The 144,179-nt window shown below is 38.6% G+C and overlaps 4 protein-coding genes across 8 annotated transcripts; 2 read left to right on the top strand and 2 right to left on the bottom strand.

The window, feature by feature from the left end:
• Positions 1-83,833: 83,833 nt before the first annotated feature.
• Positions 83,834-89,608, bottom strand: LOC134540642 (protein lifeguard 1-like). Of its 3 annotated transcripts, none has more exons than XM_063383505.1 (4): positions 89,481-89,608; positions 89,055-89,190; positions 88,162-88,432; positions 83,834-84,961 (listed from the first exon to the last, which is right to left on the bottom strand). In XM_063383505.1, the coding sequence occupies exons 2-4, from the start codon at positions 89,147-89,149 to the stop codon at positions 84,602-84,604; spliced, it is 726 nt and encodes a 241-aa protein (XP_063239575.1). In that variant the 5' UTR covers positions 89,150-89,190; positions 89,481-89,608; the 3' UTR covers positions 83,834-84,601. The 3 variants fall into 3 exon arrangements, with proteins under 3 accessions (XP_063239575.1, XP_063239574.1, XP_063239573.1); XM_063383504.1 differs by lacking the exon at positions 89,481-89,608 and adding an exon at positions 89,387-89,464; XM_063383503.1 differs by lacking the exon at positions 89,481-89,608 and adding an exon at positions 89,277-89,342.
• Positions 89,609-89,799: 191 nt separating this feature from the next.
• On the top strand, positions 89,800-112,466 carry LOC134540625 (nucleolar protein 14 homolog). 2 transcript variants are annotated; one of them, XM_063383473.1, is made up of 15 exons: positions 89,800-90,097; positions 90,707-90,856; positions 91,293-91,419; positions 93,469-93,779; positions 96,361-96,527; positions 98,420-98,547; positions 100,824-100,997; positions 101,365-101,583; positions 102,021-102,202; positions 104,632-104,796; positions 106,392-106,556; positions 108,040-108,197; positions 109,436-109,780; positions 109,969-110,124; positions 112,299-112,466. In XM_063383473.1, the coding sequence occupies exons 1-15, from the start codon at positions 89,927-89,929 to the stop codon at positions 112,387-112,389; spliced, it is 2,709 nt and encodes a 902-aa protein (XP_063239543.1). In that variant the 5' UTR covers positions 89,800-89,926; the 3' UTR covers positions 112,390-112,466. The 2 variants fall into 2 exon arrangements, with proteins under 2 accessions (XP_063239543.1, XP_063239542.1); XM_063383472.1 differs by having other exon boundaries at positions 100,818-100,997.
• Positions 112,467-115,830: 3,364 nt separating this feature from the next.
• LOC134540842 (small ribosomal subunit protein uS3A) lies at positions 115,831-128,698 on the bottom strand. The gene is made up of 4 exons (XM_063383829.1): positions 128,607-128,698; positions 126,768-127,087; positions 123,614-123,801; positions 115,831-116,070 (listed from the first exon to the last, which is right to left on the bottom strand). The coding sequence occupies exons 1-4, from the start codon at positions 128,634-128,636 to the stop codon at positions 115,880-115,882; spliced, it is 729 nt and encodes a 242-aa protein (XP_063239899.1). The 5' UTR covers positions 128,637-128,698; the 3' UTR covers positions 115,831-115,879.
• A 426-nt stretch (positions 128,699-129,124) lies between these two features.
• LOC134540841 (dehydrogenase/reductase SDR family member on chromosome X) lies at positions 129,125-143,927 on the top strand. Of its 2 annotated transcripts, none has more exons than XM_063383827.1 (6): positions 129,125-129,457; positions 132,107-132,214; positions 135,776-135,949; positions 137,303-137,510; positions 140,300-140,501; positions 142,366-143,926. In XM_063383827.1, the coding sequence occupies exons 1-6, from the start codon at positions 129,283-129,285 to the stop codon at positions 142,555-142,557; spliced, it is 1,059 nt and encodes a 352-aa protein (XP_063239897.1). In that variant the 5' UTR covers positions 129,125-129,282; the 3' UTR covers positions 142,558-143,926. The 2 variants fall into 2 exon arrangements, with proteins under 2 accessions (XP_063239897.1, XP_063239898.1); XM_063383828.1 differs by having other exon boundaries at positions 129,140-129,256; positions 142,366-143,927.
• Positions 143,928-144,179: the final 252 nt, after the last annotated feature.

The following is a 144,179-nucleotide window of genomic DNA, read 5'->3' as shown; positions in this document are numbered from 1 at the left end:
TTAATTGTTTACCGTACGTTTGCGTACAAGAACAAAGGAGTACATTTAAATACAGCAACACTGAAATAATAAAACATTTAAACTAACTGTGAAAGGGTAACATATCCCGTTCAGTTAATGTGCATTGAAGTACAGGCAGTACGACAGGAAATCAAGCTCTATCACGCTCAATTTAACGGGACTAGGCCCATAATTATGCTGACAAATAAACGGTAAAGTTGAATATTGATACCATACTTAATAGATAACGAAGAAACGGTTACAAATAAATAATAAGCGTGCAACGGCTTATTAATTCCAAAAGAGAATAATACTAAGACTAGAACAATTGCAAACTAGTCGAACTCGCGGGGCAGAACAGCCAAAATAATGAATTTCCAAAAGGAAACGTTTACACCCCACGCACCAAACATTACATCCAGACGTAATTTTTGAGGTGGCGGCCGAAAGAGAATTTAGAAAAGACAAAATTAAATTTAAGGTTCGCAAACCTTCATTATGAGCAGGGCCACCGCCTAACTCCCAGAAATAACTTGAACTTACATTATTTTTTTTCCCCGGAGATCGCTCCCTCGGCCTATCAACGAAGAGCCCTAAATGAAAAACTAAAATTTAATAAGCCCTTCAAAGAGCTGAGCAACCTCTTATGAAGGCTCTGCGCGGACAAGCGCACATGCGCCAACACCGGGAGGGGAGGCTAGAAGCAAAGCACGTCACAACAGCGGGGAAGGGGAAAGGAGGAAGGGAGAGGCGGTAACGCGCCGGCGCGCTGTTTGAAAGTGGCGGGACCTGACCGCTGCAACTTCAAAATTTAAAAAGAGTTGCATGAGAACTACTTGACCCATATTCCGATCCATGTTTCAATCCATCTCCGATTCCTGAACGGAGATGGACAGAGAGAAAACCCTCTTGTAACATATTTACAAAGCAACTTCGAACAAAAGAGGATTATAACCAAAATATCTTAAATTTTTCTAAATCATGGGCAAAAAAAAACACTTACTCCTCTGAAAAAACCTTAATTCCTGAATTTGATGAGAACGTTTTCCAAGTTTAAAATTTAGACTCCAGAAAATTCTCAAAATTAAATTTAAAAATTTAAGTTTTTCACTTTATTCTCATTATGTAGTAAATCCATTGATGGTTAAGTATTAAAAAAATCAACATTTAACCACCGAGCTACTGAATAGAGTTTACTTTTCTTCAAAATAGTTTCCGCGGAAATTAATGTTAATTAAGTTAAAATAGTCTTCATATATAATATAAACAAAGCCGTAGAAAAATATTAAGCAATGAAAAAAGTATATATTGACTCCCAATGTGCAACTACAATTGTACTTCGGTAAAAAAAATTCTGGCAGTAATTACAAAAACATTTTGTTAAGTTTTTCTCTTTGTTACTTTCCAATCGCAGACCTTGGTATATGCGGTAACATCCACATTACGATATTCCTTGAACATTAAGGAACTACGCTGAAAAAACTTATTTCTTTATCGCAAAGAAAATAATATCCATGCTAGTATGTTGTTCAACTTAAATAAATCTGAATTCCAACCTATGATATATTTATTATCTATACCTATAAAACTTTACCGTGACTGACTGACAAAGCACAGCCTAAATCGGTGTACCTAGATATTTGATATTGGAAGGAAATATTCCTTGTGCACTAAGAAAGGATTTTACGAAAATCAGCTCCTATGGGAGGGGCGTTAAAATTCCAAATTTCCCTTTTTTCAGTGATATATCCAATTGTTGATGCTTTATTCGTCTCCATGCCAACGGCTATTACATTGTTGATGAGTTTTACATCTCCTGGCGACGGTTATTAAATTTTAATACTTTTTTTACTTTCACATATCAATCAGTCACGAAGAAGGGTTGCCGGTGGCGTTAAATATCTAAATATTCCTTTTTTTTCAAGTATATTCCTACAGACATTAACTCGGCAGGGATGTTATTTACATTACAAAATCATCCACTTAGATCGTGATTTTTCTAAAATTGAAAAAAAAAAATTAAAAATCAACTGCCAAGGCGGGGACGTTAAAAATCAAAATTTCTCGATTTTCAACAAGTACTACAAAATTTTACGGGGGCTTTAAAGATAAAAATTTTGCGTTTTTCAAGTATATATACTACAGACTTGAAACTCAGCAGTGATGTTAGCCTGGAAAACGCTAAGTACTTCAGCTAGGTATTTATAAAATATTTCTTGATACATTTGGATCATTTTAACCATAACCCTTTCAATAATGAACTGTATCATCAAAAATTGTTTCAGACAAAATGTTTTTGACAATATTTGTAGGGTTTACTAACAATTGTAACTGATTTGATAGTGTGTATACTTAGGTTTTTTTTTTTTTTTTTTTTTTTTTTTTTGCTTTTCAACCCCTTTTTATTTTACTCCTTGCAGTAATGGAAGTTGTATAAAAAATTATTTCAGACGAAAGTTGTAGATAATATTTTATGGTTTTACAATAAACTTTAACGGGTTTAATATTGTCCATAGCACGGAAATTAGAATTTTTTTTACACTCCGGTTTTTTTGAACCCCTTGCACCAATGGCTCTTCATGTATAAAATTGTTTCAGACAAAAAAATTTGATAAAAATTTTAAAAAACAAACCATTCGAACGGATTCGATGGTGTGCCTACGAAGGGATATGTGAATTGTTTTGTCCTCCAGCCTATGTTTTTTTTTCCCCTCCCCTTACTGTATAGTTGGTCGTATTTAAATTTTATCTAGACAAAAATGTTTGGTATTACTAGTACGAGGCATAAAAGGTTTAAACGGATGTGATATTCATCGTTTTATTAGAATTATATCAATTTTTCGGTTTTTCAAAAAACCTACCCTATTCCTACCCCTTTAGTCGGATATTGGCCAATAATGAATTAGACCGAAATTTTCCATCACCTCATTTGAATTATCAGTTCGGAAGTTATTTGTAAAAAAAATCCTGCATATATCGTGTGTCCATAAAAATGTATTAAGTATATGTAATAATTGCATTCCACCCTGGCTTCCCAGGGATGCAGTCTATTGATGTGGTGTTAATTATATTTAATAATTATGTACTTATTAGCATCAAGTCTATATGTCCAGGCCTAAAACCAAATTAAAACCAATATTCTTCACAGTCCCTACATCTTGCCTTTAGTTTACAACAGCCTTAACCAGGATGCTCTTCACAAACTGTCTGTCAACATATTAAAAAGCACTTATTAAAAACTGTTGGCTACCTAAATTTACAGTCACGTGTGTGAGAGAGATTGGATGACAGACCGTATTATCAATAAGAACTCTCTTGTTAGCTTGATTTTTTTTTTCTACCTAAAGACATATTTTATATGGTTTATTCTCGTATTAAAGTTGGGTTTAATTTTGGTAGATGATTCAGCAGTAGTTGACGCAATTGGTCATTTGTTAGTAGGTTTGTAAGTTTCATGCTTTATTGCTAGATGTAAATTATTGTACGTTGTTTATGTCATATGGTTGAGTGTAAGAGAAGGGTGCGTGGCTTAAATGCGCGAAACATAGAAAATAAATCCTTACTTATCAATACTAATATTATAAATGCGAAAGTAACTCTGTCTGTCTGTCTGTCTGTCTGTCTGTCTGTTTGTTACCTTTTCCCGGCTGAACGGCTGAACGGATCGTAATGAAATTTAGCAAGGAGATAGATTATATTGCCTGGGGATGGACATAGGCTATCTTTTGTCTAAAAAAATAATCTTTAAACGGATTTAAAAAAAAATATATCTTAATTTTATGTAATGTGTGTCATAGATATACAAACTATTAGGGTCATTCCTCTATGTCTGCCGAGCAATAGCTTTCAAGCCATTACGTTACGTTTTGCTATTGTAAGAAACTAAGTAGAGAGTAAGAAAAAAATAAAGATCTTGACAGTTTGTAGTGTCGCCATATTTGTTTCAATTTTCAATACCGTTTTTGTATATTACAATTTAAATTGCAGAAAAAAATCATGTTTCATAGACACATAAATAGTAGTGTGTGTCATTTCTCTATGTCCACGAGGTCTCGCCGCGTCAATTTTCTCCTTGGGGCGAACCCGTCAGCTTACTTAAATGAACAGCTTTTATCGTTGAATGATTTCATGATTTATTTCATGAAAATCTGCTCTCATAAGAAAGTTAGTTTTATAGACATTCAATAGGTGTCTCGCTCTCTCTGAAGATCAATCTATGAATCGTTACAAATTTATTTCATTAATTTTTTTAGTTTGATTTGATAAAATATGATTTCACTAAAATTCAATTTCTACCCATTCCTATTTTCATTTCCACATTACGAAGTTTCACTTCTTCCACGCGGAGGGACTCCACGCAATATTTTTGCATGCAATTAAAAACTATTTTTTAATGATGCCAAAAAAGTATAACTTCTCATGCGCGTACCTAAGTACACGCACCCATTTGTTTAATTTAATTTCTTCTATATATATTTTTTCTCCCTACCTAGGAAACTCATAATTCTTTTAAATTTCACGTGTATGTTTATTCATTCTATTTGTCAATATTGTTATTTTTTTACAGTACCTACTTATTTGCAAGGAGTTTGGTTTAATGTTTATAGTTAATTTATCTGCTGAGCGTCAAGAGTCTTAGGGCTGCTGAGACCGAAGACCAGAAATATTTATGAATAATGTAATAAATTGTTGAAAAATTTGAATTTTACTATTTCAGGAAAGTTGATTTTTTTATTAATTAGAATAGTTACGTGTAATTGTCATCTTCCTTTATTTCATATTAAACATTATGTTTGGTTGAGTGTGAGATAATTTTATTTATGTATGTTTTAATTTCATTTGATTTCTTATATATATATTCTTACCTACCTACTTCTATTAAATTTCAGGCGGATGTTAACATTGTCATTCCAGTTGTATAATTATTTTTGTCAAATTAGTTATTATTTATACTTTTTGTTTCATTTTGGAGTATGTTTTTTTTTACTTAATTCAAAGATTTGTGGTGTGTACAGGGAGTGATATCTCTATTAATTTCTATGCTCCTTTGGATAAGCGGAATATTGCCACCACAGTTTTACATATAAACAAATCCTACAAATGTTTTAAACATTATGACTAATAAATAATAGTTTCACAAACATCCTTAGTTTTTTTTTGGTGTGTATAGTTTGAAGTGTAATATTATGTATGTACGTAAATTCTTAAACATACAGTTATTTATTAATTTATTTAGATAATTATTCATAGGTAGATAATAAGCTTTCCATTTGTCAATATTGTTATTATGGTAGATAGGAGTACAGTAAATGCCTACATTCTGAAATTCCTTTATATCTCTTTCGATTTGGAGTGTTTCCGAGCCATTCGGGGTCCTCAACATCACCCCCCCCCCCCCCCAGGTGGTTAAAGACCCCAAATTTCGAAAGTTTAAAAAATTTTAAAAATCTATCTATTTCGATTTTAAGTGTTTTCGAGCCATTCAGGGTCCTCGAACCCCCCGCCCACCTCTGGAAACAAAGCCCCAAAATTTCGACAATTTCAGGAATTTCAAAATTCTATTCTTTCGAGATGGAGTGTTCCAAACCATTCGAGGTCCTGAACATCCACTTTCCGCAAAAGTGAAAGCCCCAAAATTTCGAAATATAATAATATATATAATTGGATGTTGGCATGTATGACGTCGATAAACTCTTACACCGTTTGACCGATCGCCATGAAAGTTGGCACATCGAAGTGTTTTTATCATGGCGAATGTTTTTATGCTAACCATTTTTTTGTATCTCGCCGCTAGATGGCGCTGTAGCGCATCAACTTCTAAACCTTTCAACCGATCGCCATGGGTAAACAGATAACCATAGACCACAGATACACAAACAGTAATTATGTGTCATTTCTTAATGTCCACCACACTGGACATATCGCTATCCATTTTGCTGTAACTCGCGGACAATATATCACCCGGTGTTCAGCCCGGGCAATGCCGGGTACTGCAGCTAGTAAATTTTATAAAATATAAATTGTACACAGCATTATTATGTTTATATTTAACAGAGGGTTTATCAGATCCTTGTTAATGAAAAACCACATTTTGTCTATTTCAATACTATTTTAATTTGTATAATATTCAGTAATTAGCATACGTCATGTATAATCTATATAGCATACCTGTATTACTGTTTTACATTTATCTTTGTATTTTTGTGCTAGTTCTTTGTCTGTTAAGGCTATGCTTGTATCTGTTTTATTTTTACCTGTGTATATTTTTATCATTTTTTGTATGTATCTGTATTACTGTTTTACCGTTATGTCTATATTTTTGCATTCGTTACAAATTACCTTATATTTTGATGTGGCCGATACCATTGTGGCATAAAATTTTATAAGATCAAAATGAGAAATAATTTTTTTAATGGGCTATGTTGAACACATTGATATAATTCCCATTATTAATATTGCTAAGCGCCCGTACATTAATGTTTTCCTGGTCCCACGATCACATCTGGGTCTCGACTAAAATGGCAAAATTCATTAGTTAACAGCTTATTTTGGCCGAGTAAAATATTTCACCGCTTGATTTGCATGCATTCTTTTTTCACAAAATGAAACTTGTGAAATAAAAAATAAAAAAAATATAGAATAATTGCGAGCGTGTGTGCTTTACATCACCAGCTTCCATTGGAAATCCATAGAATTTTTTTTTTTTTTTTTTTTTTTGTGAACGAACCCTCGTTTTCATTTACGGTTGGTTCCACTCTGCAATCGGTCCGAAGTGCGGTTCAGACGAGTCACTAACTCGTTCCCTGGCAGAGTCCGCCGCGCGAACTGCACGCGGGGTTTTTTAAAACACGCGCCGGATTCAAAATGAATTGCAGTTCAGCGGCCGAACGGCAAAACAAAGGTCCGTCTCTGTTGACTCTGTAATTAAAGCGCGCTGCGGCCGGGGGAGTATTTACTTGCGTTACGGTCGAGCAAAATTTATTCCCCCCCCCCCACCCCCCCAAATGAAGTAACATCACGTATTTGTGTGCTGTAAACAACCAGCTTGGCTCGTCCGAAACAAGCTGCATTATTAGCAGTGGAATTAATTTCCGGTAATTAGCATTATGAACAGAAACCTTTTACCCAGAATTATTGTGCGGATTGGTATTGTTACGGGCCCTGTGTGTGGTAGAACTGGGTTCGTATGGGATAGCCCAATTAATTTTAATTGCGGTTTTATTGTTTACTAACATATACATAGGGATAGGAAAAATTCGCGGGTTCAATGACCTGCAGGATGAACTCCATAGTTCTACGTACACTCCGTCTAATGCCACCCATCCATTGGCTGCCGTCTTGTGAGACGTCCCAACGTAGCAGCCTGTGATTCGATAAAGCTTTGGTCGGGGCGTTTCTAATTTGCCCAGAGTCATCCAGGTGAGTTGTGAGCCAATAGCAGAGGCAGCACTGAGGTGAAACTATTTGTATTTTAGCTTGTCGCGAAATGAACCCGCGAATTTTTCCTATCCCTACATATACATTAATAAAGGATTACACTTCAAAAAATGTTTTTTTTTTTCCTCCAGTCACTCAATGTCTGTCAAGTTCCGCAGTTCGCACTCCTCGCTGGAGATAGGCTCGACGGTGGTTCGCCCCTCATCTCGTGCCTGTCCACACACACAGTCTGGTGCCACTCTCGAGGGGTGTCTCTCACACTCTCTTCGCCGACGTCGCACCTTCCACTTCACTCGCGGAACTCTCACGCCACTCCTCCTCACGGAGGCCAGGCGTCGCTGCTCAAGTAGTCCGTGGCGCCCTTCTCGAACCGTCGAGAGCGGCCGTCATGGGGTCGCGTATGTCCCCGGGCCGAACACCCCCGACGCCCGAAACATCAAGAAAGGCGTTGTTGATTCTCGTCACTCCGCGCGGCGGCCAGCAGAATTTCCAAGGCCGCTCAGAGATAGATAACAGCGCCGTGGGATGACGATGCGCCGGGGAGCGGCGGGGGGGGGAGGAGGTTAGTGAGGACCCTTGTAATCCGGCCAAGCGCGCGTGGCATGTCTTACGTCAGTGGAGGCCACGTGACGTCAGTGGCCGTGCAGGGCCGCCAGCCAGCGCAAGTCGCGGTCCTGTCTGCGTTCGTAACGGTATCTTTGAGCGGCTTCGAGAATCACTTATCGTCCAACACAACATTGCCAGCAGTTATTCAGTTTTATTTCGATTAGTTTAGTCAATGAAAAAAAAAATTTAATGGAACGAATAAAAAATTTACGGATAAGTAGAGACCTGAAAAATTCGCGGATTCATTTCGTGATAGGCCAGAATCCAAAAAACCTTTGCCTTTTTACTGCATCAGTGATCGGGCCACAGTTTAGCTGAATGATACTCGGCCAATGAGAAAACCTTTAACAAAAGAAGTATCGAATCAATAGCGTCCCAGTTAACAGGTGTTACGAGTCAGTAGCCAATGAGCAAATGTAATTTTCCCGCGTGCATAGAGGATCATGGAATATATCCTACAAGTCATTGAAATAGCGAATTTTTCCGGTCTCTACGGATAGGACATTTACGAGGTGATTAATTTGTTTTGGATTCCACAAAGAATCACTTTTTAATGCTACAAGAAAGAAATTTTAAATGTTTGTGTTCTAAATGGCTATGTGCTTATTTTTGAATGTACGAAATTCGTTTTTTCGAGATAATACTGATGTATTTCGTTAGAAAATTGGCCCACAAGTGGTTTTTTTTATTGATGATTCAGTCAACCATAATTTTTTTTAAACCTTATAAAAAGATAATCGAATATTCGATAATGGAACTTTATTTAGTTTCATTATGCTAACTTACTATGTACGCAGTTAACATTGAAAAGCTATTCAGGGAACTGTTTACAAATAAATTTAACTTAATTGTAAGTACTATGACAATACAAATGATAAATTTCCGGGTAAGAATTCATTTTGTAGTGATACAGTTTTTTTTTCATGTTTATGTAACAATTTACAAATGTCTGGAATTATGAGGCCAAATCCAGAAGCCAAGCTACTTCAGACAATGGCCCGCGAAAGCCTGCGAACATTATTGTCTGTGTGATTTTGCACGAATATTTCTGTTCCATTTTCCAAAAAAAAAAAAAAAAAATTGTTGTCTGTCTGTAAAGTCGGTTTACGGACGATAGTTTAACGTGACAACGTCATAACAAAACATTGATGAAATGATTGCATACTTTTATGAATAAAATTGTATAATTTTTATTGAATTATCACTATTTTGTAGGGATACAAATAAGGAGTGAAATTAAATCTACAATTTAATTGATAAATTTACTTTTATTTGCACTCATTCATTCAAATATGTTTATTAATTTAACGAAGAGATTATTTCAACCATAACTTTTAGACACGTTTGCTATTTAACTTCTTCCAATCTGTGTTATTCTGTTAAGGATAGGAAGATGATAGGAAAAGTAGGAAACGAATATGGGAGTGTTTCAAAATTAATGTGCCTCGAAAAAAAGTCAAATCGATGGTTGTTCCAATCGAGTGGAAGAGAGATAGATGCGGCGCAAGCATACAATGAGCGTAAAGGGACACAGCGTAACGGGACAATGTGCGTAACGGGACACTTTCTCGTGCGTGCAGCCGGCGTTCGTCGATTTATTAGACATTGTTACGTCAAAAAAAAATTTTTTTAATAGTTGACGGTGTGGGCGAAACCCGGTGGACCTTCAAAACGAATCCAATCCGAACGACGTTACAGATGAACCGCTCCGGGTTTTGTAGCGCCCGTGTGTGCAGTGTGTCGTTCCGGCGTTCCATTACGTGATTGCCGGAGAAACGAAGATCGATAGTGGAGGGGGGGAGGGGACCAGGGAAGAGGGGAGGGGGGGAGATACCTGGACCAGATTGCGGAGAGCAAGGGTTTCCCGCGAAACTGATCCTGCACTATCACGGGCAAACACCTTAGCTCACGCGAATAAACTAGATTTCACAACACCGTCATTTAATTTTTTTTCGATGCATCGCTAACGACTTGATTAAAAAAAAATTTCAATCATATAAAATGTGATTCATCGCAAAAAATGTATATATAAAAAAAATTTTTTCACTAACTAAAATGTATTACGTTAGTATAACATTTATGTGCACAAATAAAAATATTTTGGATGCATGTTTGTATCATGCTCTAAATTTGCACTAAATTTGTTTTTTTTTTTTTTTAAGTAACTGTGAATCGTTAATTTTATCCATTTTACATTATTGGGTTATATTTCGACTGTATTATTCAATTACTACTGGTTTTGCACCCCATTGTTATAGTTATGAAATGGTTTAATAAGAAAAGTATTGTTTAGGTGTATTAAGAATAATTTTACAATTTTAAAGCTGATGTGGATATGATTTTGTTTTCATAATTTTGCAAGAACTTAGAGATTCTTATTAGATTTTCGAGAATAAGTATTATACCGAATGCACAGAAATTAGTTCATGTCATTCAAACCGAAACATTTATTAAATAGAGCGCAGGTCCCAAGTTTTCAAGAACGAGACAATGGCCGTGAAAGACAGTTATCCTTTTTATATGTTAGTTTATTTTAATATATGTCTATCTGAATTTTACTTTAGTGTCTTTATTTGGAATTACATGGTACGTGATGTGCTGATTAAACGGTAATATTTGTGTAGTTAAATAAAAAATAATATTTTTTTTTCTTTATAATTCATAAAATTGTTTGTTTACAGTTGCTTCCTTCGGTCAGGCATCCCACGTGACACTAAAGTTTCATTTGTCAAAAAAAATAATAATAACTAAACACACTCGAACACAGAACAAAATCAAACTTTAATAAATAATTATGTCAATACATGTTAAAGGCTGGATTTCATTCGCCACGGTGATTATATCTTCTTTTTTTTTTTGTTTCATTACCTTTTTAAAGTCTATTTGTTGCTCTGCAAAAAAATATTTTTTCAATAGATTTTGAGTAAGTGTAGCATGGGTATAAAAATGTCGCGTAAGTGAATGCAAGTCTGAAGACTTGCTAGCCTTTTTAACACCCGCGATATTATACTAAGTAAAAATTTCTCTTGAAAACAAATGCCAGGGGAAAATCTATAAAAAAATCCTTTAAATAAAATTAATTACAAAACAAAATGTGACCGAGTCCAGTTTTCGCCAGTGATGTGCAAACATCTAACCTCGAATAACGAGCAAATTCGTGTGTCGTCATGTTGTTCACGTTGAAAATAAACTTATAACACGAAACTAGGACACGAAATTTAATGTAGAATTCGTTAAAAATAATGCAGAGCATCATAAATATGCTGTTAAAAAAAAGTATTCGATTTTCAAATAACGAAATTTCTGGACGCGAAACTTAAACGTGATTTCTGCGCCAACTACCAGAGTTCGTTCCCTGGCATTTAAATTTGCGTGCCGCCATTACGCGCAGATGGCAGCACGAAACAACAAGAAATTTTAAAATATTAGAAACGGAACAGATGAAAGCGAAAAGGACTTGAAAAAAAATCCAAAATCCAGGCTCCGGGCCTGATTTTCTAAACATATTTTTATTACAGTACTGACCATCTTGTAAAATTTATCAAACGGTTGATTATACAAAGTTTCCGCACACATAAGAAGTTATACTTATATGACATTACTAAAATATTTACCTGAAGCATTTTAAAACATATATTTTATAACTAGGCCTATAGGTTTGTAATTTTTTTGTTTTAACGATTGAATTCAGTCTATAAATACATCCTACAAACTTTAACATTTTGGTGCTGATTCAACGTAATTATTTCGTAATTTTATTATATAATTTAAAAAGTTTTTAAAAAAAAATCGATTGGCGAGATTGAAACCACGTCCTTTGATGTCATTAGGTTCGCGCATTACAGCTGTTCTACTAAGCCTGTTGGCAATTATGAATGAGAATATTATTACAAAATTAATGTAAAGCCTGTTTTCTTACGTATTTTATAAAACGTTAAATTAATTTTTACAGTTTGACTTTTTTAGTTTACCAAATATATTTCAGGGTAGTTTCGCTATCATAAAGTTGAATTTGGCACGCCAATGCGTTTGGTATGTCCTCTAATATTCATGAAAGTCACTTTACATGGGTTTATGTTGCTACGCGTTAATCCGCCGTCTAGTTTACACATTTCCGCTTTAAATAGTAAGATCTTTACAGCCAGTTACAAATAGCAGCAGTAAACGTTTAAATCGATTCGCAATTTGTAATTCGCAACTCTGAACTCTCAACTCTGAGATTGGACACTAGGATTGTGACAATTTGTATAAACATTTTTAATTGGGTTGTGCATTAAAAATTTTTTTTGCTGCCATAAACCCCATCAATTCAACATTGGATGCCATTGAAGACATGGACATATACTATTATTAAATAAAGAGTCTATTTTCAAAGCATGATTGCACGTGTTTCAAATATCAAGAGTGCCTTTTTAATAATTTTCCCTTTCCCTCTCAACTGTGAAATTTCACTTCGGATGCGCATGGTGGCCACGCAACCTTTTTTTTTTTACTTTTCTTTTTTTTAAAAGTCGCGAGACAAACGTATGATAAAGGAAATGGAGTCATATTTGTTTCCCCCCCCCCCTTTTTTTTTGACGTGACAACGTCTGATAAATCGATGAACGCCGGCTGCACGCACGAAAAAGTGTCCCGTTACGCACATTGTCCCGTTACGCACATTGTCCCGTTACGTTGAGTACCGTTACGCTCATTGTACGCTTGCGCCGCATCTATCTCTCTTCCACTCGATTGGAACAACCATCGATTTGACTTTTTCGAGGCACATTAAACTTGAAACACTCCCATTCGTTTCCTACTTTTCCTATCATCGTCCTATCCTTAAACAGAATAACACAGATCGGAAGAAGATAAATAGCAAACGTGTAAAAAAGTTATAGTTCAAATAATCTCTTCGTTAAAGTAATAAACATATTTGAATTGATGAGTGCAAATAAAAGTAAATTTATCAATTAAATTGTAGATTTCATTTCACTCATTCTTTTTATCCATACAAATATAGTGATAATTCAATAAAAATGATTCAATTTTATTCATAAAAGCATGCAATAATTGTATCAATGTTTTGTTATGACGTTGTCACGTTAAACTATCGTCCGTAAACCGACTTTACAGACAGACATTTTTTCTTTCTTTTCGTTTTTCTGCTCCCGCGTCGCCGTTCGAAACTTCCCGCGCTTCGAACACAGTAATAGCGTCGGTCAGGCGTCGCGAACTTGGCGCGCGGAGGGTGAAGATGAATATTCAAAGGACTCCGCCCCGCGAACAAGAGACGGATATACAATGACTCCGACGACGGTGAGGCGAGGGGTTCTGCGAAGCGGTGTGACGGAGTGAGGGGTGTGTGTGGGGGGGGGGGAGAACGCCCAAGCTACGCTCGTGATATGAATGGGGACGCTACTGCTTTCACCCCCCATCCCCCCCCCCCTCCGCCCCTTCACCCTCTACAACCTTACGGGGGCTTTACCCTTTATCGATCCTCTTTTCCTCATTCCCTTTCGGATAACAAAAACACTGTCTCTCTCTCGCCGCGTCACCCCACGCGATATCAAGACGTCACCCGAATCGTAGCCCCCGACTCGGAGCAGATAAGCGCGCGTTCGAAAAGAAAAATTGGGTTGTCTGTAAAGTCGGTTTACGGACGATAGTTTAACGTGACAACGTCATAACAAAACATTGATCAAATGATCGCATCTTTTCATGAATAAAATTGAATCATTTTTTATTGAATTATCACTATTTTTTTATGGATACAAAGAAGGAGTGAAATTAAATCTAGAACTTAATTGATAAATTTACTTCTATTTGCACCCATTAATTCAAATATGTTTATTACTTTAGCGAAGAGATTATTTTAACTATAACTTTTATACATGTTTGCTATTTAACTTCTTCCAATCTGTGTTATTCTGTTAAGGATAGGACAGTGATAGGAAAAGTAGGAAACGAATGGCAGTGTTTCAAGTTTAATGTGCCTCGAAAAAGTGAAATCAATTGTTGTTCCAATCGAGTGGAAGAGAGATAGATGCGGCGCAAGCGTACAATGAACGTAACGGGACAAATCGTAACGGGACAATGTGTGTAACGGGACAATGAGTCATCCTTTTTCGTGCGTGCAGTCGGCGTCCATCGTTTTAATAGACATTGTCACGTCAAAAAAAAATATATATATATATACACACACCCCGTTGCTTCAACAACCAACCAAGGGTGCCAACAGAGTTTTGTCCCAAACTTTGCGGGGCCCTGGGTCATTCACCTCTGCGTGGTCCTTACATTTGGGAGAGTTACTTCACCATAGGCTTCCTTTCTTTTTTTTCTTTTTTTTTTTGTTACGAAAGCTGACAGGAAAAATAAAATAGGGGGGGGGGGGGGGGGATCCCCAGAAATATTTGAAAAATGAACTACTAAAATCAGAATTTTTTTCAGTCTAACCGTGAACTTAATTTTCAAACGATTCGGCAACCACGAACTTAAATTTTTAACACTGTTTTTTTTTTTTTTTTACTAGTTTAGTTACATGTCGAAAGTACCAAATGAAATAACACTATAATAAAGAACTTAGCATTGTTAAAATCAGAATAATTGGAGAACCCACCTCGGTGTCAACACACGGAAGGTTTGCTCATTTATCTTCACGACGCAAAATTCATCGTGGTTTGGAGCATTTAATGGGCATTTACTCATTCTCTCTCTATCTCTCTCTATATATATATCTCTCTCTCACACACCAATGTACGTCTTCTGAAACTAGCGCTGTCCTTATCGCTAGACATACACCGCAGAGCACAAATTTTTAAGGCCTAACTTTATAATATAACTAGCTGAAATACCCGGCGTTGCCATGGCTAAACCACCCTTGGGAGCTGATTTTCGGGAAGAAAAAAAAAACCTCGTCCTCACTTGAGGTCTATCTGATGTAAGGAACATCACTGCCGAGTTTCAGGACTGTAGGGCATTTATTTGAAGGGGGGAAGAAAGAAATTTCTCATCTTTAACGTCTCTGCAAAGTTTTATCGAAGACGAATAATGCATCAAAAATGCAACATTTGTGCCATGGGGATTTTCGACCAAAAACGGGAATTTTGATAATTAACGCCCCCAACAGAAGATGAATTTTCAATACACACATATATGTGTGTGTTATTTGATTTCTTTTTAAGAGTTTATTTACAAAAATTTCGTTATTGTGATGTATTTAAGCTAATGTAGTGAAAATTAATTTTAAAAATACCTATCTGACCAATTTTTTTTCTATTTTCTAAATAAATTTGTTGATTAGGTATTTGTGATTTCATCCCCTTTTTGTATTGGATTAAGGTGCTCTTTCGGTAGTATATTATTTCTAATTCTAAAAAGGCGCAAATATAAAGACACCGTCCATCTAAGTTTCAGATTTTTTTTTAATTTTATATCAATAATCCTAGATCTGTTTGAGTATAGCACATTATTTAATGGAATGCCTTTTTTATTATCGGTGACCGATTGCTACAGATATTTTCCACTTTGAAATAATAATTGGAGTTTTCATTTAATTCTTTTCTTTTTTCTTTCAGAATGACTTCAAATATAATAATAGTGTCAATAGACACTATTTTATGATCTTATGAAAATCAACAAATAATTACTAGTCAGAAAAGTATTATCGTACATATAATAACAGTAGACTTCCTAAGGAAAAAAAATTCTCTGTGCCGTATATGCATTTCAATTCGATAGTGGGATATTCTGTTATTTGGTCTGTTTTCCGTGCATAAATATATTCATCTTTTTTTTTTTTTTGCAAATTATTGAAAGATACTCTGTAACATACGGAGTAACCAGTAATGGTGCCCATGCAAAAAAAAATGTGTGCGTCGATTCCACGCACAACAGAAGTGAAACTTTTTGCTTATTGTATTATTAGGTATAGGAAACATAAATATCTTTAGTTGAGGACACAGATCAAAAAAAAATATATGTGCGAGTATGAGAGTGCTATAATTAAGCTATTGCGTTAGTATGCAAGTGTAAAAGTATCCAAATACTCAAATGTGAAAATATGCAAGTATGCAAGTGTGAAAGTATACAATTATGCAAGTGTGAAAGTATACAAGTATGCAAGTGTGAAAGTATACAAGTATGAATGTATGCGAGTATGCAAATATGCACGTATACAAGTATGCATTTATGTAAGTGTGCATGTAAGCTAGTATGCAAGTATGCTAGTATGCAAGTGTGCACGTATGCTAGTATGCAAGTGTGCATGTATGCAAGTGTGCAAGTATGCAAGTGTGCAAATATGCAAGTGTGCAAGTATGCAAGTGTGCAAGTGTGCAAGTGTGCAAGTATGCAAGTGCGCAAGTATGCAAGTGCGCAAGTATGCAAGTATGCAAGTGTGCAAGTATGCAAGTGTGCAAGTATGCAAGTGTGCAAGTATGCAAGTGTGCAAGTATGCAAGTGTGCAAGTGTGCAAGTGTGCAAGTATGCAAGTGTGCAAGTATGCAAGTGTGCAAGTATGCAAGTGTGCAAGTATGCAAGTGTGCAAGTATGCAAGTGTGCAAGTGTGCAGGTATACATGCAAGTATGCAAGTATTCAAGTGTTCAAGTATGCAAGTGTGCAAGTATGCTATCACGACACTCATAAATGGGTAGCACGACTCATCATCATAACATATTACCTGTCCCTCTATCTGTGAAGTTTCGCTGCTAACGCACGTGGTCCTCATAATCAATTTGTTATTATTATTATTATTATTATTATAAGTAATTCTAATCACGAGCGAGCGGCTAGTTTAGGATAAGTTCGGAGACAGTTCAGGGGTTGGTGAATTTTTGGCTTGTTCCCTTGTGAATGAATGTTTCAGTACTTGCCAGTGATGTGTAAACATTTAACCTCGGTAACAAGCAAAATCACGTGGTCTCATGTTGCAAACTTCTAATACGAAACTAGGACTCAAAATATAACGCCAAGCGTGATGAATATATACGCAAATTGTGTTTCCAACTAAATTGCTTTACGCGAATCACACGTAGTTTCCGCCCCCGCCGCTAGAATTCGCTGCCAGTGCAGCCAGTTGACCATTTAATCATTTGATTAGCAGACCGAAATTTCAAACCATACAATGAAACGGCTCCTATAAAAGCAACCACAAAAAAACTTGAAAAAATACCAATCCCGTCTTTGGACTTGATTTTCGAGAACAAATTTTATTACAATAATCCGTATCTTGTGAAAATTCATTAAACAACTAATACAATAATGTTTCCCTTTGGCTTCGTGGACTTTGGTTCGCGCTATTCGCCACAGATAGCAGCACCGTGGTTTACACGTTTCCGTTCCATTTGACTTCCGTTCCGTTCAAGAAATCACTCCCCACCAAAATGCCCTTTACCGAGATCCAAGATGTATAGAGACCGGAAAAATTCGCGGATTCATTTCGTGATAGGCTAGAATCCAAAACCGTTTGCCTTTTTTACTGCATCAGTGATTGGGCCACAGTTTAGCTGAATGATACTCGGCCAATGAGAAAACCTTTAACAAAAGAAGTATCGAATCACTAGCGTCCCAGTTAACAGGTGTTACGAGTCTGTAGCCAATGAGCAAATGTAATTTTCCCGCGTGCTTAGGGGATCATGGAATATATCCTACAGGTCATTGAAATCGCGAATTTTTCCGGTCTCTAAAGATGTATGCACATCAAAAAAGGTTTTTGGTGATGGTCGAAAGATACCGTGCGATTTGCGGCAATTAGTCCCCGCGAAATCGTGTGTCGGGTAGTTTTCCAATCGGGTGGCTCCCGAGGGTCCAGAATCGGCCAATCAGAGCGAAGATATTTTGGACGCGAGCCAGATGGAATCGAATCTCCAGTCGAGCGAAAACAAACCCCCCCTAAAAACATTCACTGAGCTCCAGTTCACTCCCCGATCTTATCCCAAGTTTGCCGTTCGCTCGTCAAAGACTTCATTTTTTGTTTGTTTTTTTTTTTGTTTTATGATTTCAAAGTAATTTAAATGTCGCTGACGCAACCAAAAACCACTTTTAATTTTAGTTACAGTTCCTTAGACGTGCAACAAACATTTAAGGATAGAATTTTTGCGAGTATTTTATTATTGGTGCGTTCTTAAAGATATTCTGAAATTTTACAATTTTTGTTCTTTCTGCATTTGTCTCGTCTTCAGCGGACTTAATCTGAATAAATACCTTCCACGAAATTCACCTGTTATGTCTAGGATCTTAACGTTTTATACCAGCTGTGTGTTTATGCATTCATCCATCTTTTTTGTCCATTTTGCCTTCAACACGGCTGCAACCCTGAAACCATAAACAACACCGAGATATAATCATTTTGATTTCATGTTCAAAGAAAATTACCTTAGTGACCGCATGTTTACGAACAAATTCACGAAGTGCCCTGGGTAGTTTGTAAGCTGTGATCTTCGCAGATTTAATCCTTTCAGTTACATCCGTCCACTGAAGTGGCCAGTTTATATCTCAATTATACCTGCAGTTTATCAAACCTTAGGATGTGTGGATTAAGATTGCACCTACATTCTAGCGGACATAATACCTTATGGCCCTGAAATAATTAAATTTAACTTTGCTTTTTAAAAATTATCATAAAATAATTATATATTAATATTATTATCACAGCGTAAGATTATTACCAGAAAAAAATAGCTTAATTGCAATAAAAAAATTCAAAATTTATATAAACACGTGTATAATATTATTTTTTGAAAATAATAGAGATAAATTTTAAATAATAATAAAATCAATAAGTATTATATTTTATATATTTTATTAAATTTAATTATTTTATAGATAATAATATAATTTACAACGCAAATAACTTATACATATGGGAACGTAAACTCACTTACATAAATACACTTGAAAATACAGTTGAAAAATTATACAAACGCAATTTATATTACTGATATTGACTGATATTTTTTAAATTATATAGACCCAGTATTAAATTGCAATCACTAAGTAAATGATTTAAAAATCACGCATGTAAATTTTTATATGTTTACAGAATTGTTTTTTTTTTTTTTTTTTCATCCTTTTAAATTATTTCGTTGCATGTTGGGCGCGCATCGTAAAAATTCACTCGAAAATTTTATTTTTCATAACGCGCCTAAAGAAGTTTAACTTCAAAAAAAAAGGTTAAACAGGCGTATCTTGGAAATTAATACAAAGTGTGACTGGCAGTGTTGGCGATGTGTGTGGTGTAAAATCGGGGGCCGAAAACTCGCTCCGCCTCTTGTTTTCGTCCAAATGCGCCATCATCACGTGCTGTTGGAATGACTTTCTCTTGTTCCCGGTTCCTGCCCCATTCGACCCTACCGTTAATCCCCCCCCCCCTTTTCCAAGTTCTTTCAGGGGCACCGGCATTGCGCTGCCGAATTGTCGGCCGGGTTGTTTCACCGACTCGTGAGTCTCATTACTAACGTGTGTGTGTGTGTTTGTGTGTGTTGGTGAAAGAGGGGTGGGGGGGTTTTGTGGGAGGGTCACTCGTAATTAACCGTTTCCAATTACCTGGTGTCGGACCCAGCTGCTTGGCGGGACGTTCAACGGCTTTCAACCCTTCTACATTCCCCCCCCCCTCCCAACCACTACTCCCACTTCAACCCCCTTTTCATTCCTGCAGGGCAAAACCAATCCCTTTTCCGTCTGCATTCCAACCGCTTCAACGCAGCCCACCCTCCGAAACACTTACCTCTGGCGCCACTGCGCCGCCGATATACTAGCCACGCCCGCCTGCCACCGTCGGTTGCTTGAGTTAGGGTCGGTAAGGCAAGCGAATGAGCTCTGCCTTTGCTTCGTCGGGACACGACGGAAACAGAACGGCAAACCTTTTTTGACGTGACAACGTCTAATAAATCGATGAACGCCGGCTGCACGCACGAAAAAGGATCACTCATTGTCCCGTTACGCTCATTGTACGCTTGCGCCGCATCCATCTCTCTTCCACTCGATTGGAAACAACCATCGATTTGACTTTTTTCCGAGGCACGTTAAAACTTGAAACACTCCCGTTCGTTTTCCTACTTTTCCTATCATCGTCCTATCCTTGAAAGAATAACACTGATTGGAAGAAGTTAAATAGCAAACATGTATAAAAGTTGTATTTAAAATAATTTCTTCGTCAAAGTAATAAATATATTTGAATTAATGAGTGCAAATAAAAGTAAAATTTATCAATTAAATTATAGATTTCATTTCACTCCTTCTTTGTATCCATACGAAATAGTTATAATTCAATAAAAATGATTCAATTTTAATCATAAAAGTATGCAATAATTTCATCAATGTTTTGTTATGACGACGTCACGTTAAACTATCGTCCGTAAACCGACTTTACAGACAACCACTTTTTTTTTTTTTTTTAATAATAAGGGGGTTGTCTGTAAAGTCGGTTTACAGACGATAATTCTACGTGATAACGTCATAAGAAAACATTGATGAAAAATTGCATATTTTTAATTTTCAAATATTATTTACAGTTTTTTGCAAATTTAATTTAAATAAATTTGTTTAAATATAATCACGAACAATTAGTTACAAAGCCCCGCCTTGACCTGTTTGATATTATAGAAGATTTTCTCACACGGTGGTTGGCCGGTTCTTGCACGCTGGGCTCAGGCGGAACGTAACAATTTTTTCGTGCGTGCAGCCGGCGTTCGTCTATTTATAAGACGTTATCACGTCAAAAACTGTGCCCTGCTCGAGGCTTGAAACTGGTCTTCTTTCATTTTAATAGTGACTCTATCCTAACAAATAGTCATCAGTGATAGACAATTTAAAAAAACTGGTATCAAGAACCCCATGCCTTTTATTCGTTTTTTTAATTTAATTCTTTGAATGCACAACTTAATCAATTTTCAGTCACGAAAATTTCGGGTGCAAATCCTCACTCTCCCCCCCCCCCCCCTCCGCCGAAGGGAGTCCGATGGTATCCGAAAACATCGGTAGGACGTCAAAGTCAACTTACTTCAATTTTCCTGACTCAAAAAAATCTGGCGCATATGACCTCCTCTTGACACCGGGGTGGGAAGGGGGGTTTAGAGGAGTCAAACCCCGGCACATCTTACACCCGGCCTCTTTGATCGGAAACACTCAAAATCGAACCAGAATATATTTTAAGAAATTTCCTTAATTTTGGGGGTTGATCTGTAGAAGGGAGGGGTGGGGGCAAGACGCCCCACGGACAAATTTCCCACCATGCCTTGTGGCCTCATGGCTAGACAAAAAGCATGGTTGGTTATTGCCTATAGTTTGAAAGTTGGGTATTTTTGCCCCTATGACGATTTTCCCCTCTTTCTTCAGGTCAAAGTCATGAAATTATTGAATCTTCATCCGGATTACATATACTTGCAAAATTTCAAATCGATACAATTAGAAATAGGTTGAAATCTATGTCCAAGGTTTGTTTACGTAGTTAGTTACACGTGAATCTAATAAGAGCCCATGGCGATCGGTTAATTGGTACAGAAGTTGATACGCTGCAGCGCCTTCTAGCGTAGAGTTACAAAATAATAATAAAAAAATCCCTAGGCACAGCTTACAGGCGTAGATATATTTCAAAGTATCTATTTCTTATGGAAATGTTTTGGAAACTTCTGGAACATTTCCAGAAATTAAAAAACATATTATTCTCTATGGTCTCTCATATTCTAAAACTATCGATTAAAACATGTTCTCATATTCGAAGCGGCGAAAATGTTTCGAATGTTTTAAACTCAATGCACACAGCATTGGATAGCTTAGAACGAATGTCGTGTTATGCCTTCTAAGGTAGTTATGCATGTTTGACCTTCAAACGCTATCTTGCATTCCTTGCACTTTTTTTGGAAAAAGGTTTAATATAATATTAAGATGGTTTAGAATCAATTTTAATACTTAGGAAGTTTTAGATTTTTTTGTAATTTCAACCCCTGGTTTACGGTAATAGTTCGTTTCATCAAGAATTGTTTCAGCCAAAGGTTTTAGACTAAGTTAAGAATTTGACGATAAATTATAACGAATTTCAAGTATATCTATATACAAAAGTAATTTTATTTTTGTCTTTTAACTCTTGTTATTTCTATCCCTTGCAGTAATGGTTGGTTACATTAAAATTTACTTCAGACAAAAGTTTTAGACAATATTTATAAAGTTTGAAAAAATAGCTTCAACAGTATACATTGTAGAGAAGTTATATTTTCTTATTCCGACCCGAGAATTTTTCACTCCTTGAAGTAATGGTTTGAATTATCATAAATTGTTTCAGACAAAGTTTTAGACAAACATATTGAAACAACTTGAAAGGATTTGATGGTGTGCCTACGAAGGGTGTTATGAATTTTTTGTCCTCCAACTCTTGTGTTTTTTTTTTGTTTTTTTTTTTTTTTTCACTTCTTGCAGTTTAGTCGGTCGTATAAAAAATGTTTTCGAACAAAAGGTTTTTGTTATTACTTCTACGAGTTGTAATACGATCAAACTGATGTGTGACGTTTCTTGTTATAGGAGTTACAGCGATTTTTCTGTTTTTTTTTTTCTTTCAAAAAACCTACCTCCATTTCTACCCCTTTGATCGAATATTGCCCATTAACGAACTTGACAGAGATCTATAAGTTTGGAAGTGATTTGTGAAATATTAAGGCAGTTATAGTGTCCATTAAATGTATATATATATATATATATATATATATATATATATATATATTTAAACTTTTAAGTAGACGATGGTTTTGGGGTCTATGGACCATGAAACGAAGAACCATATTAAAATTTTATGGAAGTCGCACCATGGCAACGGCTAGAAGAGAGAGTGTGTTTTTTTTTTTTAATCTACATAAAACATTTCGATGTGCCAACTTTCATGATGATCGTTCAAACGGTGTCGGAGTTTATCAGTCTCAGATATATATACATACATCCATTTTTAATATATTTATAAAATTTATACATCGTGACCTTCTATGAACATAACGGCCGCGTCTTTAAATATGGAAGTCGGGAAAGCAAGAACGGAAGACGTTGAAGGTTGGCCGATAATTGTGTTACCTTTTTCCGCATTTTGCGATTTATAAACCAGGCATAGCTGCACCCCTGTATGGGCGCCTGTCTCAAACACAGGCTACCAAAGAAGTAGACGCACTTTTTGATGTGTAACATATTAACTAGAGACCGGAAAAATTCGCGGATTCCTTTCGAGACAGGCTGGAATCCAAACTCGTTTAGCTTAATGCTGCGTCGGTGATTGGACCGCAATTTACCTGAAGGACTCTGAGCCAAAGGCAAACACTCAACAAAATAAGTATCGAATCATAAGAATCGCGGTAAACAGGTGTCCCGAGTCGGTAGCCAATGACCAGGTGATAGTTGCCCGAGTACATAGAGAATCGTGGTGTCTATCCTAGTGGTCATTGAAACCGCGAATTTTTCAAGTCCCTAATATTAAATCTCGGTACAAGGCATTTGGTACGTGTAGTTCCGTGAATACGAGACGGATGTCAAGGAACGGAAAAGTGTAACAACCACGGTGCTGCCATCTTTAACCGATAACGCGAACTATAGTTTACAAAGCCAAAGGGATACTTTTAAATATCACCTGTTTAATGAATTTCAACAATATGGGCTGTATTTTAATAAAATCATTTTAACCCAGGCAAACGGTGTCAAAAAAACACGTTCTCAAGTTGCAAAAAAATCCAGTAGTCTGTTTTATTATTGTTCCCTATGTGTTTTTGGGGGGTTAAATCCGAATTTGGAGCTATCCAAAAAATATTTCTGGTGCGTCTTGTGATATAAGAAAAATTTTCGAACTGTTTTGGGTTTTTCACTTATAATTTCTACAGTGTATGAGATAGCGAAAAAAATTATCCGTACCATTTTTTAAGTGGACTACATTTTCCAAAAATTTGAGCTAAATTGAGTCTCTGTGCGCTCTGTAGGTCTCAAGTTACAGTACTTCAAGAAATTGTCTTTTTTTTCTTTCGAAAATTAAAATTTCAAGTTTTGTGTCTAGGTTTGGGCTAAATTTGAAAATCTTACTGATCCTAAGAGGAAAATCGTCAGGAAAGAAGTTGTACCAAATCTGTTTAACTTTAATTTAAGCGTATAACGACACAGTTATACCCAATGGTTGGCTCTTAGTTTACAAGAAACCATTAAAAAGAAGAGAAAATTGGAATTTTGATGATTTGATCTAAACCATCTCCATGGCTTGAAAATTTCTCTAAAAATGTAGACTTTGATTTGCATAGTTTTCTAGGCATATTATGGTAAATTATAGTACTTAAAGATTCCATAATTGTGCTAAAATATATTAAGTTTTGTTACGGTATTATGCTCTTAAGTAATTTATGGTTTATTATAGGCCTACAGGGAGTAGTCCAAGCTAAGGGAAAATGTGAGGGTTGAAACCCCTGAAGGGTCCTTCAACATTCGTTTGTTCAATAGCCAGGAGGTCGTGCTTGTGAAGGGGGGAGGGAGGAGAGGACAGTTGACTGTTGACGGGAGGGGGAGTTAGGCCCCAGTGTAGCCACCAGATGGGCATAAGGGCTAACATCCATGTTACAAAATACTAAACATTTGAAAAGTGATAAAATTTCGCTGTTATTTTTTGTGAATATCTCAAAAACGCACCAGTAAATTTTATTGGAATACTTCCATGTTTCAAATTCAGCATCCCAAATAACCATAGGTAATAAACCAACTGTTGGAATTTTTTTTTGTAAAGTTTGCCTATATTATTGTAGAAAATCAAGCCCGAAGCCAAGGTTTAATTATTTTTTAAGTTTTTTTTTTTTGCTTTTATCGGAGCAGTTTCATTATATATTTTAAAATAACGGTCTGTTAATTGAATGATTCGATAGTCGACGTGAAGCAGCGAATTCTAGCGGCGGGTGCGGAAACTACGTTTGATTCGCGACCAGAAATTTTGTTTAAAACACAATTTGCGTGTCTGCATAGGATATGAATCACGCTCGGTATTATTTTAAAGAATTCTACGTTACATTTCGCGTTCAAAGTTTCGTATTTTAAGTGTATTTGCAACACAAAAATACGTGAATTTGCTCGTTACCAAAGTTAGATGTTACAATTCTGGCGAGAACTTTTATTTCTGCGCACGTGCCCTTCGTTAGCTTACAATTTAACTTGCGATAAATCGTGAAACTGTTTGGTAAAAATTTAAATTTTCTCCCGAGAGTTTCCTATCTGTTTTATTATTCCTCGTGCCAGAAGTCCATTTTTTTTATACTTTTATTCCTTTCCCTGTCAAAGAAGAGGTGGAGTTCAGGCGCATGGAACAAATGATAAATCTTGCACGATTCCCATCTTTCTTCGTTCTGTTTGCATAAAGAACCTCATTATCCGGTTCCGTATAAGCACCTGAATAAATGATTTGCCAGCGTTCATTTTCGCAACCCGACCAGGATATTCAGCTCTGGATATCGTTTACATTGATCCATTGAGAGGATTTTACTTATTGCTGAATTCGCTACCCATACTTCATATTCAATTTCTCAAAACGATTTATTTTTTTCCCCCAGTTTTAGAATATTATTTTCATAAACACATTACAGTTCTATGAAAGTTGAGTCTTTTCCTCCTCCGTGTTTTTTGTCCTTGCAACCGATACAGAATACACCAAAAATTTGAGACCATTAAAAAATCTAATATTATAATGTTTGGTGTTGTTGTTCTGGTATTAATTAATTGTTAACTGAAAATTATATTTAAAATATTTTATGTTTTCGTTTTTAACGCCTCTATACCAAGTTGTATAAAAAGAAAGCAGAATAAAGGCAAAATAGAATATTTTCTATAAGCTTTTTTTTGTAATTAAAATTTTAAACAAATTACGGTATTCTTAGACCATGAATATTTATAATGTATATAGATAAAAGTGAAGAATTTCTAGAATTATAATCATTTTTTTGTAGAAATCGCAAACTTGTTAAAAATTATCATTGAATTTATAAATAAGGACTTTAATTTTTTTTAGTTTTTTTAATAATATTATAACTGAGAATTGTTTAATATTATTGAATTTCGTAAGCAATACACGCCAAAAGTTTTTAACCAAAATATCTTAAATCTCCTAAGCTTTTGGTATAATCTTTAAATCGGAAGGGGATTTATTAATTTAATTAAGTTTGTTATTTTGTATTTTTCATAGAAATTCCTTTTTTATAATCATCATATTAATATATTATCTGTTGTTTCACTTAACTTCACACGTAATTTGTCAGATTAGACAAACGAGACCACGACAGTTTTGTATAGTTGCCATAATCTCGTACTTTTCGGGTATGTGCTTTCCAGATTTATGAATTTCGTTTCAATCATATAGCATTTTGTGAAAGTTAAACTTGTGGATTCAGCGGTGTTCGAACTTATCGTTGGAACTAAAGTTACGGTTAAACGTTTCGCTTCTAACATTTTTTTATGTGTAAACAACTTAGCTCTCGGTATACGGCATTTGGTAGGAGTAACTTCGTGAATGGACCGGAAGTTGCATGGAACGGAAATATGTAACCACGGTGCTGCCATCTGTGGCGGATGGTGCGAACCAGATTTCACAAACGCAAGGGGAAAATTTTTAAGCATTAACGGTTTCATGAATTTTAACACGATGGGGAGTATTTTAAAAAAATTCCTCGTCGAAAAACAGATCCAAAGCATGTGTTAAGTATATTTTTAAGTCTTTTTCGCTTTTTTTCGGAGCGATTCATTATAAAGTTACACCTGACGCTCTGCAAATCGAATGATTCGATATTCGACTTAGCTGCTCCGGCAACGAATACTACGTGTGATTGTCTAGAAATTTAGTTGAACACAAATATCATAAATATATCGCGCTCGGAATTGTTTATGTTTTTTTAAGATTCTTACGATAAATGTTGTGTCCGAGTTTCGTATTATAAGTGTATTTGCTACATGAGAACACACGAGTTTGCTCGTTTAACCAACGTTCGATGTTTACACATCATCGGCGAATACTGAAATACTCGCTCACAATTATTTTTTTGACGTGACAACGTCTAATAAATCGATGAACACAGGCTGCACGCACGAAAAAGTGTCCCGTTACGCACATTGTTCCGTTACGCTCATTGTGCGCTTGCGCCGCATCTATCTCTCTTCCGCTCGATTGGAACAACCATCGATTTGACTTTTTCGAGGCACATTCAACTTGAAACCCTCCCCATTCGTTTCCTACTTTTCCTATCATCGTCCTATCCTTAACAGAATAACACAGATTGGAAGAAGTTAAATAGCAAACACGTATAAAAGTTATAGTTAAAATAATCTCTTCGTTAAAGTAATAAACGTATTTGAATTAATGAGTCAAAATAAAAGTAAATTTATCAATTAAATTGTAGATTTCATTTCACTCCTTCTTTGTATCCATACAAAATAGTGATAATTCAATTAAAATGATTCAATTTTATTCATAAAAGTATGCAATCATTTCATCAATGTTTTGTTATGACGTTGTCACGTTAAATTATCGTCCGTAAACCGACTTTACAGACAACCAATTTTTTTTATTCGAGAAATACTGGATCGTGTTTACACAAGCGTTTTTAAGGGGTGTGCAAATTTTGTTTCACATATTGTAAGAAATATAATATGTTGGCTACGAGGTTGCAACGTTCCACCATAAAATAATACACGATTACCGCTTAAAGGACCACAGAGGTGCATTACCAGCAAGAACACTGTGTTACTGTTCTGTGCCTGGCACTTAGAGGCCAAGAGGCTGGTAATGAGCCAGCCAGTGTCGCCCTTAGCGACCCCTACGCATTTTATCTATCTATTTTTTAACATTATTTACACAATAACACTATTTTTTTCAGGAAATATAACACTCACAATACCATGGTGTTTGTAGGTGTAACTAATATATTTATGCTACCGCATGGAATGTAAAATTCACAAACTCTATTATGATAAAGAACATTTTCCAGAAAAAAATTTTTTAAAAAAATTAACAGTAACTATTTAATGGTTATGTTTAAAAAAGAGCATATATTTACATATATTTTTAAGTTAAATTACTATGCTGATTCAAAAAAATATTTATATCAAACTTTAACATAAGATTAAAATTAAAAATACAGCCCTTTGCGCTGTTGTGCCTCCAGCATTCAAGTGAAAAATCGACCGCCCTGAACATAAAACCAGAACGCAATGAATGCACGGCGAACATAAATTTTATCGCTACGTTTAATTCCTCCCAAAAACCTTAAAACTAAATAACCGTTTTTATCGGCGCTGCGAGAAATCAACCTATGCCTCTTCATTAGCTAAAGGATTGTACAAACTTTATATGTAGGCCCTATATCACACACACAACCCCACCCGCAATATTTCACCCGCTTGTCAGAAGTTTTATACCCCCATACCCTTTTATTCCGACAAATCCATATGAAAACGTTTAACTTTTATAAGTAACTTAATCAGTTGGGCCTCTTATCGGCGCAGCGTGGACAGTTCAAGGCAACTTAATTACAGCGGCTTAAGGGCACTGCTTTAAAAGAGGCCTATAGTTCGGGCCTAACTTCTTGCTGGATTCTGTCTCACACTTGAAGAAAAGCGTCTTTCTGTAATCTGTCTAACGCAAGGGGTAAGAAGAACCTTGGGTTGGAAGAAGAAAATAAATGAAACTTCACAACCTTATATGCTATCGAATCCATTCTTATTTCTGTTTAACTTCTCAAATATTGTTTAAAACTTTCGTTGCAATAATTTTTATCTAACAAAATCATTACTGCAAGGGGTGGGAAAAACAAGTTGTGAAAGTACACTATCAAATTCGTTATAATTTATTGTATAAATCCTAAACTTTATCTAAAACTTTGTCTGAAACCATTTTCGATTAAACTAATTATTTCCGTAAAAACAGCGGTTGAAATATAAAAAAAACTTTCTCAGTATCAAATATGTTAGAAATTACTTTTAACCATCCAACCACGACCAAGTTATTAGTGCAAGAGATAACAAAATAGTGTTTGAAGGTCAAAAAAATTGAATAAATACCTTAGTTGGCATAATATATAATTCGTTCTAAGCTATTAAATGCTGGTTGCATTGAGTTAAAAATAATCAATATTTTCGCTACATGGAAAATGATAAAAAATTTAATCGATCATTTTATAATATTTGAGAAATTTTATATGTTATTCAGGCTACATTAAATTCATAAATGTTCCAGAATTTTGTAGAAGTTTCCAAAATATTTCCAGAAAAAAATATATTTAGTTGTAAATTTATCTACACATGTAGTCTGTGTCGAAAGGGATTTTTTTCTCACATAAAACTAGACTGGAGGCGCCTATGGAACCGAATAGTGTTTGATATTAAACTTTTCTAATAATCATCCATCATCGTTATGATTCCCGGTATCTGCGTATCAGATAAAATGATCATTGGTGCACGTGTCTGCGCATAACTCCGCTAAAGCAAGTTCTACAAAGGCACGGAAACACAGACGGATCTATCTACTGGAACGGCTACTGCTTCCACAAAGCACGGAATAATAAAATAAAATAATAAAAAATTGGTTGTCTGTAAATTCGGTTTACGGACGATAGTTTAACGTGACAACGTCATAACAAAACATTGATGAAATGATTGCATACTTTTATGAATAAAATTGAATCATTTTTATAGAATTATCACCATTTTGTATGGATACGAAGAAGGAGTGAAATGAAATATACAATTTAATTAATAAATTTACTTTTATTTGCACTCATTAATTCAAGTATGTTTATTACTTTAACGAAGAGATTATTTTAACTATAACTTTTATACATGTTTGCTATTTAACTTCTTCCAATCTGTGTTATTCTGTTAAGGATAGGACGATGATAGGAAAAGTAGGAAACGAATGGGAGAGTTTCAAGTTTAATGTGCCTCGAAAAAGTCAATTCGATGGTTGTTCCAATCGAGTGGAAGAGAGATAGATGCGGCGCAAGAGTACAATGAGCGTAACGGGACACAGAGTAACGGGACAATGTGCGGGGAGACTTTTTCGTGCATGCAGCCGGCGTTCATCGATTTATTAGACGTTGTCACGTCAATAATTGTAATAAAGCTGTGGTCTTGATAGTTGGTGAAACAGGAATAAACTGTTTAGGATGGGGATAACAGGACAAATTTAGGGGAAGTGTCTGAAGTAAGAGAATGGAAGTCCTGGTTATTTGAAACTCAATCCGCCTCCTCCAGGTTCTCAATTAGCCACTGTATTTAACAATGTTTGTTATCATTTGTCAGCACACTGGTTTTATCGTTGGTTCGCGGCTCTGAAGAGACTAAGCCCCTACAGTGCGATGTCTGCTTCAAGCGTTTCTTGAAAAATATTGCGCCGGCTGGCCACACCAAGATACACACAGGTTCGTAAGCTGCTTCTGTTCAACTTTATTTCACTTTCACAAATAGCAACCAATGAAATTTCAAGGTTACGAAACATTAATTTAATCTATATATATATATATATATATATATATATATATATATATATATATACTTCGAGATCATATCATGCCACCCAGAGAAAGGTTTGTTTGCCTCAACAAAATATTTGTTTGTACATGGCGAAATAAATATATTTTGTTAATTCTAACAAATATTTTGTAGAAAGAAAGATTCTGTTGACCCAAAAAAAAATGATTTTGTCAACTCAAATGTATATTTGGTTAGGTGTAACAAATTATTTTTGTTATTTGCCGAGTTTGGTTAAACTAAAATAAAATAGTTTCTTCCACTATGTAAATATTTGTTTCGCCATATATAAAGAAAACTTTTTTTGATTCAAACATACTTTTTTTCTCTGTGTGGGCATAATTTACATATGTAATAAAAATAAACGACCGAGTAATAACGGAACACCGGATGTTCTATTAGTAGAGACCGGAAAAATTCGCTGGTTCAATGACCTCCAGGATAGACTCCAATATCCTCTACACACTCGGGCGAATGCCAACTGTTCATTGGCTGCTGACTTGTGAGTCGTCTCGACCGATTGTCTGTGATTCGACACTTCTATGAGCGAGTGTCTCTAATTGGCCCTCATTACTCCAGATTAACAGTGAACCAATTGCAGAAGCAGCGCTAAGGTATAATTAATTGAATTGTAGCATATCACGAAATGAATCCGCGAATTTTGCAGGTCTCTATCTATTAGACATGGCCAGCACCGCAGCCGAGCCGCTAGGCTTCTGTTGGTCTCACGGGGCAGCGTAGACGGAAGCTAATCCGAGCTGATCCGTACGATACGGATCCGTCTCCGTCTGAGAGCTGTCGGAGTATCTCTGTTCCGTGAGTTCCGTGTCTCCTCTTTCTTGATCCGTTTCCGTGTCCGTGTCATCGTAGGAAAAGGGCGTAAGGTTTATTGTGCAACGTCACGGGAGCGGAGACGGATCTCACGGGGCGAAGAATCCACGACAGCTCGTAGCACCTTACGGACTGGCTCGTGAATGCTCGGCGCTTCCGTTTCCGTTTCTCCGCGCCACCAATAGGAGCAGGGTATTTTTGCCGCCGGTGGTAGCCATGTTTTCTTGCGGGAGACCTAATATATGCACATAAAGTTCTGCCATTCCCGGTTACACCCGAACATTTCACCTTCTGGCCAACTTCGGGATTTGTTTTATTTATTGCGCAGGAAAAATTAATTCAAATATTAAAAGTGGTCGGTTAGGTTAGCTACATTAAAACACTTTAAAACACTATGGACGGTTAGTTAGGTTAGTAAAGCTACATTAAAATAAACAGAGAAATATAAATATATATATATATATAAGTAAATCCGAAGTAAGCCGAAGGTGAATATTCGGGCGTGTTCGGGCAGGGACAGTTCTTGATGGACATCTTAGGCTTCCCTTTTCTTACGCTTTTAATACACAGAAAATCACTAGTGTTCTATTATTGTTTAATTAATTAGTTCACTGGTTTATCTATACATCTCCACCGTTTTGTAGAGTATTTTACTTATAGCTTACCTAAAACAGCCCAACTTTCAATTTTAATTCATTCTTCCAGACGTTAGCAACCCAACCGTCCTGGGGAGAGGGGGGGTGGAATTTAAAAACATAAATATTTTCGAGAATCTTTTTAAGTTTAAAAGGCCCGCCTAGCAAGGCGAGCGCTTTTGGGTTAGCGAGGCGGGATGATAAGTGCGACGCTCGCTGGTGCTTATAGCGTGGCATCGCCTCTAAGCGCAAGGGCTTTTTGGACTGGCGCGCAGTCTTATCGTCGTGCGCAGGGCAACCGTGAGATTCGAAAGGTGACCGTAACATTTAAAAGTGTAATAAACGAAGATAGAGACGTAGTGCACGTCCTTTTGAGTGCTTTAAAAAATCTCTACCGGGAATCTTATTCGTAAACATTACTCGAAAAACGAATACAGTTTAAAAACAAACAAAAAAAACATGAGAACAGAATTACTCACCCGTCCAAAGTGAACTCTTAAATGTTTTTTTCGTGAAGCTGACAGCACTCTCATATCTTGAGCAGTTCTTGAAACACATTGTTTTTTTTTTTTTTTTCTGAAGCTCTGTGAACCTTTTATCACCTGAGTAAACTAGGTCCTTGACAACGTGTTTACGTATGTATTTATTTCGTGTTTGATCTTAAATTTCGTTATTATCACCTAGACGTGCTATAACCTTACCTCGCGGGAATAAATGTGTATGAATAATGAAATTTAAAAAAAAAATATATTACTCTAACACACTCTCGACCTAACCTACTATTTATAATTTTTTTAAAAAAAATTTGAGCGAGTCGTTCAGTAATCGCCAGGGATGTGTAATATCGAATCTCGGCAACGAGACCTCAGCGAGACGGCAGTGAGACGGCAGTGAGACTTATAGTAAGAACCCCGGACACTAAATTAACGTAGAATTCTTTCAAATAATGCTGAGCGTGATAAGTATACGCAAAATTGTGTTTTCAACTAAATTTCTGGAGCGAATCACACGTAGTTTTCGCACCCGCCGCTAGATTTCATTTTCGGAGCAGCTAGGTTGAATATCGAATCATTTAATTACGGCTCCAATGAAAGTGGAAATAAAGATACCAAACCCCGAATTTGGACCTGATTTTTTTACTATGAATTTTATAAAAAAAAATATATAAGCCATTTTTTTTTTAATTCACTAAACACTTAAAGTTTCCCTTTGTCTTTGTGAACTTTGGTTTGCGTCATCCACCACTGATGGCAGCACCGTGGTTACACATTTTCTTTCCTTGTGACTTCCGTTAAATTCGTGGAGTTATCCCTGCCGAATATCGTAATACCGAGAGCTAGTGAAATTTTGTACATTGAAAAATAAGGGTTTGCTACACTGTTAAAATATTTTCACCTTAATTTTACCAATAACGCTGGTTACAAAATATCGAGGGATCTTCATTAATTTACAGTTATCTCCATGAACTAACGGGTAATGATTTCACACTTTCATTGAGCACGAATCCACAAGAATAATCTCGGTGTACCACAAAATCGTTCCAAAAAAAACCTTATCTAAGTCGACAGCAAGAGCACCTTCTTTACTTCCTTCTTACACTCGCCTCTTCAGTCGTGTGAAATTACTAAAAGATCTTCGGGTTAATTTCTTCGTGTGAAAGGCCCGCGTTCTTGCTGTGTTTACAGTGTGGGTGATTGAGGGGTCCCAGTGTGCTTTTCCCCCATGTAATTTATGTCTGGCTGTAGTGTGGTTTATAATGTATCATTTTGTCCTTTTATACTTATCGAATTTCACCTCTGCAAGAAGAGAAAATTTCGTCTGGAATTGCTGTTTGTTTGCATCGTAAGGTTTGTGTGTCATTTTTTATATTGTATATATATATATATATATATATATATATATATATATATATATATATATATACTCGTTGAATAAAAAGCATTTACGAAAACCAAAACCCAGTTTGATAAGTGGTAGAACGGGGTAGGCGCCAGCAGTGCTGATAACGTCCAAGAGCTCAGGACGCAACCAAATGTCTGGTTAGCTGAGTGAAGGTGGTGTCTAAGCTGGAATGGTTAGCCCCAGCCTCTGGTCATAGCTGGATCTCTAACACATCTCCTGTTTCGCGTATACTGACTCATTTCGTATCCACGCCCGTGGGCGCTCCAGGCCGGTAAGGACTAACGGCTAAGAGAGCTGGGTCAACAAAAAAAAGGGGAGCAATCCCTCAGAGAGTCATGTGTTTACAGTAGAGGTGGGTTGTTACAGCAATTTTCGGTATCTGTTCCAACCTGTTACTGATACAGTAATGTACTGGTTACAAGTAGCTGGTACTTCTATATCAGCTACAGCAGTAGCGGTCCCACGGTCCCAGGAAGCAACAAGATATCAGCATTATCGTTAAAGGTTACACATCCTCCGTGCCGTCATCACCAGCGTAAAAAGTTATCAGTTTTCTCTTTCCACTTTCTTCGTAAATATGTATCAGTTTTCTCATTCTACATTTTTCGTAGTCGTAAAAAGGTATCAGTTTTCTCATTCTGCATTCTTCGTAATCGAAAAAAGGTATAGGTGTTCTCTTTCCACGCCTTTCGTAATCGGAGTCTTCAATCTTTATAAGGAGCACGCACTGCGCACTAAGCGTACTTTGATGAGCAGCCTAAGATGTACATTAAGCTCTGTCCCTACCCGAACACGCCCGAATATTCACCTTCGGCCAACCTCGGGATTTGTTTTATTTTTGCGCAGGAAAAATGAATTCAAATATTAAAAGTGGTTGGTTATGTTAGCTACATTAAAACACTTTAGAACACTATGGACGGTTAGTTAGGTTAGTATAGCTACATTTAAATAAACCGAGAAATATAAATATATATATAAATAAACCCGAGGTTGGCCGAAGGTGAATGTTCGGGCGTGTTCGGGCAGGGACAAAACTTAATGTTCATCTTAGGCTTCCCCCTCCCCTACATTCTTTCCCTTCTTATCCCTTATTCGTCGTGCCGCTCCCTCCCCTTTCACAAGCTCCGCCCAAGTGACCGTCATCTGCGATCGGGTTCTGCGCACATTGGCCGTGGTGTTGTTCCAGGTGAATTCTGAACTGATACTAAAGTACTTGATACTTGAATAGTGTACTCGTTTGCAGTACTTGATACAGGCGTGTATCAGTTACAAAGTAGCAGATAGATACTCTGCAAACCACCTCTAGTTTACAGTGTGGAATCATTGGGTTGGCTGCGAGAACAAGACGCGGGCCTCGAGGGCGGTCGCTTATCGGCATGTCGCTTGTGGAACCGTCTCTCCCGGGGAGGGTTGGATGTTCTAAAGGAACGTAAACCTCCCCCCCCCCCCCCAAATCCAACTATACAGCCCACAAATCCAAGGGTCTCGACGCGCCGATAGACTCCTGGAGCGGGCAGTCGTCGAAATCCCCTCCCCCCTGCGCGTGGCGAAGCGCGATAAGTTAGCCGTCGATGGTTGCGCTGGTTCGTCGCTTTCCCCACCCTCTCCCATTGGCCACCCAAGCTCGACTCCCTCGCGCTAACACGTGCATTTTCTGCACAGCGACTCGGCCATGCCCGAAGTTGATCTTTCTTTTTTTCCGACACGCTCGTAATATCTTCACTTGTGACCGACTAAATAAATACGCAGACAAATCAATTTTAACCTACTTCTAATCGTATCGATTACAAACTTTGCTAGTATATGCAATCCCAATGACAAAACAATAATTTGGTACCATCGAACTGGTTTGATGTTGGAGCCAGGAGGTGGTTATTGGAACTCTTCGACCCATTTTTTTAGTTTTTTTTAAACTACAATATTTTTTTTTTTTAGACCAGGTAACATTTTTGTAACACTCTTTTATTAGCTTCACTTGTAACTAACTAAGCAACGATACTTGTAAGCAAATCTTGGAAGTAGATTTAAACCTACTTCTTATTGCCGTATCGATTTGAAACTTTGCAATTATATGTAATCCGGACGACAATACAATAATTTGGTACCTACCATCGAACTGTTCTGATGATGTGAGCCAGGAGTTGGATAGTGAAACTCTTCAACTTTTTAGTGAGTAACTGATAAAAGCGGGCTTGGGGGGGGGGGGGGTCCAAATACAATATTTTTAAGACTAGGTACCATTTTTAACACGCTTTTATTACCTTCACTTGTAACTAACAAACGAACTATGTAAACAAATCTGGTAAGTCGATTTTAACCTACTTCAAAATTGTCATATTGATCTGGAACTTCGCAAGTACGAGGGATATTAAAAAAAAAAAAGATTCGTTTGGCTATTAAAAAAAATGAACTCGCAAGAAATTTTTTTATTGAAAGTTTTAGTTTACTACATAGCTACTTCACTTTCCCACTTAATCGTCATTCAGTTCCTAGAACTTTCCGTAACGCTGTACGAGTTTCCTTAACCCCTCAGCTTCGATGTTCGCCCGCTGGGAACGCAGGCGAGTCACACGCCTTGAGGTGCGGCAACCCGCAGCGCGGACGAGTAAAGCGGGAAGCCCGCACACAGGGGCATTGTATCGCAGCATCTCAGGACCAGTGACGATGAAGCCGATGGTCTTCTTAGCGAGTCACGAGCCTGGCAGGCGTGGTCTTCGTCACATTGTGGCTGCCAGCGAGTAGCGCCTGTGACCGGATAGTGCCGACGAACTATCAAGGAAGCTACAGCTGATGCGAAACGGGGGGGGGGGGGGGGATTTCTTCAAGGGAAGTGAAGGTGGAAGGCGCTGAAAACGGCCACCCACAATTCAAGTCACCCACATTCGATGGCCAGTCTTCGTGGACAGTGTACAGAAGACAGTTCGAGGCAGCTGCTGAAGTAAATTGGTGGGATGATGAAGAAAAGGCTACGGCACTTGTCTTGGCACTGCGAGGATCTTCACTAGAGCTGCTACAGTCCATACCAGTTACAGACCAGAAAAAATATGGGGTATTAGTAGAGGCCCATGAGCTGAGGTATGGCGACCGACACATGGGCGAGGTGTACAGAACAGCTCTGAAGACACGTCAACAGAGATCTTCAGAAACCCTCCAAGAGTTCAAAGCCGACATCGAACGACTCGTGCACCAACAGAGTTCCGCCAGCATCTAGCCACTAGTGCTTTCATAGACGGGCTCAGAGATGTGGAGGTTCAGCAAACTCTTCGTTTGGCCCGACACAAGAATACACGCGATGCACCAGGGTGAGTCAGGCTGTGGCAGAACCTTGCCTCCAAGTGAATGGCAGTTTTCTCCCAATCCAAAGGCCAGATTATCCTCTACCTCCCCTCCCAAGTCAGCGCCCTAACAGGATAGTTTGGGAGTCAACTTACAGAACCGAATTTCAACCCTCCAGAGCCGTTTATAAAACCATAACTGTATGGGTGTTGCTCCCGCTTTTTTGATCGGGAAATGTGTTGGAGCTTCAGCTATGACCAGAGGCCAGGAATACCCATCCCAGCATAGACACCACCTCGGCACTCTGCCTCACTCGGCTATCCGGACAGTATGGCAGCTCGAGTACTAATGAAGATATTATGCCCGGGTCGTTAAGGAATCTGCCGAATGGTTCACAGTTTCGAAGAACAGATGTCACCCGTGTCAAGAACGGTACGTGTCCGGCGCGACTGCCCGAATCTGGGAGGTAACCATAGGAAGAAGGACAGCGATGAGACAGTGGAATTGAGGAGGGAGACAATTCGTGGGTTCAAGGAACAGGCAGGCTGTTCTGCGTGCCGCGTACAATGGCATGTTTAACTTACACAAAGTGAAAGAAAATAACACTTTTAATTCAAATTATTGACGTCATCTTTTGTTTTCACTATTAAAATTGAATCATCAAAAGATTTCCACGGTGGAAATTTGTTTTCTACCGTTTTACAACTTTTAAGTTAAGGGTTGGTACGTTTTGCGACTAGCGTGCTCTATAAACGATTGAGATTATCTTGCAATGGTTTGCGTGTTACGTTTTTGCGACTTTTGCAATCGTTGCGTAGTTTATAAACCTGGCCTAAAGGCTCGCATTCTACGATACGTAAAAGGAAACGGATCACGTAAACGGAGACGGATCTCTCGAAACATTTCACTATCGCGTCTGCTACTTCCCACAATGCACGGAAACGTAAAAAAAAATTACAACCTATAATTTACAAAATATTAATTTAATTTTTAATAATATTTTGCAAGAAATCATAGCAAGAGCATACTTTACCTACGAAATAAAAATAAACGACTTAGTAATTATAGAATACTAGAAATTTCTGTACTTTATTAAACAATTTTTTTAACGTATTTAGAACATAAACAAACATGGCTACCACCACAGCCAAGTACTCGGATTCTATTGGTCGCACGCGGGGCAACGTAAACAGAAGAGCTCAGCATCACCCGGGCTGATACGTTGGTTCCGTGTCTGCGTGCGATTGTTGAATCCTTGTTCCGTTTTCCTTGTTCTCTCAGTTTCCGTGTGATTGTAGAGAGGGCCTAAAAGTGCTCTGGTTGGCTGCGCCGCACTATGGCTCCTTTGGAGTACCTACCCCCCTCCCCCTCCACCACCACCCCCTTCCTGCTGTAGGGAAGTTAATGTTTGCGCCGTGCGTTTATTAACCAAGTTCCAGACACAGAGGGATAGCGTGGATGCTAGCAGCTCAAGACGACATCAAAACTCTTCAACAAGAGGGGGGGGGGGGGGTGTGCCCAAACTTCCCTGCTCAGGAAGGCAGGAGACCGAATGATTAAGAGGGGAAAACCGGGTCGTGGCGTGCTACCAACTTGCCGGCATGAAAAGACCGCGCTTCCATTTTCGCACCGCTTAATATTAGACGTGCAACCGCTTGGCTCTTGGTACTCAGCAAATGGCGGGGAGTAATTTCTAGAACTTGACCGAAAGTCGCATGGAACGGAAATTAGTAATCACAGTGCTGCCACCTGTGGTGGATGTCACGAACCAAAGTTCAAAAATCCAAAATGAAACTTTTAGTATTAATGTTTTAATGAATTTTAACAGGATGGCCAGTTCTTTTAATAGAATTCCTTGTCAAAAATCAGGCTCAAAGCCGGGGTATTTCTTTTCAAGTCTTTCTCGCTTTCATCAGAGCAGTGTCATTATATACTAGTTTAATCTTTTGCTTTGCAAATAGAATGATCGGATAGTCAACGTAGCTGCTCTCCCAACGAATTCTTGCGGTATGTGTGGAAACTACGTGTGAAACTACGTCTATAAATTTTTTGAAAACACAATCTGCTGTATTTATCACGCTCGGCATTATTTCAAATAATTTTATGTTACATTTCGTGTCCGAGTTTCGTATTATAAGTATTTGAAACATGAGAACATATGAATTTGCTCGTGTTTTTTTTTTAGGTTAGATGCTGCACATTTCTGGTGAGTACAGATAGACCCGGTAACTTTTTATATATATTGACCTCAATGCCTTCCCACAGCATAGCTGAAATTCGGGGAAGGATGCACACTTGTTTCGGTATGATTTCGTGATTTCTTTTTTTAAATTTGAAACAAAAAGTGTTGGTTAAAAGCGCGACATAAAGCTATCAAGTTACAATAGCGACGTAACAAGGGTACTTTAAGCCATTAAAAATAAGAAAAGATGTTGATTTAAGATTTGCAGCAAGTATATTTTGTAATGTCACGTGATTCTTGTCGCGTACGTGACACTTTCTCATTTTTAGGTCCTTGTGATCATAGAGGCAAGCTGTTTGCAAACATAATAGGAACTCGCGCATGGCAACACAATCATTACTTCATAGCCAAATTTAAAACGGCTAATTAATTGTGAAATTCAAATAATCCTGACGTTACACGAAGGCAAATATTCGGGAGGTAAAAAAGGCTTTGTGACTCGTACGTTTCACTGAAACGTGGCTAACCATACACAATATAATAAATAGTGTTCACAGTTTACAATTGCGACTGCGTTTAGCGCTCCAGGTGGGAGCGATTGCAATTAACGCGTCAGTAAAAAGGAGAAAAATTTTGAAACATAACCTTAAATAAACACACTAAGCAAGGATTGGCCACGTGTGTGATTGTGTGTAGCCTTTTTTTTTTCAGCTAATTGTTGCATCCTTACGGTTAGATGGTCAAAACTTTGGCTGAAGTGTAGTTTTTTTTTTTTTTTTTCATTCTGGAAACATTTTTGACGTGACAACGTCTAATAAATCGATGAACGCCGGCTGCACGTACGAAAAAGTGTCCCGTAACGCACATTGTCCCACTACGATGTGTCCCGTAACGCACATTGTCCCACTACGATGTGTCCCGTTACGCTCATTGTACGCTTGCGCTGCATCTCTCTTCCACTCGATTGGAACAACAATCGATTTGACTTTTCAGTCGTGTTTCCGTCGTTTGAATTATTAATATTATGTAATTTAACGATCGTCCACCGATTTTCAGCACAATCGGTACGGTTATTTAAAAGTAATGTTGAATTTATTTTCAAATACGTTTTTGTACAATGGTGTTTTACAGTTACACATAATAATTCAAATTACACCCGGGATCTTTTGCACAATGTTTTAAAAAATATTGTAACACATTATAAATAAGTTTGGTGTATTTGGGATGCGTATTTGTTATAAAATCGTATTATAAAAACGAAATAATATCATTTCCCTACCGTGCTGTCATCTACGGTGACGGGCGCGAACCGAACGAATCGCGCTATTTATCCGCTGTTTATAAAGTGAAGTGAAAAGTTAATGTGGTTTTCATTGCTTATTACAACAACAATTTCGGCAATAAAGGTTAATTATTATTGCATTTTAAAAATCTGATTACTAGTATAAATTTAAGTATTTATTCTTTTATTATTAAAATAAAATGATTCAATTTTATTCATAAAAGTATGCAATCATTTTATCAATGTTTTGTTATGACGTTGTCACGTTAAATTATCGTCCGTAAACCGACTTTACATACAACCAATTTTAAAACACTTTTTTTTCTTTGTTGAAGTAACTGTTTTTAACGACTGAGCTTCTAATTTATACCGGATAACAATCATCAGACGTGGTCAAGCACCATTTCAGCAATGTTTATGGTGGATAAAAATGGAGATGGCGTGGTTGGAAAAAAAAATATACTTCAACTAAATCACAGCATGACGTGTCTCCTCACAATTCCTAACTCCATGACACTCAGAATACAAACCAACTTCACATTTCACATAAACGAATCAACTCATCAAAAAAAAATAGTTTTTGTTGGTCCATTGTAAGGAACCATCCCCAAAAATTTTGAATTTGTGTAGAGAGAGATGTTTCGGGAAACAACAAAGTAAAATAGGATGGACAATAATGAACTTTATCGCGATATTCCGGGATGCAGGGTCGGTGACCGACAGCTACCTGTACCTTCTCGATGTCCCACAAACACTTCAGTCATACAAGCAAGGACGTAGAGTCCAGGCTCAATCGACACTGAAACAGAGAGAATGAAGGAATTGGGGCCTCCAAGTATCCTCAACATAGTTGTCGTTAGAGATGAAAGAGCGCACAAGTGTGGCTCCAGGGCGGTGCTAGCCGTAGCCCAAAGACTATGCCTTTCCATTGCCGATGAACCGATAACATCAAAATTTCTTAAAATAATTAAAAATTTAAGTTACAGGTTTGCATGAAAACATTGATTAAAAGAGTTTTTTTTTTTTTTTAATTTTCATATTCTCCTTGGAGGGGGGTAATCCACCGCCAACCCCCACCCCCTTTTTTTTTTTTTTTTGGCAAACAACATCTCCAAAATACTGGATCCCGCAAGCTGCAAATATGAATTACCCATGGCCGCCACTTTGATGGGTGAGAAAATGCGAATATCGTAGGTGTGCTGCCGAAAGTGACCATGTCAAATGTGGCAAAACTGAGAAAATCAACTCGGTCAATATTTTTTTTTATCACAAACAATATTTCAGCTATCGGAAGTTTGTCAGAATTGTGACACGTTAGTTCCTTGTCTGCTTATTGTGATATTTGAGATACTCACTTGGGCAATTTATTTTTTTTTTTCGAGCTATACTTCTGCCTTTTATTAGGCAGATAATTACTTAATTTCATTTTTGGCATTTTTTTTTTACTCAGTCACTTTTGGCAGTATGCCAAAGATACTACTTTGACGTACTGATTGCGTGTGGGAAGCCGGAATACTCTGAGAAAACCCGCCACCCCGAGTCAACACCCGCCAATTTTCCCACTTGCGAATAAAGAATTAGGATAAGACCCCGCCGATGATTGAAGCCATATAACATTTGTACTTGATCACCGTGGTGGCTTCACTGGGAGAGATCAAGATATCCTGGTACCAGCTTTATAATTTACCCTCGGGCTGATAACTTAGCAGGTGAACTCACAGTCTGTAGTCAAGACAGTAGCCGACACAGCCATGAATATTGGGAGGCACGAATGCCATTATTATTTTTTTTTTTTGTGGTTGTAATACCTCCCAGTTAAATGAGGCGATCAAAGTTTTGAAGAAACAAAAGGGGGCGTTGTCTGTAAAGTCGGTTTACGGACGATAACTTTACGTGATAACGTCATAAGAAAAACATTGATGAAAAATTGCATACTTTTTTAATTTTGAAATATTATTTAAAGTTTTCGCAAATTTAAATTAAATAATTTTTTTTAATATAATCACGAACAATTAGTTGTAGAAATAAACTGAAATCAAATCAATGTCAATAAAAAATTCATTTTAAATGAAGAAAATGGACAAATAAATCCAATTTTTTTTTAATTGCTGATTTTTAAAAAGCCCGCCTTAACCTGTTTGATATTATAGAAGATTTTCTCGCACGGTGGTCGGCCGGTTCCTTGCACGCTCAGCTCAAGCGGAACGTGACAATGATTCGTGCTTTTTTCGTGCGTGCGGCCGGCGTACATCGATTTATAAGACGTTATCACGTCAAAAATATATATATATATTGTTGAAAGGCAGAGGGTCACGTTTCGGAGTGTTACGGAAAGATAGTTTTTTTAAAAATGGGTGTCGCCGTGTGGTAAGAACACTGGGACCCTGTGGATACTCGTCTCAGGGCGTGGTGTGACACGTGAGTGCATTCACCAGCTTAAGGCCGTTGACTGGTTGCCAAGAACTCCAGTAAAATATGAAAAATTGCCTATCTAAATGCACGGATGTATGACAAGTAGCATCTTCTGAATTTTCAGGCGAATTTGGCCGTACAATCCACCTTTGTACCTCCAGGGTAATGACACGCCTTGTCGACCCTCGTCAACACAGCTGGGTGCTTCACTAATGGGGATTATCGTAATCCCTTGTTTGAAAAGAGGAAAGGAAGCATCTCATGCTGCTTGTCCTGGGGCGAGTCGAGGTGTTATGGGAAGCTCAGGAAAAACAAACGGTGGAATTTCTGAATTCAATAAGTTATAGATATCAAAATGCTACACAGAATTTAAAAATAAATACTTTGATATTGCGAACTCTGCAAAGTGGTACATATAATTAAGTTTTCACAGTGCCATATGTGTTTATTTTCTCTTGCTTGTTTGATATACATCTCCGTTGAACATGCCTGTAAAAGGCGTCGTACACATTCTATGTGCGACATCGTTTGAAACTAGAAGGTCTTTTCAAAATAACACTGAAAGTTCGCGCAGCGACATTTAGGCCCTACATAGTCTGCCTGCCGATGTTGCAGTAAAAGAAATCATAAATAGTAATGGAAGGCAACGCATACGTGTATTAATTTATGTAGGGCCTATATCTACGCGTATCTACAATTCACCTTCGATATTTCTAGAATTACTGAGTATGTCTCCGTGTATATCTCTGACAAAAACAAGTTATTGTTTGAACGCAGAATCAAGGCTTGATCCCTGTGCGTAGTCGAGAAGCTTTCAGTCACGTGGGGTACACATTTGTATTCTAATTTATAAATGCATCACAGTTGCTTATAATAAAAGCGTCGTTTTTAAGGCACGCTAATTGAACTTTTTAATTAGCAGTTTTTTCGTTTATGCCAAACCTAAATAAAATTGCCTACATGAAAAGTTTATTAAATTAGTGGTGTTTTTCTTTCGGTAGCCATTCGATTTATATGCATAATGTAGTTGCCTCGAGTAAGATATACCTACGTTTTTTTGCTTTGTGGCATAATTAATTCCATATGTCTTACTAAGTTGTGTGATATCCACTTTATCAGTTTTTATGCCACGCAGGTGGTATGGATTTATCACCTAATTTCCTGTCTGATTTTTTAGCATCGTTCGCATTTGACCAATCATACTGCAGTTCTCTATCTAAGGCGCTTCCGTGATCACTATAATACTGTACTTGTACTTTTAAAAAAATGCAATACATGTCAAATTTCCAGCGTCTGTGAGATTAAAAGTAATTAATGTGGCATTAAAGTATGTCAATACTAAATTATCACATATAATTATGTAATATTTGGTGTAATACACAACAAGAAATTATTGAAAAAAATTTTGAATTTTATTTGACTTTAATTGTAAATATGTCGCACGACTGTGGTATTACAGTTGTTTATAGGTGCCGCAATGTAACTTCAACGTTTTTGTTAGATCTACTTCTGGCTTAGATCTACTTTGATGCGTATTTTGCATCTTCCGATTGAAAGCATTTTCTTGTGGTAGTCACATGGCATTTCCTGCATGGCAATACTATTGTTAACGTTTGGCGGAATTATACATCATTAACCTGAAAAAATATCTAAACCAGAAGCAGATATACCACAAAGGCTGAAATTGCCACCTGGTATGTAAAGCGTGAGTGAATATTCCACCACTGGATTTTTATAAGTTATTACTGGTGAAATAATCGTGTGTGTAAATAAATATTCAAACACTTCCCCTATTTGTTTAGTCCGTAGGCTGACTTTGTAGAGGGAATGAGGATGGCTTAGTAATCAAACAACATCAACCTGACATTAAACACTCCCACCACGCTCGTGCATGTCGCACGAGAAACTCGAACCCATGACCCCACCCTCCGCAAGCTGGCGAGTCTTCTACAGCGAAACGTATTTCAGCACTGTAATGATCCTTCTGACACTAGCAGAGATGACTAAAAGATCCTTAATTTTCTGTACCTGAACCAAACTCTACTTCATACAAACTCCCACCAAACGTCAATTTAGATGAGCACGTACGTACTGTGCTGTAAATGTTATATTACTATATTTTTTCATAACTGGTCATCCAGATATTTTTCGTAAGCCTAACTGTAAATAATAAGCGTGTGTAAGTGTCGTTTAAGAATAAAAGTAAAGATCAGTACTTAACTAGTCCCCAAATATATATACTTGAATAGTTGATGTCGTTTACGTTTTATTGCACATTATAGGCAATTAACTTCCGAAATTTCGATTTGAATTTGAAGTGAAGACATTGAACAATGAAGCCTTCCTTTAATCAACAGTCAAGTTAATGACAACGTAGTTGGTTTGGTTACATCTTGTTGTATATGTGTACTTGAACGTGGGGAAGGATACAAATGGGCAGAGACGCACTAACTTTCTTGAAGACTTACGACGAGCGAGCTACATATCAATATCCTACTATTAAAACGGCATTGTTCATGTTATAATTTGCTATTTGAATTTGGAAAAACATTTTTTTCTAACTTTACGTGACAAATGAGACTTCTGTTAATCCAATAATGAGTGTATTAAATTAGTGAAAATACACTAATTAAGTGAGGATTTTTTTTGTCTCGTGAAAAACAGTTTTAAATATTTAATACAATAATTTATTCAGATATGAGCTGACCTAACATTTTATACGGACGGAATTGCGATTATGCAATAGCACGGTGCATTTAAAAAAAAATTAATAAATATGGGCAACTGTGTTATCATTGTATGGTTCAGGAGAGTAAAAAAAATATAATTTGAAAGCTGAATAAAGTGTACAGTATGCAGCATACATATAATCTTTGCAATATTATTTTAACCTTTTATCATTATTATAATTACACAAATATATAAATAAATATAATTATGTAATTCTATTAAATTTTCATTTATACTGATATTGTAGATACACACATTTATTATACGAGCATACTTCAAAACTGTTTCGAAGGTCACCATAATGAGCAAGAAACTTCTTCGCTAGTAAATTTCCCTTTCGGTGAAATTCTTATGCCTTCGAAACAAAATTAAATATGCCAACGAATTACAGAGTGTACTAAAGTAATTTTTAATAATTTTTTTCATTAATTTTTCTGTTAAAAAAAATTACTGTTCATTCCTGCAAGAAACATAAATCCTTTCTCTTACCACAGGCATAATCTGAAACACTTGCACGACCTAAGACAAATCTTTGTACTTAGTAATCGTTATTCCGAAGTCGGCAAAGCCTGGAGAAATCTACTTATAATTTATATAAGCAAATAAATTATTTTTTTATATGTGATTTAGAAGTCATTACGTTATTGTGTAGTTATTATTAATTCAGCAACAAGCCACAAAAACATGTTGAAAATTGATTTTCACAAATTTTTTTTTTTACAGAAGCTGATCAGAGAATGTGCGATGTAAAAAGGAGTGAGAGAGAGAAACACGCAGGCTTTTAAATTGCGTTATTAGTTACTTTATCGGTTGATAACCTTTTTTAGGCATTCAAAAACAAACATACCTACAATATCTACAATAGGCCTACATATCTGTACATAAAGTACACGCATATAAGCTACACATTACCTCCCAAATCACATCAAATACTTTTTGTTCTTGTTTTATGTTTGTCAAGCTGCAGTTTCTTCTTTGCATCTTGAATGTATGGCTGATCTTTGATGCTCAGCCCTCGAGCTCTCCGCGAATCTATTATTTCAGGCAGAAGACACTCCTTGTAAAATGTCTGAAGTTTTGGAAGCATTTTACTGAACCAAAATTCTCTACTTATTCTGACTTCGTCGATCAGTAAACCTGTAAAATAATCCATATTTTTAATATGAAGATGAATTGTGTTATGAGTGCAACTGAAACATACACGGGACTTGCAATTTATCAGAATAATGGCTGTTAATTGTGATTAACCAAAAGAATTCAAATATAATAATTTCATCTATATATTGGCCTACCATAAATTGGGTAAGCACTATTATTTTTAGATTAAGAAATATAAATTAAAGTTTAAGTGAGTTGTTTTATTATTTGTATGGCGTATGTCCAAAAGACTTCACTGAATCAAGATTTACCATTGCATCAAAGATTCAAAGAACGTATTATTTGTATAGTTTAATAACTTTTGTCTGATTAGGTATTCACTTATTTTAATAATAATAATGTTTGTGATTAGTTTCGTGAAGTAAATGCAACATTAATTCAAATATAACTCGCATATAAATTATATAACTATAACTTGTTCTATGTCCTCAGATATATTATGCTAATGTATGTATATAATGTAGGCATGTGTGTATTCAGTAGCGTAAACTTATATTGCCGAAATAAAGAACGATGCGACGCACATATGGTCCCGGTCCTACATTTTACTGTACACTATAATTCTACACTCTTCGCAATGCTGCAAAATATTTACAGCAATGTAAGTTATCGTATATTAATATATATATTTATAATATACAGACAACTGGAGCAATGAAACATATACGTTTAATGTTTAATTCCGTATTGGTATACTTTTTTCCTCCTTTTTTTAAATATGAACGCAACTGAGCGTAATAAATAATTACGTAGTTTTCTGGCTGATTTACCAACAATACTTGCTTTGCGCAATTAAGGTGAAATCATTCAAACATTGCAAAATAGTTTTCTCACTGACCCTACAATAACAGTTATGTATATGTTGTCAGATAACACGCAGGCCCAATGTACTAACGGTTTGTAAGCAATTTTTTTATTTGTATGTATGCTCACTCGCCGAGATTGCACGCGTAATCACACTTAATCTGCTAAATATAATAAATATTTCATTTCTAAATAAGTATACGAATTCGATAGAGGTATTTTAATGAATACTACTTACTATGGTTAAGTTTGGAAAAAATATCCTACTTTATCGGTCCCTAGTTAAAAGATATGACTATATAATTTGTTTTCAGATATTTAACATTTTGTTTACCATATATATTATTAATGATACATGTTTTCAATCCATTTTAAGTCCGCGATGTGTAAATAAAGCAGTTAACAAATGTTATGCTGAAGTTGTAATACCTTTGGCTATTCATTATAACTGGTTTATAATCAGTGTCACACAAATTGCACACATAGTAAATTACATAAATTTATTTGCATCGTCAGTAACATGGTAATATACACTTATAATTTGGTGGCCCACACTGAGGTGATATGGTATACCAGTTCGCGAAATCTGTTTTAGGGTCTAGGATTCAAACTGAGTCAAGTCAACTTGTCAAGAACGAAGGGGGGGAAAATATACCAGAGTTTCGATGCCGTGGTGTCACGACCTACAAACTGTAAACAGCTCCAGGAAGGGATTAGTACCACCCCCCCCCTCCAGTCACCAAGGCAGCTACCTGACAGCTTGCCTCCCTTCCTGCCCCCCTCATCCAGCTAGCCATTGCTCATCTGAGATATTTGCCCCTGCCAAATTATTTCAATACAACAAATATAATATTATAGCTTTCCTATTACAGATAGAGACATGCGGTCTGAAACTTTTTTGATTTAAATCATTTGCAAAATATGCCTTAATATTCATTTTATATATAAAACGGGCAGCCTGTTTACAATAGAGTATTGAAAAATGAACAAGTCATTTAAAAACTATGTGAAAATGTTATTAAAAAATTGGGTATTAACGCAAGTGTATATCTGCATTATCTGCGTTTTGGTTTTTATTTCACCTTTTTATCTTATTTAGTGCCTACATAAAATGTAATTTAGTTAACATTGATTTTCCTATACTGGCAAGATGCCAGCGCCCGACCATCCAACAGCCTTAAGGGGCCCGCCTCATCAGGGGTGTATGTGTGTTAGTGAGGTGAGTAGTATATAATAGGGGCTACTGGATCAGGATGCAGGATGTGGAGCCGGAGCCGGTGTCCGCCATCTTGGATTTGTGACGTCACGGATGCAAAAATTCCTCAAAAATGACTCAAAATGACTCAAAATTTCCCGTTTTAAGAAAAATATTTCCCTTTTCGAGGGAAAAATTCCCGTTTCGAGGGAAAATTTCCCGTTTTATTCCTTAAAAATCCCAGCGGCTGAAAATTCCTAAAACTGGCTTAAGCATCCTTAACTCAAGCCAACGTTAAGCCATTTATAGGATTATGAAGTCACCGTTGCAATTTCCGTTACGCCCGCCATCTTTAACTTTTTTATTATCCGATTTTAATGAAAAAAATTTAAAATTTATAAAAAAATTAAATTAATAAAATTTTAATATATTTTTTATAAAAAAAATATACTTTTTAGACATGAAGTTCAGAGTCCTCGGTTCGAACCCGACGAGGTCAAAAAAAACTAAAAATGGCGACAGGCTCCTTCCACCACGGAAGTCACCTACAGACTAACCTACCACCACCAATAACAAGGTCAACTAGTATGATGTCATGTCCGCCATCTTGTCTTCGTCTGCTGGTAGCCATCATCATCTTGTTATCGTCGGCGAGAGTGCGCTGACACCATGTTAGTTTAATTCTTATCCGCTAGAGTGCAGTAATCATTTATTATTGCTGTGTCACCCGCCATCTTGTCATTTGACCGCCATCTTGGAATCGTGTAATTATTTAGCTAGAAATTCGGGAAAAATTCCAAAATTCATTAAATAAATCACTCATTAATTTACAGATTGGTTCGATCAGTTTCAGTCCTTGGTTCGATACCCGATCGATGCAATAATGTTTAATTTGATGTAAAAAAATAATAATTTCATTATTCCATGTTCAACATTCTTAAAGAGACATTAAAACCTCTACTGTCATCATCATCCTATAAGCCATCAACACCAACATATTGGTAATTCATAATTTTAATGCTAGAGATTCGGGAAAAAGTTCAGAAATCATTAAATAAATTTCCAATCAATGTACTGATTAATTAGATCGACTTAGGTCCTTGGTACGATTCTGGACGATGAAAAAAAAATAACAATTTAACCTAATAGTTACAGGTTCGAGGAATTAAACACCACAAGTTCTTTCACAAACATAATATTTATTACATAATTTCTATTCTACTACAGGATCACTTACGAAAGCCAGCAAATTTACAATCATTTAGTTCCGCAGCGGTGTGAAATGACTAATTCTTAGCTCCAATCGGTTTATACTAGACAGAGTCCAGCCAGAACCTTTACAGACATAGTTCTCCTCTTCTTGACAGAGTTTCTGGATTCCGTTTTTAACAGTTTGCTTCACATCGTCAGAACTGTAAATTACTGCAGCCGATGTCTTGAATGCACACTTCTTCACTTTGTCATCTAACGGATACGGCTTTCCATATAGACAGTCCAACCACAAGTTATATTTCAAAGGTCCGTTTGTCGCTACGTCATCAGTAAGCTGATTGATTATGTTCTGTCTAATATCATCAAGAAAAGTACAAATGTCCTTCGACTCACCGAACGTATTTAGATAAAAATAGTCTTTCAACGTTCCACGAAATGCAGACTGCGCCAAGTAGAATCCATTATCGTTTACTTGTAATGCACCGAACACAGTCTTAGGTTTAGTTCCATGTCCAGACGTCATAGCAATCGGTTTCTGCACATCTGTTTTTTTGCTTGTACGCTCACGAGTCTCCAATCTAAAGCGAGGAGTCGAAATGTTGACAGGTAGTTCAGCAGGAGCACAGACTCCACCTTTACATTTTTTCGCATGATGTCGCAAACTGTCAATTCGAGTAACCATTTAAGGCACTCATCACAGCGAAACTTCATTCGAGAAGGATTCTTCGTGCATTTGCTCCGCTCATGTCTTCGTGCATCATGGGAAAATGCGAACGACGTATCACAGTAGCTGCAAGGATACCGTGGTGATGAAGACGAGCCTTTCAGACCTGATCCAGATACAGGCGTTGCAACAGTAGTACCATTTCCAGGCATACTCTTATGCACATCGATGCATCGTTGTTGCGCCGAAACCTTTACTTTCTGCCGCACAGCAGGACCTTTGCATGCCTTCATGTGCGTTTTCATATTATCTTTTCTGGCAAACTGCTTATGACATTTCTCACAAACAAACATTTTACGATATAGGTTCTTGGCACATTCGCTCCTCTCGTGTCGTCGAGCATTGCTGCTGTTTGAGAAAATCTTGTCACAGTAACAGCACCGATGTTCGTTAGTTGTTGTCGATTCGGCATCCATTGAAGCCTCCATCGAGGGCGAAACGAAGTTTGTCGAGTTTTCCTGCACAGCCAGCACTACCGGCATTAAAGTCTCTTCTGCTGGTGGTATCGCGTCTGATGAAGTCTCCTCCAGTGTTGTCAGAGGCGTTGTCAACGGAATCTGCTCCTTCTCCGTCGTAGCTGTCGTCAAGGTTCCCGTAGTCGATGGTACAACCTCCATCGAGTTCGACGTTAAAGACGGTAAAGATGCCATCGAGGTCTCAAGAACAGCTAATTGACACGACTTATGCACCAGAAGAAACAAACTAGACGATCCTTACACCGCCGACGTCAGTAACAAACTGAGCGACCTACTGTCTAGGACTCGCTTATATACATGCACCGTACGGAATAATACGCTAGTCAAATCAAGAACCATTTACAATAATACTAGAGTCAAATCTACAAGTTAAAAAAGAGGATCATTTGATCGAAAAAAAAAATTCGATCTCTCCAATATACGCCAGGCTCCAAGAGCTACAATTCACTTCATCAGATCCATCTACATTTTGCTCCTATGCTTCAATTGACCATTAGCTGCAAGCGCTCCAAAAGCTCCATCAGCTCCAACACGTAATTTACGCAATGTACGCACAATACATGCAATTTACATGCAATAAATGTAATGATCACACAATACACACAGGAAACTGAACGTACACACAGTACACACAGGAAACGGAACGTACACATAGTACACACAGGAAACTGAACGTACACACAGTACACACAGGAAACGGAACGTACACACAGGAAACGAAACGTGTACACACAGTACACACAGAAAATGGAACGTACACACAGTACACACAGAAAACGGAACGTACACAAAAATTCCACAATCCAAAAATTAGGATTTCGAAAATCCTCAAAAGTCGTTTTGCCCTAGAAAGAACCCAAACTCCTAAAAGCGGCTTAAAACTCCTAAGAGCTAGCCGCTTTAAGCCGCCGAGGTAATGACCTTGAAAATAAGGATGCCATGGCAGCCATTTTTAAATATGACGTCACCGTTGCAATTGTTGTTACAGTCGCCATCTTTAAAATCTTTATTTATTATCCGATTTTAAAGAGAAAAAAAATTAAAATTTATAAAAATATTCACTTAATACATTTTAATAAAAAATATTTAAAAAACAAACATTTACAACACGGAACTCGGAGTCCTCGGTTCGAACCTGGTGAGGGCAAAAAAATAAAAATGACAACAGATCCTTCCTCCACGGTATCCATCGACAGACTGACCCCCACCACTTATGTCAAAGTATATATATCATCACCTAGTATGACGTCATGTCTGCCATCTTGTCTTCATATGCTGGAAGCCACAATCTTGTTATCGACTACTAGAGTGCGCTGACACCATGTTAGTTTAATTCTTACCCGCTAGAGTGCAGTAATAATTTATTATTACTGTGACACCCGCCATCTTGTCATATGGACGCCATCTTGGAATTGTGTAATTATTTAGCTAGAAATTCGGGAAAAATTCCAAAATTCATTAAATAAATTGAGAATAAATATACTGGTTGATTCGATCGATTCATGTCCTTGGTTTGATCCCTGGATGATGCAAAACATTTAATTTTATATAAAAAATAATAATGTCAATAAACCATGTTCACAACTCTTATAGAGACTCTAAATCCTCTACTACCATCATTCTATAATCCTTTACGACCGTCATCTTGGAAATTCGTAATAATTACCTAGAAATTCAGCAAAAAGTTCAAAATTCATTAAATAAATTTGCAAACAATATACCGATTAATTAATTAGATCGACTAAGGTTCTTGGTACGAACCTGGAAGAAGCTAAAAATAATCTTAATTTTTAGGTTAAAATGCCTCACAAAATGACAGGTTCGAAAATAAAACACAAGTTCTTTTACAAACATAATATTTATTACATTATTTCTATTCTACTACAGGATCACTTGCGAAAGCCAGCAATCTTATAATCATTTAGCCCTGCATAGAAGCGAAATGACTAATTCTTAGCTCCAATCGGTTTATACTAGACAGAGACCAACCAGAACCGTTACTAACATAGTCCTCCTCTTCTTGACAGAGTATCTGGATACCGTGTTTAACAGTTTGCTTCACACCGTCAGAACTGTAAATTGTAACAGTCGATGTCTTGAATGCACACTTCTTCACTTTGTCATCGAAGGGATATGGCTTTCCATATATACAGTCCAACCACAAGTTATAATTTAATTTCCGTACGTTGTTACTTCATAAGTAAGCTGATTGATTATGTTCTACCGGATATCCTCAAGAAAAATAAAAATGTCTTTAGCTCCAACAGGTCCAAATGCTCCAAATGCTCCAACAGGTCCAAATGCTCCAAATGGTTCCAACAGCTCCAAATGCTCCAAAAGGCTCCAAATGGCTCCAACAGTTCCAAATGCTCCAAAAGGCTAGCTTGTGAACAACTCATTGTAGTGCAAAGTTAGAGTTCCAGTACAAGCCAGATTTTATTTTGTATTTTTAGTTTTTATTTTATTTTATTTTTTTTGTAATTTTATGATATCTAAGAAAACTTTTAGTGGTTTCTCCGTATGCTTTCGAATTATTCTTGTCAAAGTTATGGTGGTTTTCTCCGTGTGCTCCTTATTATTCTTGACAATATTTTGATGGTTTTCTCCGAGTGCTTCTTATTATTCCTGACTAGACATCTGATGGTTTTCTCCGAGTGCTTCTAATTATTCCTGACTCGACATCTTATGGTTTTCTCCGAGTGCTTCTGGTTACAGATGAGAAATTGATCCCTGCATGAAGGATTTTTTTACTTAATGAGGCATGTCATTTTTTTCAAGGTTACATGTAATTAGTGAATTTCTGCTACCTAATCAACACTTGTAATATTTTTATCAGGTGGAAATTAGAAAACAATATCATTACTCAGTCAAATAATAATAATCTCTGAGAAATCTAAGAAGCACTAACAGGAAGGACGAACTTCCTTCTCCTTGGAGTCTAGCGAAGCCATCCTTCTTTTGCGATCGTTAGTGAGCATCCCGCATCCCGCATAAAATAACTAAATATTATTTACCTGCAAGTAACATGTGGCGACATCTGTTGTTGAAAAGCAGAACTACTTGCAACAAGTACCTTTGAATGAGATAAATTAATTCTCGCTGATGAAATAATTAAAAAATTCTATTTAAGTAATATATCTAATTTAAAACTCTTAGTTTGCATCTGGCATTAGTCTCAGTAACTAATATGAATCCTTTGTTGCTGTATCAGAACGTCATCACTGTAGATACTGTCTAAATTTTAAATGTTTGGAAACACTATAATGCGCGAATCGGTATTAAATGGTACGTGAACCACCCTCGTGGCTATGCTGAAATTTTGCGTGGTCAGGTTTCAGAAACGCTGTATTAATTGAACAAATAATTATTGAACTAGTCTGCGGTTCCAAGCAGACCACGAGGATGATAAAAAAAAAACAAATTTTTTTACACTAATCACAGATGAGAGCAGAATTATTTGATCCGATGGCAATGGATGAAGGCCCCAGGATCAATATGATGGCCCTAATTAATATTTAATTAATATATAAATATATAGCCGGCTATATATATATATATACACACACACACACACACACACACCTTGGCATTAGTGGTGGGAGGTCAGTCTGCCTGTGACTTCCGTGGAGGAAATATAAAAAATAAAAAAATAAGGATTTTCAAGGTGGAGGCCGTAACGAAAATTATAACGGTAACGTCATAATTCAAGATGGCGGCCGTGACATCCTAATGGTCGAGGTCATGACCTCGGTGGCTTAAGAGTGTCTTGACGCCGAGGAATTCAAGCCAATTTTGGGGAATTTTTGAAGCCATTTGGCAATTTTTGACGACTAAAATGGAAAATTTCCCCTAAAAACGGGAATTTTTTAACTCCAAATAGAGAAAATTTTATTTTCTAAATTTTTGTTTTTTCAGATATTTTGGAATAATTTTTTTTTATTTAAAAAAAAGGACCGAAATTTTGATGGATTTGAGTGAAATTTAAGCTAATTTAAAGTCATTTTTGGCGAATTTTGGACGATTGTGAAGCTTGAATATCAAGGTCAGTTTCAAGGTCAAATGTCAAGGTCATCCAGGATGTACGCCGTGACGTCAGAAGTCGGTCGGTCATTGACCCGCATCCACATGCCACACTCCTACTCCTTGGCTCGGACCGGCCAATGCATACTGCTCTTGTCGTCAAAGTTGATTCCCTTGCCCCGCATTTTCCAGCGGTCCCCATTATTGTTCTCTTGGTTGATACAACATTTCATAAAAATCAATTTTTTTTTCTTTGCCGCAACTCATACCTCCGGTACTAAATTTATTTATTTTATTTATTTTATTTTATACACTAACATAATTCAGCACTAGGCCGGTTTGCAATTTACTCGTGTTATTACACTACATTATAAAAATAAAACACTTTTACACTGTACATTGGGACCACACTATTGAATACAATAAATTAAAAAAGCTTAATGAATAATATAAATTAAGAAAAAAACACTAAAAACTATTCCAAAAAATCACTTGGAAAAATAAAACATAAATGTAAGGGTTTGTAGCTATACAATACAATATGCCACATTTGTAAAAATAGTTTTTTGTAATATTTACTGGGTAGGTCACATTTCCAGTCAAGACTGGTTTTGTTTACATTGAAACGCGTAATCCCCCGGCAAAATCACATCGGTAACAATTCCCTCGGTACATTATTCTTTAGTGTTTCTATCACAAGGTTCGATTAGAGCCACTTCCCTACACACTTGGTAACCACTCCCATACTCCCATGCTATCATCAAGCACAGCTTTGTCACACACTTACTGCGCGAACTCTGAACTATCAACTTTAACGGCCCATTCCCAAAACCCTTCGACGCTTTTCGGTCTTTTTATTTAAAGAACATTCCCGGCGAATCTCGGGGTTCGTATTTTCCAAAAGCAAGCCAAATTGTTTCTGAACCCCACAAAATTTTCCTTCAAAACTTTTTTTGCGTGTTGTAAAATCTTCATGTCCATAACTACCCACGCTCTCACCTTTTCTTTTGAAAACGATTTACACGTTTATGTAATAACCCGTATTTAATGCGTCTTTCGACACAAGATTAGCCCATAATAAAACTTTTTACTGTTTTCCAACTCAAATTTCCCGCAAGTCCGCGCGTTAATAACAGCTCGCCCAACATCTGCGCGTTTACCCACATTACATTCGGATAGGCTACACTCACTCGTGAATAAAATTATAGTTTTAAAAAACTAATAAAATCACGCTTTTATAGCTGAATGAACTAAAAATTAAAAAAAAAAAAATATTTTTTTTTAGACCCTTTGATCCCACTCCCCCATAACACTAAGGCCTTAAGTTATCAACATATATTATTGTCAGAAGTTCTTTTTACGTATGCAAAATTTCAACACATTCCGCCGTCGGAAAGTGGGTGAAAGTTGAATGGAAAGATTTTATTACGGCACAAAGACACTACCGGGTATCGGATATAAAAAAAAATCGCTAATCCTGAGGATCCTGGTGAGGATAATGGGACAAACTATTTAAAGTATTGCATTGTCGTCGTTCCTTGATAAGTGTGCAAAGTTTCAGATCAATCCGACGTTTTCAAAAGGATTAAAATCACGTTCAAAGATTTCGTTACATACATGCATGCATACATGCATACATGCATACATGCATACATGCATACGTCCATGCATACATGCATACATGCATACGTCCATGCATACATGCATACATGCATACATGCATACATGCATACATACATACATACATACATACATACATACATACATACATACATACATACATACATACATACATACATACATACATACATACATACATACATACATACCAAGTTAATAAAAGCGTGTTAAAATAATTCGCAACTGCAACAACTCATGTACAACCTCCACAAAATCCCAGCAACTCTACTGGACCGTCGTGCTGTAGAACTGGCGAAGAATCGATCTCTTTCTCTGACTGCTTAACCTCCGCTCGGATCGCCAAACCCCCTTTTCGCCTGCCCAAGGGGGATTTACGCCACTTGCTAAAAAAAATAGCCAGTCATGGGGACTGTCAACATAAGTGAAAACATAAAACTTTGTTTTTGATGTGACAACGTCTAATAAATCGATGAACGCCGGCTGCACGCACGAAAAAGTGTCCCGTTACGCACATTGTCCCGTTACGCGGTTTCCCGTTACGCTCATTGTACGCTTGCGCCGCATCTATCTCTCTTCCACTCGATTGGAACAACCATCGATTTGACTTTTTCGAGGAACATTAAAATTGAAACACTCCCATTCGTTTCCAACTTTTCCTATCATCGTCCCATCCTTTAACAGAATAACACAGATTGGAAGAAGTTAAATAGCAAACATATCTAAAAGTTATAGTTAAAATAATCTGTTCGTTAAAGTAATAAACATATTTGAATTAATGAGTGCAAATAAAAGTAAATTTATCAATTAAATTGTAGAGTTCATTTCACTCATTCTTTGTATCCATACAAAATAGTGATAATTCAATAAAAATGATTTAATTTTATTCATAAAAGTATGCAATCATTTCATCAATGTTTTGTTATGACGTCACGTCAAAATATCGTTCGTAAACTGATTTTACAGACAACATATTTTTTAATGTGTAATATGGTATTTCTATATCAAATGTACGGAAGAAAATGATTTTGGTTATTATATCAGTACGATGTCAGCATGATATCTTTTACTTATCCTTACATCATTTTTTAGTCAAAACAGATGTCAGTGGTATGTAAAAATTACGTAAAAATTCATTACCTAACTATGAATTCCCAGTGATGTCAGACCTAGGTCATATATTCACGTGGTCAAATTAACTTCACTTACTGCTACTACAGCATGTAGGTGACGCGAACACACAAGATTTTACCCATCCAAAAAAAAAAAAGAGTCCAACACGCACATGATACAGTCGAGTATATACAACGTATTAGTGTATATATGCGTATACATGTAAATAGGCCGCTGCGATTCGCCAGTCTGGCGCAACACGTCACTAGCATGTCGGTGACGCGAACCCACAAGTTTTGCCCCTACCAAAAATCGCTCAACGCGGATTAAGAAGTTTTCACATGAAAAAAAAAACCTGAATTTTCTTTTATGAATTCGATTAAATCAAGACGCAATGGCTCTGCATCGTCCTCGGTTTCGGTTACAACTCCAGTTGAACCGTTATTCCGTCGCGCTCCGGCTCATAAAGCCCGATTCACCGCCATGCTCAAACTCAATATCGCCTCTAAGCCAATCACAAAACGGCTCCTCTCCAGCTGAAGTGAAGCATATTTGTGGATAAGACAACACAAGTCAGACACCCGCCTGGGAACTGCATCCAAAATAATTTAAAAATTACGATTTTTTTTTTTAATTTTACTTAATTTTTTAAAGTGTGGATTTTCCTCGCTGTTCCTTAAAGCAGGCGTCCCGAAAAGCAGAGAAAAAAAAACAATCAAATGCACAAAATTTAAGGTAAGAACCAAATGCAATCACGCAACTAGAAAATACGTTCAAAACTACATTCAAAAAATTAATTCCCTGAGTTTGAACTCATAGTCCGCGCGCCGCGGTACCGCATGTATTATTTACTTTCCGGGTGTGTATATTTTCTTATTTTACTTTGAAGTAGTTCTTACCGGCCATTGACTTCACTTTCGATGTACCGTTTTAATTCAAGTTTTTGGAGCGGTCCCTTCGCGCGACCGACTGATGCGGAAGTCGCGACACTCACACAGTCGAACTGGGACGCCACGCGACACGGCAGCTGTGACTCAGGAGAAGCCTACGATTCACTCATCCTTCTGGACATACCCGAATACTCACGTTGGCAAGCTTTCTTTCAACAGACGAGAAAGGCAAAACGCCCGACTTCGGGTTGTTTTTTTTTTTTTTTTGTTTATTGTAAATAAATATACAACTCATGATAACTAATGGTCAATTAGGTTAGGTTAGCTACAATACAAATACTTTAAAACATCGTGGACGGTTGATTTGGTTAGGATAGCTACATTAAAAATACTGTGAAATCGTGTAAACGGTTTCCTAGCGCTGGATAGCTACATATTAAAAAGTTATTTGCTAAGCAACCATAAAATGATTTTACAGTATTTTTAATGTAGCTATACTTACCTAATATAACCAACCATCCACAATGTTTTAAAGTATTTATAATTACTTCTTGCTAATTTTAAGAATGACATCTTATAAGTTAAACCCGCGCATTTGGAGAATAAATGCCCCCAAATAAATACATCTGTTGTGGTACGGAAAAAAAAAAGCGAGCATGAACTTTGGGAACATCGGGTTTGGCTCTCTCGTCTGTGAAAAGAAGGCTTGCCAACGTAAGTATTTGGGTATGTCCAGGAGGATGAGTGAATCGTAGGCTTCCCGTGACTCAGCCTCACGGAGATGATGACTTACCTGTTCGTTGAAGACGTCCCTGCTGCGAAAAAAAAAAAAAAAAAAAAACGAGGTCTCCCGACGCACCGAGCAGCTACATACCTGAAGGCTTGCACTCGTCCGCCGGGAGTTCTGCGCACCGAACACCCGCGTCTCGAATACAGTTAACTTTCACGTAAAGTTATTCGAGTTGAGCCGTGACTCCCGCACAGCCCGGCCCGACCGCGGCTAGCGAACACACACACGCTCACACGCACACGCACACACACACGTCCGCACCAGACAGCTGGGTGCTCGACGTACACATCATTACGTCACTCTATAACCCCACCCCTCCCACCCCAACATCCATCCCCCTCCTACACGCACATGAAGCTACCGCTCCTGGCGGTGGAGAAGTGCAAACAGTTTTTTTATATTGGCGCGCAAGTGCATTAACGTATTAGATAGTTCATATTTGTCCACGTATTTTAGGCATCACGTAAAATATAGGTTGCACTAAAATCAACCAAATAAAATTTAAACAAAAATGGATTAAAAACTTAACGTAATATAAAACCGTGCTGCCAACTTTACCTAAAAAAAAAATAACCGGGCAGTTGTTTGAATCGGCGCATACGCGCCAAACAGACTAACTAAAACTTAACTAAAAATTCCTTTAAATTTAGAACAAAGCAATAAACATAATCAACAAAATTAAACAATTAAAACCCATTTCCTAGGGGAGCTGCCGTTAATGTCTCTCAAGTCTTTGGGCATGTGTCGTTTTGCCTAAAGGCGTTTTGCCTAATTTTAGGCAAAACACCGTTTAGGCAAAATGCCGTTAGGCTAATCGCCATTTGACAAAACGCCATTAAGAAAATCGCCGTTAGGCAAAACGCCGTTGGCCAAATAGGAGTTAGGCAAAATTCCGTTAGGCAAAACGCAGTTAGGCAAAACACCGTTAGGCAAAACGCTGTTAGGCAAATCGCCGTTAGGCAAATCGCCGTTAGGCAAATCGCCGTTAGGCAAACCGCTGATAGGCAAATCGCCATTAGCAAAATGGCGTTAGGCAATTCGCCATTAGGAAAAACGAGGTTTTGTCATCATAGTAACATTTTAGGCAAAATGCCGTTAGGCAAATCGCCGTTAGGCAAAACACCGTTAGGCAAATCAGAGTTAGGCAAAATGCTGTTAGGCATAATGCCGTTAGGCAAATCGCCGTCAGGCAGAACTCCGTTAGCGAAAACGCCATTAGGCAAATCGCCATTAGGCAAATCGCCATTAGGCAAATCGCCATTAGGCAAAACGCCGTTAGGCAAATCGCCGTTTGGCTAAACGCCTTTAGGCGACATGACTTTAGGCAAATCGCCGTAACGAATTCATGTTTAGGCAAACCGCCATTAGGCAAATCGCCTGTTACTCAAGTCTTTTGGCCATGGCGAAGCTGGCCACAATTGTCGTGATAGAACCACAAGAGGGAAATGTTTGGTATTCTGCACCCACTCAAGGTAGAGAATAGACTGCATTCTAACCCGGACATTACTCGCAAAGTACGGGCAGGACCATCTTGTTTAAAAATTTTTTTTTGTCCTGTAAGCTCTTTCGGCCAACTACTTTCTTGCTTCTGACATACCAGCGCATCCGAAAGTTACCATGGCCCCCACAAGGATGGGGCTGGGTGGACCCCTGGGTCCAGGGCCTGGGTCTGGAGGGGGCCCGGGCCCAGCCCTAAGCTTTTTTTTTTTTTTTTTAATTTTGAAGAGAAACATCTTTGCTGAGGGGGCTACGATTTTTGAGCGTTAAGATAATTTCGATCGCATGAAGGGAACAGTTAGGTATGTGGTGGGGGAACCGGTAGAGGAGGAGTGTGTGTCAGCAGCGACGCCATTCCAACGCATGCTCAATGCAGTCATTGTTAAGTACAATAATTTTATAAATAAAGTTTATTTTCAAATATAAAAGAAGTTACTATTAAAACCTGTATTTTCAGATTAAATTACATTCTAAAAAGAGTATGAATAAGAAATAACCCCGCAGTTATAATGTAGCACGCTACTGTAAAATAGGAGGCCAGTGTCTGTTCCTGGGTCCAGGGCCCATAATAGAATGTGGGGGCCATGAAGGATACCCCTGGTATTCCTATGAGAATTGTACACAAACAAGGTATTATCTATGGTATTCCCCTGGACATTAGTGAGAAGGAGATATTTCAGGTCTATGAAAGCCCTACCCATAAATTTATTGGTGGCGGGCATATGATTGAACAAGCATATGGCGGTGGAGGGTGAAACTGAGTGGATACCTATTAAATTCATTTTTCTTACCTTCGAAGGACAAATTTTACCTAACCAAGTTTGTATTCTTTAAGGAAAATTTTTCATGTTAAATCCAAAGTTATGGCTGTGATTATGTATTACAAGTGCCTAAAGTTCTGGCATACAGCTAAACAATGACGGGCGAAACCTCCTCGATGGCCCAGCTGTCTTGGATACCCCATGAGAATGTCTGCCCCACACCCAAACCACCAATGTTGCATCAACTGCAAAGGTAATCGCTTGGCTACTGATAAAAAGAATTGACCTATTTGGGAGGTGGAAAGGGGGGTCAAACAAACGCCTCGTGGCATATCCCAACCTTTCGTGTGCTGATGCTAAATGTAATCTGGATGATGTTATGGACCACACTTACCAACAGTCATCTGTGCCCCTAGTCTCCCCATATTACCACCCCTATGAATACCCACCATTACGATCACATAGTTGGGTCTGCGATGTTTGGACTGAGTGTAGTAATATAATAATAATAATTTATTTACCCTTTTCTTTACACTTAGTTAACAATATTCACTTAATTAACCAGGAAATTTAGCACTCACAAAAGCAAGCTTGTATGTGAGTGCATCTAGTCACTTCAAATTACATGCAGTATTTTGACAAATGTAAACATTTATAAATTCATAGTAACTGAGAAATAAATATATGATATATAACTTATGAAACCTTACATCAGTTCTATAAAGATGAATGTTAAAAAGAGCAATTTATTAAAATTTAATATAATTTAAATACAAAAAATGTATAAACTATAACATTGTTACGTGAATAAATGAATATAAATAAATTTTAAAAAATTACTATTTAAAGTAAAGTACAAGTACAAAGTTACAACAATATATATAAAACTTAGTTAAATACTAAAGCCATCTCTACGTCAGTTAAATTATCGAGCCAAATATCATTCGGACGGGACAAGAAGAGAGGGAGAAGAAAGGTATGAAAGCTGCAGAACTGCGGGTCACGGGACCTGCCCAGATCAATTTGTGCGCCCTATGCCCCGCATCTCTCCAATACCATGTTGTTCCACACCGCTGATAGAGCCTAACCCAGGTTTTTCCATCTGACGAGGTACCTCCTTGGCCCTTAATTCAAGCTCGGCTTCCAACCCTGTCTGTACCATCTGCTGCTGTCCGAACCATGGACTCCACATTCGATTGCGGGCCCTGGACCCAGGATTCCCCCCCCCCCTTCCCTTTTCAAAATTTTACAGTCACATGCTACATTATAATTAAATGGTTTATTTCTTACCTACACTCTTTTAGAATGTTATTTAACCTGAAAATACAGGGAAAAATTGTGATTACTATTTTATAAGTCTAAACTAAGCTTTATTTATAAAATTATTTTACTTTAAAATAACCACAGCGAGTATGTGTATTTATTTCACACTGAGATAAGGCCCAGGCCCTGGACCCAGGGGTCCACCCAGCCCCACCCTGGTGGGAGAGATGGCCCGAACATACCTTGTAATGTCATGGCTATCTGCCGTCAATGTTGTATTGACATCATCCCGACCATGTCCTCTAAGCCCGTGCTCCGCACCGCTAGTACTAGATCCCATTTTCGGAGCGCACCCCTAGCCCAGCGGGAATGAGTCAGGCGAGCGCCTCGGGCGTGACCCCAATAGACTCAAAGAAATATAAGGGCACGGAACCCCGGGGACTCGAACCCATAAAAAATTATGGGACATGACACTAGGACATAATTATTAACTCGCAGGCATTAAACAAGTGCGTCGTAGCCACTCCGTGCGAGCACGGCACGCCCGGAGCGGACAACGAACCTCATTAACATTCACCGCGGCCACTGGCCTTAAATAAAGTGCCCGTGACAATGATCAAGTCGTATTAGGAGAAATCCCACTAATACAGTTCACAGGGAGACACAATGTTAATAAATTTACAGTCGCCAACTTGATGCCACAATTCAAATAATTAAATACTCTAAAAAATTGTTAAGCCTTAAGCACCCAATTACCAGGTGCTACCTTATAATTGGGCACCTGGAACGTGTTTTTAGCTTATAATAGAGCAAATTAAGTTAATGTAAGTTTTTGGCACCGACTCACAAAGGAGGTGAAAGTTACCCTTACTTGCGAGGCGGCCATGTTCGGCAGTCTCCAACCACTCCGCGCCGGGTCAACACGTGTGTCCATAAGCAGCCTTAAACTTTGTCCCACCGATCGTTCATTCTGTAGTCACTTTAATATCTAAACTTTTTTTTTTTTACTTCAGTGCTGCTCACGTGGACTCTAAGTGTATTTTGCGGACCAGGGCTTATCCCGACCGTTTTCCTTAGTGGTTCCGCACCACGTCGCGGACCACGCCATTTACGGCATTGGCCGACTCCAGCAAACGCGCTTTCGCTAATACTGCCGCGCATACGCCTGCCGGCTGCAACCACAATTAGGTGTAAGGTGTAATTCAGGATCACACTCACACACTAGCCGTCTCCAGAGCACTAGTAACCGCGCCCCACGAGACTGCCGCAGCAAATTCATAATGCTATGTTAGTGTCATGTTTTTTTCTGTAATCAGTGTGTGTTAATGTAACTGTACAATGGCTCAGACGCCGCATAGCGCATTCGCATAGTTTTGTAGCCATTCTGCCACCGCATAGAGTATGCATAGGGAGTACCGCATACCCATGCGTACCACCGGAGAAGTCCGTTAATTAAAAGCAAATCAACATAACCGGTGTTGCTTAAGATTATTTCGCGCCACCCCCTCCTCCACACGGCCGAGCGGCCTCAGAGAAGTTCAGGTTAGAATTCAAGCTGCGTACATGGCAGGGCACGCGGGGGCAGAGTACCCACGACCCATCACCAACGGCCTAGTGTTCCACTAGCTTGGCGCCCCCTGGACAAAAGCAGCACCGCGACGCCCGTAGCGCCCGTCAGGTACTTCCCGGGCCTTCTACAGAAGCTGAGTGACGGCAAATGGCACTCTTGCATTAGGCATAATAACAGAGCCAGAAACTGAGTAAATCGGATCAAGATCAGACAAAGGGGACAGAAAATGGCCATTTTGGACGTGCGCAGTGGAATTTGGCGTGCAGAGGAGCGACATCAAAGGGACCACCCGGAAGAGCGGATCACTGCCTGCACCACCCCTCTGCCAAATTTCACTTTTACTGCCACCCCCCCTCCCAGCCTTCAGCAAGCATACTTGTCCATGCACCACCCCCAACTCCCCACATCCACCGCTCCCCTCCCATTCGCACACATCTGGCCGCGCGCCAGCTCCCTCCCCCCTCCTTTACTCTCACCCGGGAGTGGGTTGTCAACAGAGCCACGTGCGCGCGCTGTGTAAACATTGACACCGAATCCCCATGCAATGCAATGGCAGACAGGCTCAAAACGAACTCCTGTGGAGTCTGCTACTGGCCACAGGGTAGAGACCTGCTGACAGGAAAGGCTAATCCGCTGCAGACATGCCTATGTTCGCCGGACAGCAACTCACCAGGGATCAAGACTGAAGCAAAGGCGAGAACACCACCGGTGAACCACATCCCCTTGCTGGTCCCCACCACACTGGCGATAACCGACCACGTGGTGCACGCACCGGGGACGACCGAGGCCAAATGTGTGTGCCTGTCCCTACCACCCAGCAGAGTGACTCTGCCGGAGTTCACCGGAGCCCCGCATGAGGACCCGAGGGAATTCCTCAGGGTGTGTGAGGCGCGCCTAATCGGGTGCCAGATGCACCAGTCCAAATGGACAGAGCTGGTCAGCGAACAGCTGCGAGGGACCGCCCTGAGCTGGTGGAGCATGTGGGGCAGATTCACAATGCCGTGGAGCGAATTCGCCAACACGTTCAACCATCGATTCGACACAGGGCTGCCCCTTGTCGAGTGTTTCGCCCAATTCTATGGGACCCGGCAGAAGGATGTTGAAGCAGTCGAGGCGTTCATAGCCACGAAAATTCATCTGTTCCGCCGCATTTCACCTGGCGCCGACCTGTCCGGGGTGCTGCCCGTCATCACGGGCTTGATGAGAGATGAGCTGCAGCCCTTCCTGTGCCACTGCCATGCTGGTTGTGTAGCAGATTATGTGCAGGAACCACGCGAATCAGAGTGTATCTTTCAGCGGGCCTGCAGGCGCAGCACAGCGGCGAATGCCCGAGGGAGTGACAGCCCACAGGAAGCCCGGTGGAACACGGCACCGTGGGACACGCCCCCATACCTACCAAGAGGACCACGAGCCAATGAGGCACAACCATCTTGGCGAGCAGAGTGATCACAACGTGATGCCGTGGTAAATGAACAAGTCCCTCTGTGTCGCTTGGGGTGCTTGCGTGGCGAATGCCACTGGCACAGTGAGTGCCCGTGGGGATTCCAGGCGGTGCAACCAACCACACCACCGAGCCGAGGCGTACGCTAGACCACCTATGCCACAATGCACCAGCCCGCCGGCGCCAGGATGTGGCTCACGGGGGTACCGGGATTAGGGAGCCCCCCCTTCCTGCACAGGCCCACAGCCCTGCGCTCTGAGACGGACACGCCCTCCCAACCTTAGGACAGCTGGGCCGCCCGCTAGACAACTTGTTATACATTCCTGTGGAGGTCAACGGACGGCCAGCCGCCGCGCTCATCGACACCAGAGCGAGCGACGTATTCGTGTGCCCCTTGTTCGTGCCCGCCGGCGCATTGCACCCGGCCGGCGGCGAGCTACGCCTGGCCACCACTACGCACGCCGGGCAAATGCTGGGACATGCGAAGATCGTGGTGAGTACCCAGGAATTGAACAGTTGTGTATCAGCAGTGGTAGTGCAGGATTTGTGCGAGGAGGTGGTGCTGGGACTCCCCCGGCTAGCACAGCAAGACGCGGTCTTGGAGCTGGTACCTCCCCGCCTCAACCTGAGATGGGCGGAGAGATATGTGGTGTACACCCTATGACAGATGCCCCTCCACCAGGACACGATACTGACCCTAGCGGACATGCGCCACGATGTCCCCCCCATACCAGGCTGAGGTAAACAAGGTCCTCGCCGCCCGACTCAAAGTGTTTGCTGTAAACGGACCCTTAAGGCGGACCACCATCGCCAAACACCGCATCCCCACTCTGACCGACGACCCAGTGTTTGACTCACCTCGCGGCTACAGGTTCCACGAGCAGCGGACCATCTGGGAGCAGGTGGACGAGATGCTGCCCAGCGGGGTCATCGAGCCATCACACAACCGGTACAAAGCGTGCATTGAAGTGGCCACCAAAAAATATGGGCCCAACCGGAAGACGGCGTTCACAGTGCCAGACGGCCAGCGGTTCCAGTTCCATGCCGTTCGGCCTGTAGTGCGCCCCTTCCACCTTCCAGTGTATGATTACCCGAGTGCTAGAGGGCTACATCGGGTAGTTCGCCCTAGTGTACCTAGACGACGTCATCATGTATTCGGAGAGCTGGGAGGACCACTGCAGCCATCTGGCTTTGGATATGGAGTGGTTGGCCACAAACCACCTGAGAGCCAACCCAGCCAAATGCCATCTCGGAGCCACCGAGGTCGACTTCCTGTGCCACATGGTCACGTGGAGGGGAACCGACTTCAACTAGGTCACCTCCAACAGATCGCGAGGGCAGAAGTTCCGCGCACCCGGAAGTAGCTGCAGCACTTCAACGGGTTGCTAAACTGGCTCCGAAATTACATCCCAAACTTTTCCCAGGTCATCACGCCCCTGACATAACTGCTGTCACCCCAAGTCCGCTACCACTGGGGCACAGCCGCTCAGGCGGTATTTGAGGCCATCAAAAGCGCATTCACGCGGTGCCACACTCTAGCCCGCATTGAACCCGAGCGCCCACTCGTCCTCCAGATAGACACAAGCGCCCTGGGAATTGGAGCTGTGCTGTATCAGGTGGACGACTGCGGGGAGTGGCAGGTGGTGGACTACGCCAGCGCAAAGTTCGGCTCGGCAGAGAAGCGGTACCACAGCAACAAGCAGGAGTGCTTAGCGGTGGTGTGGGCCATGAAGAAATACCATCTACACCTGGAGGGCAGGCATTTCACCCTCCGCACCGACAACTGCTGCCTCACCTGGCTTCATACCATGCAGGGGAGGAAGGGGGAGCTGATCCGTTGGGCGCTGGTCCTGCAATCATTTGACTTCGCAGTAGAGCACGTACCAAACACGGAAAACCAGCTCTTTCACCTGCTCTCGCGCGAGCCAGACAGCAGCCGGGAGATGCTGAACGAGGAGGAGTTGGACGACATCCTGCCCCCAACCCATGCCAGCACAACTGGAGAAGGGCTCCTTACCTGTACCCGCCTCACAATCGACGTGGAGCGGGCCAAACAACCGCCCAGCAGCGAGGCCGACCTAGAGCAGCATATTCTCGTGCCCAGCGCCGATCGCCGGACACCGACCGACGCCGCGAGCTACAAGCAGAGGAAGCCACCCCTCCTGGCAGCTCCGGGTGGACCAGAATGTCCAGGTATACGTCCGGGAGTGCGAGACCTGCCAAAAATTCGCTCTTTATTTGAAAAGAGAATACAAATCGTTTACATGAAAGAGAAGATTTGATACATTTACATTAAAGGTATTTACAATAAATTATAGATACATACAATATTTGTCCCTTCCAAAATTCAAGTCCTTGGGGGCTGGTGATTTGTGTGTGGTGAGTATTTTACTTACATGTAATGTTGAAGGTGGTGATGAAGTGGTGGCGTGGCCAGGTCCGTTGGCTCGGGCCTGGTATGTCCTGATGGCGTTGAGATCGTTGGTTCGTGGGGGTGAACCTATTCTTGATTGTATTAAGGCCCATCTACAATAGCAATGTCCTAAACTGTGTCCGAAGGACACTCGTCGCTGATTGGTCCACGTGACCCTGTGACATCATGCGTCAAGTGGGCGAAGGTCCGAACCTACCTGGTCCGAAGACATTCGTCAATTTGAACTTGTTGTCCCAACCTGTGTACTTCTGACACAGAAAAAGAACAGAACACTCACTATATTTGACTTTCCGGTTCCCGTTTGAAAATGTGGTGTTTGTTTTTGGTATTGAAGGAAATGGAAGGTGTTGTAATTCAAGAATAGCAAGACGACATTTAAATTAATGCTGTTCGATTGCTGTGATATGAGATCATTTTTTAGCATTTACATTTGCCACTTTGCTTTACTGAATAAATGTATAAAATTTAACTCCCACGACTTCCAAAAATTCAATCTCAATCTACAAAGCATCAAAACAATAAACAAAAAAAATTTTTTGGCACATTTACTGCGCTCTGGTAGCAACTTTAGAAATCAATACATTCGGACATCGGACATCGCAATTGTGGACAGGGCAGTTTTCGGTGAGACAATATGACATCACTCACATTCAGATAAGGACACGGACCACGCACAGGTTCGGACTATTGTAGACGGGCCTTTATTTACGGATCCACTATATTACCACCAGTAGTATTAATGTATTTTTAGTAATGTGTTAAGTATCAATGTTATGTCAACTGCATGTGAACTGATGGTGTGTTGTATTATAGGGTTAGTTTGTTTGTCTAAATAAATAATTGTTTCAATTATGATTCAATTACTTGTTCTTTAGTACACTCTTTAGAATTTTCTCCACAGTATCACATATTTTAGTTATTAGGACACCCCTATAAAATTTAGAGTTATAATTTCGCTAGGCATGGTTAAAAGTTATCAATGTATATGGTTTTTCATAATGCTGACGCCGTCCCCACTACCTCCATTGAATTTTACGTGATTTTTATATGGTTCGTGATCTCAGGGTAGGTTCGGCCTTGTGGCTAGAGGTAGGGGTTAACGCAGGAGGGCCCCCCGAGCTGTTATAGCCACTCGGGACGCCTGAAAGAGAACACGGAATTACTGATTGATGCCTGATGAATTTATTAGGGCACAGCCCTATACATAGTGCTGCCCATTCTGGCCGTAATGGTTGTCCCGAATTGAATTGTCACACGCGCAGCCACTTTCTCAGTAGCGGCTCACGATTTTACTACGCATGAAGGACATACTCTTGCACATGATGCGGCAGTTACAGAATAAACCCTAACATGACATACTATACCCTGACTAATAAAACACTTCACTACTACACATTATGAATTACACTGGGCTAATGACACGTAGGCCCGTAACTCCGGCGACTCTACCTGACTCTTAGACTTGTCCCAGATATTGACTTGTTAATAAGTTTGGTTGCACGTGTCACCTACTGGCTGCCCCGTGCGGGCTGAAACTATTTAGCCGGTTGGCTAGATTATTGCGTGAAGTGCCGACGTAACTTCTCGTAGATCCCCCACAGTACTTACGTATTACGCTGAACACTCGTCTTGGAGCACTGAATAATTTAAGTGAAATACCACATGATGGTAAGTTGTGGCCGACCACGGAACTGTACGAAAAGGATTGCGAAGATTATAACTATTGAAACTACATGTCGGTGAAAAAACAAATTGCTGGTCCCATGTTGCACGGAGGCTGCCGGCCTCTCTGAGCTCCGGAAGGATACTCCCGCTCTCACCACGTGCAACCCCCCCCCCCCCCTCCTCCACAGCCTGGCCTCCTGCGGAAACGTGTGATTTTCGCGGGAAACTGAACCGGCCAGGTTCGAGAGATGGCACACAGTGAAACATAATTTGAAAGAAATAAAATATTAAATGATGGAAATAATATCTAATAAAATCCTGTGGAAAAAATACATAGATTACATTTTTGTAGTTCGGCGGAGGGATATGCCACACCCGGCCGGATCCTTCCGCCGACGTAGCACTTGTTCCCTGGCGTTCGCTCCGTTGCACTTTCTGCACTCCGGTGTGCGCACGAGCGCGTTCGGTGCTCACACCTTTGTGAGTTGATGAGGAATAGCTGTCTATGCGACATAGAGGAGCATTGGCGGTCGGCGTCAATGCATACTGCTATTAGTTAGGGATGCTCACAGAATATGTACACACACTTAAAATAATTACAACCAAATTAAGTTTAACGAATGTGAAAACTGATGGCCCAGTCGTATCCACCTAATTCCCTGAACGCTTTATACTGAAACAAACATGTCACTAGATTATATTAAACAAACTTTTATTATTCTCTATACAAAAGTTTTTGTTACCTTGGTACTAAATCAAACAACAGGTAGCAGTCAGAGTTTTCATTTCTAAATTTAATAAATTAATAAGTAAACTAATAAAAAGTGTATTAAAAATTAAAAAAATATATATTAACAATTAAAAATTATAATTTACTAGTATCACAAATTATTCAAGTATTAGACTTGTTTACTAGTATTTATAAGTAAAACTTCAAAACTAACAGTAAATTAAGTTTTATAAAAATATACTAATTCAAATTAGGAAAACCCGATGTCTAAATGAAATTAACAACATTATTATTTTGAAGTCTCGACGAGACTACAAAGATTTGAATTTGTATAAATAAGGGTTATTGTTTCATCTTGTTCCGATTATTACTTACCTCATAATACGCTGTGTTACGTAATAGCAAATATTGTAATACAATATTTGGTAATAGTCTAAATTAGAGGTGGGTTGTTACCAAGGTTAGTAGAGAGAGGTTGCCTCGATCGCTTGCGCATCGTTCTGCGCATCGCGTCACTTGCAGCCCCGGCTCGGCTTGCCAGCCCGTCCGCTCCTATCAGTTACATAGTTTACAAGCACATCTGCTTGTATTAACGTGTCAAACTACAGCGTAATGCAGGGAGAGTTATTGTTGTGAGGAGTTTAATTGAGAGTGCATGTGTTATAACATGTTAGTGTTACTTATATCATAAGTGCACAGGTGCTTCGTTAATTATAACTAGAAGGTAAAATTTTAATAACACGAATTTAAAGTGAATTTGTTTTGTTAGGCTAAACGCTGTTAAATAGTTGTATTTAAACATTACAATGCCAGGTACCTACGCGGTGTACAGTGGCTGTGTGTACAAATAGCTTGGTAAAAACAAAATCTTTACCTGAAACAAATCATATAAAATATCATCGATTCCCACGTGATGATCATCTGTTGAAAGTGTGAATTCAGAAATGCCGACGTGATGGTGAGTGGAATCAAAAAACCACTTACATATGTTCAGAGCACTTTACAGATGACGATTACGAGCCCGACTTGAAAGCTGAGTTGTTAAATACATGCGCTAAAAGACGTCTTAAACCAAATGCTGCACCTTCATTAAAACTTGGAATTACAAGACCTGTAGAAACATTGGAAAGTCGTGTGCGCCGAGAAGCCCGAGTTAAATGCAGGAAAAAAAAAATGTTATGTAAATTAATCGTAGATTCAAATGAAAATGTAAGTGAGGAAGAAACATGTTCTTGTAGTCAGTTAAAGCATTCAAAGTCTTGTTCTAACAATGACTCGGTTGAAATGCTTAGGAAGGAAATCCAAATTCTTAAAGAAAATTTGTTTCTTGCCGAAAGAAAGTCAGTTTTGAATTTGGAAGTCATGAAAAAATTAAAAAAAAAAGGAAATCTTAAAAACAAACAAAATAAACGTGCTTCGTTAGAGTTCCGTACGCGGAATATTCTTTCATAGTGATTTTTTTTTTTTTTTTCAAAAAATCAAATTGACTTATTACTTTCGTTGAAAAAAAGAGTACACTGGACCAATGATGAAATAGCTCTCGCTTTCACTTTGCGTTATTTCAGTAAGCGATGTGATTTATTTTTAAAACAGAAACTTAACTTCCCATTGCCTGGACTTTCAACTCTTCATTGATGGGCATCTTCATTTGACATGAGAAAAGGTATCCTAGTAAAACATGTTTGAATTTTTGAATGTAGCACGTTCTTCGTTGCTAGACTTCGGACGCATTGTTGTTCTTTGACGAAGTAAAAGTGAAGAAAACACTCGAGTATGATGCAAAAGAGGATGAAACGATTGCCCGAAAAACTGCTCTATTAATGTTAGAAATTTATTTTTAAATCTAACGTCAGTTTATTTATATTGCAAACATTCCCAAAACGTATTAATGACCTATGGCTACTTTCATTAAACACTAAGCAATTGATATGCAATTATTTTAAATATTATAATCTTGCTGAGAAATAAATATAAATAAACCATTTTGTTTACTACTTACATATTAATTATATTATTTTTTTAAAAACTCATGGATTCATCATTGATATTTTGAAAATTTTTACTGTCACTGAAAAAATATGTTGAAGTAATAATTCATCCTTGTTTTCAGTCACAGCATGTTGTCATTTGAAAAACATATCAAAGCGATTATAATTAACAGTAATCTACCAAACATAAATGAAATACTATAAGTATTGCGTATCAGACATGTGAAACGAGCCGAGCTGATAAGAGAAAGCCGTCAGTCAGCAGGTGTAGTGTTACGGCTGGGAACAGCGGGGCTGCAGATGACGTCAGAGCGGAGTGTCTGGCTGTCTACATTGTTCTTATGGGATCGAGACAACCTCTCTCTACTAACCTTGGGTTGTTACAGCAATTTTCGGTACCTGTTCCAACCAGATATTGATACTTAGTACTCGTTACTTTCGTATCGTTACTCGTTACTTCTGAATTCTGATACTGCATAACATGGCACATGCTATGTTATGTAACAGCAACGAATCGAGTCGTATTTCGTACGCGTACAGTATGACGTCACGTAAATAAAAAAAATATTTGATAATTAACAGCTTTTGTTAACCAAGAAACAATTAAATCTCATTAGAGCGGCTTTATTATAATATATCTTTTAAGATAAGAACATAAAACGTGAAAATACGCGATAATAAAAAAACAAAAACATACATATTTATAATTTGTAAAAAATACTTTCTTACGTTGTTTCTGTTCGAATCTAAAACTTTGTCTACACACACAATACCTTTAATAAACAGTAAAAAAAACTTGGACGACGAATTTCCAAATTATACTTTTAATAATAAACAAACATCGTTCTTTGTAACGAATAAGCGCGCGCATGCGTAAAACATACGAAAGATGCGAGTAACGAAATGCATTCGTGTGTAACGTTTCGTTACTCGTTACTAGAAGCCGCACCCGTTACTCAGTAACGAATACATTCGGTTTGCTACAGCTCTAATTAATACAGTAAAGTACCTAGTTACAAATATCTGATACTTTTGTATCAGAGGAGTAGCGGTCCCAGGAAGCGACAAGGTACCAGCATTCTCGTAACAAGGTACACATCCTCCGTGTCGTCATCATCAGCGTAAAAAGGTGTCTCTGATACATTATTTATCACGCCCGGTAATTCTCTACCTCTGTTACTCTCATGCCCGCCTGATACAGCCAGCATTAATCAGTTCAACATTCACTGCAGTTCGTCCTGGCCGTGTATTAATTACCACCATGTACATTGTTGCGGGCTGTCATGCTTTGTAGTTAGTATCTTTATAGTGAAATAAGGAATGGATAAGTGCAGAAAAAGACTTCATTTGTGTGTAATTTTTATACGGAAAATGAGTTTGCTAATTGTAATTTGTGTAAACAAAAACTGAGTTATAAATCATCATCGACTAATCGTAAAAAGCATTTGAAATGTAAACATTGATATAGTATGCTCACTAATGTACGTATCTGTTTTTTTTTTTTAATTTTTGATAAAATCGTAATCTTTTAATGTATGAAAACACTAGTTACTAATTGTTTTCGGAAAAAAAAGTCCATATGTTGATTACATCTGTTATTAGTGTCAACTGAGAATTTATTTGCATTTTCATAGCTGTTAGGTGCACAAATATAAATATTATATCTTGTATTAAAGTACTTTTTAATATTAAAATTTCATAAGTTTTATTATTGAACGAGACTGTGCACGCACTGCGCACTGAGCGTACTTTGATGTGGGACAATAACCAAACCACTCGTAACAATTTCGCTTTGCGCCTCTCCTTCAACGCCTTCCCCTGCGCTTCCTCCCCTACATTATTTCCCTTCTTTATCCCTTATTCGTCGTTCCTGCTCCCTCCCCTTTCACAAGCTCCGCCCAAGTGCCCGTTATCTGCGATCGGGTTCTGCGAACATTGGCCGTGGTGTTGTTCCAGGCAAATTCTGAACTGATACAAAAGTACTTGATACTTTTCAAGTGTACTCGTTTGACCTTCCTTATACAGGCGCATATCAGTTACAAAGTATTAGGTTGATACTTTTCGACCCACCTCTAGTCTGAATGTCTCTCAGGTCTCAAGCTATGAACACCCACTCCCAGCGTTTCTTCTGTAGAGGCAGCCGGGGTGACATTATTTACTATTTAAATAATAACATTCACAGTAGCTATTTTCTATTTTATTTTCCAATAACACTTACAAACAGGCCCATTGTTGCGTAAATAAACTGATTGCAGATTAGTCGATCCCAGCTAGCCCCTTAACATTGGAGTAACTTTTTATTTTACTTTTTCCTTATTTTACTCGAGTTTCAGGTTGAGACCGGCATTGAAATCTGGCATCTAACAATTCAAAACTCAAACTTGTGAAACTTGACAACGGAGACAGAAACTTAACGGCGGAACAAACTTAATCGCAGCGATCACATCTACAAATTAAAAGCTTATAAATCCTAAAACTGCATTTTGAGATTGTAGGACACTTTTTCTCTTGGATGCTAAATCTTGGCTGCTTCCCTATGGCACTCCCCTCTCTCTCTCTTTTTTCTACGTCTTTAACTTAATATTTACATTAAAAACGTTCAGCACATCCTTGCAGGTGAAGAACCAATATCAGAAGTAGGGCAAAATGCGGTGTGGACAGGCAATAACCCTCCCTCCTTCCCCCCCCCCCCCCCCACACACACACACACACTCAAACAAGGACGACTCGCAGTCCGTGCTGTCGCCTGCTCCCCCCGCCTAATCAACCGTTTTCACCAGTGCAGCAGCTACCGCTCGATCGGACGCATCCTGTGGGCCTCGCGACACATGATCGACCACCAACCAGGCCGAGCCAGCGGCACGCCCCGGTCGCGCGAAAGCCGAGGGAAACGTGGCGAGGAATGCTACGTGGAGCTACTGCCATAACGCAACCGCCCCAACGCATAACGAAACTCCGAAACTCTAAGTAACCGCAAAACATTCCACAGATCTTAATGGAAAAAAATTAAAAAAATGTAAAATAAAACCAAATGCAGAAAAACTGCAGTGGCAATACGCATATAATGAGTACATTATTTTTAGGGAAACGGTAGGTATAACTTGAAGCTAATTATTGAGTGTATTGCTTATTTATATTGAATTAATTCATTAGTTCTGGATTAACTGAATATCAATTAATACAGTTTGAAAACTATTCCTGTTACAAGCAATGTTTCTGTATGAATTTAATTACAAATATCTTAGGCTTTGGACAAATCACAAATAATGACCAATAATTAAGTACAGGGTAATTATAAAGTCAGTGAAACATTTTAAAAATCGGTACAGTGAAATGGCTAAGAATTACGTAACAAATTATACACCACGTGAAAGAAAAACTCTCAAAGGTTTCCCCCCCCACTAATTATGAATGTTCTGTGTGTCCACCTTGCGTCACACGACACACATCTAATCGATAGTCCAATTCTGCCCATACCCGACCCAGAATATCAGGAGTGATGGTAAGAGCAGCTGCTACGATGCGGTGTCTCAATTCGTCGAGGTTCTGATTTAGAGGTGGAACATGAAACACTATCCTTGATGTATCCCCACAAGAAAAAATCGCAAGGTGTCAAGTCCGGTGATCGTGGTGGCCACGGGAGTAGCACTTGGTCAGCGGCCGCCCCACGGCCCATCCAGCGTTTTGCGTCGCATAAACAGCCGTCTTCCTCGAATTTCTTGTACCACTTCATTATGCTATTGTAAACTGGTGGTGTTTTGTTCAACTTGCCACGGAAAGCTCTTTGGACCAATTCGCTACGGGCGTATTCAAGCACACAAAAGGCTTTCTCTGCCTGGTTCGTAGCCATTTTCAGCAACTACATGCACTAGCGCCCCTGTCTGTTGTTTTTTAAAATAGCTTTTTGGCGCTACATTAAGAAAAATTTTGAGAGTTGTTCTTTCACTCGGTATATAATTTGTTACGTTATTCTTTTCCATTTCGCTGTACCGATTTTACGAAATGTTTCACGGACTTTATAATTACCCTGTATTAATAGAACACAAACCCAAATAACCCTAAAGCCGAAGTGCTGAATTGCACACAACACAGCAAACTTTAAAGTGAAGTTTACAATGTCTCTTTGTAAGTACAAATTTGTTTTTGGATTGATATGAGGCACATTGACTGTTGTTACACTAAGCTGAGGTTTACTATTTTCAGTTGGCACAATAATCTGAGATTCAAAAACTTATTATTAGTCTGTGTAATCAAAGTTTAACCTCAACACATTTCTGAAAAAAAAAAAAAAAAAAAAACATTGCTAGTTCTTTCGTGTCATTATTCCTGCACGTATTTTCATAAGTAAAACAATATACCGAAGTTGGCCAAAGCTGAACTCTTTGGGTGTGTTTGGGGATGTTTAAACACATTCTTTGTGGTTATGCAGTTTTTTATTTTTGAAACATAACATAAAGCACTTTAACAAAGTGTTTTGGTTGTTCCGTATCGGAAAGTACATAAGAAACATGGTAAATACTCCCAGTAATGAAGGTAATCCTGTATCCAGTAAGAGTAATTTCGTGAAAATGGAACAAAACAGAAATGCGACACACAAATGGTGTACCGTGTGTACTAATGTGTACCAACATAAATACGTATATTGTCACTTTCGTAAACATTTGGGGACTTATTGAAGACTAAAGGTATTGATGTGTCCAATAAACTTGATTGTAAAACTATCCTCCAATACTTTATGCTATAATTTAAAGTCTTAAAAAGAAATAAAGTCGACTTAAAAAAAAAAAAAATCACAATACAATTTTGTCAATTCTTAGTTAACATTGAGATTTAGAGACATTGCAGCAAACGTTATATACTACAGACAACAAATAAATTGTAGCCTAAAGACATTCAACGCCATGTTGAATAAAATAATTTTGTGTTAAATTTTATATATAGAATCAGTTCATTAAGGTTAAAGTTTGCTTGAGGGAATAATATACAGACTAATTTCTGTTGTTAAAAATAAAAACTAGGTAACACCCTTAACATAAACTTAATTATGTTTTAAAATGTTTTTTTTTGTTTTTTTCTTTCAAATGAATACATACTTTTCCTATACTTATCACTCTCAGCTTTAAATTAAAGAATTCTACATTAAATTTCATGTCAGAGTTTCAAATTGTAAAAGTATTTGCAGAGAACACGATGGGACTCCCAAAATTTTGGAGGGCCCCAAACTTGATGAGCCTGTGCTCATTCAGTCATGCCAAGGCATTGGAACTGGACCCATTGCAAACTGGGTTAGTAATTATTTTTTTTTGTAAATAAAGAAAGGAGCATACACAAAATAAACACATTATCTTTTAAAATAAGATTTATATTGAGTCCTTAAACATCACGAACAATTCTAAAATACAAAAAATGATGCAACAAGAGTAGGTACTTTCATGTATGACAAGAATATGTGCATGCTATGCATTCACGAGTGGAATGTTTGTACTACACAATAATACAGCAGACTTTAAAAGGAACTAAAACTATCAAATTAGTAGTAAACAAGAGGTACTTCTGGACTACGCAACAGTAAAACATCGGTACTGCATGACCAAGCAAAAATTACAAAGTAGGGGCATACAGATTTAGCAGCTTCGTTCAATAGCATACTTAGTAAACTAAGTAAATGCACAATATCAAGTACATACAGAACGAGTCAATTTGGCCAACAAACTTATGGTTTAAACGTTTAAAGTGCTTTCGAAGGCTGGTATATAAACTTTTTAAGCTACAGATCTAACAAACTGGTCATTTCCAAATAATATAGAAAATATTTAACGTATAAAAAATAACATGTAGATAAATTTTACTCAAAGTTTAGAAACCACTGCAAAACATTTTGCTGTCAAAAACAAATTTATTGAACTACTTTGTGTAACACTGCAAAAGAAATTATGGGAAACGAAATTTGGTTCAGCTAAACTTAAAACTTATCACAACCTTGGAAAAATTTTAGACCGCAAGTCTGCCATTTTGAACTTATTTTTTCAGGGTGTGCAAAGCAATCTCAATACAACGTACCTGAAAAAAAAAAAAAAAAAAACTTTTTTTAGTACTTAATAATGAACTTTATACTGAAATGTTATTAAATCTAAAACTTGTTATAGGGACATGAAAATATGTACATACTTTAAAGTGAGAAATCCTATATAGTGAGGTACTTAATGAAGTTTCACTGTACCTGTAGCTGAAGTTTGTAGGTTAATTCCGACTCGTTCCAAGTACACTATCTTTACTAAAATGTCTCAAATCTCAATTCTTTTAGCAAACATTACATCATCCGGAGTTAGTAATAAAAAATAAGGACTTGGGAGTATGACACAACCATCCTCAGATATAAGCAACCTCCGATCTTGCCTAATCATTAGAGGTGCAGCAAACAGACTCCAGTAACTATGGTATACAATGCATGTTAAAAAAATAATAATAATAATAATAAACCTTAGTCAGATTTGCACCCAACATATTCAATGCATCAGTTTTAAATTCTAATATACTGTAATCCACAAACTGTAAGTTTCAGGTGCAAGGACTTAACTATGTATAATGTCTACACGTAAGGATCAGTCTTTCATGCCGAGATGGTTATTTCATCTCTCTGTCATTAGAATTAAGGGATTTTCTGTGAATTTATTCTGATAGCTATCTTGCAGGAATTTACTGAAAGTTACCTTCGACTAGTGAAAGGTCTTTAAAATGATCTTATTAAGAACATTTGTGCGACTCTTTACATATTAGTAGAAACAAGATTTCATGGTTTCATTTAAGTCCCATTTCTTAAAAAAAAAAAAAAAAAAAAAACAGACAATTTCTGTGTTATTGCTTGTCACCGTGAATCACGTAAAAATTGGGTATTTCAGGTTCCTGTGGCTTCATGAATGCTGCCAGTCAGAAACTGGGCAACATCTGTTCGCATTGAAACACACGGAGTTTACTGTATGATTTTCTAATTGTGTGTAATATAGTGACCAATTTAGAGCTTTAATACATTGGCAAAAAGACTTATCAAATTGCATTTTTAATTAGCAGTTTTGTTATAATTACTCCACTAAAATAATGGTAAAATTTATATGCTGCTTTTTCACTCTAAAATACCGGTAATTTGTAATAAAATGGTCGTTAACACATACATTCATGACAATAAAAATAAATAAGCGAGCATTTGTGGTTTAAAAGTGATACAATAAGGAATTAACAATAAAACAATTCAAATTAATTTTTCTGACCTGTGCATTTTGGTACAATTTTTTGTCCAAAAATAATGTCATTCCTTGAATTTCAAAACTTAAAAGATTACTTTTATGATTAGATTTAAATGAAATTTTGTTAAATGCTACTTAATTCCATGCTATAACTTGAATTTTGGTACTATATGATGCATAACTCACATTTCGGTGTTACGCTGTGTTTTAACAAGCTTTATGGTGTCATAACGGTTTTATCACAATTTAACAAATACGTAATCTCGTCTTTGTAGATTAGATAATCCTTAGCAAATATACAATGACGAATTGAGGCAGAACACAATTTGCAAGAGCGCTGTTGTAATGAATTTACACAAAAAGCCCTCAAACAACAAGAAAGATAATCACTTAAAAGGCATAAACCTGGGCCTTCACTACTAAAACTATGTACTATATTCCATAATGATATCCATGTATGCTAGTTTGAAATTCAGACATATATACAGGACTAAGTAATTTTTATCATTATACTTTCATCAGAATAACACTCAAAAATATGTAACATCAATATAGGTATGTATTCTTTACAGCTATGTCTATAAACTACTGAATGTCGTACATGACAATATTAATATCTGTATTCCAATGTTCAGCTGCGTGATTACTATGAAAACTAATCAGATCAACACTGCAGTCTTGTCAACATCACTACCAACCACCGAACCTATTTACAGTGTTTTATTGCATAATTATTGCACGCGCATAATCGTCGCATGATGTTTTTGGTCCCTCTGTTGGATTCCGAGCACTTTGTGTAGGTAGTTTTCCGTATTAAAAAAAAATTAATTTTAAAGTTGAAATCTAATACTAATTATGCTACTACCTACTACTTATTAAATTAATAGAAATACGAAGTTGTCCGACATGTAAATTTTCTTTTAAAGACGTTTTCAAACTACATGGCATTATTCACGTTTGGTTACGTTGATTCACGTAATCGAATATCAATATTAATATTGATAGCTCGCCGATTGCATGCAACACATGCGCTCTGTCTAGTGCACAGTTAACTATATTTGATAGCCCGCACTCTATCATGGTATGTACTGTAATAGTTATGTGTTAGTTCCAGCTCATGTTCGGGTCACTGTTTTCATTTTTCTATTTAAAGTTGAACAAAATGTTTTTGGTTGCATTACTTATTGATTTGACGTGCTCTTGTATACTCTACGTTTTAAATAAACGTACTTTCCATGAATAGTTTTTGTTTTTACGAAAAACTTTACCTAACAAAAAAAAAGAATGCTTTTTTCGCATAAAAATTGCACCCCTACTTTTCAAACTTAATTTTAGTACAAAATGTGCGACGATTATGCGATAAAACACGACACTGCCATCAATGGCTAAATTTAATATCAAGTTTAATTTAAAATCATATTTACATTTAAATAAGTAATAATTAAATGTAATGAAATTGAAATTCAGTCTCTCAATAATGCACAACTAGGGTTGCCAACCGTCCCGTATTGTACGGGATTTCCCGTATTCTGTGACTGAAATAATTATCCCGTACGTAGGCAGGACGGGACGTGATATTTCCCGTATCTTGTTTAAAGTTTAATTCACACACCTGCATAAAATTGAAAAAGTATTTTCCCGCCTGCGCCGCACCACCTGTTATATGCATTGCGACATTGCGAGGCTCCGTTCACTCCGCAGTTCACTGGCCACCAAATAGTTCACGTTGACGCCGACAGGTGGCATCACTCGTCCGCGCTTAGTCTGTTATGTTTATGTTGGTATTGTGTTGAGTTGAAAACGGATAAAGTTATCTTTATTATCATATCTTTATGTATTAAATTCATCACTAAAAAAATTATTAGGCCAATACAAAAAATTTTAATATTTCAACCAGGTGCATAATTTATTTTCAGATACAAAAACTGCTAAAATAGCACCAATTTGCATCTAGAAATTCAAATTTTTCCGGGGGAGGGTGAAATAGTTGGTAACCCTATGCCCAACAAACATTAGGAAGGCCTTAAGGTTTAAATTCCTCTTCAGAACTATTTTCTTAAGCAAACACACAAGAGTTCTCAACAGAATCTTTCACAAAATTAACACACTGATGCAAACAAAGATAAATGTTTTCACTAACAGACATGGACTCAACATTTAAAAGCATCAAGTAAACAGTTTAATGATAAGGTAGAAACATCTTCAGATCACAGAAATCACTACTAGAGTTGTGCTGTTACCTCTGTCCCAAATCTAATTTATGTACTCAAGCCAAAACTAAAAGTTAAAAAAATATCAATATACACTCTGGAGTACAGTGTTGGAAAATTTTATTAAATTATGACAATGATTAATTATTTAATGTGACTCAATCATGACTGAATAAAACAGATACCTAACTATTTTAAAATTTACTGAACAAAAACTAAATGTACATACAATTACTTTATAAAGAGAAGAGTTTAGGCTTACTTTGGTTGAGTGAACTAAATCCCTCATATTAAAATGATCTTTCAGATTTCTTTATATGTATCTGCCTTTGTGGCATTACCAATATTTTTAACCATATACCGTGTTTTCTCGCATAATCGTCACAAATTTTATTCTAAAATCAAGTTTGAAAAGTAGGGGTGCAACGATTATGCGTAAAAAAAATATTTGTTAAGTAAAGTTATTCATAAAAACAAAACCCGTTCATGGAAAGTACGTTTATTAAAAAAAAGGTGGAGTATACAAGAGCACGCCAAACAATCTATACTAATAATTCCTTAAACAAAAACCTTTCTTCAACTTTAAATAGAAAAACCAAAACTCTAACGCGAACGCAAGCCACTTGAATCTGACGTGAACTAACGTGTCGTAGTACACACTTACCACGAAAGAATGCGGGCTATCAAATGAAGTTAACTCGGCACCTGACAGAGAGTGCGCGTTGTATGCACTCGGCGAGATATCAATATTTGACTACGTGCGCGCGCTCTATACGGGAAGCAACATAACCAAACATGAATGATGTGCTGGCTACATTTTTATAGCGGTACACCGCGGTAACGCAGACAATCAGATAAAAGAAGTACCGTTTGAAAACGTCTTTAAAAGAAAATTTACACGTCAGACAACTTTGTATTTCTGTTAATTAAATAAATAAGTGGTAATGACCAAAATTAAACTTTAGATTCTACCTACACTGTGGCACGCAGACAATCAGATAAAGGAAATAACGTTTAAAAATGTCTTTATAAGAAAATTTACACATCAAACAACTTCGTATTTTTCCGTTAATTTATTAAGTACTAAGTGGTAATGACCGAATAAATATTAGATTTCTACTTTAAAATACATTGTTTTATACAAAAAGATATTTACACAAAGCGCTCGGCATCTACTAGCGGGACCAAAAACATCATGCGATGTTTACGTGATAAGTTTTTTTTATCCCAATTTTGACAGCCTAAAATATGGTTGCGACGATTCTGTGCGTGCGACGATTCTGCGATAAAACACGGTAATGCCATACATACTTCCAACATAGTCCATAACTATAACATGTATCAGCAGAAATAGAAACCCTATTTAACTCCAATCTAGAAATTTTTTAAAAAATTCAATAACTGGGTTCAAAGTCAAATTTATCAGGGCTGGACAAATTTAAATGGATAGAATGTAAAATGCAGGTAAAAAACCACATTTTTTTTATGCAATGTTCTTCGTGTTGCTATATTGCTACATCAAGAGGGAAACAATGATATATTTGATTAATTGTACTTCTTAAGATCTAGATTCCTTTGACTTGCAAATGTAAATCAATAATTTTATACCTATAAGTACAAGGTTAACTGAGACAATAACCAACACCATCAAAAGCAAATTCCAACAAACAAATCTAATCTCAAAAGTAATTTTAACTAAAAACCATTCTACTGGGAATGATGAAAACTTCAACCAAGCCTTTCCTAAAACAAGTTTTTATCACAAATTAATCAATAATTTACAATATGGTCCACCAACAACCGTCAAGATCTCACATTTGAATATCTAGCCTAAAATAAGGTCCAAAAAATATATACAAAGGTGATAATACTACTCTGCTCATTTCTATGACTTTAAAGACTAGCAGAACCAGCTGTGAAACCACTCATCTTCACTGTAACCTTGAAAACAAGCAGCCGTGCTAGGAACACAGGACACCTGGGAGGCGCCCGGACCAGCCTAGTCGCGGACCAGCCTCAGGATGGTGAGGATGTTGACGAAGATGTTGACGACGTCGAGGTACAGGGTGAGCGTCGCGAAGACGTACTCCTCGGGCGAGACGGCGTACTTGTGGGCCCCGCCGAGCATCACCTGGGTGTCGAACACCAGGTAGAAGCCGAAGAGGAGCGAGGCGAGCGACGCGTACACCAGCACGACCGTCTTGCCCGGGACGCAGATGGCGACGATGCCGAACACCATGAGCACCACGGCGGCGACCAGCAGCGCCCCGCCGCACATGGTGAAGTCCCACTTGGTCTGCAGCGCAAACAGCGTCAGGGCGAGGCACACCGCCGCCGTCAGCCCCACCGCCATCAGCACCTGGGCCCAGGCGAGAGCCACACCCGTCAGGGAAGACCTCGCCCGGCCCACCCATGAGCTCTCACGTTGCCGATCACCACATGGTACATAGCTGTCTGCCCGTCCCTATGCATGTTAAGGGAGCATCCAACTTTCTGGGACGGGTAGCCTCAGCCTCTGTGTATAGCCAAAAGCTCTAACGCCCTTGCCGGTTGCGTATGCGGCGTATCCGCATCCATGCCCGTGGGGGCCCCAGAGCGGTAGGGCCTATCGGCAAAGAGTGCTGGGTTTAAGAAAGAAAAGGGGGGGGGGGGGGGGAACCCCTTGCACGGCATAATCATGTCCCTATGTATGCTTAGATCTTTAAAACTACGTAACGGATTTTGATTCGGTTTTTTTTTTTAATAGAGTGTGATTCAAGAGGAAGGTTTTATAAGTATAATACGTGCATAACATAGTAGAGAAACACTGATAATTTAAGAGGGTTTCTGAAGTGATGTCGTAAATAAACACATTTTTTTTTTTTTGCTGCTCACATTGCAAACGCTGGCTGAAACCTACAAGATGGATCATGTCGTTGATGATTGTTGATTATCTTTTGTTTTTAGTCTATATTTATAATTAGTATATTTAGTATCAGCATTGCACCCGTGTGAAGCCGGGACGGGTCGCTAGTAGACTTATAATACGAAAACCAGTCAAATTTTAACACAGATTTCTTTAAAATAACAGAGTATGATAAATATAAGCAAAATTGTATTTTCAACTGAATTTCCGGACATGAATCACACCTAGTTTCTGCACCCGCCTCTAGAATTCACTGCTGGAGCAGCTGTGTGGACCATTGAATCATTGGATTAGCAGACTTAAATTTTAAAACATGTAATAAAAAAAAAGCTCAGATAAGAGCAATAAATACAGGAAGGGGGTAGGGGACCCCTGGTCTGAACCTCATTTTCGACTAAGAATTTTTTTGATATACTGTCCATCTTGTTAAAATTCATTAAACAATTAATACTTGAATTAATACTGATTATAGTGGGCTCCAAACCACTTGGGTGTCGATTCTGTGCTCAAATGAGAGAAATGCACAGGTGTTGGGATCAAACATACAACCCTTTGCCCTGTTTACAGAAAATGTCACACATTTATCTTATGCAAAATGTGAAAAGTAGAGGTGGGTTGTTACAGCAATTTTCGGTATCTGTTCCAACAAGTTACTGATACAGTAATGTACTGGTTACAAGTATCTGATACTTCTGTATCAGCTACAGCAGAAGCGGTCCCAGAAAGCAACATGGTATCAGCATCCTCGTTACAGCATCCTCCGTGCCGTCATCACCAGCGTAAAAAGGTATCAGTTTTCTCTTTCCACGTTCTTCGTAAAAAGGTATCAGTTTTCTCATTCTACATTCTTCGTAGTCGTAAAAAGGTATCAGTTTTCTCATTCTACATTATTCGTAGTCAAAAAAAGGTATAGGTGTTCTCTTTCCACGCCTTCCGTAATCGGAGTCTTCAATCTTTGCAAGGAGCACGCACTGCGCACTGAGCGTACTGTGATGAGAAGCCTAAGATGTACATCAAGCTCTGTCCCTGCCCGAACATGCCCGAATATTCACCTTCGGCCAGCCTCGGGATTTGTTTTATTTTTGCGCAGGAAAAATGAATTCAAATATTAAAAGTGGTAGGTTAGGTTAGCTATATTAAAACACTTAAAAAAAGCTACGGACGGTTAGTTAGGTTAGTATAGCTACATTAAAATAAACAGAGAAATATAAATATATATAAATAAACCGGAGGTTGGCCGAAGGTGAATATTCGGGCGTGTTCGGGCAGGGACAGAACTTGATGTACATCTTAGACTTCCACATCCTCTACATTCTTTCCCTTCTTTATCCCTTATTCGTCGTGCCGCTCCCTCCCCTTTCACAAGCTCCGCCCAAGTGACCGTCATCTGCGATCTGGTTCTGCGCACATTGGCCGTGGTGTTGTTCCAGGTGAATTCTAAACTGATACTAAAGTACTTGATACTTGAATGGTGTACTCGTTTGCAGTATTTGATACAGGCGTGTATCAGTTACAAAATAGCAGATTTAAACTCTGTAACCCACCTCTAGTGAAAAGAATCCCATTGATAAAAGCTTATGAATCTAATAAACTTAAGCGTGGTATCTGTTAGTTATTTTCAGTAGTGGCCCTAGACTTTATTAGGCCTGGGGCTATTTACTTATTTTGGAAGCCCTCTCCCAGGAAAATTTGAAAAATTTACTCTCAAATGTTTTAAACTCAACCTGGAACATAAATTTCAATGGTTTTGCTTATTTATCTTAAGATATTTTGATACGCTTTCCTTATAAATTATCCTCAGGTCAGTTTTACAAGCACCTTAAGATATCAAATTTCCAGTATAATCACATCATAAGACATGGCAATAAATATTTTATTTAAATTTTTTCTAAAACAAATTGAAATAGTCGAAAATACTGAATAACATAAAATTGATACACAATTGGTTCATCGATTGTTCTCTCACAAAACAGATAAGTTTTCAACCAATTAAATTAATTTGTGATTAAGACTTGAGGTATTTTCAGGCCAATTTCTTTTATAAAACAGGTGAATTTGGTGTTACTGTTTTTAATTTTTAATAAATCTGTTTATTAAAGACCATATTACTGAAAAAAATTATATTTAAATGTTCCATGATGCTAGTGTAACTGATTCATAATGTTATTTATTTATTTTTTCTTCAAAATAATGATTTTTAATAAGCATGTATAACATTTCAGAAGAAATAAAAAAAAATTGGTAAGTATTACTGTATTTGAAAAATGTTCTAAGGGTCATAATGTAAAATTGAGTAACTAATAACCGTTTTGATTACTGAATATAATATTTAAAAGATTAGATATTTGCCATCAGAGTTTAAGTTTTGATTGAAAATGCAGTTTTATCTCACAATTTTAGTTGCTTTTCGGTGCTTTGTGGAGAATTAACTTGAATTTCTTGTGTTACATGGTGAAATGACAAGGTTTTCGGTGTTATCGCAGTTCACCGAAAGGAACACACTATTTGGTAACCAACATTTGGTCAATTTCGATGCGCATTATTCCCGGTTTTTAAGACACCCTTTAAGTTCCCTGAGATCTCCCCGACTTGTGCAACACTGAACTCGGGAGCGGATGCTCCCCTCCCCAGGTTGCCCCCTCCGGGAGCCTCACCAGGTCCCGGTTGTAGGTGGCGGCCAGCGCCGCCAGCATGAAGCCCTGCGCCAGCGTGAACACCAGCAGGAACACCAGGTTGAGCGGCGACCGGCGCCGGACGCCTGGGCAGCACGCCATGCCGATGATGGTGACCAGCATCAGGGCGAAGGCGATCCACCAAACCTCCGGGTGGGCCTGCATGAAGACCCTCGCGGGCTCGTGGTACGACACCAGCGCGATCAAGGCCAGCGTGATGGCGATCTGGACCGTCAGCAGCGAGTACACTTTCCTGTCGGCGGGGAGAAACAAAGGGTAGTCGTTCCCCCTCGTCGCGCATCCGGTTTACATCAATGTTTAATCGTTCAAAATGAATTCAAATTTGGACTAACTAATTGCAAAGCTTCAATCTTTTTTTTTTATTAATTTGTTTGAAGTAGTTACATTCAAAGCATCTCTCTATCACCTTCTATTTCTATATGTATATCTATCTATCTCTATTTCTGTATGTATCTCCTCTATATACCTATATGTATTTTTCAACACCATAAATCTGGGATTGGACCCATTAATACTTCAGGCAATGTGTGTGTGGGAAGGGAAGGGGGGGAATTATATCCCTCCCTCCCTCCCTCCCTCCCTTCCCCCCTCTAAAAAAATTCTTATCATTCCGACCAAAAAACTAAAAAAACTCAAAAGCAAACAGCAGGCACATGGGTATAATACCGCCCCCCCCCCCCCCCTTTTTTTTTCCAAAATGAAGTTCTGTTATTTCCTTAATGATCTACAACTAAGCTCTAAAAATATTTGATAGTTCAACTATAAATTATTTCACACAAAAATCTAAAAAAAAGAACCACGATAAAAAGCAACTTAAAATGAACATTACATAAATTCAACACATTAGTTCTTACCTTATAAACGCATGACGGACTGTGGTGTCTGAAAACTTGAAGTCTCCCATAAAGCTCTCACCGCCCAGTAGACCATCCGGACCAGGAGAGTACATTTTAGAAAACGTATTTTCGTCTGCAGAACGTTATGTACAACCTATAAACAATAATTGAACAAGTTGGTCAAACGAACATAACACTCCTACGAAAGTAAAATTTGCGTCGTTTTCTTTCAGCACATACAAGATTCTAGAGTGTTATCAGCACAACCTAAACCGGCACTGAGGTTCGCAAACACAAACATATGCCTTATGTAATAAACGCATTTGCGTTTATAGATTTCTAGAACCTACTAAAATGAACGTGTAGTTTATCTCTTATAAAAATGATTACTTGAGGAAAAAGACTCAATGAATAGAATTCAATGAAGTACGTCTGCATACTTACCACTAAATATTCACAAATTATACCTGCAGCAAACCACAAATTCAGCAATAACCAGAAATCGAAATAATTAATTCCAGACAGTACTGCGCAGTGCGCATGGCTACGATTTGAATACTATGGTTGGCATTAATTTCGCGCCACTAATATTCAAGGCTCTTGTAAAGTATTGATGTATTACAATATTAAAAATGTTTAAGATATGACAAATTTGCGAAGAATGAGTTTTGAGAATCTTTTTCAGTTACAGATATTTAACTCATATTTTTTTCTACTAAATTAGCTGTCATTTTGATATGTTGGTTATGTTGGTCAAAATTTATTTGTCAACATTTCAACTATAAAATTCTGTAAACTAAAGCATGTGTTTTGCCTTTGTAACTATAACCTAATTTCAACGAAAAGTAAACGAGTGTAATTTGTTTACAGTTGCTAGAAGTGAATTTACAATGACGAAAAAGAAAGTTTCAGATGCCCTCAATCGGAAACGTGTACCAAAGAAAAAAGTCCTGAATCCATTTGAGATACATGTTAACAAACAGAAGTTTAATGTTATCGGTAGGAAAGTTAAAAATGAAAAAGGGGTGCCGGGTGTATCTCGTGCAAGGGCAATTAAAAAGGTTAGTAATTATTGCTGTCATTTGAATTAATGTTAAAGTTAAAAAGTATGTTGTAGATGAAATCGATAGAATGGGGGTATATTTTGTTTGATTCGTTACACTTGCAATTGGGCTTTGATCCAGTGGCAAAGAGTCCTCCCCTTACTCACTCTTTTCCCCCCTTTAGTCTTCCCTTCAGATCTCTTTCATCTTTCATCCACAGCATCCTTCCTCCAGCAATCCTTCCTTCGGCAGCCCTTTCTTCAGCCCATTCCACTCCCTCCCTGTCCTCACTAGGATAAGCGTGCCTACTTCTCCCCGTCTGCCTCCATTCCATCCGGATTTTCTGCCCATGATCTCTCTGCCCTTTTATCACCTTAAACAGCATGACTAACCTTTCCACCGCCCTCCCTTGTAATGCTTCCCACCCCAACTCCTTAAAAATTTCAGGAGAACAAAAAAATAATTTATCACGGAAGTTTTATTGAAAGTGGCATCAAAACATTTGAAATCGTAAGACGGCAAAAGGTATAATCATCCTTAAGCCGGTAAGTGCAATGTTAAACTTAGTGTTTACCTTGGTGAGCTTTGACCAATTTTTTTTTTTTTTTTGTTCTCGACTCAATCCAGCGCAAGGCGACTCTACTTCAGGAGTACCGCGTGAAAGGAAAATCGAACAAGTTCCTGGACATGAGGATCGGGGAAAGAAACAGCGCCATGACAGCGGAAGATAAGATCGTCGCAAGGTTCACCGCGGAGAGGATGAGGTCTCATAAAAAGGTAGGTCGCGTTCACGGGTGTGTCTGGCAGGGGGGATGTCAGGGACACGTTCAACCCCACCCCCCAATATTTTCAAGTACATCCAGTAGTTTTATTTATATGTACTATTATCATGTTTATAAAATACATGTATTCACAGTGATGACATATAGTAGTAGATCAGGTGTCAAATAAAAATTACATACAAAGCATAGTTCGAAAATAAACAGAAATATAATACTTAACTCAATGGCGGTACTAGCATTTAAATAAATAAATAAATTTCTTTTATGTCCCCTTCCCCCCCCCCCCTCCCCCGCCAACTTTATGTGCCAGAGACGCCTTTGGACACGTTTAGGAACTAAAAAAAAATTTTACCAACGTTCGTTACTGTTCACAATTTATCCAGTTCCTTCATGAAACAGTTTTTTTTTTGTGTTCGTTTGTTTGTTCCTAGAACTCCATTTTCAACCTGGCAGATGAAGAAGTTTTAACCCATCATGGGCAAACGCTGAATGAAATTGAAAATTTTGATGATCCGAGAAGCGATGAAGAAGATATGGAGGACAGCGGGAAACTGGATGGTATGTGGTGCGATTTTGTAGTCAGTTCAGCTGTTTCCAAACAGTTAAAGATTTTGTGCGTTTGCAGATGCATAACCGTTGAACAAGAATGTTAGATCCGGAAAAACAAAAAAAACTCTGGACAACAAGAATGAACACAGTAGGTTTTCTACGGTAAAAAACAGTTTCATCTTGTCCTGTCATCTTTGTCGTTCTTTCCTGAGGTTATTTCTTTGGCATCCAGCTTAAATATCAGCAATGGCGTATCCACGATATTATGTGAAATCAATATTCACCATTTTTAATTTTTTTTTTCTTCATCCATTTGATCGTATAAATTTTTTAAACAATGTTATAGGACATTTCAAAATAAGTTAAAAGTTAAATATACAAAAAGTTCAGACACGACTGAAAAAAAAAAAAACAGTAATACATTAGGCCAAAATTATATGGTGAATTGCGAATAATCCGAAATAAAACATAAAAACATGTCTATACACTATAATAACACCAAATTTAAGTTAATACAGCACAAAGCGCCGAAATGCAATTAAAATTTTAAAACCAGTAATAATATTCAATAAAAACTTAACTTGAATGACGAATATCTAATCTTTAAAATATTAAAAAGTTTACTTTTTTTTATACTTGCAACTGTTATTAGTTGCCATTTTTAAATTGCAAACTTAGAACATTTTCAAAACGCAGAAATACTTATGAGACTTATTTTATTTGTTCCGAAAAATTAGACGATCATATTAAAAATCATTGTATCAAAAAAACGCAATATGTATCAGTCAAAATGACAATTGTTTCGGAGAAATTAGTATCACGGAACATTTAAGTAACACATTTGTTCAGTAATATGCAAACTTTTTTTTTAATAAACAGATTTCACTAAAAAAATCAAAACAATAAAACCTAAAAATCTCTTGTTTCAAAAATGAAATAAAACCATTAAATCTTGTTTCTGATATTACAGTTAACTATATGGCCTTTAAAGATAAACGTGAATACAAGTACACGCAGATGGTTGGTATTGTTCCGATTGCTCCTTTGTAATACGAGAATGGCGTTTAGTTCCTGGCTGTTTGTCCCCCAGAATGTTGTGTCATAGGTAGAGACTGGAAAAATTCGCAGTTTCAACGACCTCTAGGATAGACTCCACGATCCTCTATGTACTAGGACAAATTGCACCTGCTCATTGGATAATGACTCGTGACACACGTTACCTGGGATGCTTGCAATTTGATTCCTTTTTTGTTGAAGGTTTTTTACTGGCTTAGAGACCTTCAGGTAGACGGTGGTCCAATCACCGACTCAGATTGAAGGTGAACGAGTTTGGAGTCTAGCCTGCCGCGAAACGAATCTGCGAATTTTTCCAGTCTCTAGTCATAGGTGATGAGTAGAGACCCGTGAATTTCGCGGATTCAATTCGTGTTATGCTAAAATTCAAATGATTATACCTTAATGCTGCTTCTGTCATTGGTTCACTGTTAATCTGGAGGACTGAGGGCCAATTAGAGACCCTCACTCGTAGAAGTGTCGAATCACAGGCCACCCAGTCGAGACGACTCACAAGTCAGCAGCCGACGAACAGTTGGCATTTTTCCCGAGTGTGTAGAGGATATTGGAGTCTATTCTGGAGGTCATTGAATCCGCGAAATTCACGGGTCTCTGGTGATGAGCAGACGAACCTGCGAGGTTGTTCTGTCGCAGCCGGGTTCGTCGGGGAGAATGTCATGCCGTAGTTGGTGAGTGAACGAACCTGCGAGGTTGTTCTGTCGCAGCCGGGTTCGTCGGGGAGAATGTCTTGCCGTAGGTGGCGATGAACGAACCTGCGAGGTTGTTCTGTCGCAGCCGGGTTCGTCGGGGAGAATGTCATGCCGTAGGTGGCGATGAACGAACCTGCGAGGTTGTTCTGTCGCAGCCGGGTTCGTCGGGGAGAATGTCTTGCCGTAGGTGGCGATGAACGAACCTGCGAGGTTGTTCTGTCGCAGCCGGGTTCGTCGGGGAGAATGTCTTGCCGTAGGTGGCGATGAACGAACCTGCGAGGTTGTTCTGTCGCAGCCGGGTTCGTGGGGGACGCCCACTTCGGCGGCGGGGTGCTGACCAAGACGTCGGGCGACGGCGCGGCCAGCCGCAAGGGCCTGATCGACCAGCTGATCGCCGAGTCGAAGCGGCGCAAGGCGGAGCAGCAGCGGGCGCGCGAGCAGACGCTCGGCCTGACGGAGAAGCTGGACGGCGAGTGGAAGGACCTCCTGCCGCTGGTGTCGGCGTCCCGCAAGCGGCCCGGGGACGCCCCGCCGGCCCCCGACAGCCTCAAGCCGGACGCGTACGACATCGTCGTGCGGGAGCTCAAGCTGGAGGCCCGGGGGAAGGTACTGCATCCTGACGCTGGAGACCGGGAAAATTCGCGGATTCATTTCGTGATACGCTAAAATCCAAATAATTAATACCGTTGTGCTGCTTCTGCTATTGGTTCACTGTTAATATGTAGGACTCTCGGCCAATCAGAGACCATCAATCAAAGAAGTTACCGACTTGAGACGCTTCAAAATTCAGTACCCAATCAACAGGCACCGTTTCACCAAGTAGGCAGAGGATCGTGGAGTCTATCCTGAAGGTCATTGAAACTCGCGAATTTTTTCCTGTCTATCTATTGCATTAAATTGTATACTATTTAACGGTATTGTATTCTATCGTATTGTGCCTGTCGCTTGGTGTTCGGTATCAGCCGAAACTCGATAAACACACATAAAAAAGGACCGTAATTATGTAACTTTGCAATGACAAGGTTTGCAATAACCAAACTTTAACAAAATTCGTTCTAAAATTTTTTTTATGTTATTTCTAAATCAGACTCAAATAAAGTTAGAATTTCCCCCCCCCCCCCCCCCCTCGTTTCTTGAACACATAACACACCTCAAAAAAAAAAAAATATGCTTCACAAATATTTGCATTCAATTTTATACCACTCAAAATGTACGTTTTTTAGGGAATGTAAAATAAAATATTACAATGGCTAGTCTTGTGGCTCAAAAACATATTCAGTACTTGACTACTTTTCAGGGGATTTGTGACAGAAGAATAAAGCAAAGATTTGGGAATCTACCTGCAAAAAACATACCATCATTTTGGAAAAATAATACCTGACAGATTACTAAATATTGTATATTTTATATTATCTATCAAAGTATGTATGTGTGTGTGTATGATTATTTAGAAAGAGACGAGAGAGAGCATGCTATTAACTGACCTGAAATATCTGCATTGTAAATTTCATATTTCACGTATATCTTATAGTACTTTACACAATATTGCACCCATCATCAGCATCATCATTACTCAATTCATCTGTTCATATCATAACCTTATTTACAACACTTTTGAACTAGCTTTTTTTTTCTTAATTAAAATGCTTGAGTGATGCTGTATTTGCTTTCTTAGCTTTTTGAATAAATTATTTCAAAAAATTATGAAAAAATTGAGACCATTTTTTTTGCGCATTTTCGTCAAAGAACGTAACTACCACTGGATAGAGTTTGGAATCTGAAGCGTTACTACAATCGGTGGACAGACAAAAAGGGCCATTTTGCAAATGCGTCACAATATCCTTTGTAGCAGTTAAATAAATTTCTTTAACAATAGCAGATGTTTTAGTTCTGCCACAGCTATATATTTTCGTGATGTCGGATGAGGGAAATATTTTCCTAAATAGAGGCCCTGCGTGGTAGGCCACACTCGACAGCAGGTTGTGTTCGACAGTGAAATGCGTGAACAAACACTTCTAATGTTGGCATTATTCACATTTTTTTTTGTTTTCACAAAGTTTCTTGTTTCTGAAGTTTCTTGTTTTCTTCGCCACTTTTCGTATTGCTGTTGTGTTTAGTGGTTTCGCCATGATTTTTAATGTAATTTTTTCCACCGTGTGCAATGTTTATATCACGACAAACCGTACAGTCTTCATAATATACATAAACTTGCATATATACGTCTCTGAATGCCTGAAAGTACTGCTTGATTTTCCCGCTAATATTTTAAGCATTTAACTTAATCGTACTGTTGACTCAAATGTAATTACAATACACACATCTATAATTATTTATCTACGTAGCACTTAGCATTAAGTTTGAAGCAAGCTAGATGAAACAATGGATTATATATATAAGTTCAACATTTTCATCGAAATCAAAACATTACTATTACACAACTTATCCCTCAAAGACTGCAGACAAATAGATGCCCAACAGCCGTAGCCTAAAATATAAACAAAAAAAATCTAACTACATGATTGGCTTGTAGCAGCCAATGAAACAACACATGTGTATTTTTTTTTTTTATTTGACCTTGATATCCTGTCGCTGATGTATAAAAATCTTCCAAAATTTATTTGAGGTAAAAATATCGGAAAACCGGTAAAATAACACTGTTTTACGGGTTGGTTGTACAAGTTTGCGAGTATGCGTCTTTCACGGCTGTGCGGAGTTTCGGGAAGCCCACGGACTAAAAGTGGCACGAGTGATGCGTTTTAAAGAGGCAGAGCCTGTTGTTCTTCGACCAAACTGTTCCGACAGCAATATATATGCGAGCTGGCGATCATAACGTGACCCCCCCCCGCTCATGGTTGGTAAAAGTAGCAGCCACGGACGAAAGTGGCACGAGTGACGCTTTTAAAGAGGCAGAGCCTGTGTGGTTCTTCGACCAAACCGTTCCCCGACGGCAAGGTGCGAGCTGGCGATCATAACGCGACCCCCCCGCTCATGGTTGGTAAAAGTAGCAGCCACGGACTAAAGTGGCACTAGTGACGCGTTTAAAGAGGCAGAGCCCGTGTGGTTCTTCGACCAAACTGTTCCCCGACGGCAAGGTGCGAGCTGGCGATTGTAATGTGACCCCCCCCCCCCCCCCCCTCCGCTCATGGTCAGCAAGAGTAGCAGCGTGTTGGTCGGACTGGTCCCGCAGCCGTCGGACAAGCTCAAGACGGAGGACGAGCTGGCGAGGGAGGAGCGCGAGAGGCTGGAGCGGCTGGAGGCGGAGCGACGGCGGAGGATGCAGGGCGTCTCGGAGGAGCCCCCGACCGCGGCCGCCCCCGGCGGGAAGCACCGCAGCGCAGACGACCTGGACGACGGGTGAGGCCTTTGCCCGACCACATTCGCAGTTCACTGCAATACCGAGCTTTTGCGTATTATTTTTCTTTTGTTCCAAAGAAGAAAAAAAAATATTTACTAATATTGGAAATACTTCATATCTAGAGACACCTGTATTTCGCGATTTTCTACTTCATGTCAAGGTATTTCACAAAACACTGTAGCTCTTTCTAAGAGTCATGGCAAATTGCGAGGGTGCAGCAGTACGGTGACCACATTCTCATTGGCCCCGTCAAGAGCGGGACGACACCTCTTACCGACCTCGGCCGATAACCCGCAGGAGAAAAGCTGCAGTGTTTTTGTGAAATGCCTTGACACGAAATGTATTCGCGAAATACAGGTGTCCCTATTCACATCTAATCGAAACATATTGTGAAATTGTTTTTTTAACTAACTACTTCACTAGAGCCCTAGCAAAGTTGATGCAAAATAAGGTAAAATGAAAAAAGAAAATAGAAATAGTACGTATGGTATCATAACACAATACGGTGCAAGAACATAAAGTATGAAACCTGGAAATGCCGTAAGCCAATATTATTGTAAGTTAAAAAGTGTTTATTTTATTTAACTGTTTTTTTTATTTTATATGCTTGTGTATGTACACATATGGACAGTTGAATCTCATTACAATGTTCCAGAAGAAAAAAAAACCTCTGTTTTTAGTATTTAATAATGAAAGTCTTAAAATGAACTGTTACTAAATGTTAACATCTTTTTGGGACCTGAAAGTATATACTTTAAAGTGAGAAATCCTTTCTGGATGAGGTTATTTATGAAACAGGATTAATTTGACTTTTGTTACACACAAAAAGCTGTTTGTTGTAAAACTTTAAAATTTTAAAACATTGGAAGCCTAATATTCGCTCATGACAGTAATGATTATTTTTTGTGTCACATTTGTGGTGCTTGAATAATGTTGGTTACTTCAAAAAATCAAAAGCTGGCACTCTGTTTGCTTTTACGAATGCTCAATATTAATATTTGTCATGGTTATTTTATAAATTTTATTGAAGGATGGTACACACAAAGCCTAATTGATTATTCTATTAATCAGTGAAAATATTACAAACATAATAATAATTTTTTTTTTAGTTTAGTCCTGTACTTTATAAAATAAGTGTAATACATCAATGAGAACAACATTCACAATTTTATTTCAACTTCGAAAGTATTTAAAATATTCGCTTCGATATTTGCATCACATCAAAAAAACTAATACGTATTCGTACAGGCCAAGTTGAAAGGCACTTTTGTTTTAAAATGATGCTTCAACAACTTGTTGAAATTATCGGATGTGAAGAAGTACGTACTTTGATGCAGAAACTAACTAAACTAGCCCATAATAAAAAATGATAATTATAAAATATTAATTTACAATAAATTTTATTTGAACTTAGGCAGTGTATAACTTCATGATCAAATTTCAATTTTTTACATTTTTCAGTGTATAACTTCATGATTTAATTTTTAAAATTTTTCTAACAATTTCTACTTCCTTGTATGTTCTCTATAACTCTGATATTTAATAGAATTCCACGTTTGATTCTACCGTACATATAATTTTTGTAAAAACTTCATTCCAAGTACATTATGTGATTTAAGTTTTGATTAAAAATGTTGATTAATTTCATGATAATAATTGCATTTCGGTGCTTTATAGTGTATTTATGGGCTTCTTTTTGTTTTATCGCAATTCACTATATAATCTTGTCACTATACATATTGGGAGTCAGGTTGTTTTCCCTGTTGTCTCTCTCCGTGTCGCAGAGTGACGAATGGGTGGCGTTGGGCTCGCATGCCCCGAACACGTGTGTGGAGTTGTGTGTACGTGGTCACATGCATGCAGTTACGCGGTGATTTACGTACCGCAACAGGTTCGAGCTGCAGCCAGAAGTGGAGCCGACGCTCGTCTACGACGACGAGGGCAAACTGGTCGGCCCGGCGAGACACTTAGCGATGGATGACGGCCCGCAGCGTTCCGCGGAGGTCGAAGTCGCCGCTGGTAAGCGAACGTACATCGCAAGAAGATGAGCTTCATATACCTCGTTTAGGGTAAAGTTTCAATCTGGATTGAACCTGGAGTGGAGTGAGGAATCCGGATTGAGATTTTACTTTAAACACAGACTGGAGTGAAAAGAAAACACGCACGAGCAAGCCGCTGCCATATTGCATTGTTTGTTATTGGTCTCGTTGCATTTCAGGCATAATTTGTGAAAATGGCAAAAAAAAAGAGCAGAGGAATGTGTGGACAAAGATGGAAGTAGAGTTATTGTTGGACGTAATGATTGAAAAATATATTTTAAGATTGCAGGTTGGAAAAAAGTATAGGAAAGGTGAGATATTTGAGTTGGTGAAGGCAGAATTGGACAGTGCGGGGTTCAAAAGAACAGATCAGTTGTTCTCGGCTTTGCTTTGTCATCGATTAACTTAGATCGCACCACTACATTTTCAGTCCATGTTGACTCCAACTTCGATCTTGTTTACATTTCAATCTGATTGTGATATTTACCATAAACGCATTTCGTCAGTCTATGTTCGTTACACATTCACTCCGAGTTCACTCCACTCCAGGTTCAATCCGGATTTAAATTTTACTCTAAACGAGGTAATGGTTTCATGCTTGTTGAAATACAAGGTGTGATCATAAAAATGCAGTAATTAATTTTATTACTGACAAAGTAATAAGCTTACATCAAATTTTAACTAATCTCCTTCATGATACGCTTCTTGGCTAGCGATGCAATCATACCAACGTTGATTTCACAATTAGAAACATTTCTGTAAGGGTTTTTTTTTCTTTGGAAAGTCCTTCAACTTCTCCGGCATGGCCCCTTCAGTGTCCGGAGACGGTGTAAAAACGGTTGTTCTTATAACACGGCTTTTATTTTTAGCAAGAGCCAAAAGTCGTGTCGTGTTAAATCTAAGGAGTAAGGCAGATGTGATCAGACATGAACCTTTTGTTCAGCCAAAAAATCAAGATTAAAAGCGAGGTGTGGCACGAAGAGTTGTCGTCATTTTCTCCATAAATCGGTTCGCAAATGTTGCAGTACATCCTTGTAATATTCAGAGTTTACAGTTTTCCCCCTTGGAACGAGCTCTGATTGCACTATGTCCTTACCTTAAAAAAAAAAATGACCTTGATGTTTGACTTTGATTGATTTGCCTTCGTAAGGTGACAAGAGCCCTCGTTTTCCATCAGGGTCTCTGAATTTTCGTCTCAGGATCATAGCCATACATCCAACTTTCATCTCCAGTCATAATTTTGGTCATGAAGTCCGGACCTGCGTCAAGACACCCTTTGATTCCGTGCAAACAGGCACATGATTTTCCTTCTGTTTGCCAGTCAAAAGTCTGGGAACGAATTTCGCACTCACGCATCATATTTTCAAATTTTCGGTTAAAACGCTTTACACGAACCCACACGAGATGTTCAGTTCTTCGGTAAGCTCTTTAATTGTTAGCTGCCGGTTTGAATGGACTTTTTTTGCCACTTTTTGTATGTTTTGTCTGTTTTTTGAGTCAAGATTTACTAATTTTCACTTTTAAATTGCTCATAGTCACCACGTTGTCACCATGCACTGATTTTTAACATTTCATGAACTTCTTTGGCACCTTTTTGAAACTTGGAACAAAACTAAAAGTTAACGCGTTGTTGAAAAGCATGATGATGCGCGACAGACACAGTAAACATGACTTCATTCTTCCGGCTCTGGAAGCCGACTGACAAGTCACTACTGACTATCTCCACGGATCAGGCTACCGGGCTTATTACTTCAAATAGATGTAGCATCAGCAGTTTCTGCCATAAAAATTAATTCACCGTATTTTTGTGATCACACCTCGTAACTAATGAAAGATATCATTCATCATCACTGTCGCATAGTTATGCGAAGTAAAGACCTCTCAAGGCATGTTTCATAGCTGAAGACCAACATTCTTGTGAATTGTGGCCACACTGAAGTTAATGTCTTGGAAATAATTCATGAAAAAATAAATTTATGAAGCTTTTTGTTTTATTTTTTTTTTCCAGAAACATTCATTCCAACTTAAAATAATGAATATTAGAAAGCGCTTCGATTGATTCGCTTAGCTTAGAAGCTTCGCATAGGCCTAAGAGATGACAAGTAAAACTAACCCAATACATACATATATATATATATATTTTTCTCTCTATCGTCAAGTTCTTGTAGTGAGTAATCACTAATTTTATTAAGTTTGCTCGGTTTTTTTTCGACTGTGAACACTAATATTTTTCTTCTGCGTCATTCCAAGGCACAGAAGAAACTGCGGAGAGCCAACAGGAGGACGAGGATGGTGACGAGAGCGGAACCGAGGACGAAGCAGCGGATGAGACGGAGAGTGAAGAGGACTCTGACAACATGTCCGACCTGAAAGGTTATGATTCCGACAGCGAAGAGGAAGAAGAAGAAGAAGAAGAAGATGCTGGCGACAGTAAGTGTTCCTGAATCACCGCAGAGCGCACCCAGCTTTTATAAACGTGTGTGTCTCTCTCCCTTTCATTTTCTATCTCTCATTTCCTCCTCCCCCCCCCCTCTTCCTTCCCCTTCCCTTGGTTCCCCTTCCTCTCTATAGATACATATGTGTGTGTGTGTGTGTGTAATATATTTTTAATTTGAGTTAAGTTATGTTAAAATGCGGAATAATTTAATGACTTTAGTGGCTTACAGTTTTATACGGTGTGTGGAACTCCTTTTCGGAGATACCGCAATTCACCGTAAATTCTCGTCTGTACTAGCTAGTCTTCTGCCTCTTAGTTCCCTGTCGGGTTGTTGACGCAACCACCTCCGTGGTTTGACAGAGGACGGAGGTCCCAAGGACGCCGGAGCTCCGCCGACGACCGCCGTGTCTCGAGAGGAAGAGCCCGCCGGTGCGAAGGGGATTCTGCCCGCGGAGGAGCGGCCTCGGCCGACCGCCGCCTCCCGGGAGACGAAGGACGCCGACAGCCTCAAGGCGGACCTGCTTGCGAGGAAGCAGTTGATGGACCAAGCCCGCCAGGAGCTCCCGTACACTTTCGAAGGTGAGCACACGAAACCTCGGAACATTCTGAGCTATCCTGAGGAACTCAACGCTTTCAGCACTCCAGTAATAAATGCACCCAAATGTTGTTGCTGTTGTTGTTGTTGTTGATGTCGTTGTTGTCGTTGTTGCTGCTGTTGTTGTTTTGTTTTGTTTTCACCGTATAAAGTAAAATAAGGGAACCAGTATTATGCTAGATGTTTTTTTCCAGCAAAACATATTTTTTTGGGAAAACCGTCTGGTAATTTACCATAAAATTTTCGGCATAAATGGAGAATTTTTCAACTATGTAATTATACATTCACGGAAACATGCAAATAAATTTTATTAATATTTTTATACAAGCAGAACCATAAAGCATACAGTTTGAAGAGAGAGAGTCTCTGTACTGACGGGCACGAGATGGACGTAGCGGGCATGTGTGCGTGCGTGCGTTAGTTCCGGACAGCTACGAGGGCCTCCAAGGGCTGCTGGCGGGGCGGGGCCCGGAGCATCAGGCGGTCATCGTGGAGCGCATGGTGAAGTGCTCGCACCCCAGCCTCGCCGAGGGCAACAAGGAGAAACTAGGGACGCTCTTCGCGTACCTGCTCCAGCACCTGGACGACGTCGCCACTTCCCAGGTGTGCCAACACGTCCGCTCCACGCTTCTGCAAAGCCTGACTATTATTTTTTTTAAGTGGAAATTCTTTGGCTGCGATGAGAGTAAAATTTCAAGGCCGAATTCCAATGCGACAGTTTCGTGAAACGTTTCAAGGACAAAGAATTGGTGCTCGGCCAAAGATAAAGAGAGCACTATCTTGTATACGTTACTGGGCTCGTTTTTGATCTCCTCTTTGTGCCGTGATTTCCTCCCCCTGCCCAAAGAAAGAAAAAGAGATAGAAGAATGAAAGAAAAATTCAAAGTCTGTGTGCATGCGCTTGTTTCGTAAAACGTTGTATACAGTCAGCTGTGAGTGCCTTGCATTATTTTATATTTGCTACCAGCACGCTCCCGTTCCTCCTTGTTCAACCAGCAGCGTAGAGAGCGCTGTTATGAATTTCATATTTAGTTCAGAGATTTGGCATGTTCCAAATGCTAGAATTATTTGAATAAACAGTGACACACACAGTTTTTTTTTTTTTCTTTATGGTGTATTTCAACAGTAAATAGGTAATATTTATTGTAAATTAATCAATATTGATTGATCAATAATTATTGATATCCTGAACAGTTAATTCAAAGTGAATAATAATTTTGCTGGTTCAGATTTATTTAGAAAATGATTTTCTTTCTCTTTTTCTATCTCTCTCTGTGCCATTTTACCCTTTACAATATACTTAGGAGTCAAGGTTTGAATTTCCAAAGAAGTTTCACTTTTATCACGTGTTCTGAGTTACACGTCCTCTTATTTTTTATATAAAATTCTTTTTTATATTAAAATATAAAATTATCATATTTAACTCAAAAATGTAATTCTTAATATAATGCAACTCCATACTTTTTGATTGTCACATTATGGAAAAAAGACTTTATGGAGTGAATTTGTAAATTACTATGCCTGTGCAAAGCTTCAACTAAGCAATCAGTTGAAGCTAGGTACTTTTAATATTCGATTTGACTTTGCCAGGAAATTTGCTACATATTTGTTTTATTTGAAGCTTCGGTTGTGATTATTAGCTTCGGGTCTGATATGAAACTTCGCATTTGTTGCAAATAAGTTTGTGCGAATATTCAAATTTTTGGGGTACGAATACGAATATAAACTTTTTGTATTCAATTCGACCTTGAATACTAACACTAAAATAAAGAATATTTGTTTGCTTACGAATGCTTGACATAGTAGACCTCGTGAGATTGTCATTTGTGTGATATAAGTACCCTTTTTTTGATGTTAATGGAACTTCATAATCAAAAACATGAACAATAAGCATCGTTTCAAACATGCAACAAGTATTAATTTTTTTTTTTTCACTACTGTTTTGCTAAAAAAACGGAAAGAATTGCGTAAACAATTCAATTCACAGTATATTTGTCATTCAAACTTGTAAACAAAATATGTAGTAGTTGTTTGTATTCTTTTTGTCACACGCACCAGAAGTGGGAAAAAAAAAACAAAGGTCAACAACCATGGACTACAACATCACAAAACACGGACACTATTAAGATGGGTATTAAAAGAAGTAATCGTCATAGTTTCATTGGCATGTGAATTGATAGTCACAATCACTCTAACACCGTGTGATGCAGTAGCAGCTTACTTGCTGCATGTATCTATGTCATCTATATCAGTGTCTTGTCTGAGGAGAGGACGAGGCAGTAAACTGCGGTCAAAAATGATGCAGCTTGTAATCAGGGTGTGTAGTTAGTTTTTGGACCACGTTGTTTCTGTTTCGCTGGACGCATGGATAACTCCTATTGGCCTTCAGTAATTCTTGGATGCAAAGCCAAAGCTTGCGTTTCGTTAAGTATTTCACCCCTGGCACGTCGCTCCCTTAGTAATGTTCACAGGCTTTTCACGGCCATTGTCTGAAGTGGCTTGGCTTTTGCGTCGTAGCCGTGTCCTTGGCGAATATTTTCACCGACGTTTCGGTCGACATTGCAGTCGCCATCATCAGGGAGCAGTTACCTACTCCATTTTTTTAGATTTTCAAAAAACTACAATTCCTTCTTTAAGCTGTCATACTCGATTTCGTTTTGCATAATAAATTACTCTTTTTATGAGGCAATTATAAACAGATTAGGAGAATGACCCGATATAAAATGCAGTTTAGGCAAAAAAAAAAGGTCTTATTTTTTTCTCGTTATACTTTTTAGCTGTGGTCACTAAAATCAAGTTTTATTCCGAAATATGTAACTGGATGACAGCGTGAAGAAGGAATTGTAGTTTTTTGAAAATCTAAAAAATAGAGTAGGTAACTGCTCCCTGACGATGGCGACTGCAACGTCGACGGAAACGTCGGTGAGTTATTCGCCAAGTGACACGGCTACGACCCATGAGCCAAGCCGCCACGTCGCTCCCCCTCGCTCCTCCCCACGGGTCGTGAACGGCGCGTCACTCCCTCCGCCCAGGACGGGGGGCCCTGCTGCTTCGCGGTGCTGGACCGTCTCGCCCCCCACCTCTACGACGTGGCGCAGTGCGACCCGCGCGGCGCGCTGCAGTGCGTGCTGGAGGTGCTGAAGGAGAAGCAGCACGACTTCAGGAGGCGGCCGCGGGCGTTCCCGGGCGTCGACACGGTGAGCGTCTCCGCTTCAGGGATCCCAGTTCCCCCCCGAAAACCTATTTTCGGGGGGAACGTAATTGGTGGAGACCTGCGAAATTCGCAGATTCATTTCGTGATACGCTACAATTCAAATAATTATACCTTAGCGCTGCTTCTACCACAGGTTCACTGTTAATCTTGGAGCAATGAGGGCCGATTAGAGACCCCTCGCTCAAAGAAGTGTCGAATCACAGACACTCTCGGTCGAGACGACTCACAAGTCAGCAGCCAATGAACAGTTGGCATTTGCCCGAGTGTGTAGAGTGTAGTAGTGTCTATCCTGGAGGTCATTGAATCCGCGAATTTTGCAGGTCTCTAGCAATTGAAAAGGTAGATGTTGCGTATATTTCCTTTTCGTGTACATTTGTTACAGTTGACTAAACGTAAGGGATCTAAACAACTGTGTATTGATTTTAAGTACAATCAAATATTTATTTTATTTATTTATATTTGTAACAGGCCCACCGACAGTTTAGTTTTCTTGAGAAAAAGAAAACTCAATGTTATGTATCTTTTTTTTTAAATGCAAATAATTTTTAATATTTTACTCTTAAGTCATGTTTCGTTATTTATTTTGGAAACAAAGTTATAAAAACAAATTCATTTTGTTGCTTTTAAATTTCAAGTTTTGTATGTGTAACAGGGGTGGAGCGAGGAAGACTTTTCGGGTGGGGTTGCACATCCGTACACACATAAATAGGTATACGTTAACGTAATGTTGCACGTACTTCAGTTGGTGGGCGGGAGCAGACAACGAAAGATACAAAAGAGATGCGGGCACTGCACAAGGATAGTCCACGCAAGTAGTCGCGACATAACCAGCAGGCACCACATAAATTACTTTCAATGAACTCGCCATAATAAAATATAACGTTTTTTAAAATTTCCTTTAATATTTGTCAAAGTGCTGGTTTATTTCATGTTTTTTTGAGTTACATTTCGCTGCTAAATGGTGAATTAAATTGAATTTCCCTGTCGTATTTTGTAGTTTTATTTCGGTTTAGTCGCAATTCACAGTGTAATCTAGTCTCTATTCATCACATATTACATGAGCGCACAGGAAGAAGGACCCCCAAGGAAGACTAAGGAGAAGATGGGGAAAAGCAGATAAGTTAAAGGAGCGCAGGAGAAAAAAGATAAGACTGGAATAAAGTTAAGAATGAGGAACGGAGGAAGGACAGAGGAAGATGGAGGCATTTTTATTTGGCTGGGTGGTCACATGCTAGAAACAGTTGATGATGATGATGATACGAGCTACATGACCAATATTTGATCGTACAGAATGCACTATTACAGACATTACATTAGGTTTTTTTCTGTTTTCACAGTTATATAAACAACTCTCCGTAGTTCCATAACTAGACATTAAAAATTGGTAATAACTGCGGAAATCCATAACACTTGGCGATGCTGGTATTGAAATGTATGTAGTTTTCTTGTCTGCTATTCCGCTCGGAACTTTGGGGAAACTCGCCGAGATAGAAGTTTGTGAACCTCGGTTCCGGCAGGCAGCGGCGAGAGACCCCTACCCGCTAGCTCCCCCCCCCCCCCCCTCGTCTTGGCTTGCAGCTGGTGTTCCTGAAAGTGGTGTCCCTGCTGTTCCCCACGTCGGACTTCCGGCACCAGGCGGTGACGCCGGCGCTGGTCTTCATGGAGCAGATGCTGCGTGCGTGCCGCGTCCGTGCGGAGCGGGACGTGGCGGCCGGCCTCTTCGTCTGCACGCTCATGCTCGAGGTTAGCTGGGAAGGGGGGGGGGGGACGTCACAGGGGCCCGCCTAGTCTGGGTGTGTGTGTGTCGGTGAGGCGGGATTGTAAGTGCGACGCTCGCCGGTGCTTCCAGCGCAGGATCGCCCCAAAGAGCAAAAGCTCTGAAGTGGCACAGTCTTCGCGTCGTGCCGAGGACAGCTATGTATCAAATTTGAGCGATGACCGTAACGTTATACTGCGGTGAAATGAAGATAAAGGTGTAATGCAAGCCCCTTAAGTGCTTCCAAGAATCTGTACCGGGTGTTTTATGCTTAAAATTTACTCTGAATCACATATTTTAGCCTTTTGAACTCTTCTAATAGTACAGTTTAAAAACTTAAGCCCTCAGCGAATTCTTAAATGCTTTTTAAAATTTCATCATGATTTTATCAACGTAGTAATTACTAGAGACCTGCAAAATTCGCGGTTTCGATGGCCTTCAGGATAGACTGCACATACCCCTGTACACTCGGGCAAATAACGCAAGTTCATTGGCTGCCGATTTGTAAGTCGTCTCAGCTGGTTTGTCTGTGATTCGATCCTTCTTTGGTTGATGGTTTATAACTAGTTGAGATTCATCCAGATTAACAGTAAGCCAATAGCAAAATTATCTAAGAGGTATATGTGTTTGAATTCTACCCTATCACCGAATGAATCCGCGAATTTTGCAGGTCCCTAGTTATTACATACTAAAAGTACAAAATATATTGGGGTATGGTGACAGGAATTCAGGGTTGTCTGTGTCAAATTTTTTTAATTTACTTGTACATTCACCAGCAGTATTTTGTTCAAATCATTTTCTTTGAATATTTACATTCTGTCGTCACTTACTTTCGACACGTTACTTCATTTGTAGATTCATAGATGGCAGCGTAGTCGGTGGTTGTATGCAGGAAAAGAAGGAAAAAAATAAAATGGGTTTACGGACGATAAATTTTACGTGTGAACGTCATAAGAAAAAATTGATGAAAAATTGTATACTTTTTAATTTTCAAATATTATTTACAGTTTTTTGCACATTTAATTTAAATAATTATGTTTACATATAATCACGAACAATTAGTTAAAAAGCCCGCCTTAACCTGTTTGATATCATAGAAGATTTTCTCGCACGATGGTTGGCCGGTTCTTGCACGCTCGGCTCCGGGGGAACGTGACAATTTTTCGTGCGTGCAGCCGGCGTCCATCGATTTATAAGACGTTATCACGTCAAAACAATTTCTGTACTTTTGCGAAGGACTCCTTCGGAAAACAAGTCGCCAAGAAATATTTTGTGACACGCCACAAGCCACGATAATGCATTTTTTTGTACGTTACGTGGCTATGGGTTTTTTTTTTTTTTTTTTTCCTGCGTCCCCACTTAGAAAAAAAATTCTGTACTCTTACAAAAGACTCCTTCAGAAAAAATGTTGAGCTGCCGGTCCCGGATGTGCGGTCTAGTCGTGCGGCTCGGCTGACGCGAGTTCTCCAGTTCACAGACCTGTCCCGGAGGTTCTCCCCGATGTCCGTCGTCTTCCTCCGCCGCCTCCTGGAGATGGCCATCCCAGACGAGGGTGACGACGCCACGACGAAGAAGAAGAAGAAGAAGCACACGAGCCCCGGCCTGCTCGTCCTGTCCCGAGACATGAGGTGATTATCGTTTCCAGATTTCAAGAGAAAACTACAGTATTCGTCATTTACAGCGTTAATGATAAATGCAGCAGCACGATAGCGGTAACTTCAGTAGCGCTCGCAGGGCGTTCAATGTTCCTCCCTGCCACTCCCTTGAGCATTTCATTTTCAGTTAAGTCCTGGTGAGTAGTCGTCTCGACTTACCCTGATTATATGTGGTGTTTTACAATAAAACAAAAAAAAAATACCGCAAAGCATGACAGTAAAGTATAAATCACCAAAATGCAACTACATAGCACTGAAATGTAAACAGTTTAAAAAAATTTTTTATTTATATACATAAACTTTTGAGTTGACAATGGTTTTTGGGGTCTGCGGACCATTTTCTGAAAGTCACGCCATGGTGACGGCTCTAATAGATAGTATTTCTTTGAAATCTATCTAATAATAGCTATAACCAGAGCCACGGAAAAATATCGCGGGATTCATTTAGTCGCAAGCTAGAACGCAAACCTCCGCACTGTCGCACTGGTGTTCATGATTGGCACGCAGCTATCTGGACACGCCCCTCTACGACCGTGAGCCAACGATGTCCAGCTAGCAGAGAAGTAAGCGAATTCTGTTAGTGCCAAATAACAAGGATAAAAAAAGTTCTCAACCGATGGGGAAGTAAACATGGGGCCGAGCACACCTATAACTTTGAATTCTATCCTGAGGCCAGAGTAATCCGCGAAATTTCCGGGAATCTAAACATTACTGATATGTAGAGACACGGAAATTTCTCTCATCCTTAGTCGCAAGTTAGAATGCAAACCTTCACACTCCCGCACTGTGCTCATGAAGTCATGATCGGACCGCAGTTTGGACACGCCCCCTCCACGACCGCGAGAGCCAACGATATCCAGCTGGGAGAGAAGCGAGTGAATTCCCGGTGGTGCCGAATAACGAGGATGAAATAAAAGTTCTCGCCAAGAAACCGACCGATGGGGAAAGTAAACGTGGGGTCGAGCACAATCTATGACTTCGAATTTTCTATCCTGAGGCCAGAGGAATCCGCAGAAATTTCCGGGACTCTAATCATCGTTTAACTAAACATTTCAGTGTTACAAAAAACATAAAACATGACACGAAATTACGAAACAGATTATCAGTGAAACTCTAGCTATAACCCCGAAATCTCCTGTTTGAAAACGTAATTGTACCTAGCTATCGGGTGTGAAGAAGGTGTATTCCAGTAGAATGTGGACGTGTTGCAGCTCGGAGGAGTCCCTGGGTGAGGAGCGGATGCGGACGGCGGACCTGCGTGGCGTCGCGCCGGGAGACGACCGCTTCAAGGTGCGCGCGCTGCACACGGCCGCGAGGCTGCTCCTCGCGCTCTGCCCCCAGCTGGAGGGGCTTCCCGCGGCGGGCGAGGCCCTGGGGCCGTGCGCGGCGCCCCTGGCGAGGCTGCCCCTGGGGCGGTACCCGCCCGCCGCGGCCGCGACCGCCCGGGAGCTGGCCGGCGCGCTGGCGGGGCTGGCGGCCGCCCGGCGCCGCCTGCTCACCCTCGAGAGGACCAGGCCCCGGGCGCTGCGCCTGTACGAGCCCAGCGTCCGGCCAGTGTGAGTGCCTCCTGCGTGCACGCGTTCAGAATAGCATGTAAACTTGTCTCCGCTAATCCGGCACGGCCGTGATCCAGAACGTGCCGGATTTAATACCTTTCACTGTATGTCCTCTTCTTGATGAAGGCTGGCGCGAGTGTCCCCTGATTGCGACGGAGGCGTGGCACAGCCGGGGATTGTTGTCGCAGGTTCGACGTGAAGCGGCACCGCCCAATGGGGGCGGCGCGGCAGGAGCGGGAGAAGCTGGTGCACAAGTTCAAGCGCGAGATGAAGGGCGCGGTGCGCGAGATACGCCGCGACAGGACCTTCCTCGCCAAGCTGAAGCTCAAGGAGACGGCCAGGAGGTGCGTATCGCCCGGCGCGTTCGCGACTCGCTGCTCCCCAGGTTGATCTATCACAACCTGTAGGCTTTTAATTATTTTTCATGGGCATTATAATCATGATGGTTGCATCGCTGTACGACAGTTTTATAATACACTATCTATCTATCCATCTATATATATACAGTAGAACCTCGATGATACGTTCCCGTTTCATACATTTTCCCGTGTCATACGCCGATTAATTTTGGTCCCGCCGAAAGTACTATATTTACAATGGTTTACTTTCCCGGAACATACACTTATAAAATAATTAATTTCCCGTTTCATACGTTTTTATGAAGTGGAAAAGTCCTAAAATTCACAATTTTTTTTTGTTATATTCATCCTGATAAACGTTTTAATGTTTTTATTTTGAAAAACGTTCATTGTTTACCTTTGCAAACGTAAGAAAATAACTTTATTGCACCATAGATATGAATAGTACCAGGAAGACTGTGCACTTCGCTAGTAGCATCTTTGGCAAGCACCAAGCGAGACTAGTGGCGCAAACTAGCAATGATTATGAAAATGGTGCACGCGCTTTACCAAGGCACGGATCTCATATTTTGTGCATTCATTAATCTTTGAACTGAATATACTCGTTTGTTATTGTTTTCTTACGATCGGATTGTTTTGTATTTTACGTTTCTCAAGTTAAAATTTTATTGTAAATTGTTCTGTTGCATAAAGTTGTTTGTAAAATGAAATAAACAAGCAAAAATTCCTGATTTTCTTTTTACAATAGCCTAATTTTTTTATTTCTAATTTAGGCTTGGTGACTTTTCCCCCCCTCCAAGAAAGGACTTCATAACATTTTGTAAGGCCACTGTTTCTCATGTCAGCTTTACTTGATTATGGACTGTATTTTACATTTCTGGAGGTTTTATATATGTATATATAATGATGAATTCATATCTTTCATTAATATAATGCAATTATTTACACATTATGTATTTAAGTTTAATCTGATACTGTGCTGGTATGCTAGATTGAAAAAAAAAAATTATTATTGCCGTTCCCTTTTCATACACTTTCCCGCATCATACACCATTTTTGTGCCCTCCGTTGAAAAGTGTATGACAGGGGTTCTACTGTATATACATACATATACACAGTGGTGGATCCAGGATTTTGGTTTGGGAGGGGCTTGACCCAGCTGAGGCTAGGCTTTGTCAAGGCAAACACTAAAACAATAGTGGACCCAGATGCTTTTGAAGGGGGCTTGAGCCCCTTAGCCCCCCCCTCTGGATCCGCTACTGCATATACATATATAATAACAGGGTGAAACAGGGAACAGCAAGCATGTGATAAGTGTTAATATATGAATCTCATTGAGTTACTTCTTCAACACACCATCGTAAATAACTTCCGGTGGAGCTGATATCAGAACAAGCGGCAAACGACACACGTCCGCCCAGGATTCGGAGCTTGGCGGAGCCGTCTCGATCGGCGAACCGACGCTCTCGGGCACCGGCGTGGCCCCACGCCGCACCTCTGTGACGATGGCGGCCTCTTTCTTGCCTTTCTTCCGGTTACTTTGAAACCTCGAGGAGTGCGCACCACCGGCCTGACAAACTTACTGTAGTTACTTCAGCCATTTTACCAATATGTTTACTGTTCGGCTCCATTTGAGTCCGTAACCCACACTTACGTTTATTCATCTCTCGCGCTTGTAGTCGCAGCATGTTTCGCCGCAGGTGAGCTGCTGTTGTATTGTTTGGCGGCAGATTGATCATGACTGTCGATTCATACGTCACAACATCCTGTTCTGTTAATATCCATGGCAAAAATGTGCTCGAGATTTCTTTTTGTAGTCCATTTTCATACACTTTTGCTTTTTTTTTTTTCTGCTGCTAGTACATGACAGAATGTATTCAGATAATTGTTCTCCCCCTCCCCCCTCCCACCTCAAAGTTTATAATTTCAAATATAGTCCATGCTTTCAATTATGCTTGTCCACACCTTTTTTTTTTTTTTCATGTTCCAATTTAATAGTGAGTATTAAAATAATTTTGATCACGGGTTACATGTTTAACTTGCCTTGTATAGTTATTGTTTAAGATAGTGCGTTTCTTCAAGTTTTTCTCAACATAAAATTTCAAAATGGCTTGACTGTTCCTTCAGATTCGTGACATTGTGTTTCAATCTGATTTCAGCGATGAAGAACGCCTGCGGAAAGTCAGGGAGATTTTTGGCTCTGCTGCGGCCCAGCAGTCGGAACTGAAGAAACTGAAGAGAAAGAAATGAACACGGTGACCCCCAGAAATGCTTTAGTGTTTGTATTGGTGTGTTGTTTTGTAAATAGTTGTTTTTACTCAAAATAATTGCAAGTTTCTTTGATTTTGTCCCCTGCCCTGTTACATATGATATAAGTAGAAGTTTGCCTCTCATGGGAAGATATTCACAATTTGTGAGTAATTTGGTATTCAATATCAATGAATAATTTGATTTTCTAATCATTTCAAATTTAATTTTTTTTTACAGAAGGTACACCTACATTGTTTACAAAAAAACATGAACAGAAAAAAATATAATGTATGAAGTTAAAAATTTATTGAGAAATTTAGATTTGTTTTTTTTTTAACATTATTCACACATTGATTTGGTTATCAAAAAGTATTCAGTGAAATGATTTTAAATTAGTAATATAATTTTTTTATGCCAATAACCTGATCAATAAAACATCCTTCAAAATTTAAATTTACTGGTTTTTAACATGCATTGACTGATTTTAATTTATTAAATTTTGTACCCTTTTGTTATGGTTTCATGTACATTCCTATATTTTGTATTAGACTGTATTTTAGATAATGTTAAAATTAAATTCAAAAAATATTTGATGTGTGTGAATATTGTTAAATTCAATTCCAAATTCAGTTAAAATTGGGTGAGACAGAAATAGTTTTAGTAAGAGCCTAAATAAGGGTCACAAAGACTCATCAGGGTGTCCACCATATCTCAAACCCTCCTGTAGGGCCACACCAGTGTCATTCTTAGTAGCCAACAATAAGCTGAGAAAAGTAACTCTTCACTTGTATCCACGGAACTCGGTGGTGAAGACGGATATATGGTGCTGTAACCTAGAGTGCGAAATGTAAAAGATTTTTTTTTTTTTTTTTATCCAAAATTAAGAGTGCAACCCACATAAAGGGCTAACCCTTCTGCAGGTAAATACAGTATATAAGAGAATGTTGCTCAAGCGATTTTGTAGTATATAACTATTCACTATTTTCCACCTAGAAAAAAAGTGTTCTGTGATGAATGTAGACTGGGGCATGACATTTTTCTCTAGACACATCACTGGGTAATACAGTAGGGGTGTGCAAAGCTTCGAGAATTCGACGTTCAATTGAAGACTTTTTTCACTACTCCAATCTTCAGGAAAATGCAGTGCGCAAGTAGGACATTATGGGAGGGGAAATAGAAATGTGCAAGACAGACCTTCAACAATCCAATAAACATAACAAATAATTCTTAATTTAATTTTTTATACTTAAGCATTTGTTTCTGAGGTACCTTTGTCAAGATTATGATGTAAAATATAAACATTTCTGTAAGGTGCAGAGATTTTTATTAAACTACCACTAGAGATCTAAGTGGGTAATATTTTGTGGTAAAATACAACCACATATTTTTTCCAGAAAACTTTACTTTTTTTCCCCATTAACAATATAGTAGATTGGTGTGATATTTTCTCTGTACGTTGCAAAGTACCGTATTTACTCGCGTAAAAACGTGTTTTTCTGGGTTTATCTGAGGGCAGGGCAGCTTGGCATGCATCAAACAACAAGCCATGTATTGTGCCCGGCGGGAGGTGATTTTGTAAGCGGCAGTGATACAGAGACTGGTATTAGAGTTTGTCTGTTCTCAGTAGGACCGTCGTGAGGCGTGACAGACGTAAGCAGTTAGTCCTATCTCAAACGACATAAAGATAAAGAAAGGTGGACTTGCGCGCTGCCGATGTGTTGATGTGGAGTGTTGTCGGAGAAGAAGAGGGGAAGTGAAGGAGGAAGGGAAGTGGGTCAAGGATTCTAACACTCCTTTGTCTGGTTGGCTGGCTAGCTGGCAGGAGGGAGGTTAAGCCACGCCTCTGCCTCTTTCCCCTCCTGCCACAGCGCTGCCACTGCCTCTCCCCCCTGCGGAGTCGTTGCCTCTCTCACCCTCCCGCGTCTCTGCCTCCCCCGAACATCCTCATTCGAACAAAGACGCACAACTTGAAAAGAAAAATCTATTTTTTCCTCAAAATTCGCGTATAGGCCCCCTCCCCTTTTTTGGAGTCAAAATTTGGGGGAAAAAGGGGGGCCTTTACGCGAGTAAATACGGTAGTTTAAACAACAATTTTTGGTAATGTTCAGTTTGTACAATGGAATAGGTCCTACCAAGCTCTTATCTGTTAAGTAAGCCATTAAGAAGTGATGAAGAATGCCATGAAGACTGAGATCGAAGACATGAAGAAGAACCAAGAGGGGTCAGGAAGATATGTGAAATGAACTCGTGGCTGCTCAAGAGGAATTAAAGAAGATAATGAAAAGCAGTATTCAATTGTAAGGGAAAGTGCAGTGTTTGGAGCAGCATCTTGCAGACTACCGAACAGTGTGTAGCAGCTGTGACCAAGGAGTGCTGTTGGATGATCAAGGAAGCTACATTTGCTATGCAACGGAGTATTTCTTCCCGAGACATGAAGGTGGAAGGTGCAAGCGGCCACCCAAATTTCAACTCGCCCACCTATGATGGCCAGTCTTCATGGACAGTGAACACAAGACAGTTTGTGGCAGCTGCTGAAGTGAATGGCTGGGATGATGAAGAAAAGGCTACAGCACTTGTCTTGGCCCTGCAAGGATCTCCACTAGAGCTGCTGCAGACCATACCAGTCTCAGACCAGAAAGAATATGGGGTATTAGTAGAGGCCCTTGAGCTGAGATATGGCGACCGACGCATGGGCGAGGTGTACAGATCAGTCCTGAAGACCTGTCAGCAGAGATCTTCAGAAAGCCTCCAATAATTCGAAGCCGAAATTGAGTGACTGGTGCACCAACAGAGTTCCGCCAGCAGCTAGCCACTAGTGCTTTTATAGACGTGCTCAGAGATGCGGAGGTTCAGCAAACTCTTCGTTTGGCCCGACACAAGAAGAGCTGCGAGGCCTTGGTCCATGCCCTGGAAATTGAGGCAGCTCGCAGTGGCTCAAGAAATAAGCACCAGGACAAGGAGAGCTGGACTGGAGCCCTACAATGCAGCAAACGCTAGAAATGCCACAAATAAGTAAATACATATTCTCAGGGCACTGAAGCTGTTGAATGATACCCCAGGTAACCAGATCAGGACACCCGCGTTGCTTCGTCTGCAATGAGACCGAACACATCAAGTGGGACTGACTGAACACAACAGGAAGAAAAAACAAGATCAACAGGGAAACGAGTAATAGCTGATATGAGGGGGCGCATGCCAGCCGCTAGGGTTTTTCTTGTACCTGTATTTCGTAGAGGCCATGACAGTTTGTTGCTCTACGGATGGATCAACGGCAGACGGTTTTTACTTACCGACGAAATGTTACATTTTATAAAAGTTCTACTTCATCAGAAACTCATTACCCGTTTGAACATTTCCAATAAATTACGGGAACATTTCTCCAAAAACAACAACTACTACTAAAGCATTTTCAGCTCCGGTGAGAAATGAAACGCACACAAGTTTAGCAATAGAGTTTACTTTATTAGGGCCACACGCACACACGTCAGTGTTAGAGACCAGCGGCCACGGTGATGGGCGGAGCGTCCGGCTTGGCCGCCTTCACGTCGCTCATGGGCATCGTGGGGAGGATCTCCTCCTTGGGCTCCACCACCGACACGTTGTCCGGCAGCGGCTTCTTGGGCCCCGTCTTGCCGTTCGGGTCCCACGGCAACATGATCTTCACCTTGATGCCCAGCACCCCTGGAACACAACACACATCTCATTACAACCTACTTGAAAAACCCCACCTTCTTGGTCCTTACTAATGTAAGACTTTCACATTTAGAAGCAGTTCGGTATAAACACTTTGTAGGGATATGTACTTTAAAGCATTGGCGTAGCTAGAATTTGTGTATGGGGGTTGTTAAGAAGCATGGCCGCCGCCGCCGCCACCCCCCCCCCCCCCTGGGAAAATTTGGATTTTAAGGTGTAAAATAGTGCTATTTTAGCAGTTTTCGGTTCTTAAATTTAAATATTGTAATGGTAAAATTTTTATTAACTTTAATATGAAATTTGTTTGAGTGGTGAATAAAAAATTAATTAAATATATGGTGCTAGGCGGGGGGGGGGGGGGGGGGGTTGAACCCCTAAAACCCCCCCTGGCTACGTCCCTGCTTTAAAGTGAGAAATCCTTTATAGCGAGGTACTTTGGAATGAGTTTCCACTGTATTACAACCTGGCAAAACTACACTTGACACGCACAGGTGCAATTCGTAAAACTGTTCGTATTAACTAAGACAGTGTGATTACAGTCAAACCTCTATCTATCGTTTTTCAGGGGACCAACAAATTCAGTAGATGTGGACATTCAATAGATGTGGACTTCACTCTAAGAATTTTTAAAAAAATATTTCTACCACAAAATTAGTGTCAGAAATATATCAGTTACTTGTCATTAAAGTTAATCAGTTGAAAAATAAATAAAAATGGAAGTATTTTACTTAAATCAATTTACACTTGCAAAAAAAAAAAAAACATACGCACAATAAATCTACAATGGAAATTAAAGTCTTTTTCAATATCCTGAAGTCTGAAATATGTTTACCCATGTCATCAAATGTAGAGCTGTACTGAAGAAGCCGATTTTGCCAATATTTAGTTGAATCAGCATTTCTGCCGACTTCCGATACGCTTGTTAATTTTCGGCCAATATTACTGAAAAACGAGAGAGACTGCCATAACCTAAAAATCCACGATTACCGTTTTCACTTTTTGTAGTATCCTGCATTCTTTCAGATCACATTATTTCTTCGCAACATGTGCCAAACGTACATATAAAAAATTAAAATCCTTTTTTTCAATAATGTTCTCTAATTTTAATATGTCATAAATAAATACATTACCGTCACGGTAAATATACATCTCGGTTGTTACGGTAACTGTAGTGCAAATGTGGTAGCTATCATGCTTCTGTAGTAATTATGGTATCGACAAAGAATCTTTAGTTCTTTTTATGGTAATTATCTTAGGATAACAATTGGGTTTGTACTGTAGTTATGGTACATCATCCATATTTCTTCGTAAGTTGTTGTTCATTTGTCTTTTCTTCATATTTACATGCTCCATTACTTGGCTGCAGATTTAAGGTGATTTTTACTACTGTATACAATCGTTACTGTTTTTATGACTGTTTCTTTCTAAGAAATGGTTATTTCTGCAAAATCTTTATTGTTAAACGATCATCTATTATAATTTATAGTGACGGGACCACATATTTTGTACGATCAATGCGGACAAAACGATAATTCGAACATCGGTACAAGCAATTTTTTTAACCTTAGTTGTATGGCAAATTTGCCGGGACCGTAGAAAGTAAACGATAAACACGGACAATCGATACATGCGAGTTCGATAGATAGAGGTTTGACTGTAGTTGCAAATAGCAATTAACAATGAAGGTTGTCAGTTTTAATCTAAAGATATATTCATATGTGTACTGCAAAAGGAGGCGTGTTTAAAATCGACACGTCCGTGCACCTGCAATAGGTTGACAGTAGTAAACAAATTTGATGGTTATTTCCAAATGAAACATGTTAGCAGGAATGTAACCACCTACTGTAAAACATTTAAATATATATTCCAAACATTTAATTCAATTACTACCTTAGCTGTGTTTGTTTTGAATTTCACAGCAACTCTAAATCATCAAGTTTTGTCAGTCACCACTGTTTGCTTACAATGAAATTAATTTCTTGTTTTCGTAAAAAAAAAAAATTTTTTATTTGACTGTTTGGTATTTTCATAACTAAACACAACTACAATAATAAAGTCTTCTCTCTTCCCCGTCATTTTCATGATGAAAATTTGTGCTTTGATTGATACCACATAATAAAATCAGGGTGGCTACCAAACTGTAAAGAATAAATTCCCTGACTTTTCCCAGACTTTTCCAGGAAAATCATTTTTATTCCCTGACCATGCCTAACAATCTCATCAATTTTTTTAAGCGTAAAACCTTCTTATTTTTACATATTATAACTAACTTATCAGATAACACACACAAATATATGTCAAAACAAAATCAGACAAACCATAATAGCTTTTAGAAATTAAAATTTTTCGATTATAGTGTATGTTAAGTGATGATGAACTTGCTAATATTTAGTGAATTATATATAGGTACTAAAGAACATACACATTCTTAAGCAATATTAGCAAACAATCTTACTTAAGAGTTTTTATTAGTTTTTTCTATGTCTAATTGTAAGGTAACAAATTAAAAGAGTAATGGGTCTTTTTTCTTAATAATGTACGTAATTTTGTTGCCTGTAAATAATAACACATTTTTTGTTGATTATTTCTAAAACTTAAAAAAAAAATTAAAATTTGTATATTTATAAAACTGAATTTTATTCACTAAAATAAACACATTTCATAAATAATATTTCTTTAACTAGCTATAAAATAAATCCTTTTATAAATTAAAATTTTTCGATTATATTATATGTTAAGTGAAGATTAAAAACAAGTGTTATATACGCCATTTTACCCACTTATGTAAATTATTGTTTTATTTACTCATTTGATGTATAATAACCCAAAAAAGGATAATAGTCTAGGCGTTCACAACACTGATCATTATAAAAAAATAACTACTATAACATACAAAGAAGATCGCCTGCAGTAGCGGTAGCAAAGCGAACGAACTATCTGTGACCTGTCTTCTTTGAATTCGAGATGGGAGCGGACGAACTAAAAGAGCGACCTAGTTCGCACGTGTGTGGTTTTTTTTTTTTGTTCCCAGTCGTGTAGTGCTTCTCTACGTTTTACTTTTCAGATGTACTTTTTATTTTATTTTGCTGTCCTCTTTGTGTAAACGTTTTTAATAGGAGCGCTCCCGGTCGCGAACTATTATGCGCAAGTCTAATGATTAGCTACTCTTAATATTTACCTTTCACTTTTCTTATCCTGTATTGGAATTCATTAAAAAAATGTTTTACTCCATAAAAGTAATGGGCTAAAAATTTGAATATAACCGAGTAAACACTTTAACTCATTAATCACCTTTACTCTTAGCTTTCAGCAACGGCAATATTCTTCCCAAGCCCACATGTTTACAGTAGAACTCCTGTCATACACTTTTCAACGGAGGGCACAAAAATGGTGTATGATGCGGGAAAGTGTATGAAAAGGGAATGGCAATAATAAAAATTTTTTTTAAGTCTAGCATACCAGCACAATGTCAGATTAAACTTAAATACATAATGTGTAAATAATTGCATTATATTAATGAAAGATATGAATTCATCATTATATATACATATAATAAAACCACTAGAAATGTAAAATACAGTCCATAATCAAGTAAAGCAGTCCTTTCTTGGAGGGGGAAAGGTCACCAAGCCTAAATTAGAAATAACAAAAATTAGGCTATTGTAAAAAGAAAATCAGAAATTTTTGCTTGTTTGTTTCATTTTACAAACAACTTTATGCAACAGAACAAATTTCAATAAAATTTTAACTTGAGAAACTTAATAATAAACAGTCCGATCGTAAGAAAACAATAACAGCCGGGTATATTCAGTTCAAAGATTAATGAATGCACAAAATATGTATAAGATCCGTGCCTTGGTAAAGCGCGTGCACCATTTTCATAATCATTGCTAGTTTGCGCCACTAGTCTCGCTTGGTGCTGGCCATAGATGCTAGTAGCGAGGTGCACAGTCTTCCTGATAATATCCATATCTATGGTGCGATAAAGTTATTTTCTTACGTTTGCAAAGGTAAACAATGAACGTTTTTCAAAATAAAAGCATTAAAACGTATTTTGTCAGGAGGAATATAACAAAAAATTTTGTGAATTTTAGGACTTTTCCGCTTTGTAAAAACGTATGAAACGGGAAATTATTGATTTTATAAGTGTATGTTCCGGGAAAGTAAACCATTGTAAATATAGTACTTTCGGCGGGACCAAAATTAATCGGCGTACGACACGGGAAAATGTATGAAACGGGAACGTATCATCGAGGTTATACTGTATATCTGATCCCGCGCACATTTTTTTCCCCATCTTTGTCTACTACTTCTATTCTCTCCTTTTTATCTTCAGAACAAAGCCAGACTAGCTTACTAAATAATACTGAAAACATGTACACGCCACTATTCAAAACGTTTACACAAAGAGGACAGCAAAATAAAATAAATAGTACATGTGAAAAGTAAAACGTAGAGAAGCACTACACAACACGACTGGCATCAAAAAAAAAGCACTCACGTTTTCATCCCAAAACGTTCGTGTACTTGTACCACAGTTGCCAATAATACGAGAAACAAAAATAAAACTATCTCGGTCATCTCGGTGTACTATGAGCTATATAACTAGTAAGCATAGAATAATTTGGTACATGTACCATGACTATGGTGGCAATACAATGCATGCGCGCGCACGCCAGCCAGCTGTTATCAGCAATGCAAACACAGCAGAGTTTTTCATGGACCCGCGACATCAAAAATTGCTTCATTAAAATGTCAAACTTCGTATAAAATATAGTATTCAGAAATTCAGTTAATAATTCGCTACATACAATTAACAAATTAACAAAGACTATGAATAATATTAAGCTGTAAAATGCTGCAGCAGGAACTTTAGACAAGATTTAATTTTTCCCTGACTATTTGAAAAATTTCCTGACTTTTCCATGACTTTTCCCTGCTGGCAAAATTCCCTGACTTTTCCCGGTTTTCCCGGTTGGTCGCCACCCTGAAAATGCTAACTGAACCACAGTTTTATTTAGTAGTTTTATCGATCACAAAAAATAATCCAAGAAAACCCACGACGGTACATGGATTCGGGCGTAATCTTTATTTATGCGTGCAGTCAGCTATTGTCCTTAAGTGCAGGGAAGGCCTAACCTCTGTTGCGTTCATTAAAATAGTAAAATCAGTTATTAATACATATTTTAAAATGAAGGTTCACTGCCATAAATGGAGACCTGGCAAAGTGGTGGAGAGTCGAGTTCTCAGAGTTTGAAACATGACAAACCAAATACATTTCAATAAAAAATAGTGGAATCTCTAACTTCTTTACCAGCAACAAACAAAGAAGAGATTGTAAAACTTACCACCTACTCCAACAGGTACAGATATTGGACGGGAAATCGTATTGTGAGGGTACCGGTACGTCTTAAAAGAGATTTACTGTATTGTAATTACTGTATTTCCCCATTAAAACTACATAACTGCCTGACAGCAAGTTGAAAACTGACTGCTGTTGTACGGTGCTTTATCCTGTCGTTTTTACTACCTACACGAAAACCTCGGAATCTAACATCGGGACCAAAAACATAATGCAACTTTCATGAAAGAATTCTTTTCCCTCCAAATTCTGATAACCTAAACTAGCATTGCTGTGACTATGAGAGTGCAACTATTTATTGATAAAACACAATACATTGTATTATCCCAATCAATACTGGATTTTAACTAAAAAAAAAATTTGTGGCCAAATTTTGCATGGGAAAAAAATGTACCCGTTACAGAGACAGGAAAGGGTATTGTTCCAGAATGTCTTCAACGAGTTTTACTGTGTAACCATTCAAATGTGATTTCTCAAAATTGAACACAGTTATTTCATTCATAAAGTATAATTTTAAATCAGTTGCTTACTACCTCTCACATTAAATTATTACCTAAATTTGAATAACAATCTCTCAATTGCATTCATAACATTGACTGAGGCTGTTTTTTTTTCTTCCGTTTTTATCATCACAAATAGTCTCCCCAAGAAATATTTTATGGTCATTGAAGAATTCTTGCAATGGTATTTTATGACTTGGATAGCTTTTGTTGTCACAGAAAACCTATAGCTCAAGCAACTGAAAGTAATATCAAACAGGACCAAAAGAGATATGTAATCCAACAAAATAGTTAGTAGATGTAACAATGTAGATAATTATGGTTCTAGTTTATCTCAAAAAAACACACAAGACAAAACAAATTACACCCAAAATCATTTAAAAACCAGGACAATATAGACAAGGTAAACTCAGCTCAACGAAGACAGCAAAGGATTCCTTTCACACCAAGCATGCAAGTGTTAGTATGTTGCAGTTTTCTTCTGCACCATCTTCGTCAAGTCTAGTATACATAGCTCTTCTATAATGCCACTGTCCTTTTGTTTTTGCAAGTTTTTGGCATTTATTTCATAATGGTCTTCAATCAGTGTGTTTTTTTTTTTAAAAACCCTACTTCTGGAATCAACATGTTGTACGTTAACTTGTTTTACTGGATAACCATTCTCTATTTGTTCCTCCATACTTTTCCTTGAAGTTCGTTGAGCTCCAAGTTTTATGCACCTACACATACAGGATGTCTGACAATACCTGCCAAATCAATATCAAGACCTTTTAATAAAAATTACTTACAACATTTTTATACTAAAATGAGAATTATAAAAAAATAAATAAAATTAATATGAAATAAAATTACTGTTTGCAGAAACAAGCCAAATTTTAATCGAAAAACTAGTCTTTTAAGATATATTTTTCACACAATTTAAGTGAACACTCTCCAACTATTCATAGTTAAAGTCATGAAAAAACAAAATGCAAATTTACAAAATATTGCTGGAAATTAAGTTTTGCAACAAGTAATTCAGTTTAGTCACTGTTGCAACCTGTAGACAACCTCAAAAATGCACCAAAAACAGGGTTTCTACAAGCTTAAAATTCCCAAATTCCCTGGGGTTTACAGCTTTTCCAGATATAAATCGACAAGTTCCTCCGACCTTCCCGACACAAATCAACCCGCTGCTTACTTGGTGTTGCGTTTTGGGGGAAAGAGGCATATGTGCCTTCAAACATGTTACTTTAGAAAAATTAAAGCAATTTTTAGATAGATACAAGTCTTTGTATACAAATGCTAAACATGCACATAAAGCTATTGAACGTAGGCTATCCAAATTTTATGTAAGCATCTGCAAATTAGTTTAACCTCCTTTGTGTTTACAGTGGAAAGACCAGGGTTTCAGAAAAAAAAAATCAACTAAATTTCGTGATAAGTGAATGTTTGAGCGGTTCATGAGGGGTCTGAACAATGGTGGAAATAGTATTTTCTGTTTAAAATTGCCGTCAAAAAAAAAAAAATATACAGAAATATTTGGCAATATCCCTTGATTTTCGGGGTATTTCCTGACCACTATAATTTCCCCGACTTTTTCCCCGGTTTCCCGTACCTGCAGCAACCACGGGAAAAAGGCACCAACGTCATTTATGTCGCGTCGGGGGAGGGGGGGGAGGAGGCTGACCTTGACGCAGGAGCACGTGGCGCGTGGCGGTGTCGACGTAGTCGTTGGTGGGCTCCCCGCTGTGGATCATCAGGCCGTCCACGAACTTCATGGACTTGGCCCGCTGGCCCCTCAGCTTGCCAGACACCACCACCTCGCAGCCCTTCGCCCCGCTCTCCATGATGAAGCGCAGCACGCCGTAGCACGCCCTGCACAAGCGACAAGCGCGGGTCTTGTAGTCCGACGCCCCGGAGGGGAGCAGTTCCCGACACTCCGGCCAGGTGCACCGGCACGATCGGAATCGAGACCAATCCGGACTCGTGACCCGAGATATGATATCCACATAAGATACAGTAAATCTCCCGATTATCCGCGAAATTAAATGGCAGGGCCACCGCGGACAGCGACAATCGCTGATAGTCCGCAAAAGAGACGAAAATGGGAAAAAAAAAGGAAACATAAATTTCAACTCAAAAATATAGACCTTTATGCACGGTAAAAGTTTTTTAAATGATTCTAAAATTTTTGTTTTTTACTGAATAATTAACATACAATACATTTCAGTAATGTAAACACAAAAGTTCTCAACCATAAGACTAGAAACAAAGTGCGACAGAGATAAAAATAGCAACGCATGCCAGCCTACTGCATGAGTTCCGAGAAGGCCTGTGGCGTTTTACTGTATACTGCACACGATACACTCGTCAGTAGAGTTCAAATTTGCTCACTTGTTGCAGATTTACATATGTGCTGTATTCTTTCGTAGCATGCGCGGATAACAGGGAGTTCACTGTAGTACATACTCCTTATAGTACCAATTTTAACGGCTTCTCAGAAAAATAACACATACTAAGCCTGTGGGGTTCCCAATTTTTTCGGATCTTGTTTTCGGTTCCTTTAAAACTGACATTTGAAATATTCGGTTTCAGCCCTGGGTCTTTTTTGGTACGTTTGTTACCTTGCGATACGTAATGTTAACAGAAGTCCATTCTGTGGGAAAGGTAACCCAACACGTTCTTTCAATGTCACCAAAGTATCACGGTGCAATAACGCATGAAAATGTACGTCCTAAGGGGTCGTCCATTAATCACGTGATGTGTTTTTAGCAAATTTTTAACCCCCCTACCCCCTAGTGATTTGTGGTGAGGTTGACTACCCCCCCCCCTCCACCCCAGGAAATCACGTGTATTTTTTTGGTACAAAATGCTTTTAAAAATTTCAGAATATTATCTTTAAATATAGGTATAATCTAATTTAATTCTGGAAAATTAAGCACAGCATGTATTCGGCGCCAAAATCAGTCTTACTGGCGACTGACAAGCCGAGCCGGGTGGTTCATGTTGCGGTGGGCGGGGATATTGTTGCCTGGCTATACGGCGAGTCAAGGTCACGCATCGCTTTTCGGTTTAGTAGAAATCGTGCGAAAAAATAAATACACGTGATATTTCGTGATTTTTCCCGGAACCCCCCCCCCCCGACCCCGGTGATTAATGGACGATCCCTAAGAGTATGGTTTATTCATAACAATGAATTTTGGGATAAATAAAAACAGAAATGCTACCTTAGATCAATGATTTTTAGGCCCAAATTTTGTTCATTTAATTTTTGTCTTCATTAAAAGCAAAATACATCCAAACAGAACTCCTGGAGTTTAAAGTGACTGATTGCTACAAACATTTTTCCGTGTAATCTCTGCTCCAACGAACACAAATTTGAATTTAAAAAAAATTCTAAACACTGTTTAAACCAATATGCCATGTTATTATTTCTGGACATTCATACGTTAAAGGCCACTGCTATGTAAACAAAGCATACAAAAAATATTGCATTATAATAAAAAAAAATACATTATAACAGTAGATTATAGAGAACAAATTACATTTGAATTACAAGAAAAACATACAAATGAGTGCCCAAAATGCAGAAACAGAAAATGTGAATGTAACTTCACAGCCAAGATTTTGACGCCAACAACATCGATTGGGCCTACCTATTTCTAGGTTAGAGGTAAGCTTAAAAATACTTAAATGAAATAAAGTTTCAGGGTAGTGCAAAGAGTGTACTATTCATTTGTGTGTTTTTCACTTGTTTCGAATAACTAAATAATCATCTCAAACCTCATTCACATATTTAGTTTAGCACCTACATTATTTTACTTTACAATAACTGAAACAGGAACAGATTCCTGATGCAAGACCAAACCCGAACTAACCAAGGGAAAACCAGAACCGCGTAGCTCTTCTTAAAACCAGGATTACGAGATTTGGTAAATATGTAGAGTAGCGGTATTTGCGAAAAAAAAAAATGCTAAAAATACACAAATACTTTTATTATATGCTCTTCCACTTCCTCTTTTCAAAACAACCGGCGGAGATAAGAAATTCCAAATACTTTAGGAGATATCGAATTTTTTAATTTTGCAATACAAGACCTGTGCAACCATTCGACCGTCGTGTTTTTGTTATTTTGCCGCGTGTTCGTGAATGCGTAATTAATACAATGGTCGATTAGGTCAGGTCAGTTACATTATTAATACTTTCAAACTAAGCCAACATTAAAAATAATGTGAATTAATTTTAATGGCTGTTTATTTTAAAGTATTTATAATGTAACTGACCTGACCAAACAAACTGGGACAAAGAATGAACAACTCGAAAAAAAAAAATCTTACTCGTAAACAACAAACAATGGTGGCCGCATGAATGCACAGGTAATGTGATGAAAATTTTAAAACTCTATATCTCCTAAAGTATTTGGAATTTCTTATCTCCGCCGGTTGTTTTGAAAAGAGGAAGTGAAAGAGCATATTGTCTGTCATTTGTAAGAAGGGGCCATCTTACATTTTTGTTGAAAATGAGTTAACTGCAGAAATACATGTTTTCTTTCATCCTTCATGGTCTGTAAGAAGGGGATAACTGTATCTCTAATAGTTTTTAAGATATGACAGGGGCTAACCATAAATAATTAAAATACAGTGATGCATTACAGTGTGCTCATTTTGTTTTTCTGCTCTCCTGAAAAGTTTATGTTTTGTAGTTAGCCCCTTCTTACAAATGACAGACGATATAATAAAAGTATTTTCGTATTTTAAACATTTTTTTTTCCCCGCAAATACCGCTCAACTACATATTTACTGTTCATCCAGCCCACTCGGCTCCAACCAGCGCCGACCGACCTGCGCACGGCGAGCCCGCCGATGAGCTTGTAGCGCAGCGACTCGGCCTGCGCGATGGCGCACAGCCCCCGGGTGGCCACCTTCTCCGCGTACAGCTCCACCGAGTGCTCCGGGAAGCTGAACCTCTTCTGCACCACCGAGGTCAGCTCGCGGATGCGCCTCCCCTTCTCGCCCAGCACGTTCTGGGTGCGCGTCGCCATGATGATGATCTCGGTGCGCGTCGGCGTCACCCGCACCTCCACGCCCGAGTAGCCATCCTCCGCCAGCTCGCGCGTCAGGAACTCGTTCAGCTCCGCCCGGAACACCCCGTCCCCCACGAACTGCAATGCGAGGCGGCCGCTCGTCACGGTCGGGGAATAGCAACACAAACAGGAAAGTCTCTCCCCCCTCCCAATGCCAATCCCTAGCTGCAGTACCCGGCGTTGCCCGAGTTAAACACACGAAGCTTTATTGTCTGCGAGTTAAAGTAAACTGGATAGCGCTACATGACAGTGTGTTGGACATAGAGAAATGTCACACAATTACTGTTTGTATGTTTATGATCTATGATTTTCTGTTTACCCATGGGGATCGGTTATTTATTTATTAATTATAAATTATTAAGACCATTAATCGAAATAAAAACAATCCTATCTCTCAAGTTGGAAAAAATTACACATAAATGCCAATTTTCATCAAAATAGGTTGACTTGGTGAAGAGTTCACTGGAAACAAACATCAGGACACTGGATTTATATATAGTCAACCTATTTCGATGAAAATTGGCATTTATGTGTAATTTTTTCCAACTTGAGAGATAGGATTGTTTTTATTTCGATTAATGGTCTTAATAATTTATAATTAATAAATAAATAACCGATCCCCATGGGTAAACAGAAAATCATAGATCATAAACATACAAACAGTAATTGTGTGACATTTCTCTATGTCCAACACACTGTCATGTAGCGCTATCCAGTTTACTTTAACTCGCAGACAATAAAGCTTTGTGTGTTTAACCCGGGCAATATATATATATAAATAAGATTCTTTAAATCAACAAAGCTTTAATTATATTAGTTCGCACCAAAGGCAGCTCCAATTTGAATGGAAAGTGCACGATAACGAACAGAACACAATACAAAACAATGCCATGAAATTTGCAAACAGATCTATCTTTCATATCTTCTCACACAAGCTTGTTTTCAACATTCAAGAATGTGCAGTCAGTGCTGAGAATGTTAGGCGTCAAAACCACAATGGAGCAAGATATCTCTGAATGGTTAGAATAACATTGACAACAAGGAAACGTGATTCTAGAATCACAATGCCGGTCGGTAAGAATAGAGATATTCGTGCATGCAAAATTTTTTTCCGAAAATTAAATAAATTTTTTTCGAAGAATTAAAAACTATACCTATATATACAATAGACTATAAAGGCCCTAATGCTGTGTACCGTGTAGATAGTCATTTAGCCTCATCAAACAACCAATTAACTAAATAACGAGCAAATTGTCAAGAGTCAACATTAGACCCATCAATGGGAAACGTTTAACATTTTAAAAAGTTCAAAAGAAAAAAGAAAATTACCCTAAAACTAAGCAATCTCGAACAAAAGGTCTCCAGTGTCTAAAATACTAGAAGCATTTACACTCATTTTCAAACATAACCCAAATATATTGCCACGCGTAGAGCTGCTGCTAGCAACGTCCCCAAAAAACAATCCAAATCATCCTCCTTACACGGAAAGGAATTACATTATATTAACAAATAATCAGACAGTATATAAATCTAAAACAACACCCAAACCAATAAAATACGTAATTTTAATCTATAAAATCAGAAAGTATCAGCTTACTTTCCTCTTTTTCGATATCGGTGTGGCCATTTTTAACACATAAACAACGTAAAAGAACAGAGTCGAATACAAACAAGGAGGAACCTGACAAGTTAAGTCATAGAGCACATATATTCACGCAATAGAGAGAATCCATGAATTCAAAAATCATAAAGAGGTATAATGCATTAAGTATACTGCAAAGGCCAAGAAAATTTTAATGTTATAATTTAACCAAAATTACAGAATTAATTTAACGACGTTTTACTTTTCTTCAGAAATGACAGTGCAAGCTAAACTTCTGTTTAAAGTGAATTAAATGAAAGATGTTAATTTTCTAGTAAAAAATATTATTTTTATTTTGTTTTTATCTTTTGGTTTACTATATAAGTATTTTTATTTTATTTTAGAAGAAAATTAATTATGGTTTTATGAGATGTGTTGTAAAAAACTGACATTAGTACTGGATTGCAATACTCAACATTATTCATTCGACAATAAAATTAGCTTTATTATGTTGTCTATACAGGAATATTGACGTGTTTATATTTTTTTTATGAATTGATGAACATGTGTAGAGAGAGTGGCACGATTTTGAAATGAAAATGTAAACACAGACAACTCACCGAGGAGAAAGTTGTGTATTGTGCTATTTTCAGTGGTTGTGTCAGGTAAACGTGAACTCTCGAGTCGAAAAATGTATATAATACTAACTATTGCACTTTCGTGCTTAATTGTGTTGCTTATTTTACGCTATCAGAGTTTACTGTTTGTAATTTACGCTGTCAAGTATGAAATTATTTACCTTTTCTTGGGCTTCAAAGCAGTAATAGAAGATTATATGTATCGCAAATGCGTCGATGAAATTAAAGGTACCTAGTACTTAACGCTATTTTTATTATTTTGTGGCATATTGGCTAGTTGTATAAAGTAGAGCTACCTATATTTTAGGGAGGAGTATGCTTGTATATGCACGGGCATTCACACAATTCATTATACAACTTTTGAATTAGGTGTATAGTACACCTTATTAACATGACCTCTTTTGTTAAATTGTTACTATACAAATATTTGAGGCAGATGCAACCAGAGTGGCTAGGATGTTGGCTGTCTCTAGAGTTTGATAATTACCTATCGTCAGTAGATTTGACATTACATTTAAACATTTTTTAAAGACATTGACATGTTTAAAATATGCTATATGCAACTGTGTTTAAACTGAGTTAGTTCTGTATCTTAGCGGCTTCTAGAAAATAAGATTTAAAAAAATTAAAGTCAAACGTTGGTTGGATTAGATTAGATGTTTCGCAAGCTATTGGGCTTTCACCATTTGTCCTAGCTTCCTCACTTCATCCTCTATTTTCTCCTCCCAACTTTTCCCTCCCTGCCCTTATAGAGTCCACTTCCCTTCTGTTGGCATTTACTAGTCCCTCCAGGTTTCTCCCCCTACCGACTAGCTCCCTTTCTGCTTCCCCCCTTCCATCTGCTTCACTCTTGGCATGTTTCCGTTCCTCACCCCACTACTTTTCCCATTTAAGAATTCCTTGAACCATTCCTGCATCTCCCTCCAGATGGTTGTACACCACTCCCACTAACCTCTATCATCCTGCCCTTGCATGGTCCGCTCCGTCCCTTCAAGTACCTTGTTGATTCCTGTGTTTACCTCGTCCTTTTCTTTTCCCTGTACGTCTCCTCCCTCTCTGACTCCTTGCCGTTGCATTGTTCATCTCCCTCATTTAGCCTTGTCTCACCTTTCCCTGCACAACAAAATTTGCAAACCCATTCGTTGCCCTCAAGACATTCTACGCCCTCTGTAACCCTTCCACATTCCACACTGAACCACTCATCGCACCGTATTCTTCTCTCTCTCTTACTCTTACTCTCTCTTTCTCTCTCTCTCTTACTCTCTCACTCTCTCTCTCTCTCTCTCTCTCTCTCTCTCTCTCTCTCTCTCTCTCTCTCTCTCTCTCTCTTCCTCCACGCTTTCCCACACCCCTTACATTTAACTCTGCCTGCCATCCCTAACCCCAATCAATGCTACGTGCTTGCCTCTGGGTTTATCCCAAATCCTCTTCTCCCTCTGCCTGTCGACTATTTTTGTTATATTACACTTCTGACTTCCTTAGGCCACTTTTCACCATCTTTAAACTAACTAAACCAAACATAGCTTCATAATCCTTTCATTAATTTACTCTATGTTTTGAAGCTACTATCCACCATCTTACCATCCAGTTAGACCAGCCACATTATTGATATTTAATACGTATTATTGATGTAGCTAATCTAATCGAAACAACCTTTCTCTTTAATAATTATTCAGTTTTTTTACGCAGAAGTCATTTGTCTGCAAATTTATCAAAACATGTTAAAATATGCAACATTTAACAAATTTCCTTTGTAGTTTTCTATTTGGTTTCATTTTTGTTTTCCTTGGATTTTTTTGTAGCCAAGAGTTGGTTTATTGGAATGTGTAGCATTTACAGTTAATTATCAGATCACTTGTGTATACGCCCCCAACATTTTCTCTTCTAGATTTGATTTTCACTGTATGTTAAATTTCATTGCCAAATACCAGCGGAAAACTGTATTTATATAAATTAATATGTCACAAATTGACCATAAAAAATAAGGGTTTGCTATGGTTGTCTCGCTAATTCAACCTGTTTAGCTAAAAAAATTATGATAGTCCATAGTTATTGACACTTGCACAGAAGAATCAGTTTTTTTTTTTTCCCTCTCCCCAAAATGTGTTAAGGGCCTTGCCTACCCAGACTCACATACTGTGTGCAGAACTTAAGACAAACCCACGCAATGTGGAAACTGCTAAAAATTTCAAGTGGAGTTAGTTTACGAAAAAAAATTAAAGATCTTGTTGATATTGAAAAGATAGTTGTTCCCAGATTTTTGTATCTATCGTTTATGAATAGTGAAGAATGGCTGACAAAAGGGGGTGTTTTCATACTAATGTTCAGGTGTAAAGTTCCGAGTAGCACCATAGGTGTATTATGCCTTTAATTTAATTGCCTTATTACTAAAAAAAATTATTTAAAAATGTGTAGTTTGTATTATAATTGTCCAAAGAAAATCACAGTTTAAAGTAAAAATTAGTTGTAAATGCAAATAAACATAATGATTATTGCAGACATTTTTTTTTGTTTAAAATATTTATTTTTAAAAATTACGGGAAAACTTAATAACACAGAAAACTAATAGTTGTTAAAATTGTGTAAAATAAAAATAAAAATGTGTTTTATATGCAATATCACTGTCTAGGCATTTTTGAAGTGACAAGAAATAAAATAATTTTAAGATTCGAAATGTTTTATACCAGGTCTGTAATAGTTGGCTATTTTAATATTATTATAAAACTGTTATGAAATAATGAATAAATTGTTAGTAGCTATGTTTCTCTCTCTCTTTATGTGTTGAGTAAAAAGGTGAGCCATGAAACAGCTGGACATAATCATATGAGTGCTGTGGTGGCTTGACGAACGTGGGGTCTCGTCTACGTTTGTTCCCAGAGTTCCCGCTGCGGCCGGGGGACGTGGCGGTGATCACGGGCGGGTCCCGGGGCATCGGCCTGCGCGTGGCCACCAGACTGATGTCCTGCGACATGCACGTCGTCATTGGTACGTGTGTGGCTTGTAAGCTGCTTTTGTTCATTTTGACGTGACACTGTCTAATAAATCGATGCACGCACGAAAAAGTGTCCCGTTACGCACATTGTCCCGTTACGTACATTGTCCCGTTACACTGTGTACCGTTACGCTCATTGTACGCTTGCGCCACATCTATCTCTCTTCCACTCGATTGGAACAACCATCGATTTGACTTTTCGAGGCACATTCAACTTGAAACACTCCCCCTTTCGTTTCCTACTTTTCCCATCATCGTCCTATCCTTAACAGAATAACACAGATTGGAAGAAGTTAAATGGCAAACATGTATAAAAGTTATAGTTGAAATAATCTCTTTGATAAAGTAATAAACATATTTGAATTAAGGAGTGCAAATAAAAGTAAATTATCAATTAAATTGTAGGTTTTTCATTTCACTCCTTCTTTGTATCCATACAAAATAGTGATAATTCAATAAAAATGATTCAATTTTATTCATAAAAGTATGCAATCATTTCATCAATGTTTTGTTATGACGTCACGTTAAACTATCGTCCGTAAACCAACTTTACAGACAACCAATTTATTTTAATTTTTTTTAACATTCATTCTGACATTAAAGTCAACTAAACAGCACTCTTTTCTTAAATATAAAATACTAATGATACAGTACTGTACACCTGTGAACCTCTTTCTGAAGCTCTTAACCTCGGACACATATTTCAGTTAAATCAAACAATCACCAATACTTTGAAATATGAAGAAATGTTAAATAACTCACATTTGCGACGACTTGCAGCCACTCATAGCATTGACACTTCAAGACGACGTGCAAACTTTTCTTCCAAGAATTCAACATGGCGAAAACTTTGAAGGACATGCTGCTGAAGAAAATTTCCAGGTGGTTCCCTTTCTTTATGTATTAAAAGGAACTTTTAACTAAATTATCAATGGAAGCATACCAGTTCGTAATAAATAGTGGGCCAGAAATTACCAGATGTAAAACCACCGTGACAGACGTAATTTTTTAAGTTGTACACAGGGGCGACGGTAATTCCTATACAGAGTGGATTGTTGTTGAGAAACTCTACCTATCATGAAACACGACTACGCTACAATGTTTAAACACACAGCTAGTCTCGAAACCTGTACGCGAACATTACATGCCCCTACTTACATGATTCAGTTCTGTATTCAGTGTAGTTGTTGTTTGAACTGGTTCCAAAATTTCAAGGCTTAAGGAGGATTTCGCCCCATGATCTTGAGTTTTTCCATCTTTTTTATATAATTCTAATTTTGAACTATTCATCCCAATTTTTTGGTATACGAAGGCATGAATTATGTCTCCCTGACCTTGTATTCCTTGTTGCAACCAAATATGTACTTATTAACATGCTCTAGTCTGTAAGTGCAGCAAGGAAATATCTTATTGTTCCACGCAGGCAACTACAACTATTATGATAATCGCACCAGTTCAAAAGTTTTCCACTTCAAAAAGTTGCCAAATTATATGATTATATCGTACCAACAAATTTAGCATGGAGGCTTTATTTGAACAGCGAAGTACAGTAAGTCCTCTATTTACGTAGTACCGATTTACGTCGTTTCGGATTAACGTCGCTAATGTTTGAGTACTCATGTTTCAATTTAAGTTGTCGCCGATTCACAATAACGTCGTTTACAATGACCGTAAATCTTTATTTTAAATAAAACACCGTATATAATTCGTTTATAATTCTTTGTTTCCTTCGGTAGTTAATTTATGCTATGTAGCGTAAGCTACACGTTCACCGCCTTATCTTATCATACATCATGAGGGACGCTTCCTGCTCTCCGCTGCTCTCCGCGCGGTGATGCAATACTACCAGCCCGCCCGCTCGGCCACCCACGTATCTCGCACGTAGAAGTGTTATCTACTTCCCGCAACGACACAGCATTTTCTCCTACCCCTTTTCGTCCAACTCCTTGGCACTTCAGTCGCTATGATATCATTGAGTTGGCCGGAGTTTTAAACGTGCCGTTGTTAACTTTATCGTGATTAAATGCGTTTGTAGTAGGCTACAGTATCAGCTCACTGCAATTTATGATTTTTTCTTCATAAGATGTCTTCCAAACGACTAAATTTATCTTCAAACGTAATTTCAAAAAATAAGAACAGAACACATGTTTCATTAGCCACGAAAATGGAAGTTTTGAGACGTTTCGATTCGGGCGAGAGGGCTGTTGAGATTAGTAAAGTGTTAGGTCTGCCACCTACCACAGTTCGTACAATTAAATAACCATTCTATAAAGCTGAGAAGTACTAGTTGGACTTGTTTCCCACGCTGTCGGTTGTCATTTGCTGATAAAATTGCCCGTTGTCACGTCTGTATGCCAGCGCTTCCGGCCGACCTTGGGCCGTGGCCGGCCGGTGGCATGAAACATGGCTCATTTTGCGTCGTTTCTATTTACGTCGCAGTTTTCAGGAACGTAACCCCGACGTAAACCGAGGACTTACTGTAACTAATGCCATAAATATGAAAATAATATTCTCTTTAATTTTATGAAAATTATATTGTTTCATGTGTGTAGATGGGTGTTTCCCACATAATAGGAATTTTTTATTTTTTTTTTAAATAATAAATTTATTTATTTCCTCTTTTTTTTTTTACACTGTCTACAATTCACTAATTAATTTAATTTTACTGGAGTTTTTAGCTGGTTATAATTTACAACTTATTCTGATAATTTAAAATGATAAGATTTTGATTAGTATATAATTTTTTTGTTCGTTCAAACCACAAGAAAAATTTATGCTCTAACTTTTGTTTCTATTAGAGTGGAATCAGACCTTTCGTTTAAAGAATTTTTTTTTGTTTTTTATGAAAACCACTTGGTTCCAGCCATGGTTTAAATTTAAACCATTGTAGTTTAAAAAAGCCAACCCTGTAAAAAAAATATTTAGTTTCTCGTTGGTATATGATATCGTGGGCGTACAAGGAAAAACCCTTTTAAGTCCACATAATGAAATTATGAGAAAATTTTATTTTTATATTCGTATGGGTTTGTAAAACATTGTGAAATATATACGGTACTGAAACACGTTTAATCTAACGTAATAGTATACTTGTCGTACAAAATACTCGTCATGAAACACATTAAACTGGACTTGTCACGTGGACATCTCATGGACTTAGGTGGGTTTTCCTTCTACTGCCCATGATTATGATCAGTGGCGTAGCCAGGATTTGTGTACGAGATGGAGGGGGGGATGGGGTGTTAAGCATGCCCCCCTTCCCACCCCCACCCCCCGCCGTATTAAAGTTCGGGGGGGGGGGGAATTTGGATTTTAAGGTGTGTGTAAAATAGTGGTATTTTAGCTGTTTTCGGTACTTAATTTTAAATATTGTAATGGTAAAAATTATTTTTACTAATTTTTAATATGAAAATTTGTTTGAGTGATGAATAAGAAATTTAATTAAATATTTTTGGCTAAGGGGGGGTTTGAACCCCTAAACACCCCCCCCCCCCCCTGGCTACGCCCACGATCATGATGCTGAACGTCCTGTGCGAGCGGACGGCCCCTTGTCGCAGGGTGCAGGAACGTGAAGCAAGGGAACGAGGCGTTGGCGCGGCTCAAGTCGGCCGGCGCGGCGAGTGGGAGCGCCGAGTGCCTCCACGTGGACATGGCTTCCCTCGCATCCGTCCGCCGGTTCGCCGAGGAGGTCCTGGCGAGGTGTCCCAGGATCAACGTGCTCGTCAACAACGGTGGGCAGCCGTTTCAGGGTCGATGCTGTGGCAGGCTGATGACAGAACTGCTACCATGACCTCCATTGATTTGGAACATGCATTAGGAAATTGACAAATTGTGAAATCTAGATACAAGATAAAAGATAAGATATTTCACTTGATTCTAAGTTAATTCTTTCAACTTCATATAGAATCTTTTTTTATCTAATTTTAATAGAAAACTCCACCTCATCAAATATACAAGAATGAGTACTCAAATTTTTAAGCTAGAAAATTATGAATGATAATAATTTAGATTCACTTTCTCTTCAAGGTTTTTTTTTTTCAACCAGAGGGAAAATATTAGATGTAAAATTTGTTTGTAAATGTTAATAAGTGATACAGTCTCAACTCTCATTTTACACTCGAAACCACAGGCATTAAAAATTTGTTCTTTAATAGCTTGAAGCCACTTTTACATGATATGTTGTATCTTATATAATATTATCCATATTATAAATGGATATTATTTTTAAAATATGACCGTTCTTTGCCATTAATAGGTAATGACAATGTGATAAGTATTAAAATAATTCTAGTACCCAATCATTCGTAAACATGTTCACTTGTACATGTTAACATGTCACTTATGATAGTAAAAATATTTACGTTTACTTTTCGTCTGTCTTAAGTTGTCAGTTAGATAGTCTGTTTGTTAATCAAGTACTTGTGTTTGTGTGTACCTATATATATATATATATTTATATTTATATTGTGCTTAACATTAAAGGCTATTCAGCAATGTAGTTCTCAATTTTTTTCTTCTTAGGAAGCCTAGTGTGTTTGTGCTGTTGTCATAGTTATGTCCAGAATAACTGTTTTGTTGTATTTAGCCCATTGTGTCCATCTGTGCTGTAGTATTATTTTTCTGAGTAATCCCTTCCACAGAATTTCCTGTGCTGTTTTATGTTTTTAATTTTTTTGACATAGCTGATTTGGGCTTGTTTTCTGTGTTTGCATGTTTATCCTTTTTTTTTTTTTTTTTGCCATTTTTGAGGTTTCTAATGACATACACTGTAATAGCATTTCATCGCTTAAGAAGTGACTTTTTTTTTTTTTAAATATTTTTTTTTTTTACCCTTCGTGGAAACACAAGCATTTAGCATCTTCTCGCGACGTGTTTCGCAAAAATCCAACAGAAAGCGCTGCCGTGGACTTTTTTTAACACCGGCTATCATTCAGTTCCAGCATGGCACATGAAATTAGTAAGCTCTCCTGAAAATTAATTTTCTTGTCACCTGGGCGGTGTTGTTTCTTAAGCGACAAATGGCTCGCTTCCAGAAGAAAAAAATATATATCCATAACGTATTGTACCTGTGTATGTTCACCCAGCTGGGATCATGTTCGCCCCGTTCGAGCTGACGGAGGACGGCTTCGAGTCGCACCTGGCGGTGAACTACCTCGGCCACTGCCTGCTGACGCACCTCCTGCTGCCGCGCCTCGCGTCAAGCGCCGCGCCGGGCGTCAGCAGCAGGGTCGTGAACGTCTCCTCGTGCGCGCACGAGTGCGCCGCCATCGACTTCCAGGACCTGAACACACTGTGAGTAGCACCCTTTCGCGAATCATGGGTTTTGACGTGACGTCTCGAAAAAGTGTCCCGTAACGCACATTCTCCCGTTACGCTCATTGTACGCTTGCGCCGCATCTATCTCTCTTCCACCCGATTGGAACAACCGTCGATTTGACTTTTTTCCGAGGCACATCAAACTTGAAACACTCCCATTCGTTCCCAACTTTTACTATCATCGTCCTATCCTTAACAGATCAACACAGATCGGAAGAAGCTAAATAGCAAACATGCATAAGAGTTATAGTTGAAATAATCTGTTCGTTGAAGTAATAAACAGATTTGAATTAATGAGTGCAAATAAAAGTAAATTTATCAATTAAATTGTATAGATTTCATTTCACTCCTTCTTTGTATCCATACAAAATAGTGATAATTTAATAAAAATGATTCAATGTTATTCATAATAGTACACAATCATTTCATCAATGTTTTGTTATGACGTCACGTTTAAACTATCGTCCGTAAACCGACTTTACAGACAACCAATTTTTTTTTTATTTCAATTAAATTTCAAACTATGCAACTATTTGAAGTGAAATTTCTTTGCTGGTGGGGGGCTACAATTTTCGAGCGTTACGAAAATTCCGGATCGCATGAGAGGGAAAGGTTAGGTACGTGGTGGGGTAATGGGGAGAGGTCATCTGCTGCTTCCCATTTTGAAATAAGCCGTTTAAATCACTCGTACTGATGAAATTGGCACCAGAGAATCTCTTGTAAATATGTTCTACGAAACTAGAAAGAAATTGTTAAAGTGTTCACGTAATTTAACATTGACAGAACGTTTCTCCACCTTCAGTATTAAATTTACGAAAAACAATTCCTGTGAACAAATTTATAAACATTAGGTTATCATAATCATTGGCAGTTAAAAACTGATTGTACGTAATATTTCAATGCCTCTCGGTGCCAAATTACACTGTATCAATTTCAGATGCTGAATCAATTTATTTTGTTTATTTATCTCACTCAGTTCCAATCAGTATCTATGTACTTTTAACGATTGCTCATAATTATTGTAACTAGGAATGAGCAAATCACATCCTCAAATACCAACAAATTCTTAGTAGCCAAAGAATTCGATTTTCAAGGAAAAAGATTATAAGAAAAATATTAAAGGAAGTAAAGAAAATTAAAAAATTAAACCATGGTAATATCTGAAGTTTACCAACTCAACTGTTTTTCATATCTATCCTATTACCAGTCCCCAAGATATTGTACTTTTAACATGAAATTTTTTATTTCAGACACTTATTTAAAGGGTAGAATGTTTCAAAAGTCAACACTGTAGTTAATATATTTTTCATTTATTGTGCATTATTTTATTTTTGACCCTTGACACATATATTTGGGTTCGAGGGTTACATTCGAGGTACTCTATGGGATTTAGATTCCAGACTCAAGGATTTGACCCGTCACTGATTTAAACATATAAGCTGGTTATTCAATATTTACACAGAACATTTTGTTTGATCTACTTGAAGAAATCAAGAGCGAGACAGTTTACGGTAAACGTGAGGAAAGTTAAGTACAGCACACTCCCGATTATCCGCAAAATTAAGTGGCAGGGCCACCGCGGATTGCGAAAATTGCGGATGATCCGCAAAAGAGCCGAAAATGGGAAACAAAAAAGGAAACATTAATTTCAACTTAAAAATCTAAACATTTATGTACAGTAAAAGTTACAATTAACGGTAAAATATTTTTAGTATTTTACTGAATAATTAATTAACATTAATGTAAACATAAAAGTGCTTAACCATACGACTAGAAACAAAGTGCGAAAGAGAAAAAATAGCAACGCATGCCAGCCTACTGCGTGAGTTCAGAGAAGGCCTGTGGCGTTTTACTGTACCTATACTGCACACAATACACTCGTCAGTAGAGTTCAAATTTGCTCACTTGTAATAAAATACAGATTTACACATGTGCTGTATTTTGTTGTGGCGTGCACAGATACCGTTATCACTCGCGTAATGTCCGCAGTAATTTTACCACATTTTTGGCCAAAAAAATGGGGTGCGGACATTATGCGAGGATAAATACAAAAGTACAAAATTTTGTGTCTTATTCATGGAACGCGCAATTTCCCGCGCCTTTATTTGAACCATTTCATACGAAACAGCACAGGCATTACTTCTTAATTCACGTATGTATATAGTTTAAAACTTTAACTTCAAGTTCTGGGAACTTCCCAGCCTTGGGTCCGCGAAACGCACGCCGTGTTGCATTTGTTGACTGCAAATGTTCTTTTATTTTCCGCCACTGACGAACACTTTTTTCGTGCACTTCAAACTCCCTTTCAGCAGCCCTGTTCCCATGCTCTTCAGCACAACGAACAACTCTTTAATTTAAACCGTGCAGTGAAGGATTTATTTTTACCCATTCTGTACTCTACACTACAAGACTCGACGCGAAACCCATGCCTTGAACTTGCGTGCGTGTTGGTCAGCTGTGTTTACCGTTAACCATGCTTTGTTTAGTTCGACGAATTTCCCCACCCTTTCAGGACAGGAGAGAAAGGACAGCTCAAGGTCACGGCTTTGTTTACAGAGCCGTCAACTTTACATACGTACTGCGTCCTTCAGGGGTGGCCAAAGTTGTGTTGCCCGCCGTAGACGACTGGTGCGGACATTATGCAAATTTTTAATTTTTTTCTTTTAAGGATATATAAATAAAGGGTGCGGACATTACGCGAGTGAATACGGTAATAGGGAGTTTACCGTGCCATGAAGGGTGTGTCCTGTGCCCGGCGAGAGCAGGAACCGGTACCTGGGCACGGTGGCGTACGGGCGGTCCAAGCTGGCACAGGTGCTGTTCACGCGCGCCCTCGAGCGGCGGCTCCGCGCGGCCGGGGCGCCCGTCCAGGCGCACGCCGTTCACCCGGGCCTGGTCGACACGGACCTCTTCCACGGCACGGCCGTCAAGCTGCTGCTGCCCTGGGCGCTGAAGCTGCTCTTCAAGGTGACGCTCGCCTCGACCGCGCCGTCGTCATCGTCGTCGATTCTTAGAGACCGGAAAAAATTCGCAGATTCATCTCGCGATAGGCTAAAAAATACAAATAGTTGTACCTCAGTGCCGCCTCTGCCATTTGGCTCGCAACTCACCTGGATGACTCCGGGCCAAATGAGAAACACCCGACCGAAGCTTTTATAAGAATCACAAGCTGATATACGTTGGGACGTCTCTCACAGGACAGCAGCCGATGGGCGGGGTGACATCTGACCGAGTGTACATAGAGCTGTGGAGTTCATCCTTTCAGGTCACTGAACCCGCGAATTTTTTCCGGTCTCTTGTCGATTCGGACGGACAGTCGTGGAAACGCGGGATCGTCATTCATTTATCATGTGGAACTGAGAAACTTAATGGCGTGTCAGAAATACTGTCTATCAGTTTTTTGTATGAAATATTTCGCACATTAAAAAAAAAAATGTGAGCGAGTCTTTCAGTAGTCACCAGAAACGTGTAACAAATAATGTAATGAGCAAATTCGTGTGTTCTCATGTTGCAAATACACCTAAAAACACGAAACTCTGACAAGTATCTAACAGAGAATTCTTTCAAATACAGTCAATTTTACAAACCTAGAGTCCATATTTTTATATGATTTCAAATTCAAACTAAGCTAAATGTTGCACACAGTGTCGTTCTGCACGAAATGTTTTATTTTTAGGGATCTTACAATACAATTTTAAATTATTTGGAACAATAAAATTTCTAAGATGAACCAAAGCAATGACATCAGTATCATTTTGTTGAACCTTCACATTGTTTCTATTGTATTAACAATCCTTAAGTACATGTAATTGTTTACCCTTGGGGAAAAAAAAATCATCTTTGAATTACAAATTACTTTAGCGCTATAACTCCTGTGTACTTTTTAGGGACTGTGAAAGCACTAGGTATTAATGAGAGTTTAAGTATTAGCAGTGTTATTATTAACGAGGTTTCACTGCAGTGCCGAGATTCCCCGAGTCTGCGACTTGGTGCACGAGTCCACATACCAAAGTGCTAAAGGGCGCCACACACGATCAGTCCAAACTGACAGTTTAGACTTTACAGTCGGAACTGAACAGCCAGAACTGCCATGTGTGTGTGCAAGGACGTTGGACTGAACAGTTTGAACTGATGGACTGACGGACTGATAACTTACCATCAAATCGGACCGTGTGCTCAAAAGCCCACAGTCAGACTTGCCGTGTGGGGGTATAGACATTCCGTCAGTCCAAACTGTCAGTCCATTTAATCAACAGCTGAGCTTCGTAGCAGACGTCTTTGTTTATATAATCTTTGTTTGCTTTAGTTCTAGGTTTGTGTCATAGAAAAGGGAGAGATATAGTTTGTGTTTGTGAAATAGATTTATTCCTCTGAAATGGCTTCCAGGTCGAAAGATTTTGTCGCTAATTTTATAGAGTTATGGCATGAACAGGAATGTTTGTGGAACATCAAAAGTAAAGATTACCACAACAACATTAAAAAGAATACCTAACCACAAGACTGATCGTGTGTGGGGAAAGCTTCAGTTTTGTCCAAACTGTCAGTTCGGACTGTTCAGTCCGAACTGAGCGCATGGACTGATCGTGTGTGCAGAGAGCCTCAGTTCATTCCAAACTGTAAGTTCCGACTGAACAGTCCGAACTGATGATTTGGACTGACGTGTGTGGGGGCCTTAAGACGGTTGGGTCGAAGGAGCTGTGTTGTGTTTCCACAGATGCCGGAGTTTGTATTATTGATAGTTCTGTATCAGCAGTGCTTTTATTAACGATGTTTCCAAGCGCCAACGTGTCGAGACGGTCAGGTCGAAGGAGCCGTGTTGTGTTTCTCCCAGACGCCGGAGCAGGGCGCCGTGCCGGTGCTGTACGCGGCCGTGGGGACGGAGCTGGAGGGGGCGGGAGGCACTTACATCAGCAACTGCAGTGTCGTCCCGTGCAGCGAGGCGGCGGCCCGCGAGACCACCCAGGAGCAGCTCTGGGCCCGCATGATGGGGATGCTGCAGCTGGAGACCTTCGGCGGGCTCTAGCCGGCGTCGCGCACGCCCCTTGTATCCGTCTCTCGTTTCCATTGTCGTTTAGTGGACTTTTCATAGTGAACAAAAAGAAAAAAACTACATCCAGTTTCCCAGTTATTGCCTTGTCTGAAATGCCTACAACTCACGTAGTTTCGGTTCCCTGCAAGAATTCCCGAAGATTTCCGAAGTTTTTCGTATTCGGTATTAACGCCACTTCAGCCGCTAATTCAGAAGTTTCCAATTGAAAAACAAGCATGTTGTGACTGACCTTACCCGACCTAACCCTTCGATTTTTTTAAATTTCAATTTTTGAGAGAAATCCAAAGTTTGCACGAACGTGGTAGGGAACCGAAACTACGCGAGTTGTAGGGTCCCGAAATGCAGACCTGGTATTGTATGTATGGCATAGGCAGTAGCGGATCCAGAGGGGGGGCTAAGGGGCTCAAGCCCTCTCCAAAAGCATCTGGGTCCACTATTGTTTTAGTGCTTGCCTTGATAAAGCCTAGCCTCAGCTGGGTCAAGCCCCTCCCAAACCAAAATCCTGGATCCGTCACTGGGCATAGGGACCACAAAATAAAAAGATAAATAAAACTGCTCTGCAGCAGTGTCTGAAAAGGATCAATCAAAGCATTGCCCCAAAATTTAACTAAGAAAATAAATCAAACTTCACACGCAAAGTAATACAAAGAAAAAAAATTATCGTTGCATAAACAGACAAAACGCACGAACTTTAAAAAAGTAGTCGAGGTTAATGTGTCCATTATCAATGGAATCTTCCTGATTTGTTAAGATACTTTCTGAAGACAGTGCATGCTTAAACTGAGAAACCATTTCAAATACAATATCCATGGCTTCTGCTTCAGTTAAAGACCCAGATGAAATTGACATCTTGAGCTCTACACAACAATTGACTGTTTAACATACAATAATTTCCTTACTCAACATTGTGTTCTTCGCAGGGTTTTCACGTTAAAACACAGCATAATTAATTGTATTGATTTCGCAAAATAAATTACGATTTTGTTTTATTTATTTCTTGATGCAACATTTTCCCCCGATCCCCAAGGATGGGCTAAAGAATTTGCAAGTTGTCAGCACTGGGGTCAGGAAAGGAGAGGTAAGTAGAAAGGAAAGGGAATACTTATTAGTAGGGTGCAGCCATTGAAGGTTCATAAATCTTGGAAGTAGAATATTTCTTAGAGTGCTGAACCTATTCAAAATATGTTGATCGTGCTTTGCTTAGTGAGCAATACAAAGTTACCACCCACATCAGCATCATTACAATGTGTGATGTTTTAGAACAGTCATGTGATCATGCCATTCTGAGTTAGTACTTCTACATTTGGTTCCAGTGGGCTCTCTGACTCCATTCAGAACTACTATTACTTACCAGCACTAGGGTAGCCCCCCCCCTCCTCCTCACCGCATATGGGTCACACTTTTTTTATTAAATAAAACAATTAACCAACAAGTGAAGTCTTTGCATCCTGTGCCTCAACTCTTTGGCACGTAGGAAATATTGTACTGGTGTTGACACTTGGATCTTCGTTTACTATAGTAGAATGTGAGGCGTACCACTTTCTCCACCACCCACTCTTCAAATTAACTACCACTACAGTTCCTGCACTCTGACA

This window comes from Bacillus rossius, chromosome 17, assembly GCF_032445375.1.
Source record: "Bacillus rossius redtenbacheri isolate Brsri chromosome 17, Brsri_v3, whole genome shotgun sequence".
NCBI classification, from domain to species: Eukaryota; Metazoa; Arthropoda; class Insecta; order Phasmatodea; family Bacillidae; genus Bacillus; species Bacillus rossius.
This window is presented reverse-complemented; position numbering and strand designations above follow the sequence as displayed.

Coding starts and splice junctions, on each gene's coding strand:
- LOC134540842 (XM_063383829.1), bottom strand. CDS start 128,636: ATGGCCACACCGATATCGAAAAAGAGGAAA. Junction 127,088..128,606: donor CGATATCGAAAAAGAGGAAA/GTAAGCTGATAC, acceptor CTCGCATTGCAG/TTCGTGGGGGACGGGGTGTT. Junction 116,071..123,613: donor CCACGTGCTCCTGCGTCAAG/GTCAGCCTCCTC, acceptor GTTGTGTTCCAG/GGGTGCTGGGCATCAAGGTG.
- LOC134540841 (XM_063383827.1), top strand. CDS start 129,283: ATGTATATAATACTAACTATTGCACTTTCGTGCTTAATTGTGTTGCTT. Junction 135,950..137,302: donor CAACGTGCTCGTCAACAACG/GTGGGCAGCCGT, acceptor ATGTTCACCCAG/CTGGGATCATGTTCGCCCCG. Junction 140,502..142,365: donor CGCTGAAGCTGCTCTTCAAG/GTGACGCTCGCC, acceptor TGTTTCTCCCAG/ACGCCGGAGCAGGGCGCCGT.
- LOC134540625 (XM_063383472.1), top strand. CDS start 89,927: ATGACGAAAAAGAAAGTTTCAGATGCCCTCAATCGGAAACGTGTACCA. Junction 93,780..96,360: donor AGCTGGAGGCCCGGGGGAAG/GTACTGCATCCT, acceptor CTGGTCCCGCAG/CCGTCGGACAAGCTCAAGAC. Junction 109,781..109,968: donor GAGCCCAGCGTCCGGCCAGT/GTGAGTGCCTCC, acceptor TTGTTGTCGCAG/GTTCGACGTGAAGCGGCACC.
- LOC134540642 (XM_063383505.1), bottom strand. CDS start 89,149: ATGTACTCTCCTGGTCCGGATGGTCTACTGGGCGGTGAGAGCTTTATG. Junction 88,433..89,054: donor GTCCGTCATGCGTTTATAAG/GTAAGAACTAAT, acceptor CCCCGCCGACAG/GAAAGTGTACTCGCTGCTGA. Junction 84,962..88,161: donor CCACCTACAACCGGGACCTG/GTGAGGCTCCCG, acceptor GCCTGGGCCCAG/GTGCTGATGGCGGTGGGGCT.